The sequence below is a fragment of the Artibeus jamaicensis genome, unplaced genomic scaffold (genome assembly GCF_021234435.1).
Source record: "Artibeus jamaicensis isolate MK-2021 breed Jamaican fruit bat unplaced genomic scaffold, CSHL_Jam_final contig_465, whole genome shotgun sequence".
Classification (NCBI taxonomy): domain Eukaryota; kingdom Metazoa; phylum Chordata; class Mammalia; order Chiroptera; family Phyllostomidae; genus Artibeus; species Artibeus jamaicensis.
In genome coordinates this window covers 5,798,900-5,943,078 of record NW_026521843.1, presented here as the reverse complement: position 1 = coordinate 5,943,078, position 144,179 = coordinate 5,798,900, and positions in this window count along the sequence as shown.

Below are 144,179 nucleotides of genomic sequence, written 5' to 3'. Positions count from 1 at the left end.
CAGGGTCTGGGGGCTGCAGGCTGACCTCCTGCCTTGCTGGGGTGGGGAGTGGCTCAGACCAAATCAGCTGGCATCTGGTCTAGTGTCTCTGAGGTTGCAGTGAAGGCTGACGGTAGCTAGTGCTGCTGAAGTTACTTCTTGCAGAAACAGGAATGGTTAAAGTCAAGGCCACTGTGTCCTGATAGGGCCTTTAAAACAAATCTCCTATAAACAATTAATCTGGTCGCCCATTAATTACTTTGTTCGTTGTGAAACAGGAGTGCCCTCTACCATGAGAATTGGTAGCTATGCCCCTTCTATCTCTGGAATACAGATGCTCAATTCTCCCCCACCCCCAACACACTCTCCCATCAATAATGAGTAGCAGCTCTGACAATTCGTCAGCCCTCCCAACATAGTGTCTTCTTCCTCCTTGTCCTGGGTCTTGGGGGTGAGGGTGGGAGGTGAGGGGGATTCCTTTATGTGTGGCAAAGAGGTGCTGGTGGCTGAGAAGGAGGTGACCTTGGTGAGCTGCCTCTAAGCACAGGAACCAGATCAAGTCCCCTTCCACAGTGGCTGCAGAAACAGGACATCCGAATTTCCTGTCTTCAGTTTGGGCCTGCCCAGGTCCCAGTGTTGTGCTTATGGGAGAGGTGACCATCAAACTCTCAAGGGCACTTGGATTTAAAGGTCACTCAGCAGAGCTTTGGGCCGAGGCAGGTCAGTGGTGTTGCTGTCATTACCTGGGACGAGGAGTTGGTAATGTTGGATGCTGTGTGTGTTGGGGGGAGGTCTCTCCAACAGAAGGCTTGAGTGGTGAGGAAAGGAGGCAGTGATGGCTGACCCAGGTCACAGACAGGTCCGCCGCTGGAGCGATTATGTGCTGCTCTCTCACGCTGTTGGGTCAGAAGGCAAACATTTTAGCTCTACGAGTGAACTTAGTTTTCAAACACAGCTATCTTCCCAAGTGTCTGAGCAAAGTCACAGTTAGGCATTTGTTACTTCAGGGACCCAGATCTTCCCCCACCTTCCCTTCCTGGGGACGAGCTTTTCATTCTCATACAAGAAAGCCCCCGGGGTCCCATCAGACATTCTTTCTCAGGAGGATGAGCCTCCTGATCACTCCTGTGAGTAGGCCACTCCGGGGACTCCATGGCCATTCCTGATTCTGCTGATATTGTGACGTGATTTGTCACATTCTCATGAGAAAGAAAAAGAAGAAACACTATTCGCACAGATAATCGGCCACCATTGGCCACCATCTATCCACTCATTCACATGCCAAACCCCAAGGGCCAGGGGACTGTAAATAAACCGTGGAAGTTGGAGACCTGGGATCTGATAAACTTGACTTTTCCCCCATGTTTCTGACATTTCCCACGATCTGGCATTTGGACAGGGTCTTCCCTTTCTGGCTGGAGCGCATCTGTCACAGCTGATGACTGAAGTTTCTCCAGGTTCATGCTGGGCATACCCAGGCTTGTGCTGGGTCCCTCTGTCTCCCTGCAGCTCAGGTCCCTCTGGCAGCTGCTGTGCATGTGTAACCCCAGGACCCTGTGCTTTCACTGTGGGGCTGGCCAGCCCTCCCTCAGCATCCCAGAGGGCCACTGCCTACTGTGTCTTGCTGTGTGATACATTGTTCAGCACCCAATAAACCCTGGGCAGTGCATTTTCTGACTTCATTTCTAAAGCATGCCTTTTAAAGCCATCTTTTCATGAGGAATGGGGCTGGGGTTTTGTGGGTAGATTATGAAAAATAATTATATAAATGGCACTTGTGTAAATTTGAAACAAACAAGCAGACGAACAATCAAATAAAAAACAAAGACTCTCCTTCCTTTCTTTTCATCTCACTCTACCACCGCCTAATGCCAAAAATGCCCTTCGTTCCCAATTGCTCAATAAACCATGAACAGTAAAATAGAAGTTATTTCTCTTACTAAAATGAATCCTTTAAATGACTAATTTGGAAGAGCACTCATCTACCATGAGAGCTTTTCTGAGACCTGTCCTTGTCACGGAGTCGCTGTGAGACCTGTCAGGGTCATTAACCTCTGGGCCCATCTTGACCTCTTTTAGTAAACAGAGGCCACAGCATAAATATTCTGCAATGCTTAAAAAAAAACTATATCATTAACGATATAACATGAACACATAGTGAGACCTTTGATTCCACATGATTTTGTCTTTATGGATAAACCTTGATATTCAGAAAGTAACAGGATTATGGTACTCTCTGTATAGCCATTTGAAGTTAATTAGGCAGTGATTCTTAATTACTGACATTAGTTTAGCCTGGTAAAATAAAATTAAACAGTTTCTGCACACGGTCTTCCAATCTGCCATTAAGTGAAGAAACAGAGTCACATATTCAACTATTCAAATATTGGTCAGTGACCATGAACTCCCCGGGGCTGTAAGTCCCAGTAACGTTTCCGTTCCAGGCTGATGGAGTTTCCAGCTTTAAGAAAGGCCTGCAGATTCGCTCTTGAAAGGAGAATGACAGAAGTCAAGGACTTACTCGGTCCTAGGTGCTCCGCCCACTCCTGCGCAGCAGGTGACGTGGCGATTCTTAAAAACCTTGACCTAGGCAGATATAGCTCTGCTACCATGACACTCCTCTTCCTCAACTCCTCTCTCTTGCACCGGCACCAATCTCTGCCTAAAGTTACCGTCCGACCAGTCATACAGGTGGGAGGAGTCTGATGGTCCCCGTTAGAGTAGAAGGCTTCACACCGCCTGGACTGGGATGTAGCATTTTGTGTTCCCTTCTCCACTAACTAGAGCGAAGAAACTTCAGGGCCCACCCCAGCCTTCTCACCTGGCCCTGTTTTCTGGGAGGAGAGGCGAGTCTCAGAGGGGTCACGTGTTTCACCCACAGAAATGCAGCCAGCAGCAGCGAAGCTAGAACTGGACTGGGGCTTTGCCTCCCAATCCACCTCCAGAAAGTGTATGCTTAGTCTGATGAAGTGGAATTTAAAATTTTGTGAGTGGAAGGGAAAGCATTTCAAAAGATTAACCACCCCCCCCCCCCCCAAAAAAAAAAAAAAAAAAGAGAGAGAGAGAAAGCTTTCCCCCAGTGAGCCTGAAGCTCTTTGGTGCAGGCAAAGCAGTGGCAATGGATCTTGGTTCAGTTGCATTTGCGACTGGGTGACTTCGACTGCCCCTTTGTATCTGGAAACTCAGTGCATTAGTCACGCAAATAATCTATTTGTTCTGGGACTTTGCAGATGAAACAAAAAGGTTAACCGCAAAATTAAGAGTAGGAGTGACCACGGCAGCACTTCGGCAGAGCCACTCTGAGCAGCTGTCTCAAGTCAGACGTGGCAGCGTGGGCGTCCTCGCTGGCCACCCAGCCGGGACGAGACGTTCACGCGAGCAGACCTACGTCTCGGGCTGCTCCTTCACACGCGGTGCTGGCCTAGCTCTGGCGTCCCTGCCGTTTAAGTTTTAAGACATTTAAGTACCAGACACCTCCGTCAGAAGGAGGTGGAATCTATTTGAATTTATTGTGTGCTTTAAATGGGCAAAACACTGTTTGCATTCTGTAAGCTGTCAGAACGGTTTGATAAGAAAGACTAGAGCATTTCTTAAAATGGATATATCTGAAAATAAAATAATAGGCATTGTTAACGGTGGCACCACTCAGCAGGTAATGGGCACTCGCTTAATAAGTTCTTGCTTAAAGTCTAGGCTCTGGACAGGCAGCACGTGTTACAAATACGCAGCCCAGAATTTGTCAACAGACAGCCGCAGCAAACTGCCCGGAGGCCCTAGACACCTGCAGACGCACGAGCCGGGTGCTCGGGCCTCTGTAGCTGATCCTCTGCGGATGGATCCGAACTTGTGCATTGCCGACCTGCTTCCTGGGGGCTCTGATACCGGAAACCGCTGTAGAGGACAGAGACCCTTCTGTTTCTTTACTCAAAGCTGCTTATTCCCTTTAACGCAGAGAATGTAATATGAGCTTAAATTAGACTGGAAAAATGGTCTGAGGCCAGTCTGCGGCTGACCTTGTTTTCACGCCGAATTAGTTCAGGCTCACTCCACAGGCAATAGGTAGCTAACCACACTCACTGGGCAAAGTGTAGCACCAGACTTGATTTTTAGAAAAATCACCTGGGTAGCAATGGGGAGGGTAGGCAGCAGTGAGTAGGATGAAGTGTACCGACCTTGTTGAGTCCGGGTTCTCCAGTCTGAGTGCAATCACCTGAGGACCAGAGGGCCCCACTGCTAGGCCCCGCCCCCAACTCTGATTGGGTGGGCGTGGGTTGCGGCCCAATAAATTTGCATTTCCTCCAAGTTCCCGGGTGAGGTTGATCCTGATACTGTACCTGCAGTGACCACGAAATCCCTTTCCCTGGCAGCCTCATGAAACAGTAAGTTTTTATTTTCCTTTGAGTTTTTAAATAAGATAACGTCATGCAGCAGGCCAGGACCTGAGGGCCAGGGGTTGCAGCCACTGTCTGTTTGGTCTGTAGCTGCTCCCGGCTGGGGGGGTCTCTGTGGGCTGGGGGGGACAAAGGCTGGGCTCCAAGACCAGATTCTGAGCCAGGAGGTGGAGGTGCTTCGAGCTTTGGCCTGTGCTGGAACACAGGGGAGTGTTACGGCCGCCAGGGCCTTTCTTCCATGCTGTGGCCCAAGCAAGGGTTGTCCGGGAGGCCTACGCTGTCGGGGGAGGGGCCAGAACAACAGGACTCGGGACCCAGAACCACCGTGTTGGCGCCAACCACTGACCCTGAGCTGCCCTGGTGTCTTCCAGGTGGTGGACTCGGTGGGTTCTTTGCTTTCTTTTCCAATGAATGAATCTCATCTGTGCGGGTCCTATTTTCATTAAGGGGAAGTCACCTGCTCCAGCTTTTTAGCCTAAGACCACGTGTGTAAATCAAGGCGGCCTGTGTGTGCCTCGCGGGGCGGGGGGAGGCCCACGCAGCCATCTCCAGTCAGAGTTTGCCATTTGGTGCAATCTAGTTACTGGATTTCTGGAAAGAGAGATAGTAAGAGAGATGAGCACTAGGTGTTGGGCATCCAACATCTTACTCTACTTTTTGTGCCCTTTGGGAAGCAAGTTACGTTAAGGAGAAACTGAGCATTCGCCCATGTGAGCTGATTTAAGCCAAGCATTGGCCTCCAAGGGTGTAGTAGGTTGTGTGCGGTATTGCGGCGACAAGTTTCTGGGACTTTAAATGACCCCAAAAGTGCTAAATTGTACACTAGAACATGAGGGTGTGATATTTTGGCAGCCAGGTCGTTAATGCTAGGGCTTTGACAGAGTGCTAGGTCAGCTTTCCCAAGTCCTGTCTCCGTGTCGTTTTCAGTTTCATTCAGGAGGAGGAACTGGGGAGACTTAGATTCATTCTGCGTCTAGACACTGTGGAGTCATCGTTACCCAGAGAGTCTCAGGTTTCTTCTAGATTGTTCGCTGCCTAAGTGTGGGTTGCAGAGATCCATATTACAGTTACAGAACAATGTTGTATTTTTACTAATTACAGAGAAATGTTGCATTTTTAAGTCAATGAAATAGAGATTGCCTTCTTTATCAGCAAGATCTTGTCTTGGAGGGTTGAGACAGAAAGCCTATTAAATGGAAAAGAAAACCCCACCAAATATCAAAACATCCTGTGTCTGGAACAGGCTGTTTTCAAGTTTGCTCACTTATGTTGCAGCAGAATAAGTTTTTAAAAAGTAAGTTTTTATTGTCAAGTCAGAGAGGAGTAGCAGAAACGTCGATGAAAACCTGAACGAAACGGTGAGGATTGAAATGCAACAGAAAGGAATTTTCTTAACCAGGAGACTGAGGCTTCAGCACGGGTATGACTGGATGAGGGTGCACGCCCACATTTAACCGCTTTTAAGGAAAGAACTAAAAGCAAAGGGGGTGCCTTAGTGGTCACTAGATCAGAGACCGGATTCCCCCCTGAAGTTTAGCAGCATCAGGGGGTGCAATATACACTCTCAGGGGGAGCCAGCATGTGCCCCACAGGAAGGCGGCTGGGGCACTATCAGGAAACCTCCTCTTAGCAGCATGGAGGGACTGGGGTCAATTGCAAAAGTAAATGAGAGCCACCCTTAAACCTGGGAGAGTCACTTGAGGTGACATCAGATTTGTCTGAACTGCTCGGGGATTATCAGCATATTTACTTAGTTGATAGCACAGGTACTTTGAAAGTGGGTGTGGTAGGTACCTAGAGGGGAGCTTCATGACAGATGACATCCTCAGTTTCAGCCAGAAAGGTCCACACACTTGAAACTTAGGCCTATGGAATGCTGGGAATGGAGCCCCTTGGGGGGTGAGCTGTGTTTATTTCCAGCAGACTGGAACTGACTGCTTTCACATCGGGCTGGGGACAGCACGGGACAGGATCTGGCAGTGTGTGCACTGGGCCCAAGACTCATCCAGCAAACAAACAGGGTTAGCTCCTCATAGGCTTGAGAGCTAAGGGAAGTAACTTAGAACGTATGCTAAACTTTTTAAAACTTGGCCAGCTGAGAAGGAAAAAAGAAACCTAGGGGAACAAAAGCACTCAGATGTGTCTCTATGTGATAGAAAAATGAGGAAAGAGAGAAATTTTGCTGCTAAGGAAATGGAACAGGTCGACCAAGCCCAGGACAGTTCACAAGGTGAGGGACAGGAGGCTTCCCAGAGAGCACTGGGTCCGGGGTGTGTGGATACTTGTTGGGCCCCCGGAGGTGTACGTGCTTGTGGAAGTCCATGAATTTGTCGCAGGTGGTTTTGAAATGAGACCCGTGCAGAAAACCAGAAGGCTGCCCCCCGGGGGGTGAGCTTCCTCAGCCTGCGAAGCTGAAGAGCAGGAGTCAGAAGTGTGTGTGGTTGTTAACATAGGAATAAGACGCCCTGGAGTCTTGCTGCGGGTGGACAGCCGAGCGGAGAGAGTAAGGCACTGAAGTTGGTTTGATGAGCTGCCTGTTAAAAACCCTACACCTGTGAGGAAACCTCAGGAGAAACGATGTCACTAGACAGAGGCAGTTCAGTCTTGCACTCTGGCATGTAACAATTCACTAGTGGAGGTAGGATTTCGGAGGGCCAGATCCTACGAGGAAGGGTCTAACTGAAACATCTAAATCGTATAAAAAGCTAGGTCATTTCCAAATGCCACTCTTAGGGAATGGAGACTGCGTGATAGATGGAATTCTCTCCCCCCAAACTTACAGGGTTACAGTTAACTTCTCAGTTGGGGATCTCTCCTCGCTGACTTTAGATTGGGGCCCCTGGGGTAGACAGGCCAGCACCCTGGCAGAACTGAAGCCCTGCATATTTTCTTCCTTCGCTGAGCTGAGCCAGCCCCGGGCCTCTGATTGGTCATGGCTGGAGACGGCCTGGAAGCCTGCGCTGGTCTCTGGCCCAGGCACGAGGACCTGGAAACTCAGGTGTGCGTGTGCAGCTGCTCCTGAGCCCCGGGGCATTTCCTGGTGCTATCTAAGTTTTGTTGGCACAAATTTGGTGCTGTGATCGTCTTAGTTGTTCTTCTGAGTGAATGGAAAAATGGCAGCCATGAGAAACTTGGAGTCGCCCAAGTTCAATGTTGGAGATGCTAAAAGCTGTACCCATTCTGAGAGAAGGTTGCTCAGGTGTAGCTTCTGACAAGGAACCCAAATGCCCTCCAAGTGGCACAGCTGAATGAAGGAGAACAAGATGAGGAAGTAGGGGACATGTTCATTTCTAGACTATTGTAAGAAATCACTGCGAAAGCGATGGCTTAAACTAGCACAAATATATTATCTTATGGTTCTGTATAGACACTAGTTAATTGACTTCACTGGGCTAAAGCTAATGTCTTGGTGGGCCCGTGTTGCTTTCTTAAGGTCTAAGAGCCTTTTGCAGCTTCCAGAAGCTCCCTACAATTCTTGGCTCTCGGCCCCTGTGCTTCATCCTCAGAGCCAGCAGCATTGGGCTGAAACCTTTTCACGCCACCATCTCTCTGGTTCTGACCACCCCTTCTGCCTCTCTCTCCCCCTTGAAGGGCCCTTATGATTCCACAGGACCCATCCAGATAAGCCAGGATCATCTTCCTGTTTTAAAGTGACCCGATTAGCAACCCGAATCCCATTATCTGCCGCAACCTTAACACCCTTTGCTATGCCAGGTAACATATTCGCAGGTCCCAGGGATGCGGACACGGCCATCTTTGGGGGCTTGGAGGGTGGTCATTATTCTCACACGGGGGCGGGGAGCTTTGACTTTGGTCCTCTAAATGGGATCCAAAAGGCAGAGATTTATTTTATTTTATGCTCTTTCTCAGAATGTACTAATGAGGGGGGGTCCACATTCAAATCTGAGGCACTTTTATGTTGTTGTTTGCTGTGTATCTTATTAGGCAGTGTTTGGGTGATGTGATGTGGGCGGGCGTACTGTGAAATGAGAGATATTTTAGAACAGGTGAAGGATTTTCAGCTTAGGATGCAGCGTGCCTATGTGCCTGTAATGTCGGATTCTGCCTCTCGCCAAGGGCCTTTGGGAACAAGGGCAGAGGGCACAGCTTATACAAGGGCTGGCTGTGGGCCTGTGCTCGCAGGCAGAGTCAGGATCCTCAGTGCCCTGACAACCTTCCCCCCCACAAGTAAGCAATGCTCTTGGCTGACCAGAGTCTTGGCCTTTGAACCCAGTGGCTTAAGGAGAACAGAAGGCAGGGGTGGGGAGAAGGGAGAGCAACAGTCAACCTTTACTTCCCATGCCAAAGAGGACTCTGTCCTGTGCCTATCAGCGGGCATCTTGCAGTGAACAATCTCATATTCTCTCTAGAGTCTTCTTGGGTCCCCACCATTTTGGTGACTGAGTCACGCTGTGTCTGTCTTTGCTTGCTTGTGGATCTGTGAAAGAAAGTGAATTCCTTTCTGCTTCCTGATTCAGTGCAATAAAACCACATCCATCCATGGTCCTAATGCAGCTTACCATTGGGTGGGAAGATCTGATAAAGGCAGCCTGTAGGTCTGTGACCTTGAAATGGGGTGAAGTGTATGTGTGTGGGGGGTCCTCACTTATTTCAGGGCTTAATATTATTCTCCAAACCAACTTTATGAAGAAACCCTATACTAACGGCTCTTAAGCATTTTCTTAGGTTAATAAAGCTGTTAACATTGATCCCTGTTGATTGTTACTTCTTTGAAATTACATTCAAGGGTTAAACCCAGTTGGGATAGAGGGGACAGGAGTGTCATTGGCACCCAAGCCCATAGCACATCGAGGAAGGAGATAAAAATCCTTAAAAGCAGAAGCATAAAGATGATGTTAAAATGCTTCTCATTCTGTTGGAACCGCAACCGAAATGAATGCCCACAGTTTTGTAAACACATACGCACTTTTATGGAGTCCTAACCCACAATGCTGTGATCTGCATCATCATTGTCTGCCTTGGAAGTGGGTAGCAGCCAGGTGTAGCCTGTGCAGGTAGGTCATGTGTAAATACTTCCTGGGAAAACCGTCACACAGCCTAATCAAGTTCTTGAGGGGCTACAGCAGAATCTGGGGGGGGGGGGCAGGAATTTATTTATTGGAGAATGGCTCTAAGAAATTAACACGGGCTATGAAGACAAAGCGTGTATGATATTGCTAAAAAAGAACACTTTCTACTGAAATCTCATCAGTGCCATTGGGATGAGTTTTTGAACTATGACATTTCTATTTGCTAGTCATGTTATAACAACTTACAGTTTGTTATGGATTTGGAAAATGTGGGGATCAAACACACAGGTATCGGATTCCCACTTCCCAAGAAAGATTGCTGTAGAGGACTGTGCTGAATGTGAATTCGTTTTCTTCAGTCCAGCCCTTCCGTTTGGATGACTGTCCTCAAACCTCCACCATGACTCTCGGGGGCCTCTTGGGACAGACCCAGGGCTTCCCCGCCGGGGTGCCCTCCCTCGTACAGGCTGCTTGCAACGGCCTCGCTGTGAGTCCCGCTTCTCTTCTTTTAAAAAACCAAATCTCAGTATTTCAGAGCATTTGTTACACTTTTGTTTCTTCTCTTGGGCCAGGCGACCTTGAAGGCAGGAGGCACCGTGTGCTCTGAAGGGGGAGGTCGCGGAGGAGAGGCCGGTCCTGCTCCTCTACGAAGCATTTCTGTTGTATATTTTCTGACTTCAGCGTATTCGTCAGCTAGTTATTCCTCTGATAACACGAGGTGTTTTGAACTCCCTCTTCAGATCATTTATTTTGTTTTTGTTTTTAGAGACAAAGGATGAATGGGAACAGCCTATGCCTATGCTACTTTTTCTAGGCAAAACTCAGAATCAGAATAAACTGAGCCCCTCCCCTCTTCTCCCATCCCATTTTTTCTTCACTACAGTTTAACAAGTGAGCAGAAAGATTGCTTGCATGTTGTTTGTAGGTCCCCAATGTGAAAAAATAGTTGCTGCAATAACCCAATTGCTAAATTATATTCCTGAGGAAGTATTCGGAAAGGAAATAATTTTTAAAACCTTTAGGTGTTCAATGGCAGCCATTGTTTTTTTTTCAGTTTGCTGCTTTACTAGTTAGCCAGGTAGTTCCATCTCTTTTTTCTTTCCTCAATAGTTAAAAAAAAAAAGTCTTGACAATAAGCTGTAGCCATTGCAAGCATAAAGTAGTATATCCCTGGACAGAGAAAAATAGTTTTGTAGGGCGATCCATTTCCAGTGCTTGACGTCAGTCTTTTCAGGAATCTTGTGCTGTAGACAGGTCAGGGTTTTTCACTCTTTAGTGGGAAGAAAACGGACTCACAGAATGTTGTATCACTTTATTTTCTTTCTTGTTGAGTAATGTCTGAATTCTTGGAATGCACATCAGCATCTGAGTTACACCAGAGGTGGGTCGTGGTGACCTAGGGTCACACAGCCAGGGACTGGCACCCTGGAGGGACACCAGAGCCACATCCTTTGTGGAGTCCTCGGCTCTCGCCTCTCCCTTCCCTTTCTATCCAAAAGGACTACAGCTGTTTCGTCCTTTTGAAACGTCAGAGATCCTTGACCGAGGGACTTAAGGAATCTTGTTCTCCAGTGTTGCCTCTTCACAGACACAGCCAAACTGGCCAGTTCCCCAGCCAAGGCCATGGTCGGGGGGCTGGAGGAGAAAAGCAGGCGCCGTGATGCCTTCCCAGGTCTGGAGGGTTCTCTGCTGAAAAGTAATTTCCTAGGACTTGTTATTAATTAATTAGACAAATATTTATTAAGCGCTTGCTGTGTGTCAGAGGCTGTTCTAGTTCAGGAGATAAAGCAGGAAACAAAATAGACAAAGAGCTCTGCCTCCCAGAGCTCACATTTTAACAATTGTCTTAGTGTTTTATTTTGGTTAATATTCCTGTTTAAGCCCGCCTTTAGCACCATTTATCTGAATGCTTTCACTATAATTGATAATCGCGGTGGCAGAAAAATCGTTACTATTCACTGGATGCTCACAACATGTCAGGCACCATCTAAACAAGTCGTACGTTATCTCACGTAATCTTCGGAACCACCCATCTCCTGGCTGACATTATCATCCTTCACTCTGCATAATTAGTATATAGTAGATTCAGGAATTTTTAAAAAATACTTATTCAGTTTTAGAGAGAGGGAAAGGGAGGGAGAAAGAGAGAGACAGTCAGCTGCCCCTTGCCCACCCCCAGCTGGGGACCTAGCCTACAACCCAGGCATGTGCCCTGCCCGGGAATCAAACCAGCAACCTTTCGGTTCACAGGCCTGACCTCAATCCACTGAGCCACAACGGCCAGAGCAGCAGGTTCAGGATTTTAACATCAGTCTGTCTGCCTCCAAAAGCTCTGCTTTATACCGCCATCATCACAGGCTTATCTTAAAAATTGTTTACTTAGCTTGCAGGTCTGAGAAACTCGTTCCAAGTGAAAATTGAAATTGCTTTTATTTTGTATCCGATAAATTCAAAATAAATTAGCTTTCAAATCAGAAGGGAAGATACATTTGTTCTTTAAGTCCTGTGGGGAGGTGGTAAATTAGAGCTGTAAACTTTAGGGCAGACAATGATGTATATATTTCATTGCTTTTCCTGCTTATCATGTATGTCTCTGTTATTGTTGAAAACTGTACAGACCACCATTATCTGTTGTTTTTAGTTTGTGTTGATCAAGAGTACACAGTAGAGCCCTGGCCAGGAGGCTCAGTTGGTTGGAGCACTCTCTGTACATCAAAAAGTCAGGGCATATATGTAGGTTGTAGGTTCGATCCTTGGTCAGGGAGCGTATAGGAGGCAACCAATCAAATCACATCGATGTCTGTCTGTCTGTCTGTCTCTAAAAATTAATGAACATATCCTCCAGTGAGGATTGAAAAAAACATACACAGCAGACAACATATTGTAGAGGCTGAAAGTGTTGCCCATAGATTTTGATTGTTTTTGAGTTCCTCTTTGATGGAAAATACACATTGTAACTTTACATATTGTGATGAGTGAATGGGGGGCCAACGCATCCGTGTATGAGCTCCTGTAGCTTTTCCTCCACCTGCGTCTTTGATAATCCACAGAAACCCTGATAGACATTATTTCTTACAACTTTAAAGTGTTTACCTGCTCTAATACCTGGTTTTGTCTCTCTCTTCTCTGATTTCCTCTGCAAATGTTTATTATGGCTACCTTGCGTGAGGCTGACACCGTCAGCAATTGAAAGCTGCACCCTGTCCTTATGAGTCTAACCATGATTTCAGCCCAGCTTGGGAAGGGGCACTGGGTTCCAGGTGATGAGAGGAGGCTAAGACCATCACAGATGTGCGAGCAAGTGTGATGCGGCGGGAGACATCATGAAGGATATCAGGCGATATTAATCGCTGCTAATTACCGAGAGATCGCCATATGGCGGCCACTTCTGCTCAGCGGTTTACATACATTATCTCATTTAATCCTTGTGGCAGCCCGATCTAAGATGTAACTGATGCTGAGGGAGGTCCAGTAACCTGCTTCTGATTGCGCTGCTTATAGGTATGCAGTCGGGATGGGAGGCTGGGGGATTTCAGTGCTTCTCTCTGCATGGCAGCATCGTGAGGATTCGGAACTGGGAGAGAGTAAGACAGGTCGGGGAGACGGTGAGGAAGCCTCCATGCTGGCCGTCCATCTACACTTAGGTAGAACTTTCTACTCACATTTCGGTCCCACTCGCCTCGCTGGCCCAGGTGTCACTGCACAGCTTTGACCATCTACTACCTCAGTCACACCGAGATTAGTTTAAACTGTACAGCATTGCTAATTTTAACTAGTTATCTCAGGAGACGTTTGTAAGGCTTGCACTTCTCCGTATTGGGCATGTCAGCAGCATTCAGATCGAGCATGATGTTCCTTTTCTTTTTCTTTTTGGTCACAGCCATAGAACGCACAGGCATTTAGAAAAATACTTTTACTTGCAGGGGTAAAATGTCAATATCAGATTCTGATAGTTGCGTATACATATCATGATGCCTCCAATGACCACCAGATATTCTACTCAAAGCGATATATTAAAAAACACTGTGGGCAAATGAAAATAACATTGAAAATAAATGAACACAAAGGAAATGACAGAGAAAGCAAACATAAACATAGAACAGCTGGACAAGTAGAGAGTCGAGGGGAGGGGACTGTGAAGGGGAGAGGCTCCCAGATGGCTTCTAGGGTGCCGGCCAGGTAGCAGCCACCAGTGTGACCCGTTAAGGTGTGTTCTATGTGTTCTTCACAACAGAAGCTAAGAAGAAATGGGGCGTGTCCAGCTTTTCTATGGACTAAGGGTTTTCTTCCTTTCATCTGAAAGGTAAGGAGGGACCCAGCCACTTGACAGTCCGTCCTGTCTGTGTCTCTTTTGCCCTTAAAGTTCTCCTCTGGACTCCTCCCGTATTTAGTGTCTTGTCATCTGACCCCTTAAGGAACGGGTCTTCCCCGTAAACCTTCCTCTTTGCTGTACCTTCTCATCATCTCTCCACTGCCTTGGGTTTCAACGCCCCCTCAAGCCAAGGGTCTCTAGAGTTTTCTGGGGTCACTCAACTCACTTCTTCCCTCGTGTCCGTGTTCTACATCAGGCTGATAGGAAGTATTCTTGCTGAAGTTATCCATCAGTCATCTTGGCATAAAACTCACATGTACATTTCTGACACTTTTATTATTTGATCTCTTAGCAGTATTTGACAGAGAAGTCCATTCACTTACTTTTCAAACTTTCAAGTCCCTTGCCTGGAATTTATGTTCTTGTTCTTTTCTTCAGCCCCTCCCTCTCAGCGTTTTATTCAGGCATTGTCTGTATGCTTTTTTTTTATTATAAATTCCAGAGTTATGTCTTCTAGACCTTTCCCCCTGAATATTCTACATACCCTTTTGAGTAACCTCAAACATTTCCTTGGCTTATTTTTTAATTTACTGGTTTTTTATTTTTGGCTTCTACCTGCTGAAACTCTCATGTCTTTATTTGTAATACCATCCTATCTTTCTGAGCTCCTGACTTATATATCCACCTAGCCACTTCCCTTGGTAGGTATCTCATTTGAGTGTCTCATAGCATCATAACCCAACATGTCTAAAATGGGACTTCTTAGTACTTCCTGAACCTGCTCAGCTTCCTGCTTCCTGTTTCAGTGACTGGCACCGACATACACTCAAACACAGATCTGGGCACCGTTCTTGGTGCTCCAATGAATGCAGATTCATAAGGCCACATTTCTCCATAATCCGGCTGCTCTGTCATCTACACCTCTCACGTCCCTTCTTCCAACACACACAGATTTTGCTGTTACCAGCTTTTGTTCGGGTTACTGCAATCATTTTAAGACAGATCCCCCTCTCTCTAGTGTTGCCACTGCCCGTCCATTCTCTTCAATGCTTCCTACCTGATTCTTCTGTGCTCATAATGTACTCACCTCTAATGCTTCTCACCTACTAGGAATCTCTTACTGGTTTCATGTTTCCTATCCTATTCACTCCAAAAGCCTTACTATGGGAAACATCAGTGTCTGTCTCATGGGGGCCCAAAGCAGGTAATATTCCAGACCCATGCTGTCAATTTAATAATTAAACAACAAATATCAAACTCCTAGTCCATAGAAAGCTTATTTCTTCCTTATGCCTCTGAGAGTTCTTGGGAGGTTGAGGATTTTTCTGGTCATCTGATCCTTTTTCCCTGTTGAATTCCTGATTGATCTTCAGCTCACTTCATATGACTGTGGACTGTATCCTACATACTCAGCTTTATTCTGGAGGGCCTTCTCCTTTTTATTTAACTTTATCCTTTTAAAGGAACTATAGCGCAAGACTGTAACTGACATTTACTGCAGCTGCGGTTGGTGGCACCCAGGGGTTACCCAGAGCACTCGGAACAACTTGAAATTACACATCATGTCACTGTCAGAAAGGTCATTTGGCCCCGTTTTCCAGTTCTCCACCTGTTTTTCTGCTAGAAGACTCTCCTCACATCTTGCTGCCTTATTCTGCGTTGCAGTTGCCTTCCGCCACTTCTTCACCTGGGCGGTCATGGAAGCGGGGAGAGAGCAGCTCAGCCCTCTTTGCTTGTGTTCCTCCCCACAGCAGGCTACAGGCCTCGTTCTTCTCCTTTCAGAAGCAACACATGCATCAAGACGTTTTCCTAAACAAACAAACAAAAAAACCCCCCAATTGCTCCATGGGTAAATTGTGTTATTCCCCCAGAATGAGGAAGTAGAAGCTATAGAAGACATCTTGTTTACTAAGTAGCATTTTTAAAATTGCCTGCATGGGTGGCCCTGGTTCTCCTTCTCTGCTGCAGGTGTTCTAAGTGGTGTTCAGCATTTTCACTTCTGTGATCCTCTGCCTTTGCATGTGCGTGTTCTCTGCTTTTTTGCGATACCTGACCACCAGTGGTTTTCCCAGTAAATACTTCTGAAATGTCAGATGTTAGGTTAATTCTTCCAAGCAGGCTTCCTTGATGCTTTGCATGAGGTCACGTGCTTGTGACATGTGCTTTCCAAGGGAGCTGTGTGTCTTCCTTACCTTGGAACGTGTCACATTTTGCTGCAATGTACTGCCCGCTCTCTGAGTGCTGGGGCTGTGTCCTCCTCATCACAGGCAACTTTGGGTTAGGACCAGTGCCTGGTACACTATGAAAATCAAAACACAACTGCCATGCCAATGAAAAACAAGTTCATGGCTTTATTCTGTGAGCTTTGAGGGAGCCTCATCCTTCACCGGTTTTGAAGCAGAGATTGCTGGTCACTCAGGCTGGACCATACTTACCTCCAAGACTAGACGATTTTCCTCCCATCCCTGCTGTACTAATACTCTGTGACCTTAGGTCGTTTTCCCCCCAAAAGTAAAACAAACAAGAAATGGTAGCCTTTCTCAGAGCTTGCATGAACAATGACAGATTTAGGTTCCCTTATTAGAGTTCCATCATTTTTCCAGAGCATCTTGATTTAAGGTAGGCACTAAGAAATATCCAGATTGCTAATACTTTAATTGGGCGTATCTATGAAACATATGTTTTCTATTACATTTGCCTACAGTGGGGTTCATTTATATCTTATTTTACTTCAACTCTTGAAATATTCTTCATTCTTCAATAAACTTAAGTCATTCCCCTTATGCAACATATTTATTTTCTACAAACTTGAGGATAAAAGATCCTCAACCCCATTTTTCTTCCAAAAAATCATTTTAAAATTTATTTAGTAAATATTTATAATTATATCATAATATCATGTGCGTTTTGAAATAAATGATTTAAAAGTTACCTATGTTTTTCCCTTTTTTTGTTGTGCAATAACCTATGATTTTAAGCAATATTTATAAAATGGAGATGACTTAAAATTCTTTGGATCACAGACGGATTTCAGGAAACTGTCTCACGTGAGCCCCTCAGCCACCTCCAGCCACAGGGGGTGCAGCCCCTTCGCCTCAATACTGGGGAAGCATGGGAGCATGGACCCTGAATGCAATGCCCACATTTGTAACTGTCTTTCTTTGACGTTGCAGGAGACAGGTGACATTTCATGGTTTGCCAAGCAATTGTGGTTCCACATAACTATCACATTAGAAACAGAGACTAAAATAACTAAACTCTTAAGAGAGTATAGTTTTGTTAAGCATCTAGTAACAGGAGAAATGACACTTTTGGGGACAAGAGCAGAGCAATTGCAGCACAGGGACTGAAGACTTTTAGGTTCCTTTGCCATCCAGTTAATGGTTTGACTGAAGTTGCGAAAACAGGAGCCGACCTTCATGTGGGAAGGTATTGTTACCAGCCTTCTGTAAACAGAACATTCAGTTAAAGAAATCCATTTTTTAATGACTCTATACTAATAAAATATATATGGGTTTTCAGCATCTCCAAGTATACAGTTCCATGGATTTTTAGGTCAAAAACAGTCTTTCAGATCTGCTAATATTGTCAAATTTCAAAGTATTCTAATGGTGTTTAGAAAATCTCTAGGCTAGGAGTTTTCAAATAGGATACCATATTTTGGTTCTGGTGCATGAAGGAATTTTCATCAATCAATAAATGAGAAAAAATCAACTAGTAAGTATTTCATAAACATAATTATATTAAATTTAAAGATTGTCCTACTATTGGATTGGCCAAAAAGTTCATGTGGTTTTTTTCTGTGAGATGGCAGCACTTAGTTGTCTTCAGCTGCATTTGAAATAATTTTGATGGCTTGTGTTGTGACAGCTGGCATATCAGCCTGCATGAAAAAAGAGCTTATCAGAATTGGTGAATTTTTGTGTAGCCATTTTAACATTGAAGATGGAAAGACTTTGCAACATTTTGGCGCATCATGCTTTATTATTTCAAGAAAGGTAAAACACAACTGGAAGGCAAAAAAGATCTGTACAGTGTGTGAAGAAAGTGCTGTGACTGATCAAACGTGTCAAAAATGGTTTGCAAAGTTTCATGCTGGAGATTTCTTGCTGGGTGATGCCCACAGCCAGATAGAGCGGTTGAGGTTGACAGCTATACAATCGAGACATTAACTGAGAACAATCAGTGTTATGCCATGTGAGAGATAGCTGACATACTCAGAATATCCAAGTCAATAAAGTTATTGGTGAAAATGAAAAATGTATCTTTTATTTTATGGGAAAAACCAAGCAGAATTTTGGGCCAACTGAATATTTTGATTTTTTTCATGAATCTAGAATCCAAATAATATTTTCTTGTGTTTATTTGGAGAGATAAAAATTGGCAACCCTCTCAGACTCCTTCCCCTTCTTTGGTTGTGTCATGGAATTTTATTAGTTTGTGATTTCAAGCAATTTGAGACTAAGGGATATTAACCACTGTTGGTACCTTCTGAAGCATAGATGGGTGAGCCCTGTCCAGGTAGCTCAGTTTGGTTACTTAGAGCATCTTCCCGATATGCCAAGGTGCAGGTTCAACTTTGGTCAGGGCACATAGAAGAAGCAACCAATGAATACTTCAGTAAGTGGAACAACAAATCAATCTCCTCTCTCTCTCTTTCTCTCTCTCTCTCTCAAATCAATAAGTAAAATTAAAAAAAAATAAAGCATAAATGTGTAAGTCAAAAGCCAGAGGTGTTAGATAACTTGCTCCTGGTGATGCCTTGGGTCCTGGGTCCCCTGACAGCCAGGCCAGGTGCGTCCCAGCTTCACTGTGCTGCCTGAGACAGCGTGGGTAGCTGGCTTTCCTTTTTTTGTGCCAGATCTCGCAGTGGGAAGCTAGATCTGGCACAAAAAATGAGAAGCTAGGTCTTGCCCATTAAAATTCTACTCACTCATTCATAAGGCATTAAATATTAAAAATCTATCTCTTTTGTCAAGTACCTTTCCTTTTTATGAATTATCTACTCACCACAGACTCGATTGATTAATAACTCTTATTACATGCATTTCCAACTTATTGATAAGGGCCATCTGGGCACTGTAGTGCACAGGAAGGAAAGTGTATTTAAAAATTATTAGAGCATTGAAAATGAAGGTAAATAAAACCAGTCCAGTCTGGACAGGAGAATTGTGGGAAATTCACGAGGGTGAGGGAATTACTTTCAACGATAGTTTTAAGTAGATTCACTCTCCAGCATTGAGCCTACAGATCGCACCTTAAATACAAATTTCATTCCCTGATGGCAGCAAAACTGTTAAACAGCTGGAGTCTAGGAAGGAAAATAGCCTTGAGTAGGGTGAGATTCCAAAACACACTATGAAAACAAGCGCCTGATGTTTTTATTTATGTAATTTGTCTTGAAAGGGAGGCGAGTAAATATTTAAAAAAACGAAAGCCAGACTTTTCTTATTTGTTCAGGCAAATGAAAGGTCAGTAACTAAGCTCTTGATGTGGTGTGTATGCGAAAGACAGGATCACTGCAATGATATTTAGCCTTTCATTACTGCCAGTGTGCAGAGAGCCTGCACATTTGAATCCCATAACGCAATGTATTATCAATACAGCAAAAGGCAGGGTACAGCAGCTGGAGTTGGCAAACGGACTGGACCTAAGGGGGAACAAACTCTTCTGGCCCACACTAAATGTTCCCAGCATCTCTGGGAAGCAGACATTTCAGGGGCTGATAATGGGAACAGATGTTTTCTCTGATGCCTACCCTTTCTGCAGATGGTACTTATAAGGCACCACAAAAATCGAACAGTAAGAAATTAGAAATAATGTCGTATGTTTGTGTGATGCAGTAATATTTTGTAAAACATTTCCAGCCAGTGTTTCAAACCATGCCTGTGAGAAGGAGCCTTAATCACAGGAGGGAGGAGGGGGGTGCAGAATTGTCAAGGAGTGCGCTCAGGCCGCCGGGTCAAGTGGAATGGAAACTGGTGTCATGATTCTGGATTCAAAAAAATGACAAACCCGTCCTTTTCTTAATCCTCACCTGAGGATATGTTATTGATGAGAGAGAGAGAAATGTGGATGTGAGAGAGAAACATCAATCAGTTGCCTCCTATCTGTGCCCCAATGGGAGATTGAACCCACAACCTAGGTATCAATCAAACCCACAACAATTTGGTGTGTGGGACACTGTCCTTCTCAAAGCTTTTCACTTTTTCAAAGCAGACAGTCACAGTAGTCTTGTCTAAGTCTCAGAGGGCTGGAAAATTCCATGATGCAAACAGATAATTAAGTGCTTGGAAAGGTGCATAGAACTAAACTAATACGAAGTAATATTAGCACCCCTATTCTGGTCTTTGTGAATAGATTGCATGGACCCTCTCACGCTGTAGATGGTCACTTATAGCCTTCCTCTGGTTCAAGGGCACTGATGTTTTGCCCTTCTTCTCCTGGTCCAGCTTTAGCAACATCATGAAATGTCTTGAGTTCTGTTCTCCAGTAGGGTTCCCTGTTCATTCTTTGGTGTCTGTAAGCTTCTGGGGAAGAAGTCTCTTTCACTCTTGTAATTGCCTAATGATGCGTTGACCTTAGAACTCACTTGTGTTTGAATTTCATTCATATAAAACACATGCCAATGAAGTTCCGCGTGTATTTCTCTAAACCCTTAAATTTTCTGCCTCCTTGTCCTGACTTGTGACTGTCCCGACTTCCAGAGCAAATCATGACACAAGTAAGGATTTGGAGAGAGACAAAGGCTTCAGCCCCAGGTTCTTGATTTAAGATTTGTTCAGTTATGAGTGCTTTGATTTTACAGAGTTCATCTGAATGTTATCGGAGTAGAGCATGAAGACGATGAGTCTTGGAATGTGGAGCCTGGAGCTCCCATCTGAGTTTCACCACTAAATGACTTTATATCTCTGGTCAAGACATTGCTCTGTGCCTGGGGGATTAGATGGTGTGGAAGGGCCAGCCCAGGCTGCAGCCCTTATAGGTTGGATCTTGTCCCAGAGTCTACTGGAGCCAAAGTGCTTCACCTGAAATTCTTGACAGTTGTCTGTTGCATCTATATCCAGGGGAAACAGACTAACTATGCACACTTATACACAAAGTATTGTCCTTACGGTTTTGCAAAAGAATATGACTCAGACTCTCAGAGCGTTTTAACAAGTGTCAGGTGGAGGTTCCTAAGCCTGACCCTGGAGGTTTGAGTAGGTTCATTACTTTTGTTCTCATTTATTTCTGGCTAGTGGCTAGTTGTGGAGCAAAAAGCATCTTATTTGTATATTAATGAGGAGTTAATTTCAATTAACTGCCTTCACGGCAGCTAGTGATTACTAGCTTTTAAAGAAAAGGCTATTTGAGTGTAAGTTGTTTACACAGCTTTTCAGGATGAGAAAGGATGGACTAGGAGAGACCTTGAGAGCAGAGTTGGCCAAGCTCCAATGTCCCCTTATTTCAACTTTAGGACAGATGTATCTTTTAGATCTGGTCATTCTTACAGCATTAGCCTCTTCTAAGAGGGGGTCAGAAAACATGTTGGGGCATTGGAACAGACACCTGGGAATTTGAAGTCAGGTTTCCCTGTCTTATTAGTACTTTGGTCTTGGACAAGCTCCGTGTTTGACTTGAGAGTCCTCACTGGGTTGTTGTGAAAGTCAAATGAGGTAAAAGGTATGAGCGTGCTCAGAAACCACAAACAAGTGCATGTACTCTCCACTGCCTCTGGAATCATGCAGTTATCTCTCATGGTACCCGGGAGGATGTTCAAGCAAAGCTGGTTTCCAAACCACTTAAGAGAGAACTGGCGTAGAGGTCACCCTATTACAGATGTGAGGTGCACAGGTGGGGTTCAGGTTTAAACAGTGACATGGTAGAGGGCTCTCCAAGAAGACGACTCATGTGACCCTTGAGGAGACTTGGGGGAAATAAGGTCTCTTTCTGGCATAGTTCAGAAGCAAGAAGTCTGGATCACCGCCTTTTCCCCTGTGGTTGTAGGTAAAGGGTTCTCACCCCAAGGTTCTTTAGAAATTTTCCTTCTACCTTCCTACAATTCTTACTTCCTCTAGAGGAAGACAGAACTCTCGTCATGTCCACAGGCCAGATGTACAGAGGATTTGGAAGTGGGCTAATGGCCCAGCTCCAGAATGGACACTAGACTGCACTCTGGGTCCACACCGAGAGAGCTGCTCGAAGTCATTCTCCTTTCCCTAGACCAAGAGCATCTCTCCTCTGAAGATAAGACATAGAAATGATGAAATAGTGCAATGTCATGGGCAGACATCTGTGTCATAGTTAAGCTCCTCTTTGTGCCTATGCACTGTGGAGAGTGCCGTGTCCTTGCCTGGGTGTGCTTCCAGAATTCATCTCTGCAACACGTCAGTCTTCCCGGTGTGTGTCTTGGGCAAGTGGGCAGATCTGGGCTTTCTCACTTTCCCTCTCGTACAGTTCACTTGCTTGGTCCCACTGAGACGGTGCCAATGTTCCATCTGCCCAGAGCCCCAGATTGGAAAATAAAGGAGGCACCGTTTGCAAGCAAAGCTTCTCGTTTCTATGTGGCAGACACAGTTTCATGATGAAAGCAATGTGTATTTTTGTCGTCTGCAAATAGGCCACTGAAACCTCAGTAAAGATCAAAACCTCGAAACTTACTTGGAACATATAACTTGAGGGACAAACATTCTCTGGATTAATTATGAAATTATTATGGATCTGTAATCGATAAAATGAGCTTTTAAAGCTTTGAGGGCCCCCCCACTTTTTTCAAATCCAAAATGAATATTTATTCAGGGAAAACATCCTGTTTTCAAGGACTAGTCTTGCTGCCTGCTGCTACTTCCCAGGTGAACACTCCCCCAGGAGGGTTGCTTTGCCACGCTTGCACATTATGCATGAGTCATTTGGGCTGTAAAACCGGTTTGCAAATAAATGAATTCAGAGATCTGTTCAACAAGAAGGCAAAAGACTGATCAAAGTGTTCAGTGGATGAGAAGGGGGATAGACAAAATTAGGAGATAAGAAGAGGCACAAACAGAGGGAAGGATGCAGGATGTGTTTACATGTGATCAAGCCCACAACCAGACAGTGCCTCAGTTTCTGGAGGACCCAGACGTTCTCAGCAGTCACTCTCTGCTATGTCAGGAGCCTGTGGACCGCTGAGGGCCGATGGCAGATACCTGTGCTTCTCTGCTTGCAAAGTTCTTCCACTGACATCACCACCTTTGATCTCAGCAGTCGGCTAGGGAAGCATGAGTAGGACTGCAATTCCCATTTCACAGATAAGACTGAGGAGTGACTTGCCCCAGGGAAAACTTTGTTTTTAAGCACAGGCACGATCCAGTCCATTCCTGTTGATGGGCTACCGCCGCTCTACCCATTTTGCACCCAGAGTCCCCTTCCCCATAAGGGAAGAACCTGATCTACTGTTTTGAGGTAACTATTTTAAAGATCTACTTCTGATGTCTTATAGTAGAACTGACATGTGGACTTTGGAGTCAGAAGGACTTGGGTTCAAATTACAGGGCAGCCATCTAGATATAGCTTGATCTAGAACAAGCTCCTTCATCTTTCTGAGCAGGGACTCTGGGCACAGCTTTCCCAGGAGCTCACTGCACAAACGCAGTGGACGCTGGTCCCTAGAGCATGGTGAGAACAGTGCCCCCTAGAGTTGTGTACTGCAGCAGCCCATCTGAGCATCACTATGCTGTAAATGTGATTTGAACACGTGCTGGTTATTGGAGGTGGATGGGCAATAATGCATTTAACTTGGCATCTATTAGGGTCACAATTAATAGTTCATTTTTCTGGCTTAAAGCTAGTTCTTGACCTGTTTCCAGGTCCTCTGGGCTGACAGTGTTTTTATACAGCCACATGTTAGATGGTGCTTTAAGACCTTTCTATTACAGGCAAACATGAGTTTGCCTCCTGATGGGTCAGAGTTGATTGATGCTCACTGTTGAGTGTGGTGCTGTCTTCTGAGTCGACTCATTAGAAATGGAACATGAAGCAGGTGCTGCTCAGTGGAGTGTCAGCAGGCACATGGCCTTTCTGCCCTGTCACTCTGCCTTGGGCATAAGGGAAAGAGTGTTCCAGGCTAAACACCAGTGCCTTGGTGATCTTTACGAATCTTGACTTGGAGAGCATTGCCTGCCCAGTGAACTCATTTACCATAGCAAAGATAGAGTCTGACTCGGTGTTTGGTGTCTGACTCCGGCCAGCTCTTGGGCTCTACACCTCCCTCGTCCCTCTTGCTCCATGTCGGGACACATTAATGAGACAGCTTGGTGTATCCCCCATCTACACGGTGAGAAGGTCAAACCATGCAGTCCCTGGGCTGTGTGCACAGAGGACCTTCACCCTCCTCTAGCTCCTAACCACACAGGATCGGGAGCCATTTGTTCCTTCACTGGAGTGATTATTCCCCAGCAGCTTGGCGCCCTGCCCCGCTCTCCCTAGAAAGTTGCGTTATATGAGTAGTAAAGCTTTTCACACCACCTTGGTTTCTGTGTAGCATTGTCAGTCTCAACATCAAAACCAGTTTTGGGTGGAAGGTCGATCACATCCTCTACCAGGCAACCATAAAATATCAATTTTGCCTTTAATGCCCTAATTTGGAGATAACTAGGATGGCGAGAAAATAACATTGGATGTGAGTTGGAAAGACCCAAGTTTAGCACTGGCCAGATGGCTCAGCTGGTTGGAGTGCTGTTCATATACCAAAAGATTGTGGGTTTGATTCCCAGTCAGGGCACATAGGTTGTGGGTTCGATCCCCAGCTGGGGCGTGCATGGGAGGCAACTGATGGGTGTTCCTCACATCTGTGTTCAGATCACTCTTTCTCTCCCCAACCCCCGTCTCCTCTGCCTTCCTTCGCTCTCAAATTATATCCTCGGGTGAGGATTAACAGAAAAAAAGTCTGGGTCTTGCTTTAGCCAGTCATCAGCTGTACAGCAATATGCTTTTACATTTTTGAAATGGGCATTGGGAGGAGTTAATGGATAGAGTTTAAAGTGCCTAAAACAATGTTCTCACATAGTGGTTGCTAGACTTTTATGCTCATTCAATGGGATCATGACTTTAGAGTGAATAGAATATGGACTAATGACTTTTAACTGAGTAACACAGTGCCTGGCACACAGTAGGAATTCAACAGAAATTTTCTCTTCCCTTTTTACCCACTCTTCCCTTTTTACCCACTCTTCCCTTGGTATTCTTTCATCACCACTAGGAAATTTGGTGATAGCTCTTTCCTTACTGACTAGATATTCATCAACATCGATCAGGTACTCTCTTGGTGTTCTGTCTGAACCTTGCACGGGGCTACCTGTCTGCAGGTAGATTCAGGCCAGGAGAAGCATCATGGGTTAGCATCATGGGTTTCATGATGCTAAAGATCAGAAAGGGAAGGGCCCAGCGCTGGGAAGAGGGCAGGAAGCAAAAAAGCTTCCTGGAGCCATTACCACCTGGTACACAAAAAGGCCTTGGGACTGTTGGCATCCATTTGCTCCAAGGCCATGAGGAGAGAGAAAACCCTCTCTTTGGGTTGGAGTGAGTGCGACTGTCTCATGGCAAAGTAGAGCATATTGGCTGATTTGCCAAAATACAAATGGTGGACTCAGAGTTTCTGAAAGGACATTTTGGAAAAAAGGGAATGTGTGGCAAAGAGAGGGGTAATAAAACTTTGGGGTCAGCATGGGTGGAGAGCTCAGATTCTTACATGAAAAAGCAGTGGCTAAAAATGAGTCTTGTAAACTTTGTAGGTGAGGCTGGGTATCAAACACTATAATTTAGGGACTTATAATTCTAAAGGTAGAATTGAAAGTAATAGTTAACATAATTTGCTTTTGTATAAGGCAACAAAGCTATAAATGTTGATCTTTTCCTTTTTAGCTCCCTTGTTTTCCCTCTATGTCCAACTTTCTGTTGTTACTTTCAAAGGGAGATTTGATCATCCTTTTTTGGCTTCAAATTTAGGATGACCTTCATCCAACCCATAGAGAGCACTTTTCTTTCAAAGGAACAGTTCTGTTTTCTGGCCAGCTTTCCTTTGTGGGATAATAGAATTCTAGATCTACCGTCAAAGCTACAGTAACTTAGAGATGCTTCTGAAGCGTCCAACCCTTAGAGACGAGAAGACCGAGGCTCCATGAAGTTAATTCACTTCCCAAGATGGTGCAACCAGTTAATGACGATCCTGTCTTTTCCCCATGTTGTACTGTGTACTGTACAAGCAATCATTTCTCAGTGTCATGAGGTACATTATTAAACCATCTACATGTTGAATGTGAACTTGAGTTTCTCCATAACCTTCTGAGTCACCGATACACACTTATGGAAATTAATTACACCTTTCTTTTTGGCCTTTCATGGACTGTTAAAATTAGAGTTAACTTAAAAGTGATAGGCCTTAAATCTCACACAGTGTGGAAATTTTCTTGACAACATCTCTGACTGGTGAACATCTAGTTTTCTTTCATAATTCCAGTGGCAAAGACCCAGGAGGGGCTCTAAGTCATTCTGCTTTCTCTCGGTCACTTTTCACACAGTATCCTCTGCCTCAGCCAGCCTGTTCCCTCTTCAGTTTTGTTTATCTTATTCCCAAGCTTAAACATTTCTGGCCTAAAAAATAAAAAGAATTTTTCTCAAAAAACATCTTCTCAACATCTTCTTGGCTTCCTTGACCCTCTTCTATTGCGTTTGCTTGACGATGCCACCAGTTAATCAAGTCTTTTGCAAATTGGAGCTTATTGCAGGGCTTGGAGAACCACTCGGAAAATGAACAGTGTCTCTGGGTTTGCTTTCCTTTGGATGATTAGTGATTGTGTATTATCCCTTCTTCATGTCACAACAACCTCGTGGAAGAGGCAGCGCAGGTAATGTTGCCACCGATGAGGAAATCAAGGCTGAATGAGGCTGCTTGATTCACAGACATCCACACAACTGGGAAGAGAGAGATTTTAGGCAGCGTGTTGATCTATATCATTCACACTCAGTTTTGTTTTTGACAAAGCTACATGTGTTTTCCACATTAAAGCAATGTCCTGCACCTGTGACTAGCTTTGTGGGTGGCAAGGACATTTTTTGGGGGGAAAGGTGGGATTCTTGGTGTCTCTAAAATCAATCCTATACTGCATATAATCTTCCCATAGCCAGGATGCACTGCATGATTTTTTATTCTTTCCATTTTATTTGTTTTGGGTAGTTGATTTACTTTCCCATTCCCTGACTCCATATATGGCTTAGATCTCTGAGGATGGAGGACGGATTTCCCGCCCCTACCCCCGGCTTTGCACAGCTTCCTGAATTCACGACAGCCATTCGCCTTTGATTTCCACACTGGAATCTTGCCTATGAAATGTGTCCAACTGTTCGTAGGTAATTTCTCAGTTTTAGACTGATTCCAATCATGTTGAAACAAAACAGACTTGTGAGACATAAGCTCAGTTTTTAGATTTTGAAAACTGGCATGTTTTCAATCAGTTCTAGAATTAGAAATGACTTAGGGAAGGCACAGAGAAGAGTAGGCAGCTTTTGGCAGCTGGCACATGGAAGGGCAGTGAATAGTGGGGGAGCAGGTACATCTCTCTCTCTCTGATCCTCAACATCATTGTTGGCAAGATAGGCACCCTGACATGAACCTGCTGCTGTCCCTGAACAGCCAGGACATAGCACCTGTGAAGTGTCCCTCATGGTTCCACAAACATGGGAGGCCCTTTGCAAATGATATGAGGCATGAAGAATGCTGTATAGACTTCAAAGGTCTCGTTGTTATTGTCAGTTCTTTCTTGGGTGCCTAGAGTTCACTCCTTAATTAGGGGCCACTCCCTTAACATTTCTGAAACAACACTCAATCACAAAGGCTGCCTTTGATCTCTCTGGATAGGTCACAACCGGGTGTTTAAATACAGTTATAATCTCCAAGTAATCACAGCGCGAATGCTGACAGTTTGCGGCCTAGAAGGGGGTATAATCAGTCAGTATCCATACTCACCACCTGAGTTTCTCCATTCCTGGATTAACTAGATAAGAAGTATGAGAAAGAGCTCTGATTTTCTTTCCCTTTCGTGAGTCTTCGTGTAAAACAAGTCATTCCAGCTGCAGCGCCCTACCTAGTTCCTGGGGGGTAGGCAGAAAACAGACAACAGTAGTCAACAAAGCATTTAAAACCATGAGATTTGGAAACAGACAGATGGGTTGATTCAAGTCCAAGATTAGTTGTTTTCTGCTCTAAGTAAATAAGCAGCAAGTTCCTTCCACTCGAAGTCCCAATTTTCTCATTTTTAAAGGGATGTCATATTGCCTACTCACTGGGTTGCTGGGAGATCAAGAGAGACAGTAGGTCCTAAATGAATGTTAGTTTTTGCTCCAGACTGTTAGGTATGCACCAATGTCTGCCTCACCGGGATGCCTTTTCTTCCATGTCAGGGAGTCTGCCGCTACCCAGTGCCAGAGAGGGAGTATTTCCACTTCAGTCATTTCACAGCCTGCCTGAAGGCCAACCCCATCCCCCATGTTCCTCATATACCGTATTTTTCAGACTATAAGATGCACTTTCCCCCCTCCCGCCCCACTTTGGGAGGAATATTGGTTGCTAATGCTATTGTTAAATTCTGTTTACATTTACATTGGTGAAATATTATGTTACTTATATTATTAAATATTTTACTACATTTTTGCTTCAAAATTTTTCCCCTATTTTTCTTCTCCAAAACCTAGGTGTGTCTTATGGTCCGAAAATTATGGTACTGTTCATTAATTTATTCTACCTAGTGACACCCTTCAAGGTCCTCAGCTATGAGATGCAGGTTAATTGGAAGTTATTTTTTGTGTGTTAAAATATTAACTAATTTCTTGTACTACATTAGAAAATAATCATTTAAGGGATACCTTGAATTAATAATTGAGCTTTTGAGATATTTTGTATTGTAGAAATTATATAAAGTTTTCAGATACTTCATTGAGACACGATTGAGTGATTCACTTATTTTTTAATGCAACATATATGTACACATATGTATGTATGTCTATAACTTATTTTCTTGCAAACAATATAGCCATGTCATATTTCCATCATTTATATAAATCTCAGAAAATAAAAGGTATTGTGTTATTTACTAAAAACAAAAAAACATTTCCTGATTTTTTTAATCAAAGGATTGCAGCTTTTCTTATTGAAAATGAAACTCCATTAAGTCACCCTGGCAGTATTTTACTTAACAAACAGTGAAGTAACTCCCACCTGGCAAGACTGGCAACAGTCTCCACAGGCAGAGCTGGAGGTTGGATCCCGTGGGTGTGTCGTGGAGGAGATGGCACAGTCACAAGGGTGACATTGAACCCGGAACCCACTGCTGACCCGAGGAGGTAGCAGCGCTTCAGTAGGAAGTGTGAAGTCAGGTGAAGGGCGAGAAAGAAGGGGGAGAGGCGCGTGCCGTGGACGGGGTGTGTGTTTCCTCCCAGCTCCTCTGTTGAAACCCTCACCCCCAACCTGATGGTGATTAGGTCACAGAGGCGAAGCCCTCGTGAGGATGTTCGTGACCTTCTGAGAAGAGAATTCAGAGCGCTTGCCTCTCCCCTTCCCACCTGTGAGCACAGCAGGAGGACAGCTTTCTGCCCTCACGAGAGCCCGACCTGGTGGGCACCCTGATCTGCAGACATGTGAGAATACCTTCGTTTCAGCAGCCGGTCTGTGGGGTTTTGTCGCGGAAGCTGGGCTAACTGAGGCCGAGGCCGGGCGGATGACGCAGGGTTGGGGACAGGGGGTGCGACCCAGAGGGAACCGGTGCAGCGGGTTTCTACACGTGGAGGTCCGATGCCTGAGACAGAGTTTTTCATCCCAGCAACGGACAGGCTTTTACCCAGCATTCCTGTAGAGCAAGACGCGACCTGAGACCATTCTTGCCCTCAAGGAGTTCCAGCCACTGGCTGTGCCCATTCCAGCCTTACCCAGGATCTAGGTCCTGGGTTCGCCTGGTCTGGCCTGTCCACGATGTACACGCAGCTGTAGCAGGCTGTCATAGGTTGATGAGCCTTAAATCTTAGATTATACAGTTTTCTTTTTTTCCCTTTTATTTTATTTAACTATTCAAGTACAGTTTTGTCTTTTACTCCCATCCCAGCCCCGCTCCCCCCCCCCCCCCCCCGCCGTGCTCTCCACCTCCCTCCCATTTCCACCCCCCTTAGTTGTTGTCTATGTGTCCTTTATACTTGTTCCTGTGAATCCTTCCCCTTTTCCCCTGAAATTCCCTCCCCTCTCCCCTCTGGTCACTGTCAGCCTGTTCTCTATTTCAGTGTCTTTGGTTATATTTTGCTTGCTTGTTTGATTTGTTGTTTAGCTTCCTATTAAAGGTGAGATCATTTGGTATTTGTCTTTCACCACCTGGCTTATATCACTCAGCATAATGCTTTCCAGTTCCATTCATGCTGTTGCAAAGGGTAGAAGCTCCTTCTTTCTTTCTGCTGCATAAAATTCCATTGTGTAAATGTACCATAGTTTTTTGATCCATTCATTTACTGATGGGCACCTAGGTTGCTCCCAACTCTTGGCTATTGTAAATTGTGCTGCTATGAAGATTGGGGTGCATAGGTTCTTTTGGATTGCTGTTTCAGGGTTCTTAGGATATAATCCTAGCAGTGGAATTGCTGGGTCAAAAGGCATATTCATTTTTAGTTTTCTTAGAAAATTCCATACTGTTTTCCATAATGATTGTACCAGTCTTCAATCCCACCAATAGTGAACTAGGGTCCCCTTATAAAAACAAGGTATATTTATATTCCTCAGCTCATTCCCCACTACTACTCAAGCCTGATCATATCCCATGCTCAGATTCACCCTCTGCTCCAGCCACACTGGTTTTCTTGCTTTTCCCAGAATATTATCAGATATGTACTCCTTTGTATTTGCCATTCCTTGTGTGTGCAGGAATGTCTGTTGCTATCTCTGCATCTTTATGGTGCCCTTCTAAAGACTCCTCAGTATCAAAAATGTTTTGCCCTTGATGGCCGTCAGTTGGAGCCTACCGGTAGAGCTTCTGGAGGTACTTGAGTTTTCAATACTTCCTCTCTTTCTGAATCTTCTTAAAGAAAAAGGATTTTGGCAAAAATTAGAGTTCCTACATAACTTTTTCTACAGGGATAAGTAGTATTTGTCAAAAGACCTGAACTATTGCTCTTTCGGATGCTTGTGCTTTTTGTTGTAAATTAACCAGATGACATGGTGTAGGTTCGTCTATGACAGATGGATTCTCTTTCTGCATCCTGGGGAAAACAGATCAAGAGCTGACCCTGAAATGGTGCGGGAAGTGCATTCGATGGTATGCAATATGAAATAGCTTTTACCATCCTGAGCACTGTTCTCCGAGGAACCGAAGATGTGGGCCTGAGTAGGGGCCGGGTGGGAAGAAATGGGGGGTGGCACCGTGGCAGGTGGTGTCCCAGCTCCTTTCTGGTCCAGACTCGCAGTGTGATTCTTGCTTGGCAAGTGGCTTAAAAAAACATCACACAACTGTTTTTCAGATCTGCTAAAAAAGGTAACGTCTAGTCCTAGACCAGGGTTTTGCTAAGAATATAAGACTAATTCATAAGAAATAAGTACAGAAAATTGTGGTACACATATACAATAACATACTCGGATAAAAAAAAGAATGAAATCTTAAACCATGTATGATAGCATGGATGGGTACGGAGTTCAGTGAAATAAGGCAGTCAGCGAAAGACACGTGCTGTATGATTTCACTTATACGTGGAATCTAAAGAATGAATTAAAAAATTGAACCAGACTCATAGATACAGAGAAAAAACTGATGGTTGTCAGAGGGGAAGGGACTGAGAAGGCTGGGTGAGCAAGGTGAAGGGTTAAAAAAAATCCAAATTGGTAGTTACACATCATTCAGAGGGATGTAGGGAATACAGTCAATAATACTGTAATAACTATGTATGCTGTCAGTTGGGTACTGAAAATATTGGGGTGAGCACTTTGGAAAGTATATGAATTGTCTAACCACTGTGCTATATACTTGAAACGAGTATAAAATAGCATTGAATGTAAACTGTAATTGAAAAAGTAAAATGTAAAGTATCTTAAAGAAATATGGAGAGTATGAGTATATGTGAAAAAGAATCACATTTGTGATTATTACCCCTGACAGCATCAGAATCACATGTTGTGAGTTTGAAAAATAACCAATACCCAGGTTCCCCCTCAGACTTAGTGAGTCTTCTTGCCCTCTCCTCCACCGTCCCCACCCCACACTCCCAGAAAAGGGGTAAAAACGACCCAGACAGGGGTATGGTTGAAAGAGACTGCCCTGAGTGGCACACACAAGGTGTATGTTCCCTTGGAGGCTGCTCGGTTGGGAGTCACGGGAAGTCAGGGAGCGGGCCTTGCAGGGTAGACCTCCGCACAGCGTGACAGGAAGGCACACTGACTGCGGGTAGGGGACGGGGACCAGGTCAGGATGATACTAGGGGTTTCGTCTCTGCTCTTCACAGCTGTGTGACCTTGGGCAAGTCAGTCTCTCCCTCTGATCTCCGGTTGACCTGCAAAAGAAGGTGACAGGATACGGTGGCCGTTCGTGTTTTCCAAAGTACGGATTCTCGGGAGACAGATTTGAGCTTGAATTCTGGCCGAAGCTTTTATTTCTGAGCTTGTGCAGATGAAGTAGCCCCGAGTCCCTTAACTCCCATCTGTTTTCCTCTCCAAATCACAATGTTCCGTGCGTCTGACAGCAGCGCTGACTTGTGGTCTGCCTCCTGCCTGTTTTGCTTTTAATTAATTATGCAGAGTGGGTGACGAGTAAATGTGTGATGAATGGAGTGACAGACAAAGCTGTGATCAGACACTCGGGCTCTAAGAGGCCTGGAAAATTTAACTTCTTAAAAGGTGCCTCTGAGAAGGTGCTGGAACATTAACCACCCTTCGTGCTCATTAGAGTTATAAGGTACTTTCAGAAATAGGATAGGACTCGACCTTTCCAGCTACCCTAGGATGGGCCAGGCCCGGGATGTTTCCACCTTGGCTCAGGATGCACCTCAGGCCCAGAGAGTTTACATGACGAGTCTACCTGCTCTACCTGCTGCGTGTTCGTAACAACGCTGACCATTATTAGTAGGATGTATGTATACTAGTGTGTATGGTCAGTGTTCAAAATGCTTTCCTTGGAACGTCACGTTGCCAAAACCAATATATTGAAGTGGACTTTCACATTTTAGCTTTTTTTTACAGCCTGTTTCACAGTTGAAGAAACCCAGTTTCAGAGAGAATAAATTGTTCACCCAACTTCATGAAAATAGTGAGTAGTGGATTCAACAATTCAATTCTCCAGTCTTTCTTTAGTGCCTTGAGAATTGTATTGTTTCTTTAATTATTTCTGCATTCCCCTAGACTCATAATCTTCCCTGAGGGAATTGTGTAATGGAATTGACAGAAGGTAGACACCGAGGCAGAGGCCTCCCTGTCTGTGCTGATTTTGTTCTTCTTGGAAGCGTCACACATACCGAGAGAGAGATTATCTCGTGAATCCAACAGATTCTAAACATCCAGTTCCAGTCAGTGACCAAGAATAGTTCCCCAACCTAGATGTCACCAAATTGATACAGGGGATTTCTGAGCCTCCTATCAGGATCACCCCAGAGAGTGTCAAGTTACTCGGGTCTGATACTTCGATTTGCACGTGAACTCGAGGTGTTAAAAACGTTGTCCAGAGCCTCTATCCCCTGCAGAGAGAAGACTTCCTCCTCCTCCAAACTCTGTCGCTTCTCCAGCAGAGCAAGCATCTCGGTCTCAGCAGCAGGGCACTCTTGAGGGCAGAGATTCTGACTTGCTCACGCCCTGTGATCACCTGCTCATAGAGTCACAGAGGTAGAAGAAGCGAGCCTTAGAAGAAATGGGTTCAGGAAATGAGTTAGAGGCAAAAGAAGGACCTTTGCAGTTTAGGGGGAAGGAAAAAAAATTGTCCAGCTGAATTCTGGGATGGCTGCTGTATTCCAGGATGAGTTACAAAAATAAACCAGAAGTGCACGTTAGCTATCTCTATCCCCTCTCTATCCCCGGTCCATCCACATTTTTTCCCCTTGTCTGTTAGGGTGGTAAGTTACTTCTCAGTTCGTGTTTCCCTCCAAGCTTTCTCGAAATATGTTACTAATGAAGTCAGTTTCATCATTAATTTCTTGTATTCTCGCACCAAAATGTATTATTGATCTATTGTATTTCTGTTATGCCTTCATTAAGATGTCCATATGCATTTAATTTAGCTCCTGTATACCTTGTGATAAGAATAAAACAGCTCAGTTCTCCCTTCACACATGGCAAAAAGCAAGTTGTAAGATTGTCGCTGATAGTAATAAGCAATTTGAGAAACTGACGTCTGCGAACTCCGTTCTGCTAACTACAGGACTCATGCAGGTGGCTGTTTTCTTTTTTCCTGCACTACATACATGATATCTACTTTAAAATGCCACTTCTCTGGCCGCTTTTATAAACAGTGGACGTATCTTCTAACCATTTGAGAATTATTAGGCACTTAACTTTTACCCATAATGCTCAGTGGCATAGAATAACTGCAGCTTTTCGTACAACTAAAAGGTGCGATAAGCAAGATTCTGTAATGGTTGAGCAACTCTGAAAAGAAACAAACATTTCAGCTCAGCTGTGTTCCCTCATGTTCATGCATTTAATCCAAGTCCCTCTTTTACGAGTTTCTGCTCCTGCTCAGAATTCTTTCTGCTGCTCTTTGTTCTGCTAATAGATGTATTTTGTTGAGTCTCTAAATGAGAAAAAAATACAAAGAAGAAAAATACATTTACGTGTTATGATTTATTGTGGAAATCGTTATGGTGGTGAGTGGGGATTCACTCTAGTTTATGAATAATATATTTACACTATTACGTCTCCAGGTAAATTTACAAGATTGATGTTCAAAAGGGAAACTCTAAGTATGATGAATGGCTACCACATGAAGGTAGTCATTCTTTATCAGCTTCCGTTGGAAAGGGGGTGGAATGCCTGCAGGAGTTGCCGCGAGAGGGTTCCAACTGGGGCTTTCCGCTGTTTCCTTTCGATTCCTTTGGACAAAAAAAAAAGATACTGGGAGCTTCAGACACACACTTTGTAATCACTTGGGCGGCCCAGCAGCAGTATACGCTGGGGCTAATTAATACAGAAGGGGAGGGAAAGTCTACAGTTCAGCTGGAATCAGAGCTTTGGAAGTGGCTGCAGGGTTGAAGTGTCGGCATCTGAGCTTGCTCTGTATTCTGCTAGGCAGTGAATTTCATCCAGATTCAGGCTGGTGTTAGAGGAATGGAGGTTGGTGGAGCCAGGCAGCATCAGTTTTCTGTACAGTAACTTTTTGTAGCTGGAAGGGCGTAGTATAGCCGGCTGGTTTCCTTACCCAGCTTCTGTGGGTTTAGTGCCATGACCCAAATAGTACTGTAGGGGCGTGGACATGTTAGATACCAATGTGGAAAAGCCCTTGCTCTTAGAAAACATACATGTTAGTGGGCAAGAGACAGAGATGGATTACCAAGGAAGTAAGTACGTAGAAAGTCATGTGATAAAATGACTAGGCTGAGAAATAAATCAGGGTAAGGGAAATGAGGGAGGGGTGTGGATACAGGGAAGATTTGCTTTTTCATTTTAATGTTTGGGAAGACTTTGTTGGTAAAGGGGTGTTTGAGGGGAACCATGAAGGCACTGGAGGTGCAAGCCACGTGGTACCTGCTAGGAGTGTTGCAGGTAATGGGGCAAGGACCAGAAAGGCTTTGGGGTGGAGGCGGGCTGGGCATGTGTGAGATGATGGAAATGGTGAAGCATCCGAAATGGAGGAAAGACAGACAGCGAACGAGTGCCTGTGTCTGCCCGGCTCACTGGGGGTTTGGGAAGGAGGGACGGGGGATGGAACTGAGGCTCTCCATGGACCGAATGTACTGGAGCACATACTGAAAGCATCTCCGACTGGGCTCTGGGAACATTTGGTCTCTACGTATGTCCTAATTATCTGTCTTGCTCCTGCTCTGTCTGAGCCGCATATCTCAAACACCGCAGAGCTGTCGGCCCAGGCCTGTTTTCTGTGTGTTTCCGTCCTCGGCCACCTGGCCTCACATGACTCGCCCCGGGTCAGTCCTTCCTAGCACTGTCCTTCTGCCCCACATGGTGAATCCTCTGAGCTTCCCTGAAGCTGAAACATGACCTCCTCTCCATCAGCGTCTCACCTGGCTCCAGCCGTCACCTTCTTTCTCCAGCTCCGTCAGTCAGTCAGTCAACGATTTTCTTTCTTATGAACCCCCTGTCTGCTCCTCCACTTCTTCAGAGACTTCCCTGCTCACTGTCTCCAGGGTCACTTCTTATCCTGCCGCCTCCTGGCCTTGCAGGTGATCACAGGGCATGAACAAGTCAGAATCTCTGCCCTCAAGAGTCCTGCAGGGAGAGAGCACTTGCCCTGCCGCTGAGACCGAGATGCTTGCTCTGCTGGAGAAGCAACAGAGTTTGGAGGAGGAGGAAGTTTTCTCTCTGCCGAGGGCAGGGGATGGAGGCTCATGAAGAGCGTGATCTTCGGTTTGGGTCTTGAAGGATGAAGGATATTGCAGTCGGCAGAAGGCATGAGCACTGGGGAAATGCACTCTATGAAGAAGGAGCTGCTTGTACAAATACGTGTGTGTATGAAAGAGTAGGGTGTGTTTCGGGGGCTGCGTGCCAACCACTGTGCACAAAGGGAAGCCCCAGAACCCAAGACACCCCAGAAGCATGGACTATCTCAAGGGCAGTGGAGAATGGTCTAAAGATGTTTAACATGATTGGAGGGGATGTTGTGTACGATCAACTTGTTTTAAGGGAATTACTCTTCCCAATTGAACTATCAGTTGACCTAAGTGCGTACCTTGAGAATGATAATCCCCTGGGTCATCCCCCACAGAGAAAACCGGGGGAGTAGAAACCCAGCAAATTCATCATTTACCATCATTTAAGGTGATGCAGATTCAACATGCAGTTGCTCCGTGCCAGGAGCTCATCTAAGCCCTTTATATTGTGATTACCTTGTTTAAGTCTCATAAGGAGGCCATCCCTGTAGTACTATTACTATTTAAGTTTTTCAAACAAATGAAATTTCCCAAATTAGGGAGGAGTGTTGGGATCACATAGCCAGGACCTCGAGGAGCCGCAGAGGCCCCGCAGAGCCCCCCCCTTTAGGCGAGACAGAAAACCGAAGGCTGGAGAGGAGACAGGCTCCTCCACAGCTGCCAGCAAGCTTGCGGCGGGGCTGAGAACTGGAGTCCGGACCACGGCTCCAGGTTCCACACAGGTCTCCCAGCCGGAGAGACCTGGGACACACGCACTCATGTGTCCCAGCGGTTCTTCCACCTTATTCACGGGTGAGGTGTAAGGGTGCCCTTTTCTCTTGTCATCTGAAAGGCCCCAGGAAAGAAACCACTGCTCTCACTGATGAGTGACATGTCACCATTAGTGATGAATTCACTGGGGTGAACCACTCCCTCCTGTCCCCAACCCCGTGAAGATCTTTGACCATTGCAGTGGGCGGAGATGGAGCCTATTTTAAGTAGGTATGCGGTTTTCATAAGATCATCAGAGGTTTTCACAACACCCCCGCCCTGCCCCCTGGGGAAGAAAATGCTGGGTTGCCATGGTACCCGGGATTAATGGGGTGAAAAGAAGGGGCTGTGAGAACAGAGGACAGGGGCATCCCAGTTGACTCCGGGTCAGTCTTACATTGGGAGCTGGCATTAGACTCCTTCTGTTTTACCCACTTCGATTCCTGCCATTCCCCTCGTTCGACGCTGGGCTAGGACGTGGCTGGCCGGGCTCTGTGTGCAGGTCAGAAACACCCACCGTCATCCGTGTCTGCGGCTTCCCTTCCGTTGGTTTGTTTTGGTTGCTTGGTTGCTGCTGGGCCTGCTGTTTCCAGGAATCCTTCCTGGGTCTACCGCAGCCGGCTCCAACCAAGTGCACCATAACCCTGCGATTTCTGCCTGCGTGGTGCGGTTATTGTCACTCTGCAGACCCGTCCACCTGTGCGTGCTGCCAGGTGAGGTACCACAAAACCTGAGTCCTGCCTGCAGTGCTTCCTTTCAGTAGCCTATGTCACCATCCAGGGCTCTCCTTGGTGAGGTAGCTGACTGCCAGGGTGCGGAGGATCTATCAAAGGTCTCCTCCAAATGTGAGAAGCAGGAGCCTATGATTTTGATCAAGTGCCGTCATTTCAGAACAGAGGAGTGTGGTCACTATTTCTCTTGGAATCTGTGCTCTTGCCTTAATCAGAAGTGACTGGCTCTCTCATCGGAGGTTCCTGGGCAGGGGTCAGACTACCGTTTGCTTTCTGCATGACCTTAGATGAGTCTTTCCAACATGCTTAGCCTGGGTTTCCTCATCTGCATATTAGTGATAAGAATATCTGCTAAATATACTGTGGGAAGTTTCAATAGGATAAAGTATAAAGATACAGCACAGCCCATGTGATAACTTTAAAAGGCATTTGAGTTACAGCCACACAAAGGAGTTCCACACTTGTTACAATCGAGGTTTTATCTGGTTGCATTTGACATAATTGTAACTGTCAGCCTGCTCTCCATTGTTTGAAGCAAGGGGTCCTCTTGTTATCGAATTTGACTCTAAACACATTTAGAGTTTAGAGGCAAGGCTGCTGCTGAGTCTGCGTTCAGGGGCATCCTGAAGTATCCATAAGTAACTCAGTATTTAGTAGAATCTCCTTTATTCTTTGGAATAGTTAGCACAAGGGCATGTATAGCTAGACTTTCAGTTCCAACGTAAGAAAAATAAAATCCCTGACTTCATAAATATATCCATACTTATTGAAAAGATGTTTCCAATCAACCATAATGAAATGTATTATTATTCCACCTATAAAACTAAACAGATTTGCAGATGGCTGAGATCAGCTTAGCTCGTTTCCTCCTATGAAATTGCCCATTCAGGTCTGCCCACTGCAGTCACTCAGGACCGATTTGAAGCAAATTAGCTCAAGCGACTTCACATCACAGCCTTCTGCCGAGGACGCTTTCCTGACGGCTCCTGCTTCCTGCTGGCTCTTCAAAGTCTCCTTGTGTTTTTGCTCTTGAATTTCAGAGGAGCTTAGGGCTGTTTACAGTAGTCCAATTAAATGTAATATAATTGATTAAGGAATGTAAAGAAAAGGAGCTCCAAGGCCAGAAAGTTAAACCTTGAGTGTGCTTACAGTCAGCGAGTAAAAGCAGTGAAGAGCGTGTTGAGAGACATACTCATTCAACACACATTAACCCACCTTTATTGACGGACCGTCCACTGCGTGCTGGAGGTCAGAAGATAAATGCACCCCTGCACTTGTCTTTGAGATATCCCTCATTCACCTGGGGCGGCAGGAATTAGCATTGTGCTGGGAGTGTGTGTGAAGGATTGCAAACCGAGAGGTACACTCTTTTCCTGTGGCTGCTATAACACATTGCCACTCTCTTAGTGACTTCAAACCACGTGAATTTTTTTATCATGAACGTCTGCAGGTCAGAAGACCAACTGGGCCTCACTGAGCTGAAATCAGGGTGTTGGCCGTGGGGCATTCCTCCTGGAAGCTCTAGGGGGGAATTCCAGCTTCTGGAGACCATCCACCTGGCCCGGCTCCTGGCCCCTTCCTCCATCTGCAAGGCTGGGCCTGAGCCACTCTCCCTCTGTGTCCCAGTCACCCCCTCTCCTGCCTCCCTCTTTCACTTTTGGAACCTGTATTAATGGGCTTAGGCTGCACTAACAAAGTGCAGAGTCACAAACTGCGTGGACTAAACAACAGCAGTTTATTGTTTCACAGTTCTGGAGACTGGAAGTCGGAGATGAAGGTGTTGGCAGGGTTGGCTCCTTCTGAGGCTGTGGGGGAGGGGCTGTCCTGGGCCCCTGTCCTGGCTTCTGGTGGTTCATTGGCAATCTTCAGCATTCCTTGCCTTGTACAAGCATCACTCCGACTCTGCCTTCATCTTCATGGGGTGTTCTCCCCGCATCTGTTTACTCATCTCCAGAGACCCCCTTTAAATGAGGGCACTAGTCATCCTGGATTAGGGAACCACCATACTCTAGTATGACCTCATCTGAGTGGATTATGGCTGTAATGATCCCATTTCCAAATAAGGTCATATTCAGAGGTACTTTGGGTTAGGGCTTCAACACATGAGTTCTGAGGGACACAGGTGAAGCTGTGACAGGACCCGGAGTACGAGGGACCGATCCAGGTCATCCGGGGTGCTCTCCCTTCACAGGGCTCTCCATGCAGCCGTGTCTGCAAGGTGACAGGTGGCATGTGCATGGATTCCATAGGTGAGAATGTGGAATTCCAGGGGCGGGGCGGTGACTGTTACTCCGGCTGCCACAGAAGGCTGCTGGAGGCAGATATTATCGACGACCTAAGGGATGAGGGGATGTTCATGAGACAGAGGTGCTTTTCAGTGGAGGACGCCACAGGAAGAAGGCGCTGCATCCCCGGGACAACATGGAAAACAGTCGTGCCCTCAGCAGACAGTGAACCATTCTCTCCATCTTAAAGCGCCGCCTCCACTTCCTGCCACACCCGACTGCCCATTTCCCTGCGGCCTGCGCTGCCCTTTCCTCTCCGCTGCTGCAGAGGCGGAACCCCCGTGGCTGGCTGGATTCTGCTGCTGTTGCCTTTTGTAAATAAGGGGCCCTTGGCACGCAGCCACGCCTACTTATTTCCGCATTTTCTAGGCCGGGGCATCAAACTCATTTTCACTGGGGGCCACATCAGCCTTGCGGTTGCCTTCAAAGGGCCAAATGTAACTTTAGGACCGTATAAATGTAACTGCTCCTTAACAGTTCAGCGAGAGGTCACCACTGCCGCCAGGTAGAAACAAGGTGCTGGGCTGGATAAAACAGGCGGACAGCTGCATTCGGCCCCAGGGTCTTATGTTCCATCTGTTGCCTATGGCCACTTCCACCGTACCGTGGCAGAGTTGAGTAGCCACAGGGTGAAACGGTGTGGCCTTCCGAGGTGAAAATGTCGATTGCCTGGCTTTTTATGGGAAAAAGTTTTCCCCGTTGCTGGTCTGCTTCTCCAGATCCTTCTCTTCCTGGCTTTGGAGGCCCCAGAATTCAATCTTCATTCATCTTCTCTTTCTAGCCACATTTTTAAAGTAATCTTGGCCCATCTCCTGTCTTTAGCTGCCACTTCCCTGCTCATGACACTCAAATTTATGTGGCCAGTTCTGACCCCTTTCCTGTGAGTTCTGGATACAAATAACAAACAGCCTCCTCAACCTCTCCCCTTGGATGAATGATAGGCACCCCCAAATTAATGACTCCGTGGAAGAACTCTTGGACTCTGCCAATCACCCCAATCCACTTCCCGCTAGTCAGTGCTGTCATCAATCACTGCGTTGTTCTAGTCAAACATGTGGCAGAAAGCCTCCGTTTCTCTCGGTTCTTTACCCCCACATCCAACCTCCCCAGCAACCCAGTGAGCACTGCTTCCACAATGCACCCCACCCCGAACCCTTCCCACTCTCTCCCTGCAGCTGCCACCTGCCTTCCCATCGGCACCCCTGGCCCCTGCTCATGGAACGACACCCTCTGTTCTCCTCACTCCACTCTGCCCAGGCCTTGCTACAGAAAAGCACTAACCAGCAGCCTGGTGATCTTTTCAAAAGTAAACCTGACATTCCTTTCTCTGCAATGGATTTTCATCTATTGAAAAAAAGCAAAAGTACATTTCTCTGCCCTGGTTGACGAGAGCTGCCCAAGTCCCTGTGGCTGGGTCTCGTTCGGCCTCTCCTCCCAGGTACCTTGCAGCCCTGCTTCCCTGGCCGGCCTTCTGTGGCTGGACCACACTGCCTTCCCCCCTGTCTCTGAAATGCTGTAGAATGACTGTCCCTTCTGCATGACCCCTTTGTCCACATTTCCACATGACTATCTCTTTCTTAACATTGTGACCTCAGTTTAAATGTCAACTCCTCAGAGAGTTCTACCTTGACTATCTTTGCGATTAGCGAAGGCTTTGTGGACGAGGTGCCAGGGAGCCTTGAGGACAGTAGTTCTTTATTCATGCACAGAGGCATACATGTGTGGGTGTGCTCTCACACTTTTATACTTCACTAGCCCTCTAGTTCCATAATGTTTTATTCACTATTAGACTGCAAATACATTTGTGTGTTAACAACTATATATTTGCAAATCATGTATGATGTCTACGGACTATTGTATTTGCTGGATATACCATGACTTTTTTCTTAACCAGTCCCCTAAAGTTGAACACACCGGTAATGTCTGCTGCATGCACTTTTCAACACTCGTATTTTTATAGGGCTAATTGTTGGTCAGTATCCGCAGTAAGGCCAGACCCTTTGTTAAAACACAATCTGGTGTTTTATCTGGTGATGTATACCAGATTGTACACAACTGATCAGTCTGTACTGTGGTAAGACCACCCTGTGCCTCAACTCTCAGCCCCCTTGGCTGTCCACACTTCTGTTCCAGGACCCCTCAGACCTGCCTCACGGCCTGGCACCAAGGCCGATGACTGACATAGCTGGGTCCCCTCAGGTCACCGTGGCAGCTCACTTGAATGCCGTGCATGGCCGTAACAGTTCCGAATGTTTGGTTATACTGTGGCCTTAAAGTTAGACAAAAAAGTGATGTTTGTGATTCATTTTGATACACTGCAAAAGCTCTTTTGTAGAAAATTTGCTTCAGTGGAACATTTATAAATCCCAAGGGTGGGAAGGTTATGGTGTTACCGAACAACAAGAGGAGGTCCGAGGGAGGGGCAATACAATATTTGGCCCACCTAGGGATGCCCAAAACTGCTATACAACAGGGGCCCCTCCCCAAAACAAAATACTAAAATCTACTGGGCCCTTCTGTCCGCCGCCAATTGGAAAGACATCTCTTAAAGCCAGAGATTTGTGAAAAGGAAACAAAATGTTTATTTAATGCTATTCAGGCCTAATGCCACTACTAAAATATCAAAGTCCTTTAGGGTATACACCTACACCCACACAGCTCTCCCTTCTCCCACTGTCCCAACTCCGGGTACCGTAAGTCAGGAAAAGAGCACACGTCTGTGTTGCAGGCCGCTGGCACCGTCAGCTGTGTCACTGTGCAGGATCTCGAGTTAATCCAAAGTACTGTGGTACCCTCTCATGGTCCACTGGCAAAAGTCCTTTGTACCCAGTTCCAGTCAAAGTCTCTGTTGCTTTTCCAGGCCCCGCAGCCAAGGGGGGCATCCCAAAGCCGCGTGGGCCTCTTCTACCAAAGCTGCAGGAGTCCGCACTCCACCAAAAGCATGTGGCTTTCTTCTTCACCTGGCTGCAGGGATCTCCATTCTGGCAAAGCTGCGTGGTTCTTCCCTTTCACCTGGGAAAGAGGGGGTCCGCACCCTGCCAAAACCACGTGGCTCCCTCTTTCACCTCACCAACAGGGGGGTCCTCACTCTGCTGAAACCGCGTGGCTCTCTCTCCCAGGCCTTCTCACTCAGGAGCCGCAGCCCCTCGTTACATCCCGAGTCCTCAAGCCCTTCTCACTCAGGAGTGCAGCCCCTCGTTACATTCTGAGTCCAAGCCCTTCTCCCTCAGGAGAGCAGCCCCTAGTTCCCATCTTGAGTCCTTGCTAGTTCCATCTTGAGTCCTCCTAGTTCCATCCTCAGTCCCTGCTAGTTCCATCTTGAGTCCCTGCTACTCTCCTTCTCCTTCAGGAGTCCAGACTTTAGTTACATCCTCCTGAGTCCCAGTCCACTCACTCAGGAGAGCAGCCCTTAGTTACATCTTCCTGAGTCCAAGCCCTCTCACTCAGGAGAACAGCTCATAGATCCCATCTTGAGTCCCTGCTCCTTCCTTCTCCCTTCTGGCTCCAAACTTGGCCACTGCTATTTAACATATCTATGAAACCAGTTAAAGGTTATAGATATGTTAAATAACCATTCCTCTAGAGGTTAGCTCCAAAACTGTTGCTATGCAAAACAGTTCTCAATGGCCTGGCTCCATTCATCCCTTCCCCCTGGGGGAGGGGGGGGGCGGTGAGGACATCTTAATATGTCTCTCCAATATTCCTATACACTTTGAATTCTGGACACCTTTCTAAATCTTTTTTTTTGGGGGGGCCCCGCTGGCTGCACCCTGTATCAATGGGATTACAGCTTCACCAACACTGGGTATTGCCAATTTAAAATTTTTGTGAATGTTATTGGGGAAAATATATCTGACTTTTGTGGGTTTTTTTTGCATCTGTTTGATAATTGGTAAATTGAGCATCCTTTTATGGGGTTATTGGTAATTTATATTGCTATTTAAGAGAAACTTCCTGCTGATGTGTTTTTCCCTCTTTTCATTGGAATGTTTTACATTTTATTTTTCTTAAGTCAGGCTTATTGAAGTATAATTATTTTAACAGCTTTATTGATATATAATTCACACGCTATACAAGTCACTACTAAAAATGTGCAATTGGATAAATTTTAGTACATTCACAGATTAATTCAATCATTACCATGATCTAATTTTAGCACAGTTTCATCACTCCAAAAAGAAACTCTGTAACCATTCGCAATCACTCCTTACTCTCCCCCACCCCAGTCCCTGGCAAGTGCTAATCCACTTTGTTTCTGTAAGCTTGACAACTATGAAATTCTCATACGAATAGAATCATACATTCTTTGTGGCTGATGGCTTTAGCTTAGCATAATGTTTTCAAGGTTTGTCCATGTTGTAGCATGTGGGAGTACTTCATTCTTTTCTATTGTGGAATCATATTCCATTTTATGAATAGGCCATATTTTATTCATTTATCAGTTGATGGAATTTGGATCATTTCTTCTTACAGCTAATAAGGTTTCGATATGAATAACCCTGCTATAAACAGTCACATATACATGATCCAGCAATTCCACTTCCGAGCGTATACCCAGAAGAAGTAAAAGCAGGGTCCTGGAAAGATATTTGCACATCATCTTTGCAGTGACATTACTCATAGTAGCTAAAAGGTGGAAACAACTCGAGTGCCCACTGAAGGGTGAATGTAGAAGCCACACGTGGTGTGTACGTACAATGGGAGGATTGTTCAGCCTCAGAAAGGAAGGAAATTCTGACACAAGCTACGACGTGACTAAGCCCTGAGGACATCATGCTAAATGAAATAAGTCAGTCACTAAAAGGTAAACATGGTATTGTTCCACCTACGTGCTATGTAATCGAATAAGATAATCACTCTTTCTGACTCCATTGTAAATGAGCCTGCCCTGTTCCCCTAACGCATCAGTTAGCAGTCTCGCTCAGTCCTGCAGTTGGATATGCTAATCATGAAAGAAATCTAACCTTCAGCCTGGGAATGACCGAGACAACCTCCTTGCCCCCAAGGAGATAAGGAAGGTATGTACAAAATATGATGGTTTATCACAAGAAGTTTCACTATCCCACAGGGACACTTGCTGACCTCCAGATGTCTGTGTGATCGTTATCTGATCCCTGACCCCTCCTGGTACCCCTTCCCCTGAGATTAAAAAAAAAAAGCTGGAATTCTGTACTTTCTCAAGATGGTTCTTGAGGACACTCATGCTTCATCTTCTCAGCTCGCTGGCTTTCCTCGCCCCGGCTCCTTCCGTGACCTTGGCAGCCAGCACTTGGAGCTTTGACCCCTTCACACTGAGCATCGTCAGAATCATGGAGACAGAAAGTAGAATGGTGGTTTCCAGGGGCTGGAGAGGGGGAAATGGGGAAGTTTGTTTACTAGGTTTAGTTTTAGTTGCACAAGATTAGAAAAGCCTGAAGATGAACAGTGGTTATGTTGTATAACATTATATTTTGTACCACAGAGCTGTGTACCCTTACAAATGGTTAACATGATAAATTTTGTTGTGTATTGTACCTCATTAAAAACAGGGAAAGTTATGTACAAGTTTTGTGTATACACATATTTCTATTTCTGTTGGGTACATGACCAGGAGTGGAATTGCTGGGTCATATGGAAACTCTCTGGGTAACACTTTAAGAAACTGCCAAACCATTTTTCAAAGTAGTAGTTGCATCATTTTATATTCTTACAAGCAAAATATGAAGGTTACAATGTCTTCAAATCCTCATCAACACCTTATTTTATTTCTTTTTTTTTTTTTGAATGTAGGCATCCTTATTGGTATAAAATACTGTCTCATTGTGGATTTTTTTAAAAATATAATTCTCCTGTTCTGATTTTTTTAATTTAAATTATTTTGTCATTGTTCAATTACAGTTGTCCATATTTTCTCCCCACACCCTCCAAACCTATTTCCTTTCTTCGTTTCCACCCTCCCCCTTGGTTTTGTCCATGTGTCCTTTATAGTAGTTCCTGCAAACCCTTCTTCCCACTGCCCCCTCCCACCTCCCCTCTGGCTATGGTTAGATTGTTCTTAATTTCAATGACTCTGGTTATATTTTGTTTGCTTTTTTTCTTTTGTTGATTATGTTCCAGTTAGAGGTGAGATCATAGGGTATTGTCCCTCACCACCTGGCTGATTTCACTTAGCATAATGCTCTCCAGTTCCATCCATGCTGTTACAAAGGATATAAACTCCTTTCTGTCTGCTGTGTAGAATTCCATTGTGTAAATGTAACATAGTTTTTTGATCCACTCATTTACTGATGGGCACTTGGGCTGTTTCCAGCACTCGCCAATTGTAAGTAACACTGCTATGAACATAGGGGTGCATAGGTTCTTTTGAATTGGTGTTTCAGGGCTCTTCAGGTATAATCCCAGTGGTGGAATTGCTGGGTCAGAAGGCAGTTTCATTTTTAGTTTTCAGTGGATGCACCAGTCTGCATTCCCACCAACAGTGCGCTAGGGTTCCCTTTTCTCTGTATCCTCTCCAACGCTTGTTTGTTGATTTGTTTATGATGGCCATTCTGACCAGTGTAAAGTGGTATCTCATTGTGGTTTTAATTTGCATCTCTCTGATGGCTAGTGATGCTGATTTTTTAAACATTTTAGTATATTTTATTATGTTATTATAGTTGTCCCATTTTTCAAATTTGCATATCTCTAATGATGGTTATTGTCTTATGTGTTTACTAGTCATTTGTGTATCTTTGGATAAATGTCTAGCCAAATACTTTATTAATTGGATTTGTAATCTTATTAATGAGTTGAAAGCACTTTTTATGTGCTCATGATGTGGTCCATTATCATGCAAATGATTCGCAAATACTTTCTTTGTGTGGTGTATATGTCTTCACTTTCTGGATGGTGGTATTTGCAGTGCAGTTTTTCAATTCGATGAAATTAATATTATATTTTTATTCATAAAATCATATCATCTGATAGGTATGCAATACAATTCAACTTTTTAGTGTATGGTTCTGTAAGGTTTGACAATTGCATGTTGTCTTGTATTCACCACCATAATCAAGAAATAGAACAGTTTTGTTACCCTAACAAAAATCCCTTAGACGACTACCAATCTATTTTCTGTTCATAAAGTTTTGATCTTTCAAGAATATCATGTAAGTAAAATCATAGACTATAAAATATCAGATGTGGCCCTGGCTGGTGTAGCTCAGTGGATTGAGTGCGGGCCTGCGAACCATGCGATCGCGGTTCGATTCCCAGTCAGGGCACATGCCTGGGTTGCAGGCCAGTTCCCAGTGGGGGACACATGAGAGGCAACCACACACTGATGTTTCTCTCTCTCTCTTTCTCCTTTCCTTTCCCTCTCTCTGAAAATAAATAAATAAAATATAAAAAATAAAAAAATAAAATAAAATATCAGATGTGTTTTCTGGTTTTAGTGAATGGAATTCTATCAAGTAGTTCTTTATATTCATGCTTGCCCATTTGTGATTGCTTTTTCTTTTTTTTACTTTTGCCCATGGTTTTAATTTTGATTTGTCTGTCACTTACTTAGGTGTGACTTCTTTATTCCACATGTATAGCTCATCTAAATCTTAGCATTCTACTCAAGTATGCACATTTCCTGGCTTGAGTCAAGTTTGCAACAGGGTCGTACAAATTAGATGAGATTTAATAAGGATAAAGAAATTACGAATGGGCTAAGGTGGTAGTTTTCCAACATATTTTTTTATAAGTGAAAACTTTCTTCAAAAGAAACTTTGCAGAGGAGCTCCATCTGTAACAGCAGAGTTTCTCTTTTGAGTTCTGCGTAGGTGCCGTGCCCATGGCTCGCTCCTTTCTTCACCACGCAGTCTGAGCATCCCTGGCTCTCTCATGAGTTATCCAGAGTTGGTTCATCCACTAGGAGCATAAAGATACTGGTCATCAGGATGAAGAAGCAGGAGAACCTTGAGAAACAATTAGCCTAAGGACAGGGTTGTGACCTCGGGCCGTAGGTTTCCTACTCTCTTCTTTGCTGCTCTGAGCCCCCAAGAGGTCATTGGGATATTCAGTGTCAAGGACACCTACCTTTATGCAATGGAATGCCTGCTCTGTGGAAGGCAATGAACAGCTCCAAATCATTCCAGAATCTCGGTTCAGAATGAGTGATTAAACAAGCAAGAGGAATAAACATCCTAAAAACAAGAGCAACCATGACATAAACTGCTGTTGCAAGGGTTTGAAGCAGGTAGATTTTCTTGCCCAGTAAGAAAAATTGGAGGAAAGAACCCAAAGATCCCTCCCGGCATTGAATTCTCTGTCTGTAGTGGTTGCGTACATATGGCCCTGCTGTGATTGGCAGGCATTGGGCCGCATGCAGCTGCTGCCTTGCTGGTGCTTCCCTGGTTGCCCAGAGGCGCAGCGGGGAGCCCCAGAGTGGCCACTGATGGGGGAGCACCTAAAGTAAATTTCTTTAAATTTTCAATTCCAACCTTATAAATATTAATAAACATCAAACTCAGAGTTTCTCATGTGCTGTGTTTACTAAAATAGCATACATTTGCTTAATTTCAGCCCTATTTTTTTTTTTATGGCATGAGAAATCTTTGCAAAAGAACAAAGAGGAGCTTGTTGGCATTGCGCTGTGTGTGTGTGTTCTTTGAGCATGTGCAAAGGCAAAGAGGGTCTTTCAGTGGTATTTCCCCAGGGTCTCTGCCTTTCCACAAACATTCTGGACCCTGCCAGGGACTATATAGAGCCGCCTGGGTCTCCCGCTAACCACCATGGGATCGCGCCCATTTATCTGCTGTACTCTCTGCATCTCAGTGAATTCTCGTGTGCCCACTGGGATCCCATTAGTTTAAAATACTGCCTGCCTGTCCATGAAGGGCTGCTGCTTCAACTTGTTCTTCTAGTAAGTGGCACAGAGTCATGCACTTTGGTAAGGAATTTGGGGACTCACTCAACATGTCACAAGCACCAAACCTCAAGTTAAATTCAACATGATTTTATCAAACTGGCCACTCCACATTCATTCAGTTTGAATTTGGTGCTTTTGAATTTGGTGCATTTGAATTCAGTTTGAATTTTTCCCCACTAAGGCTTATCACCTTGGTTGTGTCAATTTGGTAGAATTTTGTAGTTTTTCTAACGTAGTATAATGTGGTTAATCAGCTGCCGTGACTGCGGTAGAGTCTGTGGGTCAGGTGTCTGGCATGGCTGAGCCTCACCTTGGGTCTGGTTTTCGTAAGGCAGTGGTCAAGGTGTGGGCCAGGCCGTGTCCTCATCCAATAAATCAACTGGAGAAGAATCTCCTTTCCAGCTTCATTCAGGTTATTAGCAAAATTAATTTCCCTGTGGCTGCATGAGTGAGGGCCTGAGCTTTTCACTGGGGGAAGGCAGAGAGCTGCCTTAGATCTCAGAGCTGCCCGCAGTGTCTTCCATGTGGACTTCCTCAACCTCATTGCTCACCTCAAAGCTGGGGAAGATAAAGCTTTCACCTCGAGGGGGCCCAGTCACTTCAGTATGGGCTTTTACATGTCAGACTGACCCAGAAAATACTCACTGTTCAGTAACTGAAAATCAACCCGCTGGAGGCCTGGACTGCATTTTCAAAATCCCTCAGTTTTGCTATGTGCTGTTGCTGGAAGCAAGTCACAGAACCATCCCACACCCAAGGGACATTTTTATACACATGCAAACATTAAGGGGTCGGTGATCTTTGGGGGTCACCTTAGGGTCTATCCAGAGAAATTTTAAATGAAATTCACATCGCAGGGCTCCAGAGGAAGATCTCAAGTCGAGATAGAGGAATCAAAGGGGCTATTGTAGAAAAAGTTCCAAAAAGGAGACTGCTGAATTGAAAGACTCAGAAGAGCAAGCGCGGAACTCTGCAGTAAAAAATTAATTGGTGCAGAACATTGTAGTATGTTCGAGTTGTCAGCGAGGGCCCCGGGGACTAAACTCAGGAGCAAAAGTGCAGAAGAGCCACAGCTGCTTTTCTGTGATTTTTCTGAACTTTCTTTTTGTTGGCCTATCAGCTGCTTGCAAAGGTGAAATTGTATCGAGCAGTGTACCAGTCATTCGGACACATTTTGTCATCTCATTGTGTTTCCCCAAGGCTGAAAGGAGAGAATCTAGTCCTTTTAAAACGTAAAGCTCTGCGAAATGACGCAGGGGAGTGGCCCCTATTGCCTCTGTCCTTACGGTGTTTTCTTAGCCTTCTCTCGTGCTGCTCTTGTCTTTTGCTCCAAACCTTCGCCTGTGGTTTTCCACTCAGTGCGGATGTCTCACAGGAAGGCTGTGTGGTGTCTGTGGCTATATCCTCACTCTCGGTGGATCACCTACGAGGAGATGAGTTCGTACTTAGGGCCCAGTGGGCAGGAACCTGCACACCAGGTGGGGGTGCAGGCCACTGCAGGGGGGAGTCGTAACTCCTGTGCCTGAACTGGTAAGTGTCGGAATGAATCTTGTTCAGGGGAGGGCCAGTGCACGCTAGGGCCCTGTGAGGATTAAAGACTGAAAAATCGTACTTCCCCCGGCAGGGAAGCGTGTAAGGGTTAACCAAAGGAGGTAGGAGATGGTTGGTAAGAAAACCACAATTTGGTGGCTGAAGAGCTTTCCAGGGGGAAAGGGTAACAGTACCAGGGATATTGGTGTGGGTGCTGGGGTATGAGAGACCTAAACAAATAAATAGATAAATGCAACATCTTGAATATTTACTATGAGTCAGGCGTTGTTGCAAAGGTTTTATAAAAATCAGTTCATTTCGTCCTTCTGACTGTTCTATAAATTGTGCTTTGTACTCGTCTCACCAGTGAAATACCTGAGCCGTAGAGTGGTCCAAAACTCGGCCAGGACCAGAGTGGTGTAAAGCTCTCTCCATAGCTGAACAACCCATCACGTGTCGGCTTAGCCCACAGTCTTAACCTCTGTCTACCGCCTCCTCCATGAGTGATGGCGAAACTGGCAGCGGAGTGGGCAGAGATAGAGGCAGGAGGTGACTGGTACCCAGAGACCTGGCTGTGGAGATTCTCCATGGGGGGCTAGACTGACTCACAGGAAGAGCACTGACCTCTGGCCACACTGGACAGTTCAGCATAGGGCCCCTTTTCCCGACCTGGGGGCTGGGAATCCGAGAGACAAGTCACCAGGATACACATCTTAGGCTGACTTGAAACTGAACTGCGAATTCTTGTGTTAGGGTTGCTTCACTGGATCCTGAACTTCGGGGCGGGGCCGAGCCCATGGGAGCACTCCAGCTGTGAGTCCCGACAGGCAGGATAATGAACTTCACAAGCACATACCTGTCACGTATCAGGATCTGTTTGGAGTGACAGAGGCTCATAGTGGAACAAGATCATTCCTGTCCTTGGATTGTTCCCAACTGAGTGGCACCGTTCAATGTCTTGTCTACACATGGACCAGCACCACACCTAATATTGCCTCTTCTTCTAAACACAAGAAGAGAAACAATTGGTATTCTGTTCTGAGATAAACTTTTCCATGATAATTTCCATGGTGATTTTAACAAAGCCCAAATGGAAATTCAATTTACTAAAAACACATCTCTTTTTCATTTCCTCATTTTCGACTTAATCGGAACATTAACAGTAGTCTGAGAGTAAAAAAAATTAGGTGAACAACTTAAAACAAATGTCAAATGCCAGTGGAATCGTGCGATGTGGTACATGCCATGTCCTTCTCCTCCTTGGCCCCTGGGAGCAGATTCCGGCCGTCCCGCCAAGACCGGGACCCACCCGGAACCGTGGGAGCCAAGCTGCCACGCAGGTCGGAATCCAACTCCAGTGCACGTGGGTCCCTCAAAGGTAAATATTCTCACTGACACTGCCATGTGGAATTAGACCCAACATTTTATCCTCGCGTTACTTAAGTGTGCATACACACAGAACCAGGTCGAAACTCTCTGTGCCTTTAATTCATGCTACTCTGAAGTCAAATGAACAGACTGAAGCCAAGCAAATGACAAAGGCAGACATACATGGTCAAAAGGAACTAATTTTGCTAAGTTGAATGGTTGCTTGCACTAGGACTGTGGTATGGACTACGTTTAGCTCATCTGTCTTTCTTACCGTTGGGTAGAAGTCAGTCTTCTCTCCGCGTCAGAACCGTCGCCACCCCTGACCTTCACAGTGATGTCATTTAGTGTTCACGTGGCAGGAATTCATCATTTGCTACAAAATCTGCCTTCGTTCTCCTCTCATTAGTGCGGGACAATTAAAGTAGCACTGTAGGACCGATGACAGTTCATTCGTAAATATAATTCAGAGTCGGATACCCGAACTATGAGAAAAGATTTGGAAGTAAATGACAGAAGATGGTATTTTTAATGGTTATATGTTTCTCTGTGATGCGAAAAATCTTTAGTCTTACAAGGAACTTCAAGACCTCTGAGAACTTGTTCTTGGGCTACTGTTTATACAAACAACCATTAAACAGCTATTGTTAGCCATTTCTCACCCTACATAGTTCCCATCCTCCTTCAGGTTGACTTTGGAGGGTGCAGGAGATAAAACCTGGAGGCTGGACACCAGGTTCTCCTGGGTCAGGATGACGAGGACAGACTGGTACCATGAAATCTTGGCATCTGGGTAATCACCAGAACCAGGTGGAATGAACTCTGAAGCAAAACTGTGTGTCCTGGTCCGAAATTTCCCTGAGAGCAGCCCTTTGGAATGGGGTGCAGAAGCCTGTGTTCTCCTCGTGATCACCCCACTGGGAAGGTTTGGCTCAGGGCAGCTGAAGTTCACACCTGTCTTGCGTTTAATCACACCAGCCACAGATTTGTGAGGAGCTCCCTTGTTTCTGTGCCGTCTGTTCCCCACCCCCTCTTAGGAACTGTGTTAGAAAGAATCACCTGAAGGGAGGTGTCAATAAACCTGTGGATCTGCAAGGAGCAGGATGATGGCCCTGTGAATTTACCAAATGCTTTCATATATGCGTTACTTCTCAGTGTTCACTGGAAGCCTGTGAACACAATATTTCTGAGTTTTGCAGAAGAGAAAACTGATGCACAGAGAGACACTCTCTGGGGTATCTATGGAGTAAGTGCTTGAGCAAGGACCCCATCTCCCATGAAAGTTCCACGCACCACCTCACTCCTGGAGTGGGGACCCAGCGCCCCATATATCTTGAGAGTCTCATAATCTTGTCCCATGTGCCGCAGGAATATTTGAACTTCTCAGGTCTGTTCTTTCTGCTCTCTTCCTTCTCTGAAGATTTCTTCCTGCTCCCTTTCCCCTCTCTCTGTAGCGCATCTGGTAACTTTCTGCAGGGAGAGCCTCTCCGTTCCCCCAGCCCATCTGTAATTCTGGGGCACCACCCTGTTTTTCCCAAGGTGACACAGACACCAGCCTTCAGTGTCCGAGGCGTTATGGATGAGACATGAGACATTCACATGAACTACCGAGTCCTGTGGAGGAAAAGGGCAAGCACGGCTTTTCTCTCAAGGGGAGAAAAAGCCGCGACCCTTGCCATCACTGGCCTTTATTGGGTTTCTCGGCACATTACATGATGGTCCTCATTTACTATGCACAGGTCGGCTTTAGGTGGTTACTTTTTACAGAAGACAAAGGAGCCAATGCCGCTAAACATCACAGAAGAAGGATATTTGCAAATAAAATGGGAAAAGTGGTTGAACCAGTTACACTTAATACTGGGGAGTTTTAGCATGGATTTTAGGAAGTTACAGTAAGCACTTTCTGTCTCAATTCAGGGTGAGGGAGTTTTAGCAAAAGCCAGTCTCCAAGCAGCCTAGGTACAATGCAGGTCTGATTCCCCACAGGAGAAACCTATTCATGGGCATGGGTCCTGTGCATCTCTGAGTGGGAGCTGGGCCCACACCGTGCAGAACGGTCTCTTGCACCAAGGGAAGCCTTTCCTTGTCTTGACTGAGCTAGAGTTTTATATTCTGGGCCTTGGGCTGCTTGACTGGAGCCCACATGCCCTTCTGAGTTCATTCTGACTTCCTCTCCCAAGGCATTGGGTGCAGGTATCCGTGGCCACTGGACCTGTGGGAGAGAGGAAGCAATTCACAACCTCCAGCCCCTGCCCATTTTCTATGGTTCTTTGTTGGCACTTAGGTCCTCATGTGGAACATGCCCTTCGATCACCATTTGAATTGATGCTTGAAGTTTCTGTTTTGGGCTTTCTGTCAGCCACAGGTGGCCCTTTCCTTGGGCTCTGTCCTCCCATCCACCCAGGTTTCTTTCCATTGTCAAGGAAGACCCTTCTAAGGGAGGGTCTGCTGTCTCTCTCTTTCTCTCTGAGGAGTTTTGTATTCTAACCAAGGAGGCTTTCATGAGGAGTGGAAAATACCCAGCTTCTTCTGTGGCTCAGTCTTATAGTATAGGGTGTTATGACCCATGAAATGACTTGAATTATTTTAAGATCGAAGATTATTTTTCCATTGAAATATTATGAAATTATGCTATTGATCTCAACTTTTAGACTAAGAAAGTAGCTGTTGTGTTTTCTATATAGAACTTCCAATTTCATGCTAAAATTCTCTTAGAGAACATGGGTTTCCAGATGGTAAGATTGTGATAATAATTAGAATTAAACCGGAATTTAACTTTTATGTTATTCATGTAGAGGATCCTTTTAGCTTCTGAATAATTTAAGCCAGTTTTTGGTTTATTGTATTCAGTAAAGAAAACCAATTGAGTTTAGATTTCTTTTCTTTCTCTTTGTTAGTCACTGTGTTTTTTAAAAATCTAAATTAGTGGATTGCATATTAACAGATACATTTCATGCAAAATGCCTATCTTATAAGGAAATGAAGGATTGCAAAAGCTCTGTAATTTGAGTTAGGTAGTAACAGACCTGGATTCGAAGTCACCTGTTTTGTGATGTTAAGTTCTGTTATGTTTTCTATCAGCTATTGCTGCGTAGCCTAAAGAGTTACTTCCTTTATCTGACCTCATGTTTTCTCATTTGTAACAAACTGAACTTGAATTGGTTAATGGTCAATGGCCTATTCAGGTCTAACATTATTTTTCATATTAACTCCAAAATTGCCAATCTAAACGTTTCTGGTATAAAATATGCAAAACACAGTAACTTAATGTAAATCTCTTGGGTCTCTCTTATCTTTTTGTGGTTACTATAAAAGACCACAATGTAAAGTTACTTTTCTAACAGGGTAAACAGTGGCTTTTGTAGTCCAAACAAAGGTATAATTTGCCATTTTATTGTATTTGTTTGTTTAATAATCAGTCAAATAGATATCTATATACAATCACATGTGTATTTATGTGTAAATCTATATTTTTATTTTGTCAATACATATATATTCATGTGTATATATAGTATCTAGGCACAGAACTTAGGAGATTTTAGATCAATTAATTTCTTTTAAAGCTAAGTTGCACTTTTTAGGGTAGATGCTTACTCATTTCATTGTATAAGGATGCTGCAACTCCGAACGTACTGTATGAGTTCAGGAAACTTTGAAACATAATTCAAACTCTTTCACTTTGAGTTCTTACTTTATTTCTACCAGCTAGCTCTGTAAGTCCCCAAAACCTGTGATTCCATTCAGTGAACGACAGCCCAGTGGGAATTGTAACTGTCTCTCATTGTATCTGTCACCACATGTTACCTTGAATCTGAGTACCTGCACTTCATCAAAGCAATCAACCATACTCTTGGATATTCCTTGTTGTTTCATGTTCATGGGCCTCGATGGCTGCTCATTCAGCGAGAACATATAATTGTCTTAGTCATGGGAGTTTCTCAGAACTCTTTGAATTCTCAAAAGTCCTTAACGTGAAGAGACAATTCCCTAATACCCTAAACAAGTTCCCATGACCTTGCCATCTGCTTGCATTACAACAAGGTAAATCACTCACTTTGCTTCCACTTTTTCCAAGTGAGGAGTTGGCACGATTTCTGTCTTCATCATCCAGAAGACCCGTGATCTGACCGTTCCCCACCTCCTCCTCCCGAATCCACAGCTCACCCCCGTCCAGGGCTGATACAGGGACGGGGAGCACTCTGACACGCCACACTGAGCTGAAGGAGCTTCCCCTTTGTTTTTGCATTCCTCCTGCTGCAGGTATTCTGCCGAGGGCAAGTGGACTCAGGCTTTCCATGTTTATCTAAACATTCTTATGTGTGTGGATCTTATGAAGATAAATATTTTTGCTGAAAATATCTGGCAGATCATTCTGTCCTTCCAGATCCTGGTATACCCAGGACTCAACAGTGTCCTTGTTAGTTTAATTATCTGTCTCTCCCAGGAGGCTGATCTCGTTGGGCACAGTGCTTTGTCTTACTTATCTTTATTTCCCCCAGTTCCTAGTGTGGTGTCTGGGGTGGACTGATCCACGGACTGACAGACTGATCTGAGGACACCCAGTGAGGGATACTTCTTGCCCCATTTTACATGAGAAAGACTCGGTGTCTTGACCAAGGACTCTAAACTAGCAAACTGCCCCAGTGCAATTAACTCTGTGTGTCCTGGTACCTAGTTATTTATAACATACCATTTCTTTATACTCCACAACCCATAAAGAAGAAGAATGTGTGGGAGGAAATGAAATTGCAGCTGGGATTTAACAGATTGGTAAAATTAATAAAATTTCCATCCATATAGAAAATATGGGTCAAAATCCCAGATAGTGAAAACTGAGGAAAGGCGGGAGGGGAGGGCCAGAGCTTGGATTTGGACTTGGTACCTCTGGGAGGGAATAATTCGGTTTGCTTCATTGAAGTTAGAGCTTGTGCTGGGAGAGAGTGGAAATAGAACGAGGTGGGTTGACTTGGGTCTCATTGTGGAGGGTCTTGAATGTTAGCCAGCAGCCCCTAAAATATGTATAGGACAACTGTAAATTATAACCCTTTGCAGTTGTCTCTTACATTTGTATTGTACTTACTGATGTTTAAAATGCTCTTATAGCTATTACATATTTTTATTTTTAAGAATTACCTTAGAGGTAGAATATGCAAGATAGTTTTACCAGTCTAAAGACTGAAGCTCAATTTGATGTCAACTTACAGAATCCTGCAGGTTGTCCCTCCTTTACTTGTACAAGGAATGGGAATCTCCTGGAACAGGTTGTGTTGGTCTAAATGTTCATTTCCTAAATTTCATGTAGTTTTTCATGATGTTTATGGCAAGGAAAAAGTCTACAATTCAATAAAAATTCAGACAATACAGTATTGTGTCTGCATTCACCGTCTAGCCCCAAAGCTCATTGGTGCAGTAGGCTCCACCTGTTTTAACTTGCCAGGACCCTGTGGCTGGATTTGGTGGCCTGCACCCATCTGTGTGCCTTGTGGGGTTTTGCTGGCCTCTCCGCCGTTCATCCTTATTTTGCAGCTAGTCCCTCATTAAGTGTGGAGGCCCCGCTCAGGTTACAGGAAACATCAGACATAATCCCTGAACTCAAGGTACCGACATTTTAGGAGAGACGATAACGTTTGAGTGTGATTTCTCGTAAAGGTAGTGAGTTCCTCCAACTACTTGTCTTGGGCAGAGAACTTGTAAATAAACAATGCGAGAGTTTGGTGGTTTAGGTTTTCTGCTCAAATAAGTGTGTCGTGTGTTTTAATATGTTTCTTTGACTCAAGAATTGAAACAAATGCACATACACCCATGCATACCACACCACACAAATGTTTCAAAACCCAGAACAGCTGTGTGGAACATTCTCGAACCCAGTGAACTTCATTCTTGCCACAGGGAGAAGGACAAAAACAACCACTGCTGAACCCACAAACACACAAATACATGTGTGTGATGCACACTCATACATACCAGGCTATAGCAATACTAACCTTAAGTAGTTAAAAAATTACTGGAATATTTAGAGTCTTCTGTCAACTGGGTAGATATTAGAACTGTAAATAAAAAACTCTTAGGGAAGTCAGAGGAATAACCAAGTACTTTTCTGATTAGGACCCAGGTAATTACTAAAGTAATTAAAACTGACATTTTCTTGGCCTGACTTGAGTTTGTTTGGGAGGAGTAATATACACTCAATCCTTCTTAATCACTAGGGCCAGTGAAACATGAATCCTTTGCTTTCCTCCCTCCTTTGGACAAGCAGTTGATGGACAGCGAGGACCCAATAAGGGAAGAATGTTGGCTCCAGTATTTAGTACCAGTCATCGTTATTGTAACTCAGCAACCATGGATTCTCCCATTCCAAAAACAGGTGCTGAGCCCAAGTCCAGGCACACAGGACCAGTTAGGGAATAAGGCTGAAAATACGTACAGTATAGATTGCGCATTCCAAAAAATGACCGCAACACTATTTCCTGTTCCACATTCTCTTCTAGAACATTCCTTCTCCCTTGTAAAGAGGTACAGTCTACAACCTACCCCGCCTTGAACTTATTCAGGTCCTATGTGACTGCATTAACTAATAGAATACAGCCATTCAGGCTTCTGCGGGTGGGTTGTAAATACAACTCACCTTCTGGTGTTGTTGACTAGGGAGCACTGACCTGATAGTCAAGAAGTCTGAGGCTTCCATCCTGTGAGGAAGCCCAAACTACATCAAATGGAGAAAACACCCCCCACGATCCCAGCTGCAGCTACTGTCTGCCTATGAGAACCTGAGAAACTCTAGGCCGGAAGTTCTCCACTGAGCAATTTCAATGCCAGACCCCCGGATATCATGAGAGAGAAACACTTGTTGTTTTAAGATCCTCGGGGCGGGGGTGGTATTATGCAGGAATTGACCACATGGAGGCACAGGCACATGGAGTTCCGCCTTCAAGTTCTAATTTAGTGTGAAACATCTGTTTTAATAACTTACATAAATGACCTAAGTGATCAGGATGCAAAAGGGACTGTCACAAGTGCCACAGAAGGAAAGCACTTACAGTTCCACAGGGATTCAGAGACAGGTGAGACGAGGGGAGCTGGCAGGTAAATCTGACCTTGCCTTAAGGGTGAAATGTGGATATTGGAGGTGAGAAAATCCCAGGTAGAAGGAGCAAGGTACTCAAACAAACATGTAACTGGTTCAGTACACAGCGCTTTGCATTCTTCTCCATCGTGGCGGCCAGTTCAAACCCTACGGGACAACATCAGATTTCTATGGCATTTCCGCTGTCACTTTGTGTTGTGGCAAAATCAACCCCGTGTTTTCACATCCAGTTTGGAATTCATATCTGGTTTATGGGATATGCATGATTTTGCAAGTTGCTGGAATGTGTGGCCTCCCCTTTCCATCAAACCCGCATTATGGGGGCACCCATCAGGAACCTCTCCCTCTGGCAGACTTTGGGGGGGCAATGGAAGAAGGAGACTTTGTCCTTGTCCTGAAGGAGCCCACGGCCTGTTCGTAGACACAGAACAGCCACAGTGCACTGGGCATTATAAGAGAGGTAGTTGGTGAGGCACCTGTGAGCACAGAGGAGGGAGTGAGCGGCCATGCCTGAGGAAGGAGCTCCCAGAGGGGCAGCGTTGCCATGGAACCGCTGAGGATTCGGGTCTGCCAGGCAGAAGGGAAGGACAGAATTCCAGGTGCAGGAGACAGGGAGAAAAACAGCCCCCAAACACAAAACATGGCATGTTTTAGAGACTTCAGAGAGATAAGGCTGAAGAGGGAGGCAGGAGCCAGCTTACTCAGGAGACTGCGTTCTCCGTGATGCTGAAGGGTTGGGACCCCCTTCCAAAGGTGACAAGGGGAATCTTCGAAAGGTCACCGTTACTGGGTCTGCATATTTAAAGCATGATTGCTTCTCACATAGCCGTTTTCGCTGTGTGTGGTTGCTGGGGCCGGAACGCAGTCTTTGATGAAAAGCCATCTCGCACTCGCCTGCTTTAAAATTCTGTCATCCGTTTGCCCCCGCAGATAGTATTCATGGAAATGATTGGACCTAATGTAGCCTGAAAGAAATGCCACTTCCCAGGAACCAGAGGCAATCTATTCCGAAGTGTTTTCCACTCACTGTTCTTTCTGGAAATGTGGTTTCTCATGCCATGAAACTTGCATGATTCCATAAAGACACTAATTGTAGTAATTTATGGGCTGTAGCTCTGTGGGACCCATTCAGTCTCTTAGAGATGGATTAATTACCATTGGAGGACCCCCCAGCCCCATACAAAACCCACATAATGAGTCTATTCCCACTGTCAGGAAATCTGGTGGTAAATAATTCAAGATAAATAGAGTCCCAGTGGGGAATTGCAAGGGCCTCTATTTCGTGACCTGTGACGTCCCCTGTGACATGCGATGCTGTGCCAATGGGACCGCAGGCTCATTAAAGAACCTTCACGGCTTGGACCCACTCTCTTTGGTTCAGGTTATCTGATCTGCCTGAAGCCTCGTCATTCATCATTCTCTACCGTGAAGGGCAATTCTTCCGGAAAACCCAGTCCCATATTTCTCCTCCGTAGGGTTGATGGTGCTCTGAGTGCTTTCTGGTATTTTTTCTTCCATTCGGGTCTTTTAGACTCACGCCAAGGAGAGATGTTAAATTCAGCCACTGTTATCCACGGAAGACACCTGCTTTTTAGTATTATTCAATTAAAAAGTACCCTCTGGGCAGTCCGTAATTCAGGCTATCTTCTGGTTGACAATGTAGACAGGGCTCTGGGTCTCAAGACGTTTATGGTGTCGCCCTGCACAGTCTGGAAAAGAGCTGCAGGAACAGTTACAGTGCTTCAGAGAGTGGACAATGCATCTGCACTCACGATGCACTTTGCACCCATTGAAAGTTTGTGTTAACTTGGGCACACCGCTGGCTTGGGCTGTGTTCTGTTCTGAGAGCTGGTCATCCGATTATCCTCAATCTCTCTGTCGGACTGCCCTGCGGCACTTCGCTAGGGTGAGTGCTTTTGAAATACATTTGACTCCGAAGTTTATATTCTTATGTCACTTAACTCTCATGATAACCCTGTGAAGGAAGCGCCAATGCTGGCACTCACGTGGCAAGCGGCCCCATCACTGGCCCTGGGTTCCAGGATGGCCAAGTGCGCCTGCTCAGTTCTGGGCCCACTTCAGAGGTTTTGTCTTTCATTCACTGCTTTGAGTAGGCTGTTTTCCCCATACCTGAGTAAAATAATTTCTGGAAGTTTTCTTCTGCTTGGGATCTTGGGAGTGTGACCATGAAATTGCCTGGTGCTTACAAAGTTTGATCATGTAATTTAGATATTTTAGTGTGATTCCTCTGGAGAATGGGTCTCCCTTGTGGTCATCTGTCCTTAGAGATATGGAATCTGTGGGTCCAGGTGTCTGCTTGCACTGAACTCTCAGGTGCCCCGTGTGTGTGCTCACCCACCTGAGAGAGAAATGTGATTCATGCTGTGCCATCTCTCCTCAAGGTGTTTATGTGTTTAAAACAGACTTTATCAAAGATGCGAGGGGCAGCGAGTGGGTTTTAGTTGGTAGCAGTGTGAACAATGTAAAATTAAATATTAGTTATACCATGAAATTAAACATGTAAGCTTAATCACAGGGAGGATATAGTCTCTAGAGTTCAGTATAAACAATACAGAAGTAGAATGAAAATTGAAGTTCACTTCCACTTTGCGTCATACATTTTATCCTTAATCCATCCTGTGTGAGCTGCCTGTCCTGGTGCCTCACCTCGTGGAGATGCTCCCCCTCGCTGCTGCCTTTCTCAGGGCAGGAGGATGTGGCCACTCCTGGTTAAGGCTGCCTTGCAGTTCAGTCCATGGCATTTTTGTTTTACATGGAGAGTTAGCGTTCCCTGTTCTCCAAATGGCTCATGAATCTGCTCTGCAACAGGAAGGGTAGTCCACCCCTTTCCTCATCTTTTAGCAGCCTCGCTACCCGCAACTCACGAAGATTGTGTCTCTTCTTCCCCGTAAGTCATTGTCACTGCAGAGATGTGAAATTGACCATGCTCTTTTCCCACTGTTCAAGGACTGACTCCCAAATTTCCCAACGGAGAAGCTTCAGCAATCAGATCTGGTTTCCTGTACCTACTTTTAAATATTCATCTTGCTCTGTAATCACGCATTGCCCAGATACACATAATCTATTATAAAGTCACATTCTGTTACCACTTTCTAAACAGCTCCTTGCTGAGGAATGGAGCTGAAAGAAAATTTGTTTTCTTTATTTTTGGTGTCATCCAGTTGTGCCGATTCTCTTACTTGTGTTTCATACAGTTCCAAATACACGTTGCTCCATGGGAACTTATTTTCACCTTTGGGGATCATTGGAAGACTATGTTTAGGCTTTGTATCCTAGTGGAAGGTGGGACTAAGGCTTGCGTGACAGAGTATGGTGAGCATCGGACTCTGAAGTTGCGTCCGCTGGGCTCCTATGTGCACTGCTGTGCAGCATCGGACCAGCATGCGGCCTCTCTAAGCTTCGGTTTTCTTATCCACGAAGTAGGGAAACGAGTCCTCGTTACTTTAAGCATTTTGAAGTCAAGAACTCAGGTCATCGCAGGAGGAGCATCTAACATGGTACCTGGCATATATATAGAAAACTCTCAACATACGCATGTTGCTAATCACATCATTATTGCTGCCCTCTCCAAAGAGAGTTATAAATGCTTGTCTTTTGTTGTTTATTAACTTACAGAAGAAGTCTCACCACGGCAAAGTCCCCGAGCTCACGTTTCTCCTTTGAATGCTCTGCACTATCATCTGCTGCTATGTGTTCTGGGTCTCAAGGGGATTCGTTCTTCTTTTAAACAGAAATAAGCTCTGAGCGCCAAGTTAATGCCTTGATCCTTCCCGCACAAGAATGTTTAAATCAAACTTCCTCTTTCAACCTTGACCTGCCCTGTGCTCTCTTGCTTTAGGAGCATCTCCAATGAGTCTTGGCCACCTGACATGGTTCACTACGTTAGTTCCTGTCACCCCTGTTTGATGGAAGAGGAACCGGAGCCAGGAGAAGTCCAGTCCATGGGGGGTGTAGCCATGGAACTGCTGAATCTCTTTCTAGACTTCGGTTCCTGGAGGGTCCAAAACACATTCATTCATTGAAGACGTTGTTCAGCAAATACTTCCCATGCACCTATGCAGTGATTGCATTAATTGCATATTTAGAGAAAATTTTAAGTGGTAGGTTGGCATGATTATTTAGCAGAAGGGTAAATAAAGCCTGTCCTCTTCTTTTCAGTGAAATCTTTTTTTTTTGGTTCACTTTTTATTAGCCACCTGTGCAGCACTGCTAAGCCATTAGCAAGGGGACGTGTGCACACACACGCAGGTGAGTCCTGTGTGCATGCCTCACCCCTTCCCCCAACACGGAAGCGCTTCTCCTGAACTTACAAACAAAAGCACGGTGTGCACTGTGTGTGGCCCCCGGAGAGGACAGGCGCATGGCCAGAATCTCCACGGTGGACCTACTGTCAAAACCAAGACAATGCTGACCCACCGCAGCTGGAAAATGTAAGCTTCTTCTAGAAGGGCTGCGGGCAGGGCCTGTGGACACGAGACAGGCTGTAGATGATGCCTCTTCAGGGGGAGGCGTGGCACCTCGAAGCAAGTCCATTTAGTCTCTGAGAAAAGGGGGACCTCCGTGATCTCCTTGGTGTGCCTCGTGCAGATTTTGACACCTGCCCAGGGAACAGAGCAGCCCAGCGACCTCAGGGAGCACCACCAACTTGTCTCAGGAGCTGCGATTCTAGAACTCCTTGAATGTTGCTTGGCTTGGTTTTCCTTGCTACCATTACCAACTAATCTCTCAAATTTTAATGTTTCTTCCCTGGGGTCTGACATCCACTTAACTGGTCCCTGCCTGACATCTAGCCCCAACTTCCTCCATCACAGTTGTCCGACATTCTTTTTAACTACAAGTCTGGTCAAGGTAATTCTCTGGCAGAGTCTTGCAAACCCAAGCATGGCCTACCAGACCTAAAGGTTTTGGTCTCCGTCTGCCTGTCCTCTTTTATTGCCTTTCTCACATTTTAATGTTCCACGAGGACCAGCGTTCTAGCTCCCTGCAGGCACAGAGATGCCAACCTCCACGGAATATGCATGCGTTTTCATGGTCTGCGGAGGGTGGCCTCTCTGTGGCTTTATGCACGCTGTTCTGTTAGTCTGCTCCTAGTTGTTTGCCAACAAATGTTTGCCTCTTCTCTCACCTGGGTCAGGAACCCTTCTGACCCCCCCCGCCTCCCGTGAACATCCTGGGCTCACCCTTCTTCCCAAGGAGTGGTTTTTCCTTCAAAGAAATCATTGGAGGGTAGTCATGGATTCAGAAATAGCATAATGACATTGCTTTAAATTCAAATTCAAATCCTTTCAAGCTTTCGCCTGTACCAGATGTCCTGTGTCCCAACATATCGGAGACAGTTAGTATAATGGTTTAACACACATATTTTCAAGTCAGGCTAATTGGGTTCAAATGATAATTTTGCCAATTACTAGTATGTATCCTTAGACAATTTCTCTAACTACCGAACTCTTGTGTATTCTTTCTTTAACATACAGATAATACTGCCAATTAAGGATAAGTGAGAAGTATTTAGCCTAGGAAATGGTAAATGTATCATGATTAATAAATATTAGAAGTACTATGTCTCATTTACAAATATTTTTTGACCTTCTCAGTCACAGACTCTGTGATTTCTGTTCTCTCATAGAATTTTTTCTTTTGAGAATTTTATCTCAGAATTTATACACGTGAAGAACAGCAGGAATGGGAATGGAGAGATATGCAGGTTCTTTTATTTATTTTTATTTTTTATTAAAAGGGATTTTTTTTATTGTTCAAGTACAGTTTTCTGCCTTTCTGCACCATCTCTCCCCACCACCCCAGCCCTCCCCCCCTTGCTCCCCTGTCTCCCCGCCCCTTGTTATTGTCCATGTGTCCTTTAGAATTGTTCCTGCAAACCCTTCACCCTTTAGAAGTCCCCCCAGGAGTGTTGTCCTGGGGTACAAATGGGTTGACAAATGTAAAGTGACCAACACATAATGAGCTCAAGAAATATGTAGGTTGCCTTTTCAAGGAGGATGGCAAAATGTGGTGCTGGAGATTGTTTCTTTTCTTGGAACGGAGTGCTGGGCAGAGCAATGGCTCCCTCAAGGTGCCGCGTCCTGACCCTCAGGGCGGGAATTCGTTAGTGTACATGGTACAGGGAAATGAAGGGGGCGGTACAATTAAGGTTGCTAAGTAGCTGCCCTTAGAATAGAGAGATTGTCCTGGGCTGTGCCAGCGGACTCCAGGTAATCACAGTGTCCTTGAAAGTGGGCAGGGGACCAGAGGAGGGTCGGAGCCACAAACAGGACCACAGCAGTTGGGTCAGAGAGACAGAGTGTCACTTGTTTTGAAGGTGGAAGCGGAGGCCACGAGCCAAGGGATGTGAGTCGCTTCTTAGGGACTTTAAAAGGCAAGGTTACGTATCCCCCCTGGAGGCTCCAGAAGGAATGTGACCCCCCCCCCCGACACCCTGTCCGTGATCTGTTCAGACCCCTGTCACACTTCTCATGGACAGAACTGCACGGTGACACATGTTGTCTTATAGCAAAGTGTCTTTAGCTGCTAAGCAGTGATAATTTGGTACAGAAATAATGGAAAATTAATATACACGTGAATTGGGTTTCTGGTTGCTGGGAGTGTGGGGTTCTGGCTGCAGGGCATTGCGTTGGTCGTTACACAGAATTGCCTGGGAGGAAAGGAACCGGATCTCTGGAGACGCCCCTGAACTCCCCTGAACCTGTGTGTGTCCTCTCCTTTATCTTGATCTTATCAGCAGGCTCTGGCAAAAGCCAAAGAGCCCTTAGTCGTCATGACGCCGCACGGGGCCTGTCTCAGTGCCGCTTTCCCTGTGCGTGAGGGTCGGCGACTGTGTCAGTGAGGGAGAGGAGGGTGGCGCAGTTCATCAGACAGTGACAATACTAAAGATTCTTCATTGTTTAGCACATTTCAGGAGGTGCGCATTATGTCAAATCTTCTCTAAGAAAGAAAATATTGGTAGGAAGTAGGTATTGTACTTATTTTAAAAATTAGGAAACTGAACCATGGAGGAGTCCAGTGACTTGCCCAGAGGTACAGCGCCCAGCAGTCATGTTGCCTCTGTCCCTGTTTAGGTCTCTGCCACCTAAACCCGTGCTTTGTGCACCTTATCGTCTCCCTGACAAGCTGCACCTCTCTGCTCAGTTTGGATTAAGGAAGCAGCTGACGCCACACCACCGAGTGCTCCCCCTTCGTGTAGGAAATCCACCCCCTGCCCCGCGTGAGACCTGTCCCGTGCACACAGCTGTTTGGTAGATTAGATATTCACTGCTCACTGCTTCTGATCGATGTTGCACGTCAATCTGCTGCTTATGCTGCCAAAGATCTATTATTTCAGTACAATATCATCATATAAAATGTCACGGTGTGTTCCCAGGCACAGTGCTGCGATAGGCAGTAACATTGCAATCAGAGGCTATTAGGACGTTTTCCCAGAACAAAGTGTGTCCCAGAAGAAACAATGTGGTGTGGCCTTCCTGGGGTGCGCTGTGCTCGAGTGCTTGTCTCCTCCGCTGCAAGCTCACACACTTGAAGCTTCTCAAATAACACATTCGAGGGGGCTGTGAAGTGAAAGGCCCACACAATCACGGAGAGCTCCAGGGGGCAGGCGTGACGTGCTGGCGTTCCCGGGAGGCATTGGGAAAAGCTGTAGAACGTGGGAGGTGTGATGGTAAGTTTCAGGAGGCCTGGGAGGCATAAAAGAATAGGGTTATGAGTAGTCAGACCAGAAATTCACCATCTCCGCTGTTCCAATTGTGTTTCAAGTCCATTGCTCAGGTGACGTGACACTGTGCTAGGAACTGGCAAGGGCAGTCGGCACAGCCGCTGGTCCAGACGTCACTGAAGTAAATGGTCAGCTCTGTTTTTGCTTTCCTTCTGATGCTGTGCATCTCAGCCAGAAGGAAGGTGGTGAGCAATGAACCCGTAAATGACAGATTCCTATCCTTTGTGAGTGACCCGTCCATTTTATCTCCAAGAAGCTGGAGGTGAGACAATCCATGCTTTATTTATTTACTAATAGAAACCATTTAAATTAAATACAACCAGCATTCTCAAACTCGTGCTTACTATTTCAATAAGAATACTTTTTTTCCCTGTAGACCACACCACTTCGTACATTCTATCGGTGATATTAGATACATTTGCTAACTAGTTAGTTGTGTCCTTGAGAAACTTACCATCTAATTGGGGAGAAGATACTCTCCCATGTTGAGAAATGCAGGGCTACTTAAGGCATCTACCACAGTGGCTTAACACATTAAGGAACTAGATATTATTTGGCTATAAAAGAGAATTTGCTAAACTCACAGGGTGGACAATAGATGCCCTAATATTTCCAAAGATGGTGCTATCACTATGCGCCACCATTACCTTGGGAATGTTCTAGAAAGTAGTGAATGGCTAAGCTGAACTTTAAAGACATCGGGAGAATCTGAACGGTAGAGGAGGAAAACAAGGGTATTCTAGGTAACGGGTACTACATGCCTGTCTACATAGGTCCCTACGTGGGTTTGGATGAAGTCGAGGCTTTTTAAGGGAAGAGAAAGGGGTGAAGAAGTCCGGTCAGCAGGGCCTTGAGTGCATTCTTAAGCATTTACTCCTGTTCCTGCTTTCTTTTTCTTTTCTTTTCTTTTCTTTTCTTTTCTTTTCTTTTCTTTTCTTTTCTTTTCTTTTCTTTTCTTTTCTTTTCTTTTCTTTTCTTTTCTCTTTTCTTTTCTTTTCTTTTCTTTTCTTTTCTTTTCTTTTCTTTTCTTTTCTTTTCTTTTCTTTTCTTTTCTTTTCTTTTCTTTTCTTTTCTTTTCTTTTCTTTTCCTTTCCTTTCTTTTCCCCTCCTCCTCCCTCCCTCCCTCCCTCCCTCCCTCCCTCCCTCCCTCCCTCCCTCCCTCCCTTCCTTCCTTCCTTCCTTCCTTCCTTCCTTCCTTCCTTCCTTCCTTCCTTCCTTCCTTCCTATCAGGGTAAAGGCAGTTGGCAGCACTGGCTGAGGAACACTGGTCATGGGTGATGGAGGGGCAGGAATAGTGCCCAGCTGGGAGGACTGTTTCATTGATCCTATAGTGAGAGAAGAGGGACTAAAGCAGGAGAGCGAATGAGGTGCTGGACACCTTACATGCATGATCCTGTTTGTAACCTCTGGAGATTCTGCATGGTAGACACCATCAGCCTTACTTTAAAGACAAAGAAACTGAAGCTTGGGTGAGCATGACAATGCACTTCAAGTCAAAAGGCTACTATTTTTGTAGAGCTTTTCTTGGCTCTGCACCCCCTGTTCTTTCCACTTCGTCAGGCTGCTGGGCGATCATGAGCACAAAGTCACTGCATGTCCTGGTTCAACCCCCGCACCCCAAGTGCCAGTAAGAGCGCCAACATCCTCCTCCCAGGCACACACAGCCGAATCATCCACCTCCACTTTCCCCAGTGGGCTGGGAGAGGGAATCAGAGTGTGGAGTGTGATGCATTCTCTCGATGGGGAGAAGAGACTTGTCTTATTTGTTCATTGCGGTCACTCCTCAGTGGATTCTACTGCTGCGATTCCCATGATCTAATACACCTGTGGAATTGTTATCCTTTTTGGGGTCCTCTGGGGAAGGTATGATTCGTAGTATTTTTCCTTGGAACCTTGAAAGTCAGGTTATAATTAAATTCATTATTTTGCCTTGGTGTCATCTATTCTCACGTGTGCAACCAGAGCCGTGTCTTTCCTGTGTCCGGTACATGTCACCCTCCCTGCAAGGACAGCGGATCATGAAATGGTCTGCTGTGCCCTCTCCCACACCAGATCGTCAGGCTGGGAACTCTCTGGGGAAGCTTTTTAAACCATATTTTCCCGCAGTTCTAGATCCTGATTTTGCCTCAGTTGAATGACAGTCAAACCTCTGGTCTCAAACTATCTTACTTCTCGAACTATTTGGTTCTCACCCAAGTTGTTCACGAAAAAAATGTCTCTGTTGTCTAACGAAACTTTGGATCTCGATTCTGTGCCCGACAACCCTTTCATGCTCATACCTGTCTGATCAGATACACATCTCTCAGACAGTAAAGAAATCGTTTTTCAACAAGTTAGTTCTTGAATAGTTTTCTGTAACGAGTTATGTTGGAGAACCGAGGTTCTACTATATATAAGTTAAGAAACTCTGATGGCATCTACATTGCGATGGACAACTAGGCGTTCCCAAGTTTTTAAGGCAGCAAATCAGTGGGTTCCATTATTCATAATGATTAAATAAGTGGACATGTAGATTTAATGTGGATAATTTCCTTTTGTGAAGTCTTAGTGTTTACTTACTGTGGAAGGTGAGCTACAAATACAATATTAACAGGAAATCATTTGTGTTTATCAGAATATTTCAGACCTATGTACGAGGGAGGAGACCAAAAAAGCCAGAATTATCTTCTAGAGGATGGGCCTCTTGTAGTCCAGGCTTCCTCTGCTAGGTGAGTGTTCTAGGAACCCATCTGTGTCAGGGCACCAGCTGGTGTTGTTGTGAGAGGCTGCGTTTGCTCCAGTGAATTTTCTTTGAAGTCTCTTTCAACATGTTTGCCCATTTCAAGATGGGGGATTCGTGAGTGCACCTGCCCACACCACTGAGTGTTTAGCAGTTTTTCACCAAAACCCCCTGACCCCCAGGCCCCACCCTCCCTGTTCACCCAATCTCACCCTGAGTGACTTCTTTTAATTTCCCAGAATGAAAAAAGTCCTCAAAGGGAAACATTTTGCTGATGTGGAAGAGGTAAAACAACAACAACAAAAAAATGGCAGAAGAACTAAAGGGCATCAAAATTGATGAACTAAAAATCTGGTTTGAACAATGGAAAAATCATGCTTGCTGGGTGTATTGCATCACATGGAGAGTACTTGGGGGTGACAGAAGTTTAAACATGTAAAAATAAGTGTTCAATATTTTATAAATTCTGGTTGGGGGCACACCCCCTCATATTTTACACTCATATTTTTAATTATCTTTGCAAAGAATCTGTTATGTTTGATAAGTTTACTGTTTTTTATTTATATATATACCTAGACTGGTTACTTTACATTCCATTATTTTATGCCATATATATTTTGTATGTGATAAATACTTAGGTAGACTCTATGATATTTGTCGTCATTTAATTAATGATTGAGAGATTTATTTTCTCTTCTTTCACGGTGGTGGTCTTAAACTTTCTGGTTTTACCCATCCTCACACTGAGCGATGGAAATAGACAGGACAAGAAGGGACTTGAATCTCAGATCCCCTCGCCCACACACTGACTTGGAGACACTGAACATACCATTTCTCTTCTCTCAGCGTCAAATCGCTCACCTGCACATCGTGAGTTAGTTTGACTCGGTGTTACCGTTTCACCAGTGCTCAAAGTTGTGGGTTAAAAAGAAAGACAGTGTGGTGCCTGTATCTGTGTTGACCGTCAGCCCTGGAGGTTCAAGAAGTCAGACCCGCCAGGCAGGTTTGGCCTGATTGGTGTCTTTCCTGGCCTAGAATCTCAGCGCCGCTGCCTGCTTGGCTCCTGGCCAAGCTCCTTGGCAGCCCTTCCAAAACTCAAGCACTCTGCCTATGTGGGTGAATAGATCTTTATACACCAGGTGGTCTTGGAATGGGTAAAGATGCTGAAATGGAAGGTTCTGGTGTCCAAATTTTCACCACTAAGAACTGTTTTTGTGAAGTAGTTCCCCTCGTGAATTTTTTTAAAGCTTTGCCAAGCGAACTTTATTATTCATGTAATGATTCATATTCCTATATTTGTGTTAGAGGGATATTCAATTATTAATCTGAGCTTCTGGTAAAACCGCAATAACCAGTGTGACTCTCCAGTTAAAAGCAAATAAACTCTAGTTGTTATTGTGTGGGATCTGTTTGGAAAAGTGTGTATGATTTTCAGCTGAGATGAGGCTTTACCTACAGATGAAGTAGAAAGATCTGGACCAGCATGCATGGGGGAGGGTGCTGCCCTTGAAGTCCTGTGTAAGGGAGAGCTGTGGGGACAGTGACATGCTCAGGACCGGCCACAGGCATAGCCAACTGATTTCTTATGTTGGCAAGTTTGTTGACCGGAAAAGTAGACATTCAAATGAAATAGCAGAATGAGCCCAAGAAGCAGGTTTGGGAAAGTAAAGAACAAATGTGAAGAGAGTTTTTGACTTGAAGAACCAAAAATATGTGGGGTGACCTACAGTGACCATCATGAGGTAGAGGAACTAATCCCAAGGTTCAGGCGATGTTTTGGTGGAAGTTACTGGGATATAAAGTGTGCGGTGAGGGAATCCCACCTGGCACAGTGTGCTTGTCAGCTGCGGCCAAAGTTGGCGTGGCATTGAACTCTGAGTAAGTGGGTAAGGGTTCTGTTGCCCTGAGGCCGGTGTCAGGGCAGATCTCAGGTCTTCAGAAGCCTGGTATTGAGACAAAAATGAATGTCGGTTACACTGTGCTGGTGATTTGGTATTTTGAAAGTGTTTGATTGAATGAATAAGTAATCGACTGTATTTTTAACATCTATAAAAGAATTCAGGAAAAATCTGAGCAGAGAATAGGTGTGGGCTGGAGGGGAGTGAAGAGGAGAGACCTCAAGGAGTATGGCCAAATACGACATTTTCCAGGGGCAGTTTGGGGAAGGCCAGCTTGTTGAAGGAACGCCGCAGCTCTGATGATTACGTAGAACCCTGGATCTGCGGTATGAGGAGCTCAGACCTGTCTGGAGGAGCAGAGAAACCAGTCTCGAAAGTTTCCCTAGTGCTGACTAGACTGCCTTCTGCTGCAGTGCCCTTCAGATCATACCATTGGATGATCTTCTCCCTCTTGAAGTTTGTAGGAATCCTCTGGTCACATGTGACAAGGGGACCAGAACTCATAGGCTGTGCAAAGCCACTTAGACTTTCACTAGCCAAATTCAGGAAAGCCTCCTTAATTTGAGTGAGCCAGTGAAGGCCTATCAAGATAAGATATTTGGGCCAAACTACACTTTGATCCTAGAATCCGGAGAGGATTCTTCAGTGTGAAAAGCACAAATAGTGATCTATTGAACTGTAGCACCAATGTGTTCTCAAATAGTAAGGTCATATTTCTTTTATTTTTATTTATTTTTTTACAATTAAAAATTTTTTAATTTTAAAGGATTTTCTGGTGATTATCTAGATTTTTAAAATATATTTTATTGATTATGCCATTACAGTTGTTCTATTTCCCCCCTTCATTCCCCTCCAGCCTGCACACCCCTCCCCCACCATTTCCCCCCTTTAGCTTATGACCACGTGTCTCAAGTTCTTTAGATTCTATATTTCCCATACTAATCTTGCCCTCCCCCATCTATTTTCTACCTAACATCTATGCTACTTATTCTCTGCACCTTCTCCCCCCTTCTCCTTCTCCCACTCCCCTGTTGCTAACCCTCCATATGATCTCTATTTCTATGGTTCTGCTCCTGATCTGCTCCTGTCCTCTTAGTTTGCTTTTGTTTTAGGCGTGGTTGTTAATAACTATGAGTTTGCTGTCCTTTCACTTGTCATACTTCTTTTAAAAAATAACTTTAAATATTTAAATTATGGTTGGCATACACTATTACATCGTGAGCCACAGTGATCAGACATTTATATAACTTACTAAGTGGTCACCCCAACATGTTTAGTGCCCATCTGATACCACACATAGTTATTATGATATTATTGACTGTATTTTATATCCCTATGCTGTACTTTACGTCCCTGTGGCTGTTTTTATAACTGGTAGTGTGCACATCTTAATCCTGTCTTCTTTTTTACTCGTCCCTCTAAGCCCCCTCCCATCTGATAACCATCAAAATGTTCTCTGCATCTATGAGTGTGTTTCTGTTTTGTTTGTTCACTTATTTTGTTTTTTAGATTCCACATATGTATGAAATCATATCGTATTTGTCTTTCTCTGTCTGACTCATTTCTTCTTGCATAATACACTGTCGGTCCATTCATATTGTTGAAGGCAAGATTTCATTACTTTTATGACTGAGTGAAATTCCATTGTGTAGATACGCTACTTATTCTTTAGCCATTCATCTGTTGATAGACACTTAGGCTGCTTTTGTATTTTGGCTATTGTAAATAATGCTGCAATAAACATAGGGGTGCATATGTGTTTTCTAATTAATGTTGTGGGTTTCTTTGGGTAAACACCCAGAAGTGGAATGGCTGGGTCCTTCTTTGTCTCATGTTAAAGCCTTGTTTTAACTGTTTTGTCTCATGTAAGTATTGCTGCCCCGGCTATTTTAGTTGTTTCCATTTGCATAAAATATCTTTTCCTGTTCCTTTGTTTTCAGTCCGTGTTTTTTTTATCTGAAGTGTGTCTCTTGAGGACAGCGTATGTAAGGCTCTTATTTTCATACTCATTCAGCCACCCTGTGTCTTTTGATTGGAGCATTTACTTCATTTCCATTTAAAGTAGTATCGATAGGTATACATCATAGTTATTGCCATTTTATTATTTATAGTTTGGATCTTTTTTCTTCTTCTTAAAGAAGTCCCTTTAATATTTCTTGTAATACTGGTTTGGTGGTGATGAACGTCTTTGGCTTTTTCTTTTCTTGGAAAAGACTCAAATTTCTTGATAAGTAATAAATTAGTCTGAATTATTCCATATATTATGTATTTGTTTTTAGATAGTGGGGAAGGGAGGGAGAAAGAGAAGGAGAGAAACATTGATGTATAAGAGAAACATTGACTAGTTGCCCCTCACTCCCAATTAGGGACCTGGCCTGCAACCCAGGAAAGTGCCCCCAATTGGGAATCGAACCAGTGATCTTTCAGTTTGTGGGATGACACTCAACCCACTGAACTACACCAATCAGGGCTCAATATTTAAATATAAGTAAAATTCTGGACTTTTTCAACTGTACAGAGTCACTAACCTTTAGCATCCTTGCAGTGTTACCTAATGAAGGTTCTACTAGTTCTACACTAAAGACCCAATTTGATTGTCCATGGAAGATTTATATTTATGTAAATAATTGCTATTCTTTATCTTCTCCCATTTGTTTTCTATTTCAAGATTCAATGGTCTTTATGTTGGGAAATTTTAACTCCAGAAAATTCCATTCAGTAGCCTTTAATATCATTACTGAAGTTCTGGTTTACAGACTGCCAAATTAACAAGTTCAAACCACTTTGAGAAACATTATTTTAATTTTCACTCTATGTGCAAAACTAAAGGACAGACTTGGGTTTGTCTGTTGAAATTCATCTGCATGTCGGCATTGCTCGAATCACAGAGGCTGGCAAATGTTTCCTCTAAAGGGTCAGAGTAAATGTTTAAGTTTTGTAGGACACAAATAATCTCTTATCTTTTCCCTTTTTACTCCCTCCCACCCATCACAACCCTTTTCTGTGTAAAACCATTATTAGCTTATGGGTCCTATGGAAAAGGCCCGGGCCAGGTTGGCCCTGCCAGCGGTACTTTGCCTCTATCAGTATGAGCCCTTGAGAGGTGTGCCTCTGGACTGGATATCAGATATATTTTGTCTTCTCTTAATACATGCATAGGTGTCTAGCTGACTTGGAGTTATCCTCCAAGCACTGTGCTTACCTTGTTGAGGGGACATCTATGTAGACATAGAATTTAATGTAAGCCATGGACACTACCCCTATATACGCAGAATTTTGCATGAAATTCAGATGTTTCAAAGAACTTCTGGATCTTTTCATAAACCTTAGGTTAGACAAACATGTTGTAGGTATATGTTTTGTTTCAACCCCCCTCAGGAATTTGGCCATCATTCTTACGTATTGACACATATCTTCTCAGAGAACTTTGGGTAGTGTGACCAACCTTGTTAGCACACGCCTGGCTGACATGCCTTTTGTGGTGTGTTTGCCAACTTATTTATTCATTTGGCTGTTTAGATCATAAGCGAGTTGTTTTTCCTATTACAAATAACATTGCATACATCTTTGTGCATAACACTTTTTGTTTTGTGGGTGTATTTTATCTTATAAATGGAACAACTGGATCGAAAGAAAAAGGCTTTTTAAGGATTTTGTTGCTAAATAACAAGTGCTAAATCAATACTATACTTTTAAAAAATTTTTGGTCATCATAGAATACCTTCAGAAGTTGCACAGAGTGCAACATTATCTGTGGTGCTAATCTCAAACATCACTTTTTATTCAACTGCTCTTTGAAGTACCTGAAGAACATGAATTCTAATGACCATGCATCTTGAGTATCAAGAATCTGAATTTATCGGATGCTTAGCTTTGCTCAGTGAGCAGTCAATCCTGAAATCTTTGTGGCTTGATATTACTTTGGTAGAAGTTAATTAAATTTCTGGTAGAAATTAATTTGGTAGAAATTACTTTGGTAGAACTTTCATTAATCCAACCATTTACTCAACAAATATTTAGTTTCTAGTTTTGTGCAGTGGTGTTCTGGGCATTGAGAATACATCATCAGTATCAGCATCATTATCATCCTAACATCATTAGTGGCAATAATAGTAAAATAATAACAAGTATATATTATCTGTAGTGCCTACTACGTGCCAGGAACTGCTTTAAGAGCCTTTATATGTGTTTATTTAATTCTCCTCCATGAGGTAAATGGTTTTGGCATCCCATTTTACAGATGAGGAAACTGAGGACAAAAGAAGTTAATTAATAAGCCCCAAATCATGTAACTTGCAAGTATGAGAGCTGATTTTGAACTCAGGCAATCAAAATAGCAAGCCCCTGGTCTCATGAATATCCCATGCTGGTATAGTGTGAATGTATATATTGACATGAAAAATTTTACATTTCAATGTTTCAGGCTGTTTACATAGATGAAATTTTGTCTGCAGGAGACATGAATGTGCTGAGAAAGAAGTGGTTCTGGAACATGAGCTTATGTTTCTCTTTCCATGGATTCAAGTCCAAGTAAACTCTCCCACCCCATACATTCAGCCTTCCCTGAACAGACTAACTCAGACCAGGGTGGCACACCCTGTGGTTCAGACTCAAGTATCATCCAACTTATTAGAGACTGGTCTACCTGCACCCATGTCCTCGTGGGCATTTTCTGTTCTGTTCTCAAGCCTCCCCTGCCTTTGGCTCCATACATTTGGCTGGTTATTCTCAAGGCCTTACATCGATTTCCAGATCTTGATGCAACCTTATGATAGGATTAGAAGGGCGTGAATCTTCAGTGACTAACTGTTACCTTTGGTAAAGAAACCTTTATCAAGAGAATACCTGTTCCCCTGCCTCCAGGTAGTTCTCAGCATCCAGACACTGCTCGACACAGCTGTGTCTCTGACTGCTGGCCTGTTCTAGAAACTCACAGAGCATAAGTACACAGTTTGGAGTTACACAGACCCTCACCTTTATCCCTTACTAACTGTGTGACTTGGACAACACGTTTAATCACTGGCTTACCTGAAAACTGTGGATGTGATTCTCACTACGAGAGTTGATAGAGTAAATGTACACAGAGCAGTTTCAGCACTGGTCCTCCAATGGGGACTTACCAGAATGATGATGACAGCGCCAGCAGTATGGCAGTGATGTCACGTTCAGTGGTCTGAACCAACAGGCACATGCACCTCCTGCTACTGCAGCTGTGCCCATGATTGGTTATCCAGTGCCAATGGGATGTTTCAGTAAGAGTTTAGAAGTATATGTAAATGTCTGTTTTTCATAATTGCTCCTTACACTGCGTGTTATCAGACAAGACAGTGAAGAAACACGGGAAATGCAGAAATGACTGCAGTGTAGCAGTTAATTGGGGTGTGATTTTTAGCTTTTAAATTGGATATTTCTCTACCTTTCTGAAACAATTTTTAGGGTTTTTTTTGTATTGTACTGGAAAATGCAGGTAGTGTTTTCATAAAAGTGAATGCACAGAGATTTGAAATGCAATGAATGAAGGCAATGCAGGGCCTTCCAAAAATATTTGAAGACTGAAAAAAAAAGTAACGTACATTAGGTAATCAATGCTCAATAAATTGTGGCATCTTTCTCTTCCTCTAAGATGTTTCTTTTATTTTTTAACGCCCAGGTAGTGATCAGTTGGTGGAGAGAACGAGAAACATGGACTACTGAAAACTGAACTCATTTGGCTGTATGGTTTCAAACAGATAACGGAGTCATCAAAGTTATTTTTAGGTTGTTAAATGCAGATTTTGCTCCAAATTAGCATCGGAACAGCGTTCCTGGAACACAGCTCCAAATATTTCCCTCAAGCCCTTGTCATCTCCGGATAGCTCTTCACCGTGAATGGGATCCAGTCCAAGCCTCTTGGCCACGCGTTCAAGACCCTCCATAACACTGAACAAAATTAAAATTGAATTCTTATTTTTCACACTCCCACCAAACTTGAAATATTCATTATTCCTAGAAGAGACTTTCCTGAGTCCATGCCTTTGCATATCCTTTATCTTACTCTTGGCATGTTCTCTCAGCGTTTCTGCCTGCTGATGATTCTATACTTTTAAGGCTTTCTTGAAAGCAGTTGCTCTTGGCTTCCACAACGTCCATTCCAGCATAACACAGAGTGCTCCTCTTTTTGCTTCTCTGTGACGGTTTGAGTTCCCTCTATCGGAATCACCCCCTATTCCATCTTGAACTTATTTGGGCGTGTTGTCGATTGCCTCTTCCCTGTAGTTTATCTGCTCGAGAGCACGGCTAAGACTTTATCACCTTTAATTCTTGCAAAACACGGCACAGTGCCTGCCACAAAGGTCTGTCTGCAATTTATTGAGTGAATGAAATAGATAAGCTGAGTATAAAGCTTTGGACCCCGAGCTGTACAACTAGATCCTAATCCTAGCTAGTGTCTATTGACCCTAAGAAAATCTTTTTTGTCTACTTTGATTCTAAATTACCTCATCTATACAATAGAAAACATGGTTACAAACCTTCAAATTAGGCTTCTCGGCGGCAGAGAAGTTCAGTGAAGTCCTTCTGGCTCAGTTCTGGGGGAAATGCGATTTTAGGCTTTGTCTCCTGTTGCAACCAGCAAAGCTCATCTTTTATTTATTCAGATCAGACTATCAAAGGAGCTTTCAATTAGAGAAAACATCCTGTACATTAACCAAATTAAGCCATGAGATTACCTAATCTGTGAGGCTCCTTTTATTTCTCGCTGTCTGAGTTTTGACATAAATAGATGCACACTTCATTTAAATACTGATCTATTGTAAAGGGGACAGACTTGAAGCTTGTTCAAATTCAGAGACGAAGGGGCAGAAAACTACCATTTACCGAACGAGTAATACGTGTTATGAGCACCTACTTAAGTGACAATTAAGTGCTAGAAACTTTATCTCTCATTTCAAAATCTATAGTATGGGTATAAATTTCCCCACTTTACATATGACAAAGCAGAGAGTAAGGATGTCTTATGTCAGATGGACAAAAGGAAGTAGAATGTTGACGGAACGCAGATATTACCAGTTTTATGGCTTGTGTCGTGAGGATGATGCTTCAGTCAATAAAAAAATGGATTCTAAGAATTAAAACATACATATATATTTATGCAAAACAGTGGATTGGTTTGGGAAAAACCTCCCTGCTCCCCATCTTGAGAGGCATCCCATCTTGAGATGCCTGGGTAATTTGGGGAGTAGCAGTGACTCAGCCTCATTACCATTACCTCTCAGAAGTTCAGCTCAGACCAATGAATGGAACAATGGCAAAGCCTATTCCTCTGTTGTGCAACCCATATCTGCTGAACCAGATGAGTAAATTTCCACCAATCTGACTCATCCATATTGGAATTGTATTCGCTGCCCAGAGAATAAGCAGTGAGGCTGTAGCTAAAGTGCCTAGTGGAAAACAAAAGCCCAGATGGGCTTTGGAGAGAGGGAGGCTCACAGGCTTGAAAGGGAGTCTGCAAAGTTCAGTCACTGATGTAGGGCCGAGTGATGGCTGTGCTCAGTTCAGTTTATTAAGGGAACTTTGGGTCTGCGTTAGTAGATTCAGGCAGGTAATAAAGCAGAATTTTGTGGTTTTAATGTGTCAATTTGAAGAATGCTGTTCTAGTATCTTGTCCAAAAGAGATCCCTGGGCAGCATTCCTGAAGAAAAGAACCTTAGTAACTTTGACATCATTTAGCACTGAATTGTCAAAGTGGTTTGATTGTATTTCACTTTGATGAGAAAAACTGCATGGATATCACCTATACCATCATTTTTTTCCAGTTGAGAAAGAACTTGGTTATCAAGATGATGGCAAAACAAAAGCAAACATTAGCAGAGGTTGTTACACATTTGCCTTCACTGTGGGGTATGGACGACTCACATCAGCCCCACAAGGGCAGTGACTCCGGCCCATGTTACTCCAGGCTGGATCCTCACACTCAGAACAGAGTCTGGCCCGAAACAAATGCTTGGGGAAATATGTGATTCAATGGATCACAGTAAAAGCAGTGTTGCAAGTTGCACCATTAGACAAGTTGAAGTTCAGATTATTGTTGATTTAAATGAGTACTACTGCACCTTACAGAGTTAATCAACCCACAACAAACTGACAATAGCAGAGGACAATTAGCAGCACTTTTTAATTAAAAAGCAAGAATACTAGTAATTGAAAGCCACAACTAACTCATAACAATCTTGATCCTTTATAGCAAACAGAACATCCTTGCCCACAACATGTAGCAACTTCAGTTATTGGTAGGAATGCTTGTCCTACAAGAATTGTCCCACTTTGCCAGGCACACGGGGCCAGATTTCGTGGTAGAATATGGAATTGAGAGCTCTTATAAAACTCTAAAAGACATTATGTTTGATTGGGAACTATCATGTGTTGTCTCACTTAATAGTTTATTTGCAATGTATTTATTTTTAAGTAAAACGAATGGCCATCGATGTGTACTCTTGGTTCCCCATAACAGGGCTTGCGTTTCTGGACTGTGTCACAGAGCTGAGAAGCTCGGGCAAGGTCCTCCTGGTGACTGGTGGGCCCAGAGCCCAAATATGAGACTGGCCATCCTGGTGCGGCTGTTTCAGGGGCACTTTAGGGAAGCAGAAAGCAGGAGTGAAGCCATAGGGGATGGTCTGGACCTCAGCCAAATGGCTCTGCTTTTAAAAACCTATTCCGTTGAGGGTTGTTTTTTTTTTTTTTTTAATATGGTGCCAATGTTTTGTTAGGAGCCTATTTATAAAACAGTGAGCCAGGGTTTGTGGCTATGATTTCTGGAAAAAAAGCATTTGCTTATAAGCATTTATTCTCTCGTTCTTTTAAAACGTTGTCTCATTACATGTATTAAGCTGAATTGATTCTCTCAAGGAAGACGTGGGAAGGAAGATTGACATCAGAGGGTGCTGTGGGGAAGGCCGTGATAGGACCTCCCATCTCAACCCCTGTCAGTCAATGCATTTTTTTTAGTTAAGCAGTCAAATTCAGGGTAGCCAAGAGGGCAAAGCACACAGGGCAGGCTGCACAGATGTCAGAGGTGTGTCCTGGAGGGACAGCGAATAACTCTGTGCTTGGAGACCTGGTTGAACATGGATGAATGCAGTGACTTACAGCTTTCCCAGGAAGATGTATTAGAAGACCAGAAGGGATATGGGATTTTTCACTTCATCTGGATAGCATCCATACCCCCAGGGTAAGCCAGCCACTGTGCGGACTGGGAGGAGCTCACAGTGCAGGCTCCCAGCCTCTCCAATGACCCAGAGGAGAATGCAAGAAAGAGGGCTCCTTGGGGGCTTGAAACATTCCTTCCTTATTCCTCATTATTGTCATTCTGAGGACTGAGTCTTATCCCGGTGAATGGATAAGGACTGGGCACATAATTGGTACCCAGTGAATAGATAAAAAAAAAATAAAGATTAGAACTTAAAAAGACTTTTAGTATTTAGAGACCGTCTTAAAATAGAATATTTGCTATTTTTAATTGCTTTTTTTCTATAATCTGATTAACAGTGATACAAGGCGATAAGCTTATGTTGGTGGACTGAAATTGAGTGTCCTTGGTTATGTTGAGTCTATGCCATGGGAAAAGGAATGTCCTCTCAAGAGTGACCTCAGGTATACTTCCCTTACTGGGAACTGTGAGGAAATGGAGGCCGAGGAGATGGAGGGTAATTTCATAGATCACACAAGGAGAGATTTGTTGTCAGGACTGGAAAAGCTCTACCGCTGAGCTGCTGCCTGTGTGGCAACATGGACTGACAAGAGATTAGACCACGGTTGGGTTGAAGGTGAGGCAGTCTATTCCAGACTCAGGGTTCTACGACTGTGGTCCCCTAAGATATTGACTAGGAATTGGGAAATGGACAATGCCAAGGCTCACTTTTATTTATGCATACCCTGAGCACGATTTCTCTACACAATTTTCTGATAATGCTGATGTTAATGATTTCCAAGGCTACCAACATAGGTCAGCAAAAGAATTCCCTAGTATGTTAATATCTGGATTTTTTCCAGTCCACAAATGCAGCTGTTCAATTTGTGAGACAGCGTACTCCAACTTATAAAGTATTGATGTAAAGTAAACTTTACAAATAAGAGCTAAACTTATATCAATTCTAATCTTGGAAAGATTAGAAACCCTGACTTTTTTTTACCTTGTGTCTAGAGATATTGTTAAATTCAATGATTAATTCTCATGAATTTATTTAAATGATTTTGAGTTTTCTAAAAACAAAATCGTAAGAATACTATATATCCAAATCTACATCCATATCTATAAAATTATATGACTAGGACCTTTTAGAGGTAACCTCATGTACTTTTAAACCCTATCCCAGCAGGGCTCCATAAGCTTCATCTTTTTATTTCTCTTTGAGGATTTAAAGAAATATACCTAGATGTATTCTTTTAATAAAAGAGTTTAGAAAGACAATAAAATATTTATTTTGAAACTCAAGAGTCTTGCCAGATTGGCGTTTTATAATCTGATCCTCTCCAAACATAAAATACATTGTCAGGGACCCTTTGGGAACCACTTTCTGGTTATTTTTAACTATATCATCAACACCACCACCACCACCACCAATAACAAAAACAATGAGCTACTATTTAATGAGCATTTATCATGAGACAGACATTGTACTAATGCCTAAAGAGTATGGTGACGAACTTTTACTACGTCGTATTTAGCTGATCAAGAAACTGTAGTGAATGTCTGAAATTCACAAAGCCTCAGATACAGGGCTCTGTAATTCGAAACTCAGGTCTCTTTGATTCTCAAGGGTTTCGTTCTTGGAGCTTCTCACACTCTCATTTTCTTCTCTATCTATTCTCATTTCCCTGGTGATCTGCACCATTTCTCAAGTTTTGATACCAGCTATATGCCAACACCTTCCCAATTCCCATGTGTAGCTCAGACATGTCTCCTAAACTGCCTACTCACTTTTCCAGCTGCCCACTTGGCATCTCCAGTTTGATGTCTTAGAGACTTAATGTACCTCAAGCTGAACTTCTCATCTTGCTCACTTTAAGTCTACTTACATTTCTCTCCACTTAGCTTGGTGGCAACTTCATCCTCAACTTGCTCAGGATAAAAACTGAGTCAGTTGTTACTCCACTGTCTTTCATACACAGAATAAAATCCATCAGTAAATTCTGCCCTGAACGTATATTTGGAAGCCAGGGACCCTCTCTGCACCCATGCGGGTACCATCTAAACCACCTCCACTGTTTCTTACTTGGAAACACAGGAGAACAACAGGCGTCTCCTTTATTCATTCTCTTATCACTCTACTGTGTTCTCAACTCAGCCACCATAGAATCTGTAGAAATTATGTTTGAACACTCCATTCCTCTATTCGAAGCCCTCCAGCGGCTTTCCGTATCTCTCAGAATAAAAGCCAGAGTCCTTACAATCACCTGCGAGGCCTCCCGTGATTTGAGTCTGCCGAATCCTGTTTTTACCTCATCTCCTGTTCGCCTCACCTCTTCCACTCTGCCCTTTGCTGCCCCCCTGGTCTCTTTGAGCACATACACTGCGCATGCTCCCATGTTAAGGCCCTTTGCCTGGAAAGCACTTCTCCCAGATATCCACAGCTAACGTCCTCAGTATCTTTCGGTTTTTGCTCAAGATTCTCCTTTTAAATGTCCAGTTTGAGCAAGAGGATGAATCAATTAAGGGAAACATCACTTTTATCTTCCCTTGGATTTTCATTGCACTGTGGACTCAGCCTGAAGTTCAAAACAGTCCATAAATAAATGAGTCTCATAGAGACCGCCATGCATTCTACTTGTGTTCCTCTAACCTATGAGGCAAGGACAAAAATATTAAAGTGTGCAGTGGTGCAAGCGAGAGTGGGTGTGATTGGAGAGGGGATAGATGTAGAGTTAAATTATTTTGTTCTTGCAGTTGAAGAGAATACAGTCAGTCAGTTCAGAACTGAATGCATTGCCAGGGCCCAAGCAACATCAGGCCACAGGCCCTGTGGAAAGTATGGAACATCTTCAGCCTCTTTTTTTATTTGGCAAATATTTATTGGGCCAACATTTTGTGCTAGACACTGGGGTTGATTACAGGTGGGTAAAAAAAACCTGTTTGTATATAAGTAAGGACCAGAAGGAGTTAAGGTAACTGGAGAACCAGAAAAAGGAAGGTACATTTTTAAAAAAATAAAAATATATATGATTGTACTCATGAAATACACAGAAAAAATAGTGGATTTTGATTCCATAGTAGGAGCTAGATATATTTTGGCTTTTCTTTTTCAATAATTTCATATTTAAGATCTCTGGATAGGAAAAGGCAAACTTTCACTTGAATTCTCATCTCTCTCTCTTAGGAATTTGATCCCAGTATGTTTTTACGGTCGTTAAATCTCCTCCTCATGCATGTTTGCCTTTACAGTGTCCTTTGAGCCTATCAGGGGTACTCTTGTCAGAGTCGTTATGAAATTGTTTTGCTTCCCGATTTGCTCTGTGCCTTAGGCTTAGTAAAAAGCAGGACATTATTTTAATACCAAAAGGCCAGTCAGCTGGGAAAGAAAGCAGAGAAAAAGTTAAAAGAATCATGTTTATGAAAAGGAACATCCAAACTTAGTGGAAGTGGGTAGTAAAAAAAGAGGAAGCTTAGTATTCATGGAGTTTCTTTTCATGCAAAATGAAGAGTAAGTAGAGTATGAAATATTAGTCTGTACAGTATTTTCTTTAATCTGCTTGGGTATGTTCACTGTTCTTAGGACAATGACTATGATAAAGTAATATTTGTTGGTTAGCTTCAAGAATAAAAGACATTTAAAGGGCAAAATTATAAATGCAAAAATATTTTTATATTTACAAAAGTAGTATTTTCATTATAAAATGTTTGCAGGTACAACACATGTAAGTGAATAAATAAAATCACTATTTGCCTTATATATATTTCAGTAGGTTACAGACTATATCCATGTTATTCATGAGTAATAAACAAATGGATTATAAATAAAGCCATTGGTAATAGAGGGCTGTAAAAATTTTATATGACTATTTTATTAATTATAGTGACTGTCGCTAACTGCATTTTCTTGGAAGTTAACATTTTGTGTTAAACAAAAATTGTCATAATGCAGGCACTATATGAATCCATTTAAGTGTTTAAGTGCAATTAAATATTTAGAAAATTCTGGAAGAACACGATCCTAAGAGTTAGTCACAGCTTCACTAGGGAGAAGGAGACTGGGAAACCCAGAGAATGGAGTGATTGTTCACTTTATATTCTCTGGTGTAAGATTAACTTTTACGCTTTTGCAAACACAGTTCCATATAAAAGGTAGGCTTATAAATAAAAAGCAAAGGCTGATTGTTTGCAAGGAGTCGTTCAGTAGACAATTCTTTTGTAAGCCTGGTGAAAGGGGAAAACTTGAAGAAAACACAGTGAACATTGTTAGTAAGAAACAATGAATGTAATCACAGGAACATAATGTGTTTTTAAATTTTGTGGCAGAACACTTTATGCCATGCATATAAATAACTTTTAAAATCATGAAATGTACGATTGCATGAAAAAGATACATTATAAAACTTGATTGAAGAAGAGGTAGAAAAATTAAATAGGCCAATAACCACTTAGAAAATGAAAAAATAAAGCTAGTCAGACTTGACAGGCAACAAAAAAGTAGGCTCAAGTAATTCGGCAGTGACTTTTAGCAACCTGTTCTATTAGAGGATAACTTCTAAGTTATTTGAATTGCTAATTAGCATCGTAAACATGAATCCATTTTCCAATGGAACTTCATCATTCATTTTATAAACCTAGGTAGATTATTATCCTAAAAAAACCCCAAATCAACCACATATAGAAAAATTATAGATATTTTATTCAAGAGTATAGCTATAGATGCAAAAATATCAAGAATGACATATCTAAAGTGTGCCATAATTAAATACATTTGTTCAAGATGATATAACTTAGAAAACAGTGGATGTACTTCTGTATTTCAAATTGTGAAAGGAGAAAATGTATGACACTTTACAATTAGTACTATTTGATAAAATTTTATACTGCTTTCCAATAAAAAGTGAAAAATACACCCTTGACAAACTAAGACCAGGAGAAACTGCCTTACTTGATTAAGCATATCTATAAAATACTATAAGAAGAGTTTCTAACTAACAATAAAACTTGACTGTGATATCTTTGGCTACTTATTCAACATGGCACTGGAGAACCCAACTAATGTACAGGCAAGAAAAATAAGTATAAATTATGGAGAGGATTTGTGAAATGGCTAGGAAGTGTAGGAAATGTGACTTGCTACACCTAAAATTTAAAAGAATTAGTAGAACTATTTCAGCTAGTAATCTTGTTTACTAAGGGGCAGGTTACAAATCAATATAGACACTGTTCCTTTAACACAGTAACATCCAATTCAAAAATGTAAGTGAAAGGTGGTTAAGGGCTAGTAACAGTGAATGTCGTGAAATACCTAAGAAGTAAAGGAAGGGTTTCAACTACTCATAAGTCTTTAGGAGCCCAAAGATCATAAATAAAAGGAAAAACATATTGTCTTCCTGGATGGGAATGCTCAGTATAGTAAGTGAGTCTTCTTGAAATTATCCTACAAACCATAATATAGTCCCAGTGAAAATAAAATGGATTGCTAATGAATTTTGATAAGCTGATTTTAATGATTATCTGGAAAATGTATATATGTACATGAAATATTGAAAGGAAAAGGAACAACTATTTTAAGATGCAGCTAAATTAGGTTCATTCAAACAATATGTGCATGTATTTTCTTTCATATGCATATATACATATATATGTAAATAATCATGTATGTAAGAACAGAGACATAATAGATAACAATGTATGTAAGATAACGTTAGCATTTCAGATTTGTGGAGAAAGGATTAACAATTTCCTAAATTCTATTTTTTTACCATGTGGAAAACCATGAAGATATATCTTTACCTCACACCATAAGCTCAATAATATCAGAGGAATTGATACACTGAAGAATGATATGTGAAAATAAACAACCAAACAAATCCCTTAGAATTAGAAAAAGAAAATATGCAACATTATTTTTCTAATTTTGTACTGAAAACATCTTTCTAATGCAGGACCTAAGTCCAGAGTCTCTAAAGGAAAACACCGGTATGAGAATGCATTTTTTAAAACAGCTTTTGTACAACAAACAACATGACGGATTTCAAGATTATGTATCCACCAGTCCTTTCTGTGTGTTGTATTTTAACTGCAGTGTTCCATTCTTTATTTTTAAATTCAACATCCAGTTAGCCAATTTAATTTTCGTTTACTGTTTTGAGGACTGGTTCTTGGAGACATAATGACCAAGGGTTTGCATGTGTGGGGCATTTTGCTTTGTTTCTTTTTCACAGTGTGAATTTTCAGTGCGCACCTTTTCATTTCTTAAGATGGTCTGTAGGTGCTGTCCTCTGTGTGTGGGTTTCCAAAGGAAGGTCTAGAGCTAAGTAATTGTTACTTTGTTCTGTCTTTTGGTTTTTGCCTTCAATTGGCTTTTAAGTCATGAGACTATTTCTGTCTTGATCACTTTTCACTAACTTACTGAACATTTTATAGTCTCAGAATGAAAATTTACTCAGCAACTTAAAAAAATTGAACTATTCCTATACTTAGCAACATAGATAGATCTCATAGTTCTAATGTCAAGTGAAGGAAGCTAAGTAGAATTCCATTTAAATGAAACTCAAGAACAGGCAAAACTAATCCATATTGATGTTGAATTGAAGACATCATCTAGACAAAGGCTAATTGTATAAATATTGATCTGACTGGTATTTACATAGACGTACATATATGTAAAAACTATCCATCTGTGCAAGATTTGGAAAATACTGTATACCTTGCATCTGCTTTTCCAAATATATTTTTACCATGTGAATGAATAAGCATTCATAGAATCTGAGTCATGAGTATAATGCTAAGCAGGTTTTCATCCATTTTTTGGGGGGGGCACATACTTTATTGTTTCCTTACCATTACCAAAGAGGCACAGTTTTAGGTAGGCCTCTTGGATTTTGGAAACAACATAACAAAGTTAGATGTGATTTCCCACTGATTTACTGGGACACCTGAAGAACTGCCAAGGTAATGACCCTCCAGCTGTTCCAGCTGCAGCCTCCCCACTGACCCGCCTTTGCGTTCATGAACCTGCACATCCAGCACAGCTGAAAGTGTCACTAGCAGAGTGGGGCAGTGCACGTGGTCTTTGTGACAAGCCTCAGAAGCTTAAATTGCTGCAACATCTCCTGGGGTCTGAGGCACCCGTCTCCTTTTTGAAGTAGTTCTTGGATTATTATTGGGTGGTGTCTGAGCTACTGTGGCCTGTTTTTGTATAGTGCATGAGTTGAGGGTTTTTATAGTTTTAAAGGATTGAAAAAATAAAAAGCAGAACATTTTATGCCCTATTGAAAATAGATGAAATTCAAATCCCTGTGTCTGTCAATAAGCTGTTATTAGCACACAGTAACTCATTGGTTTCTCTCTATGGTCTCCGGCTGCTTTCACTCTACCATGGCAGAGCTGAGTTGATGCTGCAGACTGTATGGCCCCCAGAACCTAACATGTGTGGCCCCTACAAAAGAAGCCCGCCAGCCCCTTCATTAGATGCTTGGCGATGCGTCACCAGGCAACTATGCTGAGTCTGTGACCTATCATGCTGTGTTGTGGGTGTTGTCTGATTCACCTTGGCATAGAACTGAGGCATAGCAGCACCCCATTGTGAGTTGGGAGTGTGTTTGCAGAACTGGGATCACACAGATTCTGACTTTGTGAGTGAGCGGCAAGATCTGGGTCATATTTCCTGTGTCCTGCTTACCTGCAGTGTGTCTCCCTCTGACTCACGTCTCTGGCCACCTGGAAAGTTAACCATAAATCACTCATTCAGGAGGAAAATAAATCATCAAGTCTGGTGTAGCCACGGCTCTGCCTCCAAGATTGGGATTTATTAGAAGTGGACTGAGCATTATAGTCTCGCTCAGAGAAGACATCAGAGAAGAGTGGGGAGGGAGATTCTCCGCACTGAGCAGAACATTGGAAATACATCTCGACATTCAGTTTTCTTAAGGAAGAGACGACTTAAAGTCATAACCCATGGCCATTCACTGGCAGTGGCTAATCATCTGACTAGAAGACACATGGATAAATTCTTCAGAATAATCTTAAACTGCAACAGTACCAATGTCTCCTATGAATCACCAAAACAAGGTAAAACGAATGGGCCAACACCCAGAAAGAAACCTCCTGGAAGAAGAATTCGCTGTCCAAATGGAAGGGATGCGGGTCAGCCCCATTGCCCCACCACCCAGGTGGTTTCCTGGCAGGTTCCGCTAAGTGGCTGTAGTGGCAGCGGCGGAAGCTGTGCCGGTGTTCGTGGCTTTACCTGCTAAACACTAACCTATCTCCTTCCAGAGCTCAGGGCTCAATCTCTCAATAGCAGCAACCAGTCCTAAACTTCAATCTGGTGTGTTCTTACTGAACCAGCCAGCCACCGAGTATTACATGGATTATATTTGGCCCAACTCACAGAAGAGGCACTTCCACCCGGAATAAACATTTAACTGTCTTTCGTTCTGCATCCCCTGCATCTCATGCTTTTAACAATATTCTAAACCAAGAACCACCAGATGCCTTTTATACCATTTTGATCTTCCATACATAGTACCTTATGTACTATTGATTTTTTTTTTTTTTTACTGAATGTACTTTGTAGCCAAAAAAAAAAGTTGTGACTGAATGCCTTACATGGCCCATCATCTTGGAGGTGGTGGCCATGTATAGCAGTGAAATAGGATATTAAAGCTCAGTTGTAGCGCTACCGAGAATAGCACCTTATTTTCTTCTCCTTGACAGAGTAGATTCTGAACAAGTCATCCATACGTGGTGCTGATTCTCCCATGTCTCTAAATGATGGGGCAGGGTCATAAGAGGCAGAATTAGGAATGGTGACTGCGATGATGTCTTCTAATTAACCATTTGCACCCTTTTTTCTTTCCATCCTTGTTCTTCTTGCCTCTATGGGTTTTCAGATTCCAGTACCAAAGGCAGAAGGCACTCTCACCAAGGGATCCAGTAAAAGTTCCATTGCTCCTTCGAGACCACGTCAGGCTCCTCTTAACACTAAGAAAGCAGCCACCACAGGGATTACGGTATTGCCTACATGACTGAGCCCATTCTTCAGGGAAGTAGGGTTGTTGCTAACTAATGGGAATAAGAAAGAGTACCAATGGCATGCAGAGATTTCCTGGAACAGGAGCGCCTCCTGGTACTACCAGTATTGAAGGTTAATGGCAAACAACTTCAGTCCTGTGTTGTCAGAACCCCAAGTATTCAGATCCACTAGGCATAACAATTTGAGTCACTTTGAGTCACGGGGTGCAGGTTGTCTTTAAAGGACGAAAGTCCTGGCTGCATGAGGAGAAAAGTCGAATATCAATTACAATATACTGAACAGTTGCGCATTTAAGTACTGCAGCATCTACCTACATTTCCTGCCTTGGTGGGTTCATTGGGTAGCTATATATAATTTCACTAATGTCTTGTTTTTTCTCCAACTCTCCCAAATATTTGATGAAGAGGATAAAAGTAGTAGATGCAGAATATTATGGTAAAATCACAACTACCTATCAGAAAAAAGATGTATCACCAGGATATGTGGAGACTGTGGCTAGGTAGAATAACAGGAGATATCTGTAAAATCTCTTTCCTCAGGGAGCAATTTTGTTCTGGATATTCTTTTTTAACTGTAGAATGGCAAGAATGTGTATTTGGATGCTGTTCACTAAAGGAGAGAGCAGTACTGGCATTTGTCAATTTAACTGCTCAGACTCGAACACCCTCTCTCTCTAGGCTGAAGCTCTAAATAGATGGGGGTCAGAAATGGAATCAGGAGAGATGCTTGCTCTCCCTGCCTCCTGACGGAGCCATGATGAGCTGCAGCCAATCACTTGCTCCCACCACCAGGTTAAGTCTTGCAGAATGACACAGAGGTGTCGATTCTGTCCGAGGTTATCTGCAGCAGCCGCCGTGGAGCTGAGAATTCAGTGATGAGATGGTGGTTGTCCGAGGCAGCCCTGACATCCCAAATGCCATTGTCTGGGGCATGATCTCGTCTCTGCTGTTCCTCCCCTGGTTCCCGCCAGCCTTCCAAGCAGCTTTGCAAGCTACTGGTCTCCTTTTTCATGGAGTTCTTTCTTTGTTTCTATTAACCACCATATACTATTTTTTGACATCAAGATTTCTGCCTCACTCAGGGGTTCTTGTAGGCAAAACTCTGGAGGTGACAAACAAAACCAGGGCCACTGCCAATAGTTTGCAGGATGCCTGGACCTAGAGTTCAAGAGGAAATGTTTGTTCTCAAAACCAAAAACTAAGAACAGCTTCCTACACCCAGGAAGGGGCTGCTGGTTTCTAAGGCAAGGAGTTAATGCGGTAAGACAGGAGAGAGCAGATGTTAATGAGTGGAATGTGTCCATCGGTTTATGTTACATGGAACATCCTCTTGTTGATTTCATTTGATCATCCTTCCCTTCAGTGGTTTTTAGAGCACAGTCCCTGGAAGGTCAAAATGACTTTCATGACAACAGTGGGAAGTTATTTGCTTTTCCACTGTGTTGACATTTACCGTGCCCCGCGGGTGATGGTGGGTAAGAATGCTGGCCCGTTAGCAAGGCAGTGGCACCAGACTATTCCGGTCATTGTTTCAGCTTTCACCACTGTGCACTCTCAGAAAGAAAAATAAAAGACACTTTTGGTTAGGGCTGCCTTTGATGAAATAGTAAAGCTATTATTCTTACTCAATGTCTAACATTTAGGTGTGTAGCCATTTAATACTCTGTATGATCCACTGGGAAGTACACATAGAGCTCTAATTTCTAAGCTTTCTTTGTATCCTACTGATGCATTTGATGGGAGCAAGTAAATACACTAACACACAGAACTGTCCATTCCATTTATTGAGTAGTTAGGTCCAAACAATTTTTTGGCCATTTGAAAAAAAATGGATGCATAAATGGAAAGGAATAATAATATGTGTTAGTAATAGAACAAGATACTAATGGGATGTGCCTGCTGGTCACTGCACCAATTTTTCAAATCTTGGGATCCAATTGAATGTTACTGTCCTGTTTGTTGCACATTGATTTTTTGCCTGGTGACCAGTAGATGTTGCTGTGTCCCCCCTGAACACCTTAGAGGATCTGCAGACCTCCTGTGAGTGCTTGGTGCCACGGGGGTGCTTCAGCACCTGGATTGGGACATGCAGGTATAAACCATCTCAACTGCATGCCAAGGCGCAAGGTACACGGAAGAGCACTGTACAGCTGCTCCAGCTACCAGTCGAACCTCCCTCCGTTTTGCAGAGCTGTTTCCACAGAGCAGTGTTTTCACCATTTTTACTTGTAAGAACAATGGACAGACAGACGAGGGCTCTTCGGGCTTCTTTGGGCAGATATCTTCCCCCAGATGAAGGCAGCAAGCTTGTTACATCGACAATAATTAATAGCATTGTTGGCCAATGATAAAACTCAAGTTTTCAGGTAGATGTTAGGATTTGTGAAACTTGTATCTCCCACGTAGATTTGACAGCTTCTGTTTAGTTTAAACTTATGCACCCAGATCTGTAGTGGTATCAACAAATACGATTTTTAATATTATATATCGAAACATGTTGACATTTTGAAAATTTGTATAACTCAATGAACTGGTATTTTCCAAATGACCTATGTAATCAAAAGGTGCGTGAGTCAAACAAATCTATTCCAGGTGCAAATAGAGAAATTGATTTTAACTCACTAGATTATAAAAAGTTTATTGATGTGGTTTTGGATTCCACATTGCAAGTAAGCTTTGAGAGGCTGTTACTTCTCTAGTGTTAGTACAGTATCACAGCAGAACGTCTATAATTATACAGAAAGGCTGTTCACATGCTCCACCCTTTCCAGTTGTATGTCTGGAGAAGCCAAATTTTCATCATGTATTTCAACCAAAGGGACATATGGCAGGAGATCGAATGCAGAAGCAGATGGGAGAATTAGGTGTCTTCTATTAAACCGGGCATTAAGAACATATTTCAAAATGTAAAATAATGCTGCTTTTCTCATTAGCTTTTTTAACAAGTATTTTAATAAAAATATTTATGTTAACATGTAATTAATTAAATTTTTGTTTTTAAAAGAATTTTTTTTAGTTCTTTAGAAGCTTTGACTTCTAATTAGTAGAAAAACTCCACATTTAAAGAGAAAAGACTCTTTGAAGTCATCGGTATTTGCTAAGATTTTATAGGGTTTCTGAGAACAAATATTTGAGAATCGCTGTGTTAGGCTTTGGATTAGGCAGAGAAGGGCTTGCTGTAGATGAGGAAACGATGTTCCTTGAGGTCAAAAGGACAACATACCTAACGTCATGCAGCTAGAATTAAAGTCACAATGTGACTTTATGGTGTTTCCGTATGTTTTCTCCTCTTTATTTTTGTATGATTTAGGAAAGAGTAAAAACTTATTCATACAAGAATAGGACAAGAGCCCATTTGCAGAAACACAAAACCAGGCCAGCATGGATGTAGCAAGTATTACTTTGTCTTTGACCTTGAATTCAATGTAGTATTTATCTAACCAGTGGAAGGTAGAAGCCCAAAAGCCTTGGTTATTTGACTGTGGTGATATGGGAGACTAGAACTGGTCTGGCCTTTCTTAGACAGGTAAAACCTTTTCAGAACAAGGGTCTGACTTGGAACCCTGAAATGACAGCAAAGACTCTTAAAGAACTCATTGGGAACAGTGACGGGGAGCAGGGTACATGTTTGTCTGAGGGCGGCTGTTTGACAACATTTGACCTGTAATACAACCAGTCGGTCTTCATGCTTTCTGAGGCGCTGGCAGCTGCGGGTCATTCCAGCAGGGTCTCAGGCTTGTGTTTAAAGGTGAGGTATCATTTTAAGGTCATCATATTTAGTCACTGGGGTCAAGATTTTTATTTATTTGTTTTTAGAGAGAGTGGAAGGGAGGGAAAAAGAGAGGAAGAGAAACATCAATGTGTGGTTGCCTTCTCACACTCCCCTACTGGGGACCTGGCCCACAACTAGGCATGTGCCTGGACTGGGAATTGAACCAGTGATCCTTTGGTTCACAGGCTGGCCCTCAATTCACTGAGACACACCAGCTAGGGCACTTTTCAAAGCTTCTTGACTACTGACTGCCAATTGGTAAAAGACATCCTAACACTGTCTCTTTTTAAAAAAATATATTTTATTGATTGTTATTACAGTTGTCCCATTTTTCCCCCTTTCCCCCCTGTACCTGCTATCTCTATTCATTCCAGAAATTCCCCTCTTAGTTTGTGTCCATGGGTTATGCATGTAAGTTCTTTGGGTTCTCCATTTCCTATATGATTCTTAACATCCCCTATCTGTTTTGCTTCTTAGTCCCTGCACCACTTCTCCCATTCTCCACCCTATGCCTTCCAGCTGATAACCCTCTAAATGATCTGCATATCTATGATTCTGTTTCTTCTCTGGTTGTTTGCTCAGTTTTTTAGTTTCAGTTGTTGATAGTTGTGAATTTGTTGACATTTTAGTGTTCATAGTTTTGATCTTCTTCTTTTTATTAATTAAGTCCCTTTAACATTTTATGTAATAATGACTTGGTGTTGATGAACTCCATTCATCTGTCTGGGAAGCATTTTATCTGTCTTTCCTTTCCAAATGATAACTTTGCTGGATCGAGTAATCTAGGTTGTAGGTCCTTGCTTTTCATCACTTTGAATACTTCCTACCAGTCCCTTCTTGCCTGCAAAGTTTCTTTTGAGAAATCAGCTGACAGCTTTATGGGAACTCCTTTGTCTGTGACTCTGCTTTTGTCTTGCTGCTTTTAAGATTCTTTATTTTTAACTTTTGGCATTTTAATTATGATGTGTCTTGATGTGGTCTTCTTTGGGTCCAACTTGCTTGGGATTCTTGGTGCTTCCTGGACTTGTATGTCTATTTCCTTCACAAAATTAGGGAAGTTTTCTTTCATTATTTTTTTTTCAAATAAGTTTTCAATTTCTTGCTTTTCTTCCTCTCCTCTGGCATCCCTATAATTTACATATTGGTACATTTGGAGATGTCCCAGAGGCACCTATACTATCCTCATTTTTTTGAATTCTTGTTTCTTCTTGATGTTCTTGTTGAATGCTTATTTCTGCCTTACGTTACAAATCATTGATTTGAATCCCAGCTTCCTCCCCTCCACTGTTGGTTCCCTGTAGGTTTTTCTTTATTTTTCTCAGTGTAACCTTCATTTCTCCCTGAGTTATTTTTCTATTGTTGCTGTACTCAGTGAGTTCTTTGAGCATCCTGATTACCAGTATCTAGAACTGTGCATCTGACGCGTTGGTTATCTCTGTTTTGTTTAGTCCTTTTTCTGGGGTTTTGTTCTGTTCTTTGATTTGGGCCATGTTTCTTCATCTCCTCAATTTGGCAGCCTCCCTGTGTTTGTTTCTATGTATTAGGTAGAGCTGCTCTGACTCCCTGTCTTAGTAGCTTGGCCTATTGTAGAAAAGTCACCTGTAAATCACGTGGGGCCGAGCCTTATATAATTGCCAGGGCAGGGCAACCTGCTTTACCACTTTGTGGCTCTCTGTTGGGGGAGGGCTCAGGGGACAGTGCCATTGCCTGGCTTCTGGAGGCTTGCCCAGCACTTGCCCTGTTTCCAGTCACTTCACTTACTCCCTGTATGTGAATTGTGCCCTTCTAGCTGTTGCCCTGGTGCTGAATTCCAGAGGCACTGGATCTGCATACATTCTAAGTCTGTGTGGGCTCTTTAAGCAGAGTCTCCTTAAAATCCATCAATTTATTCCACTGCCCCAACCCACACTGGTTTTTACAGCAGACATTATGGGAATTTATCTTCTTGGTGCTGGAACCTGGGCTGTGTGGTCTGGCCTGGGGTTGGGATCGCTTGCTCCTCAGTATCCTTCCCAATCTAATCCACCGTATGTGAATAAGGACTGCCCATTCCACAGACACCACCTCACATACCACAGTGCATTTCTGCACCTCTCATCCCGGTCTCTGCCTCTCTGCCCCTCCCACCCATCTGACTGGATGTGGCTTCTTTAAATCCTTGGTTGTTGGACTTCCACATGGCTCAATTTTCTGATGATTTTGGGTGTTACTTGTTTTGAGGTTTAGTTGTAATTCTTTCTGTGGTTGTGCGAGGGGGCAAAGCATGTTTATCTATATCTCCATCTTGACTGGAATGCCCCATTTCTACTTTAACACTGTTTCTTTAACTTAAAAAAAAAAACTCTTTTGAGAGGAGGTATGCATCAACCACATTAGTAAGTGAGTTCAAAAGCCAGAGAGTCCTTGCAGTATTCAGAATCGAAGACACTTTTCTAGGCTGGGCTCTTATAAAAGAGGCCGGTTTTTGTTGATGGCTGGATGTAGCAGGGAGAACTTAGATCTGAAGGGTTTTCTGGGGCTGTCTTATTATTGAAAAATCAATAGCTACACAAGGTAGGGTATTAGACCATATTATGAGACCTAAATTACAAATACCCTTTAATGTCTATGGAATCATGGCTATTACCGGGCAATCAATCTTGGCTTTATTACATCTTTCACTGCCTGTTATACATAAACATAGCAGCCTGGATACTTTCAGAAAGATGGGTTTCAAAACAAATGCCAACCTTCAGAGAGAGACTGAATAGAAAAGAACATAAGGTTTTTATTACCAGGCCCATATTCTAGTGGGGAGGAAGCAGTTGGGCAGGGGTGCCAGAGGTACCACCATTCACACTGTTAAACAAAGCAGGCTGCTCCTCTAGTTTTTGGAGAAGACTCATTGCATATCAACAGCCAAGTGTTCTAAGAATAACTAATGAAGATCAAAGTAATAGGAGGCAAAATTCCTTTTTAGACCATTCTCTCTTTAATGATGTTTTATAGTAGTTTACCATGGTTCCTATAGCTTAACCGCTGTTCATTCCTAATGCATGTTTAAAATCTAAGGCTCCCATTAGATACTAGCTCGCTCCTATGTAAATTCTGGCACATTAACTGGGAGGGAGACTGTTCCAGCAGGCTGAGGGAGGAGGTAAAGACGGGTATTATGGGAGGATAAATCTTACTGTCTGTAAGATATATGGAGAATAAGGGAGAGAAGGAAATTATATTAATGAACTGTTGTGTAATTTCTCCATAGCTATGACTTGAAATCAATTGAGGTGGACATTTGCTCCCTGGGAGTTATGCTTATATGGGGGAAAAAGCATATTTATCTCTGTCCAGAGGTAGATATGAACAAAGGAAAACTTAAACAACAGACTTAGCCTTAAGGTTTTTCCATTTTTAATGCAACTCTGGAGCCGACATCTGGATGGAAATTATATCAGCAGAAGAGTCCTTTGTCCCCAGCTGTGAGAATGCTGACTGGAGGGAGCTCACATCCACACCAAGGGGTTCCGTATTCCCTCCACCCCCTCCTGCAAAACAGAAGTGATTCAAAGCCTATCTGAATATTCCACTGGCCTTTCACCCATGGCCTCACACTTTCACTTGTTCATTCATTATTCATTCATTCAGAAACCATTTAGGTAGTACTTACCTACTTCCTATCAAGCTCTGATGAGTCAGTAAAGTTTCTATATGGGCATGTGGCTGGGTCTTCATGGCTGAAGAGCTCGGGTGTTGGCCTGAAAACAATGGGAAACTGTTGGAGAACGTTAATAAGAAGAGTGACGTGGCCACATTTTAGTTTTAGATCTATGTAACTACTACAGTGCATGTGGGTTGGGGGGGCATGGGAAGAGGGAAAATAGACTATTTCAGTATACACTAAGCACAATAATTGTAAGATTGGTTAGATAATCAACTTGAATGAGCGATGGATACTACTCATTGTGTTGGACTTGGTATAGAGAAAATGGAAGACCTGGCTGAAAACGTGCTCAGCTTGAGTAAAGAGAAAGGGAAGTAGTGTGTAGTGACCATCCACTGAACACCCAACACTTTTTTATAGCATGTGTAGTGGTCATCAATCCTGATAATAAAGCTCTTCATTTTCTTAGGTAAGTCCCTTTAACATTTCATATAATAAGGGTTTGGTGATGATGAACTCCTTGAATTTGATCTTATCTGAGAAGCACTTTATCTGCCCTTCCATTCTAAATGAAAGCTTTGCTGGATAGATCAATCTTGGATGTAGGTCTTTGGATTTCATGAGTTGGAATACTTCTTTCCAGCCCCTTCTTGCCTGTAAGGTCTCTTTTGAGCAATACAGTGAAAGGACAACAAACTCACAGTTATTAAGAACCACACCTAAAACAAAAGCAAACTAAGAGGACAGCTAGATCAGGAGCAGAACCATAGAAATGAAGATCACATGGAGGGTTAGCAACAGGGGAGTGGGAGAAGGAGAAGGGGGGAGAAGGTATAGAAAATAAGTAGCATAGATAGTAGGTAGAAAATAGATAGGGGGAAGGCAAGAATAGTAGGGGAAATATAGAATCTGAAAAACTTGAGACACGTGGTCATAAACTATAGGGGGGGAATGGTGGGGGAGGGGTGTGCAGGGTGAAGGGGAATGAAGGGGGGAAATAAAACATCTGTAATGGCATAATCAATAAAATATATTAAAAAATAAAGCTCTTCAATAGCTATCACTTTTTTCATTCCAGACATGAGCATACTTAGCTCAGTGACCTCCCCTTAAGATCACAGAGCAAATTGTGATGGAGCCTGGTTTTCCTGGTGCCAAAGGTTGGCCTTTCCCCACAATTCCTTCTTATTCTTCCTCTAGAGGATTCACACACTTAACAGATAAGTAAATGAAAGAGTTGAAGCATTAACAATTCTACTGTAATTGAAGACTGACGGAACCTCAATGTCTATGGAAGGTCACAAATGGAAAGTCGTGATGATAGAACGTGTTGAGTTTTTAAGTTTCTCAGAGGGATTTGGGGTCACCCTTGAGTAAAGGCTTAGGTGCTGCACTGCCTGGCAGGTGAGGACAGAGGAATTATTCTTGGCTGTGTTCTGCCGAAGGCAGAGTCTTTGCCTGTGGAGATAAGGATTTTTTTCTCAAACTGCATATTCTTCATAATAGGCCGATTTTAATGCTAGAGCAATTTTTAATACCTGAGAGAGAATAGCCTGCTTTAAGCTGGCTAGATTCTACTACCTGTGGTGTTTTTCTGATTAAAAATTATTTTTATGTACAACCCAAATGCCCTGCTACCAAAAGCTGTCTACAAAAATAAGTGTATGTTTCATATTTAATACCAAAATTATAACATGAGAACTTCTGACCTAATTGCCTTTTTTATACCTTTCTTTTTAGTTGATCGGGTGGTTTCCCAGGGTAATTCCTGTGTGTTCAGAAAGATGTGCTACATGTTTTTCTCCTCAGGACTTATTTTTATTTCACCATTCTCAAATTAAAAAAAAAATAAATCCAGACTTAGTAAAGAGAGACCATTTGGAAGGATTATTTTGAGAATTATTCCTCTGATCATGTGGTCAGGGAGTTCAACTGTTAGGATAACAAAACTCTCTGACCACATGATCAGCTAAGTTTATTATGATCAAGGTTTAGGCAAAAAGTTTTTTTTCTCTTTTATGAGAAATGAGGCTACAAAGGACCAAGTGTGTGGAAGTGGCTTGGAAGGGGGCCGGATCAGAGAGCATGGAATGTCTCACTCTGAAGTCAGTCTGGACTCGGGGAAGAGACTGGTGTGAAGGAGAGGCTGTATCCTGGCTGGCAGAATTCAAGGGCTTGTGGGAAGGAATAAATGTAAGCAGAGATGGATTAGCAAGCCTTTTTCTTCTATCGACTGCGGGGTGGGGAGCATCATGACTGATCATTTATGAGAAAGAATGGGAATTGGGAGGTGCTGTGTCTGGTCCGATCTTATGTAAACAAAAGAGCAACTGTGACTCTTACTAAGCCATTTGGGGAAGGATGTCTCTTCACAGTCAGCTGTGTCCCGAAACACACAAGGATGGGTGGGAGGTTTCTTAGCCACCCTTTTATAGAATCACAGTGCCAGGGTAAAACTCAACATTGTCACCGCAGTTTCGACTTCCGTGTGATCATTGTGTTGTATGATACATTTGACTTTGGTAAATGACTCTAATGACTCTCCTCCCAGCCACGCCTTCCCAAGTGTGAAGGAGAAAGCTCCATGGATTCAACAGAGCATAGCTGAGACCGGGCTTTGGATTTTAGGAAAAATGTATCGAAAGATGAGGAAAAAAAGGAAGGGAAGCCCATGGCAGAGAACACTTCCTACTAACAATCATGTTTGCTCATGGTCACTTTTAGGTTCAAGTTCAAACTCTGACTACCCTTAATTAAAGGTGCAAAAAGTGAGTCTTCATTTCCTGTCCCAGGCTCAGCCTTCTCACAGGGTGATACAGTGGGATTATGCACTTAATTAGGGTTGCAGTCCAGCCTCACTCAGACATGACTTTGCCTTTGAGCTCCATGGGAAGCTGTTAAGATAACAAGACCACTTTCCATAAAGCCATGTATGAAGAATGTCATGTCCAGCCAACACTGGACTCTTCCCTAGGATGACACATAAAACGTGGTGGCATATCCTCGTCCTCTCAGAGCTTGCTGCTCCTGTTAACATCTGTTCAGAGAAGAACACACAGAACTGGCTAAGAATAAGCAATTGTTTATAGACATGGCAGTCTAAACCCACCCAGAGAAGAAAACATTTATCTTCAAAGATGCAATAAAGAAACATTTGCTGGCATGTTCTGCTCTCACCTGGCATCTTCCACCCAGATAACTCCTGTTCATCTCTCAGGGCTCAGCTTCAACCTTCTTTTCTCAGGAAAACCTCCCCAACTCCACAGTTAGTGACTCTGCTAGATTCTCAGAGCACTTTTTACTCCCCCATTGCCTTTATATCACTTCTCTTTGTAAGTTATTTGTGCGTTTCTTGCTTATTTTCTCTCTCCTATAATACCTGCATGAATGTATGTCACTTAACCAACACTCTTAACTGGCATAAGATTACTGTTCATAAATATCTGAATGAAGACTTGTAGAGAAAATGTCTGATAAAATACACATTGTATTTATTTAGGAAAGAAACAGTAAAGTGTTCAAGTTGAGGATGACCTCACCGTTCCTTCAAACAATAGGTAAGAGCTGATGTGTAGTTTCATAAATGTACAGGGGTTTGGCGCAAGTAACTCTGCTTTTTTATCATAAAATCTTTTATTACAAAATCATAGCATGTAATTTTGTAACATAATTTACATTCAAGCACATGAATTATAAAAATACATATACATCTAAGCCCCTCTATATGGCCCGGTAGTGTGGTTTCTGTTTTAATTGTAGAACAAACCACTGTCTGCCTTAAGGGTAAATTGGAGTCTTCACTCTTGAGTAACAGAAAAAATACTCCAGAAATTTTGAAATGGCAGTTTTTCCAGCCTCTGCACCCATCACAATGTTTATAATAATGGTGTTGTCTCAGCTGGGGTCTGAGTTTACATATGCTGTTTTCAGAGCTAATGACGTATAGTATCATCTGAGCTCTGGAAATCATGATACCTGTATTCACCCCCATGATTTGCCATTTTCAAAGCCATTCCATGTTGGCTCATTGAAGCCTCTTGAGTACCTTTTGAGGAAAAAAATGTACCCTCAGTTTCCAAGTGAAGAAACTGCAAACCGTGTCCATTACTTGAGTTGCCCAAAGCCGCCCAACTGAGAACAGCGCTGGGACTCCAGCCCGGGGCTCCCGACTTGAACTCCATGGCGCTCGCCACGGCTCCCCAGCTGCTGACTCAACAGCAGGGCTGACTCGGCCTATTTCTATCTTAGTTTTAAATAGATTGTATTCCTTTGGCCTCCTTTTCCAAACGAGGGCCACCACTGGGGTTTCATCTCAAAGTGGATTCTGTTCTTTGGCAGTGAACCTCCTTTTTTTTTTTTTTGAAGGAATCCCAAGTTAGGAAAGATCTCGGCAGTTCTTCGTTTAAGGCAACATCCCCACCCTGTGGCTGTCAAGCCTGAACTTGAACGTCTGAACGGATGGGGAGCTCACTCCTTTACACACTGTCCTGTATGCTCATTTGTTCACTTAAAGACTTACGATGACTCAGAGAATATGGTGATCATCCTTAATTTATAAAAGAGGAAACTGAGGCAAGCTTCTCTATTTAGTGTTTCTAGACTGCAGTTGACCCCCTTGGCCGACTCTAGAGCCGCCTCACTAGACGAACCTGGAGGGCGCTACCTCCACACCAGAGCAGTGTATCTCCACTGTCGTGAACAGGATTACAAACCTTCCGAGTATTCTGATGGGAATCGGAACGCCTATGGACGTGTGCCCAAGCAGATGGGGATTCAGGAAAGGAGCCCTTGATTTAGAGATTTGGGCTGTGGCCTTGTGTGCAGGGCTTGCCTATGGCAGGGCAGGATTCACTGCATCCAAAGTGCTGTGCTGGCAAAATGCTTCCTTCTATAAACGCTCCAAATCAATTTAGGGAAACACTCCTTTAGATGTACGGCAATGACGAGAATCAGGATAGAGACCTGGCTTCGGTACAGACTCCTGTTAGATTCCAAGGCAAAAAGCCGCCACCGAGATTTCAGAGTATCTGTCTCTAAAACTGCATGTGGCGTAGGCCTGTGTAGTGGCGCAGTCTGGAGTGGACAAAGGGTACCTTTATGTTGGTTAATATTGGAATTCTGCCTAGCTCAGGACTCACCTGTTTTCTTCTGATACAGAAAACTCAAATTTTGCAGATTTAAGTAAGTCAGTCCCTTCATTTAAAACCCAGTCTCATTTAGGTAACTATGGCATCAATCCCATCTCTCTCTGTCCCTCCCTCTCCTTTTCTTTCCCTGGGGCAGCAGCAGGGTGTAGGAGTCTATCAGCTCCAGGCTTCGGTGGGGGCAGGGCCTGGGGGGACCTGGGCAGAAACTGCAGTGCATCTTGTGGTCTAATGGACTGGCACTCAGGCATGGTGTCCTGCCGGGTCATAACCCTGTCTCCCCTGGGTTTGCATCATCTGCTTGTCCACTCACCATGGCCTCCAGCCGTGACACATTCTGTCTCCTTCCAGGCTGCAGGAGACCCCCAGGCACTTTCTCTGGGTCCCTTGGTGGCTGTTGCTGCTCCACCCTCTGGCTTCTTGCAAAGCCCTGGAATTCGAAAAGTGGTTTGCAATGTCCCCGACCTAAACTCCAAGGTTTGGACCCCAAAGTGGGACTTCAAGCAGCTCCCAGGCCGTTTCCGCACACAGAGACGCACTCGCCGCTCACCCCCAGCTTTCCCTGCCACCCCGGCCCAGTGGGGAGCTGTATCTCATCTTCCCGAGAGTAGCTGCTGCACAGCTCTGAGGTCAGCACTTTTTCCCCTACTCATGGCTGATAGAATTCTACATTCTGAATATAGAGTATAGTTCTTGAACAGCTGAAATCAACAACAACAACGGCAATGACGATAGTCCTTTTAACTTACTGAAGCTCTTAAAATGAGATCGGCAAGGAGGCTTTCCCTACTCTCTCGGAATTTTGGCTGAAGCCCCCAATGTGGAACAGGGAGTACTGTGACATCGTAACGAGCGCGCTAAGAGGCTGCTGCTCAGCTGTTCCCCTGGTTGTGCGGAGACTGCGAGACCCATCTGGGGCTCCCCTATCCTCCCCTTCCTGAACAACCTCTGCAAATCAGGGACTAGAAATCCCGTGGGAATTCGTTAGAGGACAAGAAAACTGTGCGGTAGTAGTCCTACATAAAGCTCCTCCCTTTTCCTTGCCCAGGAAGGGAGGAGCTTGGACAGGTTATCCAAGAGAATCATCTCGGGACTTCTAGGGGGTCAACAAGAAAGGCGGGGACCATGCCACCCAGGTGGTGGTTGTGGAGCCGAGCTGCAAAATCCACAAGTCACTGCAGTGTAGCCCATTAGACTGCAGGTTATTGTATGAGGTTAATCATCACAGAACTCAGTACGCGTCGCCTCGCACATGTGAGTAAGACACAGCATGGGAGACATGGTCAATAACATCGTAATAACTCTGCGTGGGGCCAGGTGGGTACCAGAAACATCAGAGGCACCACTCACTATGCTGTCCACCTGAAACGGGTGCACAATGATATGGAGTGTAAACTGTAATTGAAAAATTAAGTTTAAAAAAGAGACACAAAAGCACAAAACAAACATACGGGTGGCCTGGTAACCATAGAAATGGGTGTCTGCTTCTAGCCGGGAAGCAGTAGGGGGTTGCAGGTGCTGATGGCGGGGTCAGGCCACAGGGTGGCCGTGGGCCGACTGCCCTCCCCCCTGCTGCCGGGTGCAGCAGGGTGTTTGAGGGCGGCCTTGCTGGATGCTGTGGCATGCAGTGGGACCCAAGCCATCTCCTGGAGATCCAGCAGGGCGTCTTTCTGGGATGGGGGAGCCAGCAGAGTGTGCGGGACATGTTCCGAGGACAGGAATGGAGAAGGCAGGGTTGACTAAACCTGGATGTCGCTGTCAGGACTCTGTGTGGTGGTGAGTTCTCACAGGGAATTCTGGAAATCCTGCACACGGGCCCCGTGGAAGAGCACCTGTGTGGCACTTGTCCCATGGAGGACACCACTGGCCAGTCAGCTGTAGTCCAAAGGGGGCCACGAGAGCAGGACCTGAGAAATGGCAAAGATGAATGTTTGCCCCTTTCCTAGTCCCTCCCCGCCTTTCTGGAAGGGGAAGGGCTGCTCTAGGTTCTGAGTCAGGCACACGCAGAGTACAGAGCCTTCCTGTGAGGGAGCAGGATCTTTCGGTTCATTCTCGGGGAACGTTCATGGTGCCAAACCTGCATTGTCTCAGAGGTGTGCCTACAAACCCTCAAATAAAATGAGGCCACTTGCAGAGAAGTCTGTCTTAGGACTAGAAAAAGAATTAAACTAATTCCATACCAGTGCTCCTATCTACTGGCTACTGAATAGCTAACATTCATGACCAGAATTACTCTAGAGTTGGGGGCCTGGGAGAACTGTGGAATGTTAGAGACAGGCAGTAGAACCCACATTTCTTGCTGCCATAACTTTCACTTATCTCACATCTGATGAGCAAGGACAGAATGTACAGCATGTCTTCCTCCAAAGCCTGTTTTTAACCTAACCTCATACTGAAGATGCTTCAGGAAGAGGTTACAGGCCCCACCTCCCACAGGCTGAGTGGAGAGCTACCCCCACGTTCAAGAACCCAGACAGTGGTCAAGACACACGTGGCGGCAGCCTGCGAGACCTCGAGTGGGGGCTGACTGACAGGTGGACAAGCCGGCAGGCTGGCAGAAGGAGGGGCTGCGGCTCAGAGAGACAGCAAGGCCACTCGATGGCTTGGAGCCGGCTGAAGCCGCTGTCGAGACAGTGTTTTGAAGTAGACTGGGTTGTTGGAAGCTCACAGAACTCTGCAAAGTGTGTGGACCTTTCTTTTCACGCGGCTTCCTCCAGCTTCCCCTCCATTTACTTCAGGCAGAAGGGGCACAGCTTGGCTCTCTCTTCTCTGTGCCTTGCTGTTTTGGTGTCCAGCGAGTGGGTCTAAACCTGGAACCGCGTCTCCTCATTTCCCGTCCCAGAGCGTGGCCTTACCAAAACGAGATTGGCCGGCTAACAGATCTCTGAAGCCTGATTTCACTCTTCTCTGGTAAATGGGATCACTGGGTCTGACTCACCCTGGGATTCCGGCTCTGAATGTGCACAAAAACAGACATTTATCCTGAGCTGCCGGACGTGGCAGTTTGGCCTTGCCCTTCTTCCGGCCATCAGTATTAGCTTCAATCCCTGATTTACAAGTGTCCAGGTCCTGTCAGGCTACACAGACATCTCACCATCAAAAGGCTGCTTCCCTTGAGGGGGCCTTCCAGCTGGCAGCGAGGCCTCAGAGGCACTGTTCTTAACATGGCGCATGTATCATTTCCCCCAGAAGAGTGATAATCTTTCTCGTTCCCGAAATCGCTGGCTTGGGTGCAATTTGGTGCGGAGTCTGCAGGACCCTTGGAGGGAGATTATAGCAGCCTGTCTGTCTAGAAACGCCTCTTCACAGTAAAGGTAGCAGGAGAGAGACAGATAGTCCCCAGAAGAGACCCACAGGGTGACAGTGGAGGAGGCGGGGGGGGCGGGAGGGGACCAGTAGATTTGAAAAGCTTTTGTCAACATTCTGTGAAGACGCTGTTTTGGTTTGATGCCACGTGTTCAGCCCCAGAGGCTTCAATCCCAGGTTGTCTTAGTTAAAAAAATACAAGACGTAAGAATAGCTTAGGTGCCAAAGAGTGGGAAAGGAATCACTTCATTTCCCACTGTTGTGAAGCTGTCATATTAATTTCCTAGGGTGGCTGTAAGACATTACACATACTGGGCGGCTTTAAACAATGGGAATTCTTATTGTCACAGTTCTGGAAGACGGAGTCCAAAATGCAGGACTCAGCAGGGCTGTGTGTCCCCTGAGACTCTGGGTGGAATCCTTTCTTGCTTCTTTCTGGCTCCTAATGGTGGCAGGCAGTCCTAGGCTTTCCTAGGCTTGCAGCTGTATCACTCAGTCCTTGCTTCTGTCCTTCGAAGTGTCTCCCGCGTGCCTGTCTTTGTATCTTCTTTCCTCTTATAAGGACACAGGTCAGGTAGCATTAAGGATGACTCTACTCCAGTATGACCTTATTTGAACCCATTGCACATCCATGGGCTTAGATCAAACAAAGTCACACTCTGAGGCTCTGGGGCCTAGAACTGCTCATATCTTTTGGGGATACACAATTCACCCCATATCAGCTATCCAGCGAGTTGGAGATGTTGCCTTATGCAATCACAGAATCATACGGCTGGGCCTGAAGAGGTCATCAAATCAAGTGTCTCCTCCCCCCGCCCCTGCTGCCCAGTTTGCGTGCAGACAGGACAGCGGTCCTCCATCTCCAGCGGGGCTGCGTCTGCTCCAGGGGCACGTGCTTCCGCAGTCCCCCAGTGCGTCCTCGGAGTCAGACAAGCAGCGTGGAGTCCGTGCGCGGCCCTCAGGAGTTCGGGGTGGGTGAGGCCGCGGGCTCTAGGGGCCCTGCTGCGGTTCAGTCCCCCGGGGCCCAAGCTCCAGACAGGCTGCAGGTCACCCCGCAACAGCAGGCGTTCAGGTGGCTGCATTTTGAGAAACACTTGCATAGAGAAAAGAGTCAAGTACATTTAACCGGACTTCTGTGAGCACTGAGCAGCCGCGTGTGTGTGGGCCATCTGAACAGCTCTCTTTCCGGCCCCCGGAATCTGAAAAAGCGATTGATAAGGCACACCGTATTTTGCCTCATATAATGCACATCCACGTTTCGGGCTCAAATTTTTAGGGAAAAAAATTGTTCATTTTAATTTCTTATTCAATTTTGTATTTATATTTAGAAACAAAGCCAATGATTGAATTCCAGGGTGTTAGTTTGCATATGGATATTGTTATTGTTTTCTAGATTTATACTTTTAATGCATAAGCATAAAAGAATTAAAAACATGTATATAGATACAGAATTAATACTACCCATGTAATGTACATTGTTAGTTTCCCCTCAAAAATTTGGGCAATAAGTGTGCATTATACACAGCAAAATACGGTCCTACATGGAGGTGTTTTAAGGATGGAGAGAGTGCAGGCACTTCCCCAGCCTCACAGTGTTATGGGGGAAAAAAAAGGTCTTGTCTTTCCTGTATCACGGTGACCCTCCTTCCTCCTTGAGCCCCTCTGGGGTGCTGGGGCCACTTCCCATGAAACCTGGGCTATGGGGGCCTCCTCAGTACCTCTGGTGAAGTTCAGCATCAGTTGCCTTCCCCCATCAGTGTTGGCTGTTGATCAGCATGGGCAGAAATCCCCACTGGTGCCATCAGGTCAGCCTCTGAGATCAGCCCCTAGCCCGTTTGGTGGCGTCAGTCTCAGGTAAAGCCCCTCATGGCCCTTGGACACCTGCTTTTACCACACACTCTGCCAGGAAGACCCTCCCGGGCTGCTGAAATGCGACCCTCACAGGCTGCCCTGTACTGGCTTCAGCCCCCAGCTCTGGGGCCTCCTCACCCAGCTTCTCGATGCTGCCTGTGAGTGGCTCTCTGCCACGGCCCATGTTGTGCTCTGTGAATTGTAGCCCTGGATGCTTTCATTCTGCCCCTGTGGCTAGAGTGTCCTCTTCTCATTCCCTTGGTTCTGCCCCTTCGTGGGGTCCCTTGCAAACTTTTCCTTTGGCCACGAGAATTGTAGCTCCTTCTAGTCTCACAGGGATCACATTCTCCTTCCCTAGAGGGGCCGCTGCTGTCCTGGAGGAGGAGGGAACATGTTCTAGAACCACAAGCATTGCTTCCCTTCCGCTCTCAGGCCTGGGTGCTGAGCTTGGCTAATGGGGTCAGGTCATTTCTTCTCCTTAGAAACCTTGAATGTCATTCTTGTCCTTCAGTATCATAAGGAGCTTCTTTTGAAACTGAAGGTATGCCCACAAATTGCTGCACCTGAAACGCAGTGTAGTTCATTGTCCTTCCAAATTCCTCTGCTCATACAAATCTAGTAATTTCTTTTAAAAACTCAATACTAATATCCGAAGCCTACTTACAATAATAGGCATCCATGACTTTCTCTGATCTATCTATGGCATTGATTTCAATGCATCATTTAATTAAGTGCTGGACACACAGTAGGTGTTCAATAAATAGTGGCTGTTGTGCCTTTATTATATATAGTTCCTCCAAATTTAAAAGTCTTCCTTACATACAGGCTACATTTTATCCCCTGGCTTTGATTCTGCTTTCTAGGCTATGTAGAATAAGTTTACTTCCTCCTACCACAAGACTTTAGGCTCTTAACTCTGGCTGAATTCTATAGCATGTGTTATGGAGGAAATCCAGAAATTAGCAAATATTGAGGATACCTAGCAACACTTCCTTTCCTCTGCCTCCTTCCCTTACCATATAAGGCCAAGGTCAGATTTTCCTCTTTAAAGAGCAACATGTGCAGGAAAGTGTATGATCCTCAGGAAGAGGGGAAACCTGAGAGAACCGAGTTCAGGATGAGGTAGTTCAGTGCTTCTTCAGCTTTTCAGGGATCCAGGTCACCTAGACACCCACATTGTCACTGAAAGTGTGTTCACATAGCTCAAAATACATGGTAAGTGAATAAAATACACTTGGACTTGCAAAGTTCTCAGAAAAGTGCCCAGGCACTAATTTCTCCACCGTTCAGTGATTTTAGCTAATGGATGAGTGATTTGAAACCCCTGAACTTTTTTTTTTTAATCTGGTCTTCAAACCACACAGCACACTCTTGCTAATTTGATTTGAGCAGAAAATGTTCAGGTACTTTCAAAGCTTGTAATTACTTTGCCTAAGAAAAAAAATGTGCTTTGGTCCTGAAAGCTGAATTATAAATCTTGGAGTGGGCAGGGAAGACATTGTTCCATGGGGGGAAAATGCCTTTTCAAACAACAGTGAAGTTGAAGTGGATTGTGATGGGGACTGTGGTCATGTAAGAGCTGGCCCTGACATTGCCCAAGGATAGGAAGGGATGCACAGTGTGGGCTGGGAAGGACCTGAGTGTGACTGCTGGTTTGCTACTGCCTTTTGGTGCAAAACTGGGCAAGTGACTTCATTTTTTATACATACAGAGATTATCATCATTTAAAATTTTTATATTAAGTATTTCATATAAAGTATCTGCTGTAATACCATGATACAGATACTATAAACAGTGGAGAGTAGGATAAAAACATCTGATTAAATGGTAAAGTCAACTAAAGCCATGCAGGTTCAATATTAAATATGGTGAATTTTAATTCCCCTGATTTTTCAAATTCTGACAAATTAGAAACTATTGTATACTCTTAAAATAGCTCTATTGCAGTGAATCCATTATGTAAAGTAAGGGAGAGATCATTCTAGATTGACTAGAGGACAGGCCACTGCTGGTCTTTAAACAAAGGGGACCACTAGACGGGGTGGCCCCAATGCCCTGGCAGTTGATATAAGCAAAGCAAAACCTAAGCCAGACTCTGCACTAATCTGATGAAGAAACAGAAACAGTCATTACAAATAACCAGCTAGGCTTTCCCAAATAAGACAGCTGCTTAAGCTATAACAAACCAAATCATTTATTTGCTTTGCCTTCTTGTCTTTTCTATAAAAACCTTGCTTCTGGCTCCTGTTGATAAAGCATGCCTACCCGCTTCTGGTTTGGCATTGCCTGATTTGGATCAATGTATGCTTGAATAAACTCTGTTGCTGAGACACACTGAAAGTCATGGGGAGGGCATGGTTTTCTTTTAATTGCTGTTAAAGTGAAGTTGTCTCTAATATCCTGCCACCAATTTCCCCTGCGCCCCCCACCTCCCACAATCAATCCTTCCCCTCTTTGACTTTGTCCATAGGTCCTTATACACGTTCCTTGATGACCGTTCTCTTTCTTTCCCTTGTTATGCTCCTCCCCCCTGCCCTCTTGTTACTGTCAGTTTATTCTTTATCAGTGTCTCTGGTTTTATTTTGCTCATTTGTTTGTTTTGTTGATTAGGCTCCACTTATAGATGAGATCATATGGTATTTGTTTTTCCCCCACTTAGCTTATTTCACTTAGCATAATGCTCTCCAGTTCCAACGATTCTGTCACAAAGGGTAGGAGCTCCTTCTTTCTTTCTGCTGTGTAGTATTCTATTGTATAAATGTACCGTATTTTTTGATCCACTCATTTACTGACAGGCACTTAGATTGCTTCCAGTACTTGGCTATTGTAAATTGTGCTGCTATGAACATTGGGGTACATACATTCTTTCAAATTGGTATTTCAGGATGCTTAGGGTATAATGCCAGCAGTGGAATTGCTGGATCAAAAGGCAGTCCCATCTTTAGTTTTCTGAGGAAATTGCATACTGTTCTCCACAGTGGTTGCATCAGTCTGCATTCCCATCAATTCAATTTGATTTGTTTATGATGTCCATTCTGACTGGTTTAAGTGGTGTCTCATTGTGGTTTTTATTTGCATCTCTCTGATGGCTAGTGATGCTGAGCATCCTTTCATATGTCTCTGAGGCCTCTGTATGTCCTCCTTGGAGAAGTATCTGTTTAGGTCCTTTGCCCATTTTCTAAATTGGATTGCATGTCTTCCTGGAGTGGAGTTGTGTGAGTTCTTTATATATTTTGGAGATCAAACCCATGTCCGAGATATCACTGGCAAATATATTTTCTCATCTGGTTGGTTCTCTTTTCATTTTACTGATGTTTTCTTTAGCTGTGCAGAAGCTGTTTATTTTGATGAAGTCCCATTTGTTTAGTCTTTCCTTTATGTCCTTTGCATGGGGTTTTGGCATCTTGACTTGTCATACTGAACTTGACTTGTCATATCTTCCTATCCCAATGTCACATCACATGACATGTCCCATGTTGCATAAGCCAGAGTGTGGAAAAATGGGGAAGATAATCCTTAATTCTTAAATGGTCATGCTTGATTTGTCGCTCTTTCTCCCATGCTTCCTCTTTGTAGTCCTTTCTCGCATGTCGTTTAAATTTGCTAAGTAAAAGTATGTGTTACATAACTGTATTCCAGTCATGGTGATGGATGCTAGGAATAAAATAATTGATGAGCCAAGGATTTTTCTTGAGGAAAAATTCATCTGAGTGAAGGAAAAAATGCATAAAGAAATAATTAGATAAAGCTGTATAAAAAATACAACATATTTTGATGAAGAAGCATTAAGTAGATGCGTAAAAGCAGGTGCCCATAAATAAAGAAGAGCTCAAAAGATGAGGTTGTTCTTTAAATACGTTGCAAAGACCAAGTAGTATTTGCCTGTTGGATGAGTGAAACAGTAGTCCTGAGAGGTCATTATGATGTGCGTCACTGGAAGACAGTCATCCGTATATTTTGTTTAGAGTGTTGAGTGACTCTGTGGGAGAAATAAAAGGTGAAGTTGAAATGTATTTTGGGGTTAGATCCTGAGTGCTAATGTGTCTCATGGTGGGTCAACCTTGCCATGGAAACAATTTCGACAGGTGTCAGGTTAGTGACGCCTGAGGTCTGCCAGGCCTGTGACAGCAGGAAGCACTCTGGCCGTCACCTCCCCACCGCTGGCCCTGGCTTGTTTGTGGAGTTCCCAGACCACCTGGGCTGTCTGCACGTTGTGTTTCAGACTTTCTGTGCTTCCTCAGTGCACAAGCGGGGCAAGCTGGGAAAAAACCCCATTACACAAAAGTTTTCCGAAGAGCGGTAGAAAATAGGCTCTTTGGGTCCCAATGAAGTGACAGCAGTAGGACAAGGGAAAGGGGGTGAGCTGGAGAATATCCTGGAGAATCAACTGATAGAAAATTTAGCAGGGTGTGGGTTGTAAGGAATATGGAACTTTATGATGTGTAGGCCTGGAGGAATGTGATGGCATTAAACAAGACAGGGAATAAATACGCCCGATTTCCTGTTCATTGTTATTTATTTCATCAGCCGCCTTTGGGGAATGGTCTGCAGCCCTTTTTGAGTCCCCCGAACTCAGCGAATGAAAACAAACAAACAAGTAATTACAGCATTACTTTCCAATGGAGCTGGCTACTGGAACCCAGTGGACTCAGGTCCCTTCCACTCCGACAGAGCTGAGTCTTTTGTCACTTGAGAAACTGGGCAGTGAGGGGAGGCTGTCTGGTAATGGGAGTGGCAGCATTCTGATTGAATTTCCCAGCTTAGTCTGGCAATAACTCACCTGCTGCCAGGACTTGGCACGCTGCTGTTGTCTTTATAATTATGTTTATTCAAGCAGCTTCGGGGTTCTCGTGGTCAAGTGAATGTGTCTACCACGCATTCCTGGCCTCAGCCTCTGGTGAGGTGGCTGGAGCTGTTCTCTGGTCCTCTTACCAACCGATGATAAATTACTTTCAGTGAGCTGAGATCAAAGGCCTGGGAAAAATAGAAAGTGACAACACCAAAGATTTATATGGACTCCTACAAGGAGACCAAGTACATCAAATACAGGATCTAATTTGCCCTGTAATGCCTGGGAAGCAGGGGGCTTGCAGGGAAGACAGCAACTAGAAGCCAGTATGAAGCTTTGGTTTAACAACTTTGGATTATCAATAAGAAGACATGGTTTCTTTTTCTCATTTTTCATCTATCTATCTATTTATCGATCTATTTTTTTAATAAAATTAAAGCTGACTGACCTTCCCAAGAAGGTCTCTAAGCTATTTGTTTCCCTCCCTCGGTTGGAAGGACTTGAGCAAAATGGGGAGAGTAATTCTCCATTGTGCAGGGAGCCTTTGAGTTGATTCCCCGAGGAAGTGACATGTTGCTATCAAAATGTGCATTAATTATCAGGCTTCATAAACAAGCAAACTGTGATATGGAGAAGTCTATGCTGAGGTCATTTCTAAAAAGAAAATTAAATATTGAAGATAAGTAATTACGGCTGGAATAAATTCCCAAGCTTGATTGTCACGCATTTGCATTCTACCAATTGTTATCTGGAACTCCCTAGTGTGTAAGAAGTCTATTCTATGCTTCTTCAAAACACAAGTTTTAAGCTACTGGTAGCACTCCTCTGATGGGGTCAAGGTGACACAGGAAGCCAGTGGGAATTCTGACCTTACTCCAGGTTCCTAACTTCCTCTCTAGGTTTCTTTCTGTGCAGCTGTGCGTGAGAGAACCTCTGCCTCACCTGCACATGGCCTCTTGTCATTTTCTGTACAAAAAAAAAAAGAAGTCAATGCTGGTAGAAACAAATAGCACAAAGGCAAAGGGGACCAGTAAAAGAATTAAAGGAATGACAGGGAAGAGATGATAGAAATTTAATCTGTTAACATGCAGCTCTGGGCAAAGGAGATAGAAGGAGGGTGACCGGGGGTTTACAGACTGCGAAGGGCTGTAAAGGGGGATTTGGGAGCCCAGGCCTGGCAATGAGTACATGGGTCTAGGCAGGATGTGGGCTTTCAGGAAAATCACCCAGGGGAGGAGTAGGCTGAAGGCCAGGGAAGCCACAGTGGGCAGCAACAGCAAGAAGAGTAAGAGAGACCTTGAGGGGAGTGGGCCGGGTGACCCTGTGACTTGCCGAGGTCGTTTGCAAGGTGTTTGTGACTTTTCAAATGAAAAACACTGGGGACAAAGATAAGATTCATGAAATGGCTCAGGTATTTTCTCCCAGGACATGTAAGTCTCCTGAAAAGGACACAGTTTTATTTTAAAGGTAAAAATTGTAACATGCTATTAGTTTCTTAAAAGGAATGTGTGGCACCCCCATCCTTACACGCAGGAGACTCCGAGAGCCCCATCCCCCTCCAGAAGGCCTTGGGGAAGAGATGTCTTCTCGCTATTTGGAAGCACTGTCTTTTGTTTTACAGGTTCTAAGCACTGACCTCCCTTTGCTTTTGAGAGACCCGCAGGAAGTAGTAACTAAAAAGATGCTATTTTAGTTAAACAACATAGTTTTAGTTATTTTGGTTGGGGGGCAACTACCATTCTTTTAGTTTTTATTCATTCTTGGTGAGAATCGTAATTTTCAGTGTGAAATGGCCACGACCCCATCGTATCTACAGAACTGTGGTGATTGTTCAGTAGAATTAGGATGACTGCAGGAAGACCAGGCTGCATTGCTAACTGGATGCAAAAGACACAGCAGAGTACAAAGTGTCCCCTAAAGGGAGCTGCATTGATTCAAGAGCCCTATTGAATGTCACTCCCTTTAGATAAACAGCAGTGAAAATCAAACAGAATTGGGTACAAAAAGTAAACGTACTTGGTTTTTTGAAATTACCCCAAACCTCAATTTTTATAAAAACATACCCACGATTCAAAAACAATGTTTCTAGAACATAGCTCTCATCAGACAGTTTAAATGGGTAATAGTCTTCAATGACATTAATTAAACTATAATCTCATGCCATATCATTCCAGCAGAAATTAAACTGTGGATGTCAAAATGTTTTCTAAAACAAACTCAACCAGTTTGCTGGTGGGGAGTCAAAGGACTTTAGAGCTGATTTTATACAAATAAATCATAAGAAGCTAAGCAATTGCCAAATAAGTGTGTGGGCTGTTGTGAGCACAGTTGGATTTTGGGTGGGACAAGTCACCTCTGAAACATAATAAGAGTTATTTAAAAAAAGAACAAGAACAAGAGCAGACCCGTTAGGGGATGATGCATTTCTCAATGAGTCACGTGTGAAGAAGGCAAAAGGCACCAACAGAGAAGCTGATGCCAGAAGTTTTCCTTCTTCGATGCACAGTGTTTAAACTCATGGTATTATTTTTAGGGATATTCCAAACAGAGCAAACTTTGGCCTTGCTCTTTTCCAGATTTGTAAGAGGCATTATTTTACTGGTGAAGTAATTTGGGGCAACAGAGCACTGGTAAACCTGCCTGCCTATCTTTACAGTGTGTGGGTGGTTCTTTTAACGAAAGTCTTGAAGGTCAACTCAGTTCTGGTGTGGAAGGAATTCATGCTCTGAAATGAGCTCTGTTCTATTAAACAACACAAACACATGGTATTCCTACCAGAATTCCTACCAGATACCAGAGTATCTGATTCCCATCCTCAAATCCTCCGAGCCAGGGCAGTACAGAAACCTTTAGCTGATACAGTTTGTGAGTCTCTGTTCTGGTTGTGATGCTGGGTTGCTGTTTGGACTTTGCGGCTCATGGACCTGTGTCTGTGTTCTGTTTCTCTCACTTTGAACTCTGCTTGTGATCTCAACTGGAAGTGTGAAAGCTTTTGTCTCTTTAACTGCCAAGGCTCAAGCTTTGAAATAGAGTTTTCCTGTAATACTTACTCATATGTGCAATCTAAAAAAGCCAAGCTCATAGAAACAGATGCAGAATGGTGGTTGCCAGGGGCAGGAAGGTGAGAGAAATGGAGAGATGTCAATCAAAGGATACAACCTTCCATAAGGCGAATACGTTCTGGACACCTAACAGACAGCCCGGTGACTAAGTATACATACAGTATTGTACACTTAAAAATCGCTAAGAGAGTACATTGTAGATGTTCTCACCACAAAGACAAATTATGTGAGGTGATGGCTGTGTTAACTTATGATAACAGTTTCACGATATTATATATATGTATATATATTAAACTTGCACAATATTATATGTCAATTATATCATAATAAAACTGGAAAAACAGATTTCCTCAACTGCATGTGAACTGCTCTGGTTAATTGATTTTATCAACATTCTCTGCATTAATGCAAATTCAGAAAATAACAGCAGGTTGCTCTCTTTCCGTGTACATGTTCTGTGCTTGCCACAAAGGGCTAACCTTATGGTATGTACCATGATGAGAAGAACATTATAAAATTTCTTGCTGTGTGCAAGAGATATAACTTTCTGGGTTAATGTAGAAAAGTCTATGGCCACTTCCTGTAACCCATAAAAAATTAAAATAATGGCACTTTTCTCGTATGTTCCAAGTACTGATGGATGTTTAATATGTGAAGCAGGTCCTGTAGTAGCAGGAATTCAATGAATATTTGCTGAGATAGTAAATAGCCATCACCTCTTTACAACTGGTGACACCCATGTAGACAAGTAGGTATTTGGCCCCTTATTTATAGGAGGGGAGAGACAAGAAGAAGTCAGAAAAATTGCTAGACTTTTATGTTGCTATAGAAAATTATAGCAACTTCATGACATTTTACTGCTTACAATATTTTAATTTCATAATTGTGGTTACGTTATTTGGATTTCCTAGTCACTAGTTTCCCTGATGTTCAGCAGGCACTGACTATTTACCAACAACGTGAGTGTTAACAAATCGCCATTTGAAATCTTGGAACTTACCTTAAAAGCAATCACCAGTATTGTGAAAACATTTCTATCTACATACTCCACTTAGTCAAACCCATGTGGGTTACCCTTATATTCCTAATTACACAAGTTTCTTTAATAATTTTGACATTTTTTATCGAATTGATTGCATAATACATAGGAGAATGTTTGAAGAGTTAGTAGGAGCTGTTTCTAAGCTCCTATAGTAAACAAAAAAAGTGATAATTATAAGTGAATGTTATTCATTAAAGAATTCCAGGAATATGCCCGGTATATAGTAGCTGATTTTGATAATTTACTTTAAATGTATGTCATATGTCATTATTTATACACATATCATATATTATGTTATTACATTTATATTACATATTATTCTATATACTATTTATTAAACATATATTTAAAGATATATGTACCTGTAAGTTTTTTCTTCTTAAAAACTTAAGTAAGAAAATACTCTGGCCAAGATGGAGGCATCAGAAGAAACCCTTTGCTTCCTCTCACAGCCAAAAAGAAGATAACAACCTATCTAAAATCAATAAACAACCAGAAGCACCAGAAAATCAAACTGCATGGAACTCCTACAACCAAGGAATTAAAGAAAAAATCAACCCAAACGACCAGAGTGGCAAGGCAGACCCAGTGGGGCGGGCAACTCAGAAAAACTGCAGCTCAGTGGACCTGTGCGGGAGGGACTGACTTGAGGAGGAAACTGAGACTCAGAGCTGGCTTGTGGGCTATGGCTGGGGTTGCCATGGTGGGAGATACTTCCGGTCTGACTCAAGAATCTGTTGGAAAGTGCACTAGAGATGAGCAGGTGGGCTGCATTGCTCCCTCTCTGGCCCCTCTCCCACAGCAGCACAGCAAAGAGGGTTGTGCTGCCCCCTTACAACTTATCTGGTGCCCCAAGGCAAAGAAATATGGGCCAAATGAAAGAACACAGCAGAACCTCTGAACTAAGTGAGGAGGACATTGCCAACTTCACTGATGGAGAATTTACAACCCTGGTAATCAAAATGCTCACAGAACTGATTGAGCTTGGTTGAAAAATGAAAGAACAAATGAAGGATACCCAAAATGAAATAAAGCAAAATATTCAGGGAACCAACAGTGACAGGAAGGAAACCAGGATTCAAAGCAGTGATTTAGAACAAAAGGAAGAAATGAACATTCAATTGGATCAGAATGAAGAAACAAGAATCCAAAAAAAAAAATGAAGAGAGGCTGAGGATTCTTTGGGACAACCTGAAACATTCCAACATCCGAATTATAGGGATGCCAGAAGGAGAAGAGCAGCAGCAAGAAATTGAAAAGTTATTTGAACAAATAATGAAGAAAAACTTCCCCAATCTGGTGAAGAAAATAGACTTCCAGGAAGTCCAGGAAGCCCAGAGAGTCCCAAAGAAGTTGGACCCAAAGAGGAACACACCAAGGTACAACATCATTAAGCTACCCAAGATTAAAGACAAAGAGAAAATCCTAAGAGCAGCAAGAGAAAAGGAGACAGTTACCTACAAAGGAGTTCCCAGAAGGCTATCAGCCGATTTCTCAAAAGAAACCTTACAGGCAAGAAGGGGCTGGAAAGAAGTATTTGAGGTCATGAAAGACAAGGACTTACATCCAAGATTACTCTGTCCAGCAAAGCTTTCATTTAGAATGGAAGGGCAGATAAAGTGCTCCCCAGATAAGGTCAAGTTAAAGGAGTTCATCATCACCAAGCCCTTACTATGTGAAACATTAAAGGGACTTACCTAAGAAAAAAGAAAATAAAAAAAAATATGAACAATAAAATGACAACAAACATAACTATCAGCAAATGAACCTAAAAGAAAAGAAAACAATGAAAGTAAAGACTAAGCAAACAGCCAGAACAGGAACAGAATCAGAGAAATGGACATCACACAGAGGGAGTTCAGTGGGGAGGGGGAAGGGAGGAATAGGGGGGAGGTACAGGGAAGAAGAAGCGTAATTAGGAGGCATAAAATAGACAGGGAAAGATAAAAAATGGTATAGGAAACAGAGGACTCAGAGAACTTATATGTACAACCTGTGGACATGAACTAAGGAGGGGGAATGATGGAGGGTTGAGGGGGAAGGTGGAGGGGGGATAAAAAGGGAAAAATTGGGAAAACTGTAATAGCATAATCAATAAAAAATACTTAAAAAACTTTGAAAAATGAGAGGACGGAATTTGGATACAGAAACAACTAATTTGTTCTGAACTTAGAATGAAGATTAGTGCTATTTTTGCTCTTTCTATGAACATGTTCTCAAAATGGATGAGTTGCAAAAAGATCATTCTAAATTCTTGAAAAGTCAAAAGCAATTTCATAACAAAATAAGGAGTGTTTCTTCCAGTGCATCCCCTGGTGGGAATGTGCTCCCGCCCCCTCATCCTCCTGGCTGGCTGCTTCTCCCTGGGCGGGCAAAGTTGTCCAGCGGTGGGGGACCTACTGCTGCCACCAGTGGTAAATGCAGCCTCTGATTAGCTAATCAATGATTAGAATTGATTGGCGAATAAGTGCTCTCAAACCAGGAGGAAGAAATGAGATTCTATAGATTTCTCTCATTCCTCATTATGTTTGTAAAGTAATTTGGGTTTGACTCCTGCTGGGATAGCCAACTTTGCTCATTTTCCATTTTTTTCTCCCGAGAGCCTAGTCAGGACAGAAACTTTATTTCCCCTCGGGCACTACAAAGGTGGTTCTGACCCGAGCCAATCCCCCTCCAATGGCTTGGATTACTAGTTTTTACGTTTCTCTTGCTTTCTCTCTCTGATTTCAAAGAAAGCTTACTCTAGAAGGTGACCTCTCAGTTGAGTCTTAAATGATGGGCAGTTGATGACCAGGGAGAGGAGTGGGGAAGTTGGGGGCTGGGCTGCACTGTGACCCCTGCCGACCCCAGACATTTATGTCTCCACAGGCTCATTCCTCCATAAATCGATCAATTTTATATACATAATATATATCCCACATGACTGTGAAAGTATAGAGATGAATATAATCCAGGCTGCATTACATGAATTTATTTTCCAATTTTAAAAGGAAACATTTTCATGGGCCCCCAAGTGTATCCTGAATCCTTATGTACTGTGGCTGCTATGTGTCAGGGATGAGGTCTTAAAGAAGTGCAGCAGGAGCAAAGAGCAGGTGAGAACAAGGAGGAAGAGTGAAAATCACTTCTTGGACGCACATGGGAGGCGGGCCACGAACACTTTGCTACAGGGATCTGTCCGTCCCTATATTTCAGCACGTGGCGGTGAATGAAATACTTAACAGACCCAAGAAACATCTGTCACAGGTCTTCTTAATGCCAAGCCCCATACAGGGAACCCATATAAATGATTTCATTTGGTCTTCATGATCACTGATGCTTTCTTTATGGCTGAAATAATAGAATGGGAAAGATGGTTCTGGCTCAGCTGTTGAGGAAGGAGGGCCAGGATCAGAGCTGGAGATTATTCAGGCTGATGTGGATGGTCCATGGGATGTACTTAGTAAAGCACTGACATTTTTTCCCCCCTGGCTCTAAGCTGCTTCTTTCTGACATGATGGTAATCAGTTACATCTCTGAGTACTGGTTTCCCCAAGAGTATGAGTGGAGATACATTTATGCAGATCACAGGACTTAAAGTAGATTTAAAAACACTGCAAACTACAAAATGGTGAAATAATTTTTGGCTTTTGTGGATATGAAACAAAATATACACAGTTATAAGTATATGTTTACAACTAAATACAGAGTCTGGCAGCAATAAGGCTTGCTTGGGTGTAGTTGGTAGGGTATATGAATGTCTCGCATGTGATGAACAGCCGTTTGAACATTGCACATAAAGTGTCATGGTGTGCGTGCTTGAATGTGATAAAGTTATGTTACAGAAGTACATGCTTATAATTTCATAATAAAAGATTTTGTAATAGAAAGGAGTGTTATTTGTGCCAGACCCTGTATATAAATTTATGTGTGGTGCAGATTAGTAGTGAGGACCTTTTCTCTCCCCTTCCTTCTTTCTCTGTCTGTCTTCCTCAAAAGAAAGATCTTCCCGACATTTGTAGTCACCTTGGGACAGGCACCAAGAATGTCAGCCCATACTATGTTGAGACATATTCCTTGATCTGGTGTAAAAATGGCTGCGACCAAGTAAAGGTTTCCATGGTTGATGTTGAGTTTGGATTCTGTTCCCCATTTCAGCTTAGTGAGCCCAGTGCAGGCACTGTCAACTGACCAACATGGAAGAATAGTAATACTTAAAAGTCCCAGCATCCCTTTCTTATGAGAAATAGTCACATACTCAGGGGGACCTTCAGGCAACTCCTGTTAGAGTTGCAGGAAGACCTCTGGCTTCTATCGTAAGGAGAATATGATTGGGAGGTCTGATTGCCTTTTTCCATGGGGACATAATAGGGAAGAATGAGATTAAGAACATGAGGACATGACAAAAGCTTCCTTTGGAAACATTGTCCTCTTGGCCATTGTCTCAAGGAAATTTCAAAACTGTTCCTTGAGATCAGGGCTAGATGCAAAACTGTATTATAAATGCACCTTTTATTTCATCTTTTAAAAGAGGGAGCTGCCTCTGCCTACCCCAGAGACCCACCCACAGACTGCTCAACCTTTAAAAACATTTCATGGGACTTTGCAGCCCACCAGACTCCACGGGGCGCCTCTGTGAAAGCTGCTCATGCTTTGAATCAATAACGAGGAGGTCTGCAGGCCAGCATCTGAACCTCTGTCCCTGGAGGGAAGATGAGCTGGCTCTGATTTCAAGGTTTCCGTGTTTTATTCGAACATTGCTCTTATTTACGTGAACTTTGACTACATCATTGCACGCCACGTTGTGTTTTCACCTTGAAGCTTCAGATGTACGGCACAGTGCGCTCCGCATCTTCCCAGAAGCACTTGCGCACTCATTCAGAAAGGGAGGTGTGGCCAGTGGCCTGCTCTTCACTGCAACCCGAGGCCCTCCAAGGAGGTGCTCCTTCTTGCTTAATGTCACAGAGCATCATATTACCAGCGGGGGCTAGAAGCTGGCTGTCTAGATCTTCACAGACATGGCTGTGATTGGGCACATGGTTTGCAGGGGGGACGAGAGGACCTTGGGAGTGGACGCCTGCCTGAGGCCCACCCTGGAGGTCAAGCTTCCTGCTTCCTGTCTCTGCCGGAGACCCATGAGGTCAGTTCTTCCCTTTTGCAGCGGTGACTAAGGGGACTCTGAGCCCTGCTCAGCCTTGGTGCTTCTCCCTGCTGGTCCGTAAGGTGGGGCCTCTCTCCCCAGCCTGGGGTGGCCTCCAAATCACAGGACACCATGGGGAAGCTGAGGAGCACGGGGTGAAGACCTGACTCCATCAGCTTCTGCTTTACCCTGCTCAGAACTTAGGTTTCCGTCTGCTCCTCTGCCTGTCACCCCAGACAGCTGGCTTCTCCAGGGTCCCCAGGTCCCCAGGAGCACCCAAGCTCCTGTTTCTGTCACATAGTGTCTCCGCAACCTGGACAGGATGGGAAACTGTAGCTAAGACTTCTCTGCACACAGGAGACGGTCCCTAGGGGCTAATCCTTCTTTCAGCGAGAGAAGTGGGATTTTAATGCATTTTTTTCATTTTCAAGAAATAATAATTTCATTTTATTCAAACAACATAGAAACTTGAAAAGTTTGGCCACAGTATTTGAAAGCTGAACTACAGTTTTGCCCCTGGGCAGGAAACTATGTCCCAGTAGTTCAGGACTGGGTCAGACGTGCTCCGGGGCACTTACTGTGCCTCTCCTCAAAAAAATGATTGGCTTTTCAGTGAAAAAAGTGTGGAAATATCACATCTTTTTCTCTGTCTTTTCTTTTCTTCCAAGTTTCTTTGCACTTAGAAAATGGGAAGCAGCAACTGTAGGACTCCACAGTAAATAATTAATCTTGAAATTATTCAGAAATTTTGTTGTATTCCAAATAGATGCAGTAAATAGATCTAGTGATTCCTCTGAGTGTAATTATTGAGTTGGAATTCGTGGGAGGGCAGCAGTGGATTGTATCGATGGTCAATCTTAAGAAAACATTGTGCACGTGGGAAGAACTTGGGACAAGGCATCAACAGGATTTCAGTCCTGGCTCTGCGTAGCCCAAGCCCGTCCCTCTGGGAGAGCTCATTTATTCTTCCCAGGTCTTAAGGTTCTTAACTGGGAACAATCATGTGCATTTCAAAGACTTTTCAAGATTTAATAGCATGATATATGTGGCTTTTATAAGCTGTAAAATATTATTGAGGTATTAGTTAGCATTTACCTTTGCCCTTTGGAAAGCAGGAATGTTTTGTGGTTAAAAAGCTGTAGGTTGAGTTTGATCCTTTTCTCATTCTCCATGGACTGGGTCAGAGGTTGCTGAAAAAAGCGCGCATCATGCTCTTTTCCTTCCGTTGGTTAATTACTGAATCATTATTTTAAGTCATCCTGCAGCGTTGTTGTAACCATCTGTATTTGGGGATTCCGCATGCAAAGACTATTAGACCTAGAGGGGTCTTGTGGATTCTTCGTTCACAGCTCCCCTTTATGAGCTGGTAAACAGGCCCAGAGGGGGTGAGCAGCTTGCATGAGCCAATGGCTTGATTTTAGCTGAGCCAGGGCACCAGTGCCCATGCTCTGCCCTCTCACCTCACTGCTCACTGGACGCTGGACCCTGGACTCAGGACCCGTGTGCCTGGGTGTGGGATGGGGGAGCAGCTGAGGCATGAGCCTAGGGCTACGCTCTTGCCTCCTGCACTCCCTGCCGTGTTTGCCGGGTTTCCTTCTTCCACTCTGGAAGGGTTCTTCCAGGAGGGGGCTTTTTGCCGTGGACAGAGCCTCTCTGCTCCCAGCTAGCTGCCAGTCAAGACAAGCCTTTTGGACTGTTCACACCCAGTGAAACCCTGGATCCTCTCCTGTGGTTTTTATTAGGCTGAAGTGCAATGCTTTATATAAAGCCTAGCATAACATCTGATCAGGGTGGATTCCAACATTTGTGATTTGACTGAAGGTTTTCAACTTCCTTTGAGCCTTCTCTGGAGGAATGACTTGCCCCTAACATCAGGGAGGTTTCTGTTTTCGGTTTTGTTTTTGTTCCTGAAAATGAGAATGGTAAATATTCTCAGAGGCAGTGGAGGAAAGGACCTTAGGGTTACCTTCTTAGGTTCTTCATCCTTCACTGGTCATGTCTGTGCTTATGAAGGGCAGTGGAGTGGGCAGGTGGCCCCTGACTGACCTGGGCAAGGCTGTCTCCCAACCTTGACCTTGTGGCAATCAGGAAGAGCCTCCAACGTCCTGCTCCTGACCGAGAGAAATTTGCCACTGACCTATGGGCCAGTTAGTAGGCAAGTAAGTCTCTTAAGTGCTTGTTGACAGTCCTTTGACAACAGACACAGGGTCATAGTTGTATTGAAAAGGTCCTGACAGAGGACTTCCCAAAAGGTGCCCCCAAACCTCCTGTTTCCATGGCTAATGGGCTGTGTTCAGGGTTCCTTCCCAATGATGGACGGCCTGCCCTGGGAGCTCCTTTTCTGCACCCTGGTGCTGATGGAGGAGAGAGACCAGCTCAGATCCAGACACAGCCCCTGAGTCGCGGAGATTTTGTTCCTGCTTTTTGAAAGGAGAAAACTGCTGTAAGAAAGAGGCCCAGCATTCGGAGAGTTTGACTTTTAATTTTGATTTTTGTCAGTTGTGAGACCTTGGATAGGCATGCTATTTAATATCTTTCAGGTCCATTTTCATTGCATCTCAAATATGGCTAATAATACAATTTGAGCTAATAGGCAAAACGTAGGCCTCAGAGACAAGTAGAACTGGGTTCAAATCCTGCCTACAACCCACAGACATGGAGTTTTAGAAGAGGTCACTTTACTCAAACTTAATGTCACTGTTCCTCCATAAAGGTACTTCACAGTGTTGTTCGGGAGAATTACATGAAATCGAGTGGGTCAAAGGCTGGCACTAAGTAATCTACAAATTACTATCCGTTTTTCCCTCTCTTGTGTAGGAATATAATAGATTGCTAAAATAAGCAGTGAGTGAGACTATAGCATAAAACAGAAAGGAGAAAGTAACATGTTGATAAATTACTATGTTTGCAGAAGGCAGGAAAAACAAAAGGTCCTGTTCTCGGTGTAACCGTAACCAGATGCTTTACGAAAGGGTTGCCTCGCAGGTGATCAACATTTTGTTTTTCTTTCCTTTAACAATAGAAGTGCTGTACTTCTTGGTATGAGTCAGAGCAGAAAACCACCCTGAAATTCTTAAAGATGTGTTTTAGAATGACGAATCACTTTGGCATTATAACTGTCAGCCCCTTATGAAGCTGGGTGGAGGATGGTCTGGGCAGATGTTTGATGAGGCTCTTTGTTTGCAGAAAATTCACAAAGAAGCTGACCCAATGTTTATTTTGGGGCCGGGGAAAGTTGGTAAGTAGGAAGGCAGGAGGCTTGGTGGTTCCAGATCCTTGATTTGAAGTCTCTGGGCAGCTTTCCTTCTGGGACAGGGATGATGGGACTTCTAAGAGCTGTCGACCTGAGTCCCACATTCTGGAAAGCGGACCATCCCTCCATGGTGAACCAGGGACACAACAAGCAGAAACATCACTGTTCTAGTAGATAAGCATCCCGGGTCAGGCCATTCGGGGTCAACTTCCATAAAGAAACACTGTGCCCATAGGGGATCTACGAGGACTCGCTGGAGTCCAGTTTATTCCATGCTGGGCATTAGAAAAACATTTAGCTCTTTGAGTCAAGCAGGACACCAAGATTTTTGGACAATTATAGGGATTACTACCTAGAGGAAATTATTGGACTACCTGCTAATAAAGAATTAGGTGTCCAGTGATTAGGAGGAGAAAATAAAAATGGCATGCCCTTATTTGAATCCTTCTTTTATATTTCTGTTCTTAGTGACCTGTCCTATGTTCAGTGCACTTCCTACATTCCAGTCAAACTTTGAAAATTGCACATAGCCTCACATGTGGGCAGATGCTTCTTGCTGTGAGTCTGAGGGCCCAGGCTGCAGAGCATCCCTGCAGAGCTGCAGTGGGGGTCCTTGGGGAGACAGGGGATCCCTTTGAAGGGTAAGCTGGTGAGTTACCACCTTAGGAAGAGGGAAAATGAAAACCAGACTGAACTCATTTCCAGTGGCATTGATCTGACTTTCAGTTGTGTGTCCTGAGCACAATTATTCTAAGGTCTAAGGGGTTTATTATACAAACAAGTTACCAACAAAAATTCCTTTCACTATAATTAAGACGGATTCTCCTTTCATTCTCTTTGTGTGTAACCGTGATACGTTATTTATACTTTTAAACTCAAGTAAAACTTTTTAATGTAACCTGAAATCAGAGAATATGCATTTCACTTTCTTATAATTTACATTTGATTGATTGAATTATGAGTTGCTTTGCTAAATATTTGAACTTGTGAATAGAGAAACATTTTCACATTTAGCAAACATGGCTTTTCTACCAATTTTCAAGTAATTGTTTGCTTGGTTGGCAAGATGTAAATTGCTTCAAACCTTTAAAATAAATCTTTAAAGTAGTAGTGATTTGCTTACCAGTTCTCAAAAACAAAATTACCAGCAAAAAGAAAGGAGCTCCTACCCTTAACGACAGCATGGATGAATCTGGAGAGCATTATGCTAGGTGAAATAAGCCGGGCGGTGAAAGACAAATACCATATGATCTCACCTATAAGTGGAACCTGATCAACAAAACAAACAAGCAAGCAAAATAGAACCAGAGACACTGAGGAATAATGGGGGGAAATAGGGGAAGGGTCGTCAAAGAACATGTACAGAGGACACATGGACAAAGCTAAAGAGGGTGGGGTTAAGGGTGGGGGGTGGGGATGGGTGGGGTGGAGGAAGTGGAGGTGGAAGAATGAAGACAACTGTACTTGAATAACAGTTTTTAAAAAAAAAGTCACAGAAATAGTTGAAGAATAGACACACAGTGAAAAAAGATTATTTCGAACAAAGATGCTTTGGATTCAGGGCTTTGAAAAATACTACTACTTACTGCTCTGGCCTTAGGACCCTTTTGAATCAGAACATAAGGAAGAATTTTACTTATTTAACCATATTGCTGTGTGATTAATTCTCAGATGACATGACTGAGTTCTCTGATGAGGACTATTTTTATTTTTAAATAGGCTTTATTTTTCTAGAACAGTTTTGGGTTCACAGCAAAACTGGGAGGTGCAGAGACATTTTGTAGACCTCCTGTCCCCACGCACCCAGCCTCCCCCGTCGTCACCACCCCCGACCAGAGGGTATGTTTGCCACAGTCGATGAATCCACATATGATGCAACATAATTGTCCAGCTTCCATAGTTTACTCTGGGGCTATTCTTGGTTCCGCATATTCTGTGCGTCTGGTCAAATATGTAATGATGTGTATCCGCCCAAATGGGATCGTACAAAGTAGTTTTACTGCCGTAAAACTCCTGTGTCCTGTCTCTCGTGTTTCCCTCATAAGCTCTGACAGCCACTGGTCCTTTTCTTGTTTTTGTAGTTTGTCTTTTACAGAATGTTGCTGGGTTGGAAACATCGAGCACATAGATCTTTAAGGTCAGAGTCTTTCACTTGGCGATATGCAGTTAAGTTTCCTCCATGTCTTTGCATAGCTCCACGGCTCGATATCTTTTTTTTGGTACTGAATACTGTTGCATTGTCTGGATGGACTGCAGTGTATTTATTATCCATTCCACTACTGAGAGGCATCTTGGTTGCTTCCAAGTGTTGGCAATTGTGACTAAAACTGCTATAAATATTAGTATGCAGGTTTTGTGTGGACTTAAGTTTCCCATCCATTTGGGTGAGTACCAAGATGTGTAATCACTGGATCATATGGTAGGACTATATTTAGTTTTGTGAGAAACCATGAAGGTGGCTTCCGAGGTGGCTGTGCCATTTTTCATCTCCACCAGCAGGGAAAGGGAGGTCTTTCTGCTGAGCATCCTGGCGAGCATTCAGTGTTTTAAGTGTTCCACATTTTGGCCATTCTAATAGGTGTGTAGTGGTATCTTGTTTTAATTTGCATTTTCCCAATGACATGTAATGTAGAGAATTTTTCATATGCTTGTGTGTATATTTTCTTTGGTGAGGTGTTTAAGACAACTGGCTCTTTTTTTATCATTTCATTGCTTGTTTTCTTATTGTAACAGTCGATGTTTTTTTGTATGTTTTAGATAACAGTTCTTTATTATATGTGTCATTCGCAAATATTTTCTCCCAGTCTGTGTGGCTTGTCTTCTCATTTTTTTGACAGTGTCTTTGCAATTGCATAAGCTTTCATTCCAATAAAATATAACTTATGAACTATTTTTATAGATTATGCCTTTGTTGTTGTATCTAAAAAGTCATCTTCAGCCCTGGCTAGTGTGGCTCACTGGGTTGGAGCATTATCCCATAAAGCAAAAGGTGGTGGTTTGGTTCCCAGTCAGGGCGCGTGCCTAGGCTGCAGGTTCGGCTTCCATCGGGGGTCCTTAGGAGAGGTCCTCGCTCTGGTGTCTGTACAGAAGAGGCAAACAATCAGTGTTTCTCACATTGATGTTTCTCCCTTTCTCTCTCCCTCCCTTCCCCTCTCTCTAAAATTGATAAGCATGTCCTTGGGCCAAGATAATAAATAAATAAATGTCATCTTCATATCCAAGGTCATCTAGGTTTTCTCCTATGTTACCCTCTAGGATTTTTATTATTTTGAACTTTATGTTTAGGTCTGTGATACATTTTGAGTTAATTTTTGTGAGGGGTATAACATTATGTACAGGCGTATTGTGTGTGTGTGTGTGTTTTATGTGAATATCAGTTTGTCCCAGCGCCATGTCTTTAGAAAATCACCTTTGTTCTGTGGTCAAAGATCAGTTGACTGCATTTATGTGTATCTATTTCTGAGCTCTCTGTTCTGTTCCACTGATTCATTTATCTGTCCCTTCCCCACAGTCCCCTGGTCACTGTGGCTGTATGGTAAGGCTTGGGTTTGGAGAGTGTCAGTCTTCTGACTTGGTTCTTCTCCTTCAGTGTTGTGTTTGCTGTTCTGTGCTCTTTGCTTTCCCATCTAAACATCAGAGTCAATTGGTCAATACCAACAACAGAAGTTCCTGGGACCTGGACTGGGTGTGTGTTGAAGCCCTTGTCTCCTCGGCGGGCAATGGCCAGCCCCGCTCGCCTTCCCTCATGGCGCAGTTACTTATTTGGTTCAACGCGGTGAAAGTAAACACAGACCTGGTTTGTTTTCGTTTGCAGAGTACTTCAGTTACAAATATGCTATATTACTTGGACATTTATGCAGTTTTGAGATTTTCTGATAGATGCATCATATTTTTTATTAAAAATTTAAATTTGTTTTTAGCTTTATGGAGGGATAATTGACGAATACAATTGTATGTATGCAAAGTAGTATACACAGTGATGACTTGACATATGTAATATATACTCTGTGAAATTACCACTACAGTCAGATTAATTAATACATCTATCACCTCACAAATTACCTTTTGGTTTTTGATTAGAGTTCTCATCTTTCCTCTCTGCATTTCTGAGGATTTAAATCACAAGCAGTCAGAAGTAAATTACATAGACATCCTTTCTGTTTTTATGCTTTAGTTCCTGTTTAAATGTCACTTCCTCTGATAATGTTTCCTGGACTTGTTCACAATAGCATTCTCTCCCTGCAATTATTCCCTATGACATCTGTTACTATTATGAAGTTAGTTACAAGTGATCGATTAGTTTATGAACTAAGTGCTTCAAAATAAACCCAGTGATATTAGAGGTCACGTCTTCCCTGTTTATCATCACGTCTCAGGTCTCAGCACAATTTATTGAATAAATGTCTACCCGTATTTTATTTAGTCTGTTTTTGTATCTAGAAGGTGCCCTAAGAAGTGATCACAATTATATCTTGGTTTTATCTTTAGGTGAAACTGTCTTTTCTATTTTACATCTTTTTTTTTTAAGTGAATGCCTTTTAAGGAGAAAATTGTATAAGCAGGTACTCTTTCTACCATCTGTCCTGGAAGATCACTGTGCATTTTGTTATTGGCTGGATTTCCAGTCCTCAGAACTTTTTTACTGATAAATTCAACTCATTATCCAGTTCCCATAAAGAAGTCTCAAATATCTTAACCAAGGACACGCTCGTCCCTCTTTGAGCTTGTACCCTCCCGTGTCCTTGCTTCTCTGGGTGCCTGGCCTGTTGGGCCGTGGAGAGATGCCCCAATTCCAAAGTGTGAGCTACATAGTAGCTTCCCGAAGTAGCTTTGCCATAGTTATATTAACCATTTTCATATCATGGGACTTGGGTCGGTAGCAAATATTTCATGATAATAAAGAGGTGATGATGAGCACTTTGAACATGAAGCCTTTTTAATTTTCAAATTCTTACACAGTCGTGGAATTACTGGGTCAAAGGACACTGCATGTTATCTGATGCACTGACTCTGGAAACTTCATCATCCCCTGCACTGGCTTTTTAATAATAGAAGAGCTATAATGATGATTCCTCTTCAAGTTTTGAAAAATGGTACCCTTCATTTGCAAAGAGCTACAATGTTACATGGGGCCATGTTTTGCTCCAAAGAGATAACACTGTTAAACTGCATGCAGACAGCTTAGACATTAACCTTTCTTCTCTTTTCACATGGAGCCTTGACACAGATTCATAGAGAAAGTTGACAGCTGCTGGGGTGGGTGTGGATGGAAGGACTGAGCAAACAGAAAGAGAAAGTTCGTGAACATGGGCAACAGTGTGGTGATCACTGGGGATGAGTGTTGGAGGTGGAGAAGGGTAAAGTCCGGGTAAATGATGATGGACGGAACCTTGACTTGGAGTGGTGAACCCTCAATACAGTGTACAGATGATGTGTTGTAGAATTATGCACCTGAAATCTGTATAATTTTGTTAACCAGTGTCACCCCAATCAACCCTATAACAAGGAAAAAATATGGAGCTTGGTTTGTCCATCCCAATTTGAGTGGCCTTTTCTGCCCTAATCTTTTAGGGCCCACTTTTTGCTAGTGAAGTTTCCAGAAGCTGTTGGGCACACGGCTCCCTCTAGGGTTCCCCCCCTCTGAGTATAACTTGGGATAAAGGACACTCATGTATGCTTCATTTTTCTCCCAACACAGACTACCCTGTAGACTTAATAAAATTTTTTATCTTCCCAGGTAATGTATAATCTTCCAGTGTGGAACTGTAACACTTAAAAGTAGTTACCTTCCTTATCACCCTGTGATGTAACACAGAAATATTCCTCAAGTAGACCTTTACCCGAACAAACACAGGTATGAAACAGACAGGGGCCCTGGAGCCAAGCCAGCCTGTGTGAACTTCTGATTTTGGCCCTGGGTAGCTAGGCAACACATTGCGCTCTCCATGGAACTCACTCTATAATATGGGGTTGTAACAACAATACCAGTTCTGATTTATTATGCATCCTGTTTTCCAGGCTGTGTAATGATAATTTTCACAATAATCTCATATCCTTAAGAAGGCCATTTCATTTGTTCTGATGAAAACTTTTCATGTGTAGGTAACAAAAATATGTTTTACAGATTATTGAGAGATGGGACTTAGTAAAATGTGTCCGTCCTGCCTTTGGATTGGGCTTTGTCACGTTTCCCTCACCTTCTCCAAAGTCAACCAGCCCTTTTATTTTTCCAGCCAAAACTTTGCTTTCTCATTGAGTTTAAACCTTTACTTTCTTATTCAACTTGAAGCTTTTCTCCCACTCCCACCTCATCTTGTTGACAACTCATGCTTCCCGTGGACTTGCATATTTTCAGCTTGGAGGAGGGCTGCGTTCAGTTTTGGCACCTCTTCCTTGCTTTGTTCATTCTTCCACTTCTCCACACTCATATTTGTCTTATCCAGAGTGGAAAGAGGGGAGTGTAGCATGGTGAAGGTCACCAAGTACTTTGCTTGAGCTGGGCTGTGTTAATTAGCCATCGATGACCTCTGGCTGTTACAGGTATGTCAAGGCCAACTACTGGATGCGTCTTTCATGGGCACTGTTGTGAGCTCCTTGGAGATCTTGCAGTAGCTTTTCCAGTGAAATAGTCCAGAGCATCTGCTATATGAGCCGTAGGTGGTTGTCCCTGGTCTCCTTTCCTTCCTCAGCTCCGTCGTCTAACATCTGCAGCTTCTGTCTGCTGGAGCCGATTCGCTCCTGCCGGGAAGCCCATGTGGATGCTTTTTTGTCTGTAGGACTGCAGCCCTGCTTTCTCTGACAGGTCCACTTAGCTCTCCTTAAACTCACCAGTGTGCGTCCAGTTGTGAGATGAAGCGGAGGCCTCCCTGTGCGGCTCTCTCTGCTTGCTCCGCTGCCAGGGCAGCTCTGGCCAGCCTCGGATCTTCCGACTCTTCCGAGGAAGAGTGTGCCCCAGCCCCACAGATCTGTCTCCTCACTTATTGATCTTGTCCTGTGCTCTGACCCGAGGAGGCGGCGGAGCGCTAGTGTTAGCGGAATCAGACGCTGTTCTGGGAATTAAGCGGAACTGAGGAATTGATGGAATTGTGGGCTTGCCGCCCGGAGACCTGAGCTGAAGACTGACTGCTGCTGCTTTCACATTCAGGGACTTCAGGAATGTTATTTTATCGTCCAAGTCGCAATGTTCTCGACAGTATGTAATGCTGTGTAGACTGAAAAGGAAAACGGGTGTGAAAGTGGTTGTGGACCCTATAGCTCTACGCAGACATGCTCTAAATGTTGCCTTTATTGCGATGCTTGTCTCTTCAGTTCACGCTTCTGAGTCATTTTTACTTGGCACTGGGTATGAGAGATCTGTAGCTTGTCCTGAGTAGAAAGTCCCAGATGATTTGCAAGTAAACATGGTATCAACTTTAAATGAATATATATTATGAAAAACCATCCATTAGAGAATTATGTGTATCACAGATGCAGAATATTAACATGTGTTTTATAGTAACTTAAATTCGCATACTGAATATTAATTCATATGCTAAATAAACAAATAATATGACCTGGGAAATATGCCCAGTTCTTAGCTTTTAACGAATAATAGTAACTATGTACTGTCTTCTGTCTTTTTACTTCTTTTTCTTTTTTAGATTTTATTTCTTTATTTTCAGTCAGAGCGGAAGGGAGGGAGAGAGGAAGAGAAACATCAGTGTGGAGTTGCCTCTCGAGCGCCCCCAACTGGGAACCTGGCCCACAACCAGGCACGTGCCCTGAGTGGGAATTGAACTGGGGACACTTGGAGGCTGGTGCTCAGTCCACTGAGGCACACCAGCCAGGGGTCTTTTTACTTCTTAAATATAAACTAAAGCATCTAAAGAGAAGATTGTTTTAAGTAATATAGGAAATGTACAAAGTAGGGAGTGTAAACCTTTTCTCGCTTAACATCACTGTAAGTGAACAGCACTGAAATTTTGGTGTATTTAATTTCTGAAATTTATCTTTTTCTGCCTTTCAGTGTTTTCTACACCTATCTGTCAAGATTATTTTTTAAACTTATCTTTGATTCAGTCTGATTATATTTTCCTAGCAAGTTATCTCATTCATTTAGATTTTTACTTTATTGCCACAAAACTGTACTGAAAATTCCCTTATTTAGATAGTATTTTTTTATATCCGGGTTTGTATCCTTTTCTCATTCTTAATATTGTAAATCTGTGCTTTTTACTTGCTTAAGCTCATAGGCAGTGTCTCTTTTAATTTTTATTGAATTTATTGGGGTAACATTGGTGAATAAAGTTATATAGGTTTCAGAGGCACAGTTCTACAGCACATCGTCTGTCTATTGTATTGTGTGTTCACTCCCCCAAGTCAAGTCTCCTTCCATCACCATTTATCTGGGCTTCACCCTCTTCTACCTCCCCCTGTCCACCTTTTCTTCTAGGAGTCACCATACCATTGTCTGTATTTATAAGTTTTTTTCTTAACCCCTTTGATACGGGGTGCAGCCAAGGGGGGGGGGTGCGCCCAAAAAGGGATTTGGAATGGTGTCCAGAAGTTAAAGTGTATAGGAATTACTGGAGAGACATATAAGATGTCCTCACCCCTTCCCCCACAGGTGTGAGTTGGGGGAAGAGACACATGGAGCAGGAACATGCAGGGCTGTTTTGTACAGCCACAGCCTTGCAGCTAATCCATGTCAAGGTCATTTAACATATCTATAGCCTTTGGCGGGTCACTTGGATATGTTAAATGGCTGTGGCCAGGCTTGGAGCCAGGGGGATGAAGTCACTTCCCCCAGGATATAACTGGGGGGCAGGTCCCTTGAGTTACAGCACCTGTGTGGGAGCTTAGAGAAGATTGGCTCCATGACATGGGGCCATACCTGCCCAGACTCATGATGGCAGCCCAGTAAACTTGGAATAACACAGAAATACTGGCAGGTGTAACTGATTGTGGGAGGAGTTGGAAATAGGGGTACAGAGGAATATTGGAACAAAGATTTAAACCCAGACATGGCAGCCATTGGCAGGGAGAGCCATGCGGTTTTAGGAGAGTGAGGACCCTGTCTTGGTGAGGTGAAAGGGAAAGCCATGCAGTTTTGGGCAGAGTGAGGACCCCCTCTTGCCCAGGTAAAGGGAAGAGCCACATGGCTTTGCCAGAGTGGGGACCCCTGCAGCCAGGTGAAGAAGAAAGCCACATGCTTTTGGTGGAGTGCGGACCCCTGCAGCTTTGGTAGAAGAGGCCCACGTGGCTTTGGGGTACTCCCTTTGGCTGCATGGTCTGGGAAGCAGGAGAGACTTTGCCTGGAAAAATGGGTACAAAGAACTCTTGCCAGTGGACCATGAGAAGGTGCTGCAAGACTTCCAGCCAAGATGGAGGCATAGGTGGAAACACTGTGCCTCCTCGCACAACCAAGTTTAAAGACAAAGTTTTAGTAACAAAAACGCAACCAAAACATAGAAAATTGAACTGTGCAGAAGTCTGACAACAACGAACCCTTCAGCCAGACCAATAAACCAGGCGGAGGAGCAAGCAGTGACACAGTGCAAAACAGGGCCCCAGCACCAGGAAATAAAGCCTAAAAGCACCGATTGGAAAAGCTTTTGGGGTCGAGGTGCCAGGAGAAGGTGCCGCATGACTTTGGATTAATTGGAGATCCTGCCTGGATGGCAACACAGCTGACCGTGCTAGTGGCCTAGAAAAACGGACGTGTGCTCTTTTCCTGATTTATGGGACCCGGAGTTAGGACAGGGGGAAAAGGGAGCCCTGTGTGCCCTTAGGTGGATATCCAAAAGGACTTTGATATTTTAATGAAGCTGTTAGGTCTGTATAGCATTAAAGAAACATTTCATTTCCTTTTCACAAATCTCTGGCATTGAGAGATATCTCTTCCAATTGGCGACAGATGATTGGGCCCAGTAGGTGGTCCAGACGGTATTACTAGATCATCCTCTGGAGTCCGGGCCCTGGTGTATCTGTTCGGTAACAGTTTTTGGCGTCCCTGGGTGGGCCAAATATTGCCCCCCTTGGGCCTTTGTTCTGTAACATCTTCACCCTTCTCACCCCTTCCCCGCCACCCCCCCGTGGCAGCTGTCAGTCTGTCATCTGCATCTATGAGTCTGTTTCTATTTTGTTCATCTGTTTATTTTATTCATTAGATCCCACATGTGAGTGAGATCGTGTGGTATGTACTTGTCTTTCTCTGACTGGCTTGTTTCAGCACAATACTCCCTCTGGCCACCCACACTGTCCAAAAGGTACACAGTGCCTCCCTTCGAATGATCTCTTCACAGAGCTGTCTCTAGTTTACCTCTCTCCAATCCTACACGTTTTGCCTGTTAACATATTAACTTTTGCTCTTATCATTATTGACTTATTCATCTGGTGTTTTCTTTTGCTTATTTAAAAGTTAAAGCTATTTTTAGTCACCTCTTTTTCTTTTAAATGTTTGTAGGATTTTCTTCTTTATTCTTAGAGTTGAGGACAATGCCCCCATGATACGCACAGGTGCACAGGTGGCGGTCTCCCCCCGTGTGGGGACATGTTTCCCATCAGGTCAGATTATGTGTCTTCTTTGGTTTCTTTAACAATCGCCTTCACTGCATCTATTCCCTTCTCTTCTCACCGCACCCTGCTTCACGGACAGTGGCCTCCCCAGATCTCCCAGCCGCGTCTGATCTTGACCCGTATTCTTTTCACTTCTGTTACATTCTGGAAATTCGAGTTGGTTTCCGAAACGACAGTTTGTTTTCAGCAGTGTCCACTCTGATATGTATTGTTACACTGAGGAGTTCATCTGTTGCTTTTGCAATCAAACTCTGTTATTGTCTTTTTCTTTATTTTTCAATTACAGTTTATATTCAGTATTATTTTTTTATTAGTTTTAGGTGTATAGCATAGCGGTTAGACAATCATATAATTTCATAGTGTTCTTCTCGGTATTTCTGGTACCCACCTGGCACTATCCATAGTTATTAAACTGTTATTGACTGTATCCCCTATGCGTGACTTTACGCCCCCATAACTATTTTGTAACTACCAATTTGTATTTCTTGTTAAGCCCTTAATTTTTTTCACCCATCCCCCAACCCCTTCCCTCTGCAGTCATCAGTCTGTTCTCTGTATCTAAGACACTCTGTTATTTTCAATAATTCTCTTCACTATTCTTCCATCCCTTTTTAGGCTCGTCAGCTATTATTTCCATCAATTCCATATCTGCTTAAATGTTTCCTCTTGTTCATGCCTAGCATTTTAGTACTTTCTATTTTCTTAACTTAGATTTCTCTTTTGTCTCTGGGATTGATGTTTCTTTTTATGTATTTCTGAAATATTGTGCCACCGTTGTGATTGGTTCATGTTTATGAAGATGTAGAAAGACCAGCCTCAGAGATGATTGAAACCTTATCTGCTGTGGTACAGGCACTGTATCTTTTCTCCCAGCAGAAGCCTCCTCGAAGAGCGGGAGTGATTGCGGAGGCCGTCGGGGTGGGGCACATGCCGAGGTCCCGTGCACACCATCCGCAGCAAACGCACACTAGAACCAATGATCTCTGTAGCCACACCTGCCGTAGGAGGTTGGAGGAGAGCCTAATGTTTTGATGTCTTCGTTATCGCCTGGTCTATCCTTTAGGTTTGATGGTACGTTTTGGGAGCTGTATCTTGCTGAAGGTATAGTAGGTAGAGCGACCAACAGGAAGAATGAATTAGAAGGACAAATGTGCAGGGGGGGGTCCTGTTTTCCTCCTGGCTGCTCTGAGTTAGCTGGGGTACTGCCTCTCCTTCTTGTCTTGACTATTTCTCCATGCCTTCCTATTCTTGTTCTTGACCCTGAGTTTATATTAAAAATGTAATCTGTTTGAGATGATTTTTAATTGCTGGAGAATTATTCAGTCTATAAAATTAGACGGGCAAAGTGTTGCCAAAATAGCTTACTTCCTTTGTAGCTCTGAACTCCACCAAGTGCCCAGCTACATATGGTAAAAATGGACATTGATGGAAAAAAGAAACACTGGAATTTTTTGTGAGTAGTAGGAAAACAGACTGGAGACTTAGAATAGAATGTGAAAGACCCTGTAGGAACCTAAACTTGATCCTATATTGAAGGGAGTTTTATGACAGGCTTTGACTAAGGATTTAACCCAGCATAGTGAGATGAATAATCTAGAAAGCTTATTGTGTCCTCAAATGTTCCGTGAGAAGACGTGTCAGACTTTACTACTGAAACATTGCTGTTATCGAGAGACTGGGCCTTAGTTTTGTTACGTCCTGTTAAAGATCACATCTCTTTTCCCAGTTGGACCAATTAGTTTTCTTAAACATTAAAGTAAACCAACAAAGTGTTTAAAGATCTCATGCACCATGGATCTGGAGTTAGACAGTTAGAGGAACCCAACTGTCTTCTCCCCTCGGAACTGCATCTCCATCACGTCCCGGCCTCTCCCCTCGGGGCTACCAGGTGGTGGCTGCAAAGCTAAGGATCAAGTTGTCACGCAGCAGAGTCTAATGCAAGAACAGCGTCTCTTCTTCATGTATCTGTATCTTTACCAAAGGAAAATAAATTCTGAATGTCACCTACTAAACTTTTCATGAAGCTTGGGCTTGAACCGGGGCACATTTTTACCCCCACAACAATCACTGTTTGGACAAATTATGGTTTATGCCTGGAGGCTGGGTACAGTTCCACCTGAATAACATTAATAGAATCAGAATTCTCATAGCGAGACAGAGAAGACTAGAGATGTTAGGCAAATGCCAGTTTGGCTTCAGGATAAAAATGCAAGTACTTGACCTAGAAGAACTACCTAATTATGTTCACAGCTTTTGATTTTGATTCCCAAATCCCTGCTGTCCTGCTTTACTCTGGCACCTTCCTGGGCTCTCTGATGGGACTGTAACATCTGCATCCTCTGTTCCCACTGACTCACCTGTACCCAATGCAGGCCCAGGCACTGACTCACCTGTACACACGCAGGCCCAGGCACTGACTCACCTGTACACACGCAGGCCCAGGCGCTCAACCGCCTCCTCACCTGCGCCTGCCTTCTTGTTTCTAATTCCTTTGTCCCCAGCTCTTTGCCAACAGATCATCCAGGGCCTCTTTTTGTGGCTTCTCAGAGTCTTTACTGAGCCACAAAGAGTGGTGCATATGTTTTAAGGCAAGCTGTTTGAGTACACTTTGCAATGTATGCATTAGACTTGCCAAAACCCTCTAGCAGGTTTTTTTTCGGCTGAGATGAATCCTTCCAGTCCTGATTCCAGACGGTTCCTCTTTTGACTACTTGGGTCTGGAGTGGAGCAAGAGCCTGCAACTAAATGAATCTTGATCTGTTATAGAACCGTGCAGTGGTTCTCTAAGTGTGGTCCCCAAACCACAGCCTCAGTGTCACTAAGGAGTGGGCGAGAAATGTGAACCCTTGAGGGCGGTGCCCAGCAATGTGTTTGAACAGGCCGTCCATCTGATTCTGATGCGTGTTCAATTTTGAGAACCGTAACAGTGGGAATATCAGAAATCTGGGGTTAAGTGATGTGACCGTCGTTGAGATTTTATACTTTTCTGAGCCTGTGTTAGAGTTAAGAAAGCGTAGTTATAGATGATAAAGTACCTGATGAAAATGAAATGGGTGACTATTTGTAGAACAGTTAGCTTCATTTTTGTCATATATGAGGAACAGAATTTTGTCCTCATTTCTTCTTCCTCTCTTTCTGAATGTTATATATAATAACTATTTTTTTGAATCACAAGTTTTGTGTGAATCCCAGCCCAGAAGGCGGATTGATTCCAATTACTCACCTGAAGTGGTTTTATACCCTGGGCTCCTCCTTGGAAAAGATCAATGCATGTTAAGTACTGAAGCTTTCCTTTCCTCTCCCAGCACTTCGACTTTGCCCTCTGCCACCTGCTTTATGACTCTCCAGCACCCAACTATTTTGCCCTTACTATGCACCAGCTGTGCTGTGCAGAGGTAACTACAAAGGATTCTCCAAGTCATGCACTCTCTTCTTTCTCTCTTTCATCTCGATGGGGATTTGTACAGCTGGTATTTTACTTCCGTAAAAGTCACTTTTCTTCAGGGTGAAAACGATGCCTGAATATGCCAAGTTTCATGGCTGTAGGAATGTAATTGAGAAATATCACCGTCTGTTCATATCCTGCCTGAGAAATGTGCTCAAGTCGACACTGATGGTAGTCATCCATGGGCTCACTCAGCAGCAGTGTGGCCTCGCTTTTCAGTGCGCTGTGTCCAACAGAGCTTGGACATCATTTCTGGTGCCACAAGTCTTGGAGCCCTTCCAGCTTTGGCTCTCTGGAGCAGCATGTTGACTCTCCTTAGCATGGGTAACAGCGATTCTGTTTCCAAATGCTTCTGGGAGGAAAGACTGGCTATTTTTTCCTGGAAAAACCTATTGTAGGAACTGTAACTTAAAAAGAGCCAGCACTTCCTGAGCTCTTACTATATGCAGACACAGTGTTGGGTGCTTTAAAAACATTGTCTTGATTCTTTACAATAATTCTTCAAAATAAATGTGAAGCACCATTTTATAGGTGAGGAAACTAAAGTTCAGAAAGTTTAACTGATGTTTTCAAAGTCACACAACTACTGAACATGAGTGCCTTATTACTTCTCAGGTCTCTCAGATCCAGGGCCCCAATATTTTCCAAGTGACATGCCGAATAGGAAGGCAGACTAGTAGGAATGTACCACGAACCCTTCCATACTGGAGAATTTGACTGTACTGGAATTTGGTATAAGGCAGCCTGATTATGAGCATGTGTGTGTGTGTGCACTTGCACTTGTGTGCATGTTTTAGATACTGGGCTTGGTACCAGCTAAGGGTTACTGGTTATGAGAGGCTTCCTATTGCTGACTTGAAGCTTACAATCCTGCTAGATGCCATAGGATTGTTGTGTACCTAGGTAAAGGAGAGAGTAGAACACGGATTTATTCATTGCTTACTACTCAATCATTTATTAGTCACCAGCAAATATTAGACACCTGCTAGAAACCTTGCATTATGCACTAAGAATAAGCAGAGAAAGAAACAGTTCTTGCCTTGCAGGCCGTTGACCGTCTCCATGTCTTAAAGCAATGGTACTTTCCAGTCAAGATTATCGTGCATTAGTTCCATCAGAGCTTGGGGAAGCATCATGGTTCTGTCTTAGCTCTGTCGTACGCAGTAGGCATAGTCTGTGAATTATGTTACTTCCTGAGATTGTTTATTCATCCATTGAATGAAAAATATAAAGGCTCATGCTGGCAACTTCTCAAAATGAGCTTCAAAAAAAGATGGCATCTGTAAGGACAATTTGCAATCTCCAAAGCATAATAAAATAGTTAATGTTAGTATAGTATTGATAACATTTACTATTACTGTAATTATCACTGATTTTTTAAAAAAGAGATTATGTAAATAAGTTATCAAGCCCATCACTGCTCATTAACTGAGAATTCAGTGAAATCTACTACTTCACCTTCTTCTCTCAGACACTCAGATCGATGGCATTTCCCCTTCTATTTTAAAAGGTTTGTAAGTTTAAATCCTTGTCATTAGCAGTCCTGAAGAGGCTCCTTGGAAGCCGATACAGAAGCATTCCGTAAGACCGGACAGACAGCATACGCTGCAGAATAATGCAGACCTGCTTTCAAAACCTGCTCCCCTTTGTGCTGAAAGACTTCTGGCTAGAAAACAATTTTGTTTAATGAGGGGATAGTGACATGTAACTGACAGAATTGTTATGGTGATTAAATAAGATAAAAATATGGAAATGTTCAACATGTTGTAAAATATTGTATCTTATTATTATGAGAAGCTTTCAAAACATAGTCCTAGGAGGTAGGATTGATGATTTTTCTTTTTCTTTTTAGGTAATAATTTCCCTGTTTCAAAAATATTCTAGTAAATCCAAAAAAGTACAATTTCATTATTAGTTTCTTTCATTTGCAGAGAAGTTTGTATTTATGTTGAAGCCCAGTAAAATTCAAGATTCAACTTATGGCACCACAAATTCTTCCCTGATGCTCACAAAAATGACAGACCCACTTCTTGCTTTCCAGCCCCACTACTCTCCTTGGTGTGTCCTTTCCTGTTGTTATGTACAAAATTTATTATCACTGTCACTTACATGTCTGGTTTATCACTGGATCATGAACTCCTTGAGGACAGCTACTCTCTCTCAATTATCTCTTTATTTCCAAAGCATTTCACAGTTCCTCGCACACGGAAGGCACCCACTAACTATCTGTTGCATAAATGCATGATTGCTTCTAAATATACTTGTACTAAGGGATTCGTTATTACATAAAATTAATTATACTGGGGTTTCTTAAACTACTTTATTTCTAACTATGCATAAATTATGACTCATAAATTTGATTTGAGACACAACTTACAAGGAGTCTAAGGTGAGATTATATATAGGTTCTTAATATGATCTCAAAAAAACTTTCTGTTCTTTTATATATAGATCAGAGAAAATGTTTTAGGGTAAGAATTCTTAGTATTTTTACCTCAAAAGATAAATGTTTATGAATAAGTTCTTTTTGTAGTATATCTTAATTAGTTTTGAAGTGAAGCCCAATTTGAAGCAAAGACAGACTATAAAGTTAATTTTTTTTTCATTTCAGAGTCAGATCACCAGTAGTTTGAAAAATCACATGTCTGCTGAAGAGGGCTGGAATTGCTTTCTTAAGAAAGAGAGGCTGGATAAAGAACGAAGTGCTAGAAACGTATGAAAACAAGAGTTAATTTTCTGCATACAAGGTGCAGGCAGGAATTAGCTGAGCACCCAAACCCGTGTAGGTGTTATGAGTGTGTAGGGCACACTTCTGCGAGACTGCACCTCATCATCGTCAGTACTGGAAGGTGTCCCTTTCCTTCTCAGAGTGGAACATCTGTCACTGTGGGCAAAGAATGGGTGGGAATCCACAGTCACGACACCCTGTGTGTTTCTGTCATTTTCCCTCAGGTAGGTTTGCTGTTAGAGTTTGCAGAAGAGAAGGTATAGGAGAAACTTTCAGAATGTGAGGTGTTGCACCTGGTTCGAATGGGTGGGGGACGTGAACCAAAAGGAATCAAGTGGCTGGTCTGACGGAGAGGCCAACAGTCCACAAGACAGACGGTGTTTCTGATGGCACTGTTCGGCATCTCAGCTATGGCACTGGTCACACAAACACACATGCAGATAATAGCTTGTGGGACTGACTAGGACACACACGAGTGCGTTGAGAACTGGTCAGACCTGGAAAGATTTGTGGATTGCCTCAAGGTCAATCACTGGGTGCATTAATGTACTATAGTCTGGAAAGGCGTTACCACTATGGGAAAACATGGGTGAGAGTTATAGAGGGTCCATCTGTGTTATTTCTTACAACTGCATGTGGATGTACAAGTATGTCCAAAAATGTTTCAAAAATTCCTGAGAGGTTTTGTGGAAAATATGAATACAAGTATGGATCACTCGTTTTTAAAAAGTGACCTGTGTAGGAGAAAGAAAGAAAGGACAAGATTAATCAAGTCATCCACTGATTCATTCATCCACTCATCCACCTATTGTTCCTTCATCAAGATGGTGGTCTGGACCATCGGTAGGCAGAGGATGTCTCTGTTAGAGGGAGGCACAGTGCAGCTCCTACCCTCATTGAAACGTGATTAGTGAGGGGACAAAAGTGTAGGAGGGTAAAGGGGGCATTGAAGGAAGTGGTCAGTTCTTCCTGGAGAAGTTGAGCATTAGGAGATCTTTCTTGAAAGAGATAAATTGTGAAGTATTTATATTCCTAGGCAAATTTTCCTCCCTACCTTTAATGCCCAATCAGGGAAAATAGAGAAAGGCTTTCCAGAAGGATCATTGGGTTGTGTATACTTTCCTCTATTAATGCATTTAAATTTCCTGTTTGGAATAACTGTGTACCCCCTGGTTGTCCTTATGAGACTGTGAGGTCTGTAGTTGAGAGGTGTTTCTCATACGCCCTCTCTAGCCCTTAGAATAGTACTAGGCACTCAACACTGGTTGAATTAATGATTGAGTAAAGACATATCCCTCCAATATGTAGGAGAAATAAATTGTGTGCAAGAAAAATAATCATAGCACAATTCGTGTCCAATGCTCGGCTTTAGTATCAGGATGAGTGCAGGGCTATCAGATAGGCTTTCCAGTAAGAGCAGAGTCTTGGAGATGAACCATAGTTCTTTCGACTCAACATTACCAAGGGTCATGCTAAGTGCTTGACAAGGAATGGTTCTTTTATTCCTACCATGAACTGTGGGAAGTGCATGCCTTCCAGCTTTTCAAGTTAAATTGTTCCCCATTCAATATGTTATTTCCTAACAAGCACCATGAGCTATGACAACTAGCCCAGCCTGTAGGAGCAAACCTCAAGACTTGATGGGTGTGGTTGAGCATCATGCTAAACATATGTCACTGGGAGCTCTTTGGAACCTAAGAGCATTCATAGAAGTTTTGAGAAATGGGATCTTCTTTCGCTAGGGAATATGCACTGAGCCCAACTCTAGCCAGGGCAGTCGTGTTTATGCACCTGTGTTGTGTAGGTGAGGGGTGCATATAAGACAATGGAAGGTGAGGGTTGTGAAGTCCAGCCTTGAACTGGTTCTGGGCTCTGCTGCTTTACCATCTGTGTGGCTTATGGCAAGTCGCTAACAATGAGCCTCATCAGTTCCCTCTCCTAGTTTGTTTTGAGACTCAAAGAAAATAAGCCTTTAATTATTGGTCTCCAGATCACTCTCATTTCTATAAAACTGTAAAACTGGAAACAAAACACAGTTTACAGAGTGAAGAGAAAACAGTAGGGAAAAACAACTCTTTTCCTCTGAAGGCTTTGGACCAGGCTACATTGATTTCTCCCCAAACTGTGTTCTTCCAATATAGACCGCTCTGTGGGGACTTAAAAAACACTCTCATAAAGTGGCATGAAAGCCTTGGAGAATATTCAGCCAATCATGATGGACTGGAATCTCCCTGAAGGCAGACACCCCCTTGTACGTGTTTCTCATGCAGCGTGTGTGACATGACACTGTGCATAAGGATGGGACTCGGTACACCTTTACAGCTTATGAGGAGGTGCAGTCTCCTCCCCAAATATTGTAACCTGGTGCGCTTTTTCCCCCCAAATGCTTATTTAATTTTTTTCCTCCTGAAAACATAAATATTCGCTCCTTTTTAAATTATACATTTTTCTAGTTTGAAGGTCCAGATTTAAGGAACTACTTGTTCAAAGGCACAGAAACACAAACAATTTAGTATGTAAGCAAGCAGTTTGGTGTTCAGGGTGAAAAGTTATACACAGCATGAGCAATGAGGAAGATGAGCCTAGGAAGGTAGATGGGGGGGTTAGTTCATAAATGGCCTTTTAAAATAGGCCAAGATGATTGACTCATAAATCATGAGCCAGTGTCTAAATTGATTAGATGGCATCTTGTAGTGGCATTTGACTTAATCTGCTTAATCTGGGTGGCTTAACAACAAAAATTTATTTTCTCATAGTTTGGAAGCAAGTCTAAGATCAAGGTGCTGAAAAATTCAGTTTCGGGTGAAGCCTCTCACCTGTTTACAGCCAGTCTCTTGCTTGGCGTGTCCTTGAAGGACCTTTCTCTGCACCTGTATGAAGAGAGAGAGATGGAGATAGAGACGTATCTGGTGTCTCTTTGTCTTCTTATAAGGCCCCCGGTCTTATTAAATTAGAGCACAGCTTTATGGCTCTCTTTAACCTTAATTATGTCCTTAAAAGCTTATTTTCAGGT